We start from the raw sequence: 144,179 nt of genomic DNA, 5'->3' as shown, positions 1-144,179 counted from the left end.
GGTTGCTCGTTAATCTACGTTTACACTTGATCTTAGCCAAAAGGCCAAGAAGTGATAATCTACATTTACAGATGCCCAGTGGTTGATGGGGTTGAAACGCTGCCCTGGGCAGGACACACAATGGCCCCAAATCAGACTGTGGAGCAGAAACAACAAGCCGCCCTCCAGGTTGTGGGTGGAAGGCAGCGGCTTTATTTTATGAATTCACCTATCTGTAGGCTGCTGATAAGGTCTACACACTCATATTTTTCTGACAAATGCTTCTCATAAAAAAAAACTTAAGAAAACCACATAGATACAATTTTTCTTTCATTATGCCATAGCACATGATGTGATCTACAAATCAGTCCACCGAACGCATACTACCTGTGGAGTCTTCGTTACTCCACAAGGAGCGAGGTTACTTAAATGCTCAATCTCAGTTTTCTGTAAAATGGGGATTCATCTGTTCACCCATTTATTCATCCCCATCTCCCTAGACTGGGGACCCAAGTCTCTTGCGTCTCCTGCATTGGCAGGCAGATTCTTTACCACTTTGTCACCTGGGGAGCCCCGCTAGACTGGAGGGTTCTAGAAAAGTAAGAACTCTATCATCTAAGTGTTCTTCTTTATTTGAATGCTTATTTATTTATTTTTATTTTTAGCTGGGCTGGGTCTTCAGTGCTGCACGGGCTTTTCTCTAGTTGTGGCGAGTGGAGGCTGTTGCAGTTCTTGAGCTTCTCATTGTCTTGGCTTCTCTCGTTGCAGAGCTCGGGCTCTAGGGTGCACACCCTTTAGTCCTGTGGCTCCCAGGCCTTAGAGTACTGGCTCAGTAGTTGTGGTGCATAGACTCAGTTGCTCCAAGGGATGTGGGATCTTCCTGGACCAGGGATCAAACCTATGTCTCTAGTATTGGTAGGCAGACTCTTCAGCACTGAGCCAGCAGGGAAGCCCCTGCTCTTTCTTCTTTACCCAGTCTTTCTCCCTGGTATCTGATCACATTCCTACAGCTGTGCATGGTCCCACATTCTCCTGTACTGCACTTACCATTAAGGTAAACATCTCTGATTTTCTCATGGATGTCACACTAGTACCAGCCTGTTTGAATCCCTGCCACAAAAGGTCACAGTCGGCAGCATTCACCTTCCTATTATTTTAAGAGTCCATCCTCCTCAGCCTTGTGATTTGTCCAGGGTCACTAGCTGGGGTCCCCTTGTTCATACATAGTGCCTCCTGCCTTCCTCATGGCAGCTGGCATTCAAACTAACACTGAAAATCTCACAAGCCCTTCATAAGAGACCACAAGCGTCAGCCACGGGGGAGACAGCTGTGGCCATGAAGTCCAGGAGCATCCAAGCAGGGGCTGGAAACGCTACTTAAGGAGCAAGATGGAGCCTCAGTCACAGGCAACGGCTGTTGTGAGACGTGTCAGGACAGGGGGATAAGCAGAAAGGGAGGCCAGGGCAGGGATTGCCAAGGGAGGGCGTGAAAGAGATGCTGATGACTGGAAGTGAGTCAAAGCACTTAGGGCTATTGAAAATGATAATGACGCTGAACTTGCTGAGCTCCCACCATGTAGCAGGCGCTGTGCTAAGTACTTGTCACGCATCATCTTATGTAACCCTCAAAACAGCTCCAAAGGGTGTTATTATCCCCATTTTAGAGATGAGAAGACTATGGTTCATAGCTAAGTAATCTGCCCACACACAAGGCAGTAAGTGGCAGAAGCACAAGCCAGACTCAGCTGTTCAATGCCAGACCTCAGGCCCTTAAAACACAGTAGTATAGTCTTCTCCCCACTGATGGCTCAGCAGGTAAAGAATCCGCCTGCAATGCAGTAGACAGGGGTTCAATCCCTGTGTTGGGAAGATCCCCTGGAGGAGGAAATGGCAACCCACTCCAGTATTCTTGCCTGGGGAATGCCATGGACAGAGGAGCCTGGCAGGCTATCGTCCATGGGGTTGCAAAGAGTCAGACAAGCCTGATCAACTGAGCGCACACAGCCTCTCCCAACTCAAGATCAAGAGGATAGTCTGGACCAAATATGTTTTTCTTATTACAGATTTTAGTTATCACAGTACTGCGCTGGGCAATCTTGAAGACAAAACTTAGTGAATATACTTAATATTTTCCTAAGGAAAAATTCTCAGAGATGGAATTTCTGGTTTCCAGATAAAATTTTTTAAACGTTTGCTCTGCTTTGCTAAATTATATGCTGCAAGTTCTTATTTACTCACACTTTATCTAATTCTTACCAAAACAGAAAATTATCTATTTTTTTAAACAAATAAAATTTTCTTTGCTTAAAAAAAATTTAATTCTTTACTTTTTAAAAATAAATCTTGTCCAAATTTTATAGCTATAATATCCAATTTTTCTGAAAAGATAAATTTTAGAAGTCAATAAGTTTTAAAAATTCCTTGTGCTGTTTAATTCATCTTTTTTTAAAGTTGAGGTGTTTTCTCAGGCATGTTTTGCATTAAAAAAAATAGTAAGAGGTACAAAACTAAATTCAAATCAAATCAGGACCTCTTTGAGTACCAGAACTTGCTGAAACTGGCACCCAGAACTGACCTTAACCTTAAATTGGATACAGTCCTCAAGGCAGCATTCTTGTGAATGGATCTGTTTATGCCATGAAGCTTCCACAGGAATGTGTTTATTTTAGGGGAAAAAATTAGGAAAAAAAGGAAATTAAAAAAAAAAAAAGCCTCCTCCAAAATCCAGTTGTCCTAGTTTTTACTTAATCTTGTTTCTTTTCCTATCAAACATGTGTTTCTGTTTTCCTTAGAGACAAAGAAAGCCAGGCCAGTGCAACACCAGCTGACCACGTACAATGCCGCAGGTCCACTGCTGTGCCCACCAAATTCAAAGATAATTCAGAAACATCTATGCCCTCAAGAATTTCTGAATCTCATACAGGAGACAAGCAAGAGAAGTTGCAACTGTTGCGATAGAGAAAGGTTTGAAAGATGCACATGGTTCAGAAGAGTCACCAAAAGGGGATGGAAAGCAGCCGTCCCCAACAAAGAGCACGATGGGGAGGCCAGTGTCACAGAGTGAACGCAGCTCTGAGCGGATGTCAGGGGGAAGGGCATGAAACAGCCTGGAGTGAGGACAGCTGGAGAGAATGACCAGCGATCAGGCCACAGTGATGGAGAAGCAGGGATGCTAAGAGTCAGGGTCGCACCCGATGGCCCAGGGGCCCCATCCAACCTCTGCCCAGTCTGGTCCAGCCTGCCAGCTGGGAATGATTTCCACAGCTCTAAGTGTAAATTGCAAGCATGGCTATTAGACTTTCTGCAAGAACTGCCACTTGATTTTGCTTCTTGGTCCACAAAGCCTAAAATATTAATTGTCTGGCCCTTTTACAGACACATTTTGTCAACTCCTGGTGAATTTTGTGTCCTAAGCTCAGAATATTAAATTCTGCCCTGTGGGTGACAAATGAATGAACATGTTTTGCATTAAAAATATATATATATAATAAATTGTATATTAATTATACATCATAAATATAATTATGTATTATAAATGAATTATGCATGGGATGGTGCATGGTAAGTCACTTCAGTCGTGTCTGACTGTTTGCGACTCTATGGACTATAGCCCACCAGGTTCCTCTGTCCATGAGATTCTCCTGGCAAGAAGACTGGAGTGGGTTGCCATTTTCCTCTCCAGGGAATCTTCCTGGCCCAGGGATCGAACCCATGTCTACTACACTGGCAGGCAGATTCCTTACCCTGAAGCCACCTGGGAAGCCCTCTTTGAATTCCTGTTTAGCAATAATTGGACCTGACCACCTCCTCACTGGATGCTCAATGAGGCGAAAGAGCAGCACAGATAGACAAACCTATACCTCTAGTGTCCGGACTTCATTCTGTCCTTGCTTTCCCAGTCAGTTCACGCTGAGAGGGAGAGTATGGTGGTTCTCACAAGCCAAATCACAGGGCTGTGGAAATGAGGTTCAACCACAACAATGGCTGGTTTCTCTCCAGCTTCCCTGGAAAGCACGGGAAGGCTGTGGTCTGAATCCTTCTGTAATGGCCCAGGCTCTCCCAAGCCCGTGTCCTTCCCTTGCCTTAACTGCTGTGCTCCAGGATGGAAAGACTCCAACCAGAGGCATGCAGGCTTCTAGAAGCTTCTTTTGTATCCATTTGAGTCTTTCTGAGATGCATGTGTGCTCAGTCATGTCTGACTCTTTGTCACCCCATGGGCTGTAGCCCACCAAGCTCCTCTGTCTATGGGATTATCCCAGGCAAGAACACTGAAGTGGGTTGCCATTTCCTTCTCCAGGGGCTGTTCCTGAACTAGGGATTGAACCTTAGGTTCCTGCATCTCCTGCATTGGCAGGTGAGTTCTTTACCACTGAGCCACCTTGGAAGCCCCTGAGTCTTTCTGATCTAATTGGCAAAAAGAATACTGAATCTCCAGAGCAGTAAAAGAATAGTATTAGTGAACTGTCATCTTTGCATATAGGCCAAGTTCACTGTCATTTACACCAACTGGTTCAAGCCCTGCCTCATAGCCCTACTGGAATTTGAACAGAACCAGGCCAATGGCAAGAGGTGGTCCCTGTAGTTTATCTGGTCAGGTGTAACAGCAGGGGCTGAACACCACGCCTTAGGAAGGTTCACAAGAAGAGGAAGTCTGAGGCCACATTAATACAACCTCCTGTCCTCAGGGGCTCCTCTGCCCTGGTCCTCACCCAGGCTATGAACAGCTGCCGGCTGGTGTTAGGCGGCTTTCTGGTCACCGTTCTTTGGGATAGCTCTCCTCCTGTGTCCCACTGCAGCCCAATCACTGTCATTATCTCTAGACACCATCCTGACTTCTCTCCGAACCTTGCGGGAAAGTTTCTCACTGAGCCCTCTTTCACTGCATCATCTGTTTGCTCCTCTCTTCACAGGTGTTAAAGTGGCCTGATAAAGACAATATGGAGGAAAACATAGGGGCAACTATCGGCTCTGATTTTCTTGTTGAGGTCTTGTCCCTTCTGTGGTGTGGACTGTGCTCTCACAATCTTTGAGTTATTTTTCTATGGAAGACTAGCTGGGCATCTCCAGGCTGCCATATAACCTCCAATCCTTCCTCTTGCGTTGTCCTAATATACAGGACAAAATTACAAATTGTCTTTTTGAATAACCTTAAATATCTCATGGTTCACCAGGGAAATTAGAAGAAAAGTATTTCTGCTAACATTACAGACTTAATTACAACTGTGCGGTTGGGGAAGATGACTCAGAAACCATAAGAATTGTCTTATATTATCCATTGATCTAATCATGTTGATACCACTTAAATAGCCCATAATGAGGACAACTGTGCTATTTGTAAACCTAAAAATGAAAATGTAGAGAATATTGATCTGAGAACAAGCAAAACCATTCAAAGTTTGAACGCACTATATCTGGAATTACACAATTGATATTCACCGTTTTTGTTAAAAAATGTTAGCCGATATGGCATCATAATGGAAAAGTGAATAATAGTCCAGTGAGCACTCAAATTCTCAAGCAAAGTGAGGAAAGTTCAGGAGAGAGGGGAGGAGAAGGTACACGAGTCTGTCTGTACTCAGAGGTGAAATAAACCAAACTTAAGGACTTAATGCAAGCACCACTTATTTGCTCATGATTCTGCAGAGGTGCAGAGGGGTCCCATCTCTACTTCACAGGGCATTCACTGAGGTCTTGACAAGTTTCATTCACCTGGGAACGTGGCTGAGACTGGGCATCCAAAGCGGCTTTGCTTCCATGTCTGGCGCCTGAGCTGGGGTGGCTGGAATCGTCTCTCTGGTCAGACTACTTACATCCTGCCTCTGGGTTCCAGGAGAATGAAAGGGTTCATGGGGCGGCGGGGGGGGGGGGGGAGGGTGGTGGGGAGGAGGGCAGAAATTTCTGGTAGATTCTATTGATCAAAATGAATTACAAGACAAGATTCCAGAAGAGGAAAGTAGACCCTACCTCCTGTAGGGAGGAGTGTCTTGTGGGTCCAGGGGTGGGGAATGGGAGGCATTGTTGGGAGCCATATTTGAACACAAATGTTTCTGTGTTGGAGTGCAGGCAAAAGACTCGCTCCTTGAGCAAACACTAGTCAGGATCCGAGAAGGGAGCCCTCATTTCAGTTGATCCTCAGCTTTGACCAATAAGCACTGCAACTTTCAGCACACATGACTCCCTCCACCTCCTGCACTAAGAAACTTAAACAAATACTAACATCATTCTTATCGGTTCAAGGCTCTGTCCCTAGGATACTGGCTTCGACTTCCTTAAATGCCTACCCGAGAAAACTTCGTGCTGCCGAAATAATTTACTGCTTGCTTTAGCCAAAACCTAACCATAGGTCCCTGACATCTTTTCTTAGAGCATTTACTTTAGAAAACTTGCAATTGCAAATTGTTTCTCTGATTCTTCGGGATGTATCTTCTACTACCTAAGAATGTATTTCTCAAGGACTTGGGAGCCATTCATTGAAATGTAATCATGTCAAAGTGAGCAAGTAGGAGCCTAACTTTGATAAGTACCGGTGAGCCAACCAGAGGTGGCTTAAGCACACAGACCAACTCTCTGCCTGTTGTTTTTTTTTTTTTTTTTTTACAATTTTCCTCTCTCCTCCTTCCCTTCCCTCGTCTTCCCTCCCTATGCCCAGTACTGACTGGAGTTGAGCTCTGTCTCTCTCCTCTACTAAATAAAATCTGCCTTATAGTTTTTAACAAGTGTCTGCTGAATCATTTTTTAGCCCGTACTGCAGGCAGATTCTTTACTATCTGAGCCACCAGGGAAGCCCAAAGAGGTTGGTGGTGGTGGTTCAGTCACTCAGTCGTGTCCGACTCTTTGCAACACCATGGACTGTAGTCCACTAGGCTCCTCTGTCCATGGAATTTCCCAGATAAGAATACTGGAGTGGGTTGCCATTTCCTTCTCCAGGAGATCTTCCTGACCCAGGGATCAAACCTGGGTCTCCTGCATTGCAGACAGATTCTTTACCGACTGAGCCACTAGGGAAGCCCTCAGACCTTTGGGGATGAGCAAATAAAATATTGACCATAAAGAAAACAGAAGGGTTGGACAGAGAGAAGGGAGGATGGAATCAATGCAGGGTCTTTGGGTAGAGAGGGGGTCACTTGTTGGGTACCACTGATGTAACAGCAGTGATGGAGGCTGGGCTTAAATGCAGCCTATGCCAGGAGAAAAAGGTCATTCTTTCTGCTAGCTCCAGTGTCTCTGGGAAACAGGAGGACATTTTAGATGGCTAAGAATAAGAGCAGAGGTGACAGGGCAGGAGGAGAGTAAAGGTTTGAAATATCTGTTACAGGAAATGAGATAAAAAGTCAAACCAGGTCTGGAGATAAAGAAGTGAGACTTTTGATCATGAAGATGGTAGGTACAAATAGAATAGTGATCTCACTCAGGAAAATGTGCAGAATTTAGTAGAAACTGGGACTGACAATAAGATTATCAAATAAAGAAAGTTACATACATGTACCTCAAGGTAGGATAAGTGCCCTTAGTATTCTGTCTATACAATAGATATGTTAGATAAATGTCTTTCATTTCCTGAACTGACATTATGAGTTCATCAAATAAGTTTTTCTAAATGAAGTGTGCCTGGCAGAGGAACACTCAGACTTTTGTGAATGGTGGACATTGAAGGAGGTGTTGGAAAGAGGGAGCCAGATGCCTTAGTCACCAAGAGAATAAAAGAGCTATCTACAGATGAATGAAAAGTTCCAACACTCAGCTGATTTCTAAGGTCAGTGGGTCATATCCACAAATATTACTTGAGCACCTACCTGGTACGAAGGGTGCACTTGAGATTCCTTGACCTCCTCCATTCAAAGTCAAGCAGCCTAAACCCTCCTTAAATAAGGATCTCGCTCTCTTTCCATCTGATACCAGCAGAGCTGAGGTCATTTTGGCTTCTTGCAGGCCTTCAAAATACACAGGAGCCCTTGAAGTAGGACAGTTGGTTATAAACCTCATCACTTGCCAAGAACGTGGGTGGTGAGCCAGGCTCCCTTATTCAGATCACACTCAGAAAACACAGAAACCCAAGCTGTCACATGACATTTGACTAAAGAGTGTTTACATTCAACCCTGGACTTGTGTTCTTGCAATGAGGTCTCTTTCCATTTCTGAGCGGCCCTCTATTCAAGAAGCCAACGAGACATCACATCGTGCAGAAACCAGAAATGAATACATGCGCAACACTGCCCGCCCCCCCGCCCCGCCCCTCGCCACCGCCATTCCTTTTGGAGGAGGCAAGTACTGCTTTTGCATTTGACAACTAAAATGCCTACAAAACTAAGAAGTGGATTGAATGCCAAGTTCTTCTAAATTAATCTCCGAATGGAGAAGGCTCCACTGTTGCTTCATAACATTTGAGTTTTTAAGAAAACTAAATCAAAACAGAAACACTGTTTTAAAGAAACAGTGAGGTAAAGACCAGTTAGACTTGGCTCAGGCTTGCCTGACACACAACAGGTGGTTAATGGCATTAAAAAATTAATCACTGTATGATTAACAAATACAACAGATAGATGGAGGGATGGATGGATAATAGGTGTATAGATGATAGATAATAAATACATAGGTGGATGGATGCTTGGATAGATAGATGAATGAATTGAAGGATAGTTGATAGATGATAGAAACATGGATCGATAGATGACTAGATGACAAATACATAGATAATGGGTACATGATATAGATAAATGATAGGTGCATAGAAAGATAGAAAGACATAGATGGATGGATAGATACATGTGTGAATGAATGGATGGATAATTGATAAATAGATGATATATACATGGATTGATGGATGAGTAGATAGACATACAAATCAGTCATGGCCAGCATTACCTGGCACTGAATACTGAGAGGTGAGTCAATCAAAACACAGTGAAAAGAGCTCCGAGTTTGGCTTTTTGAGATCAGTGCTTCATTGTGTGACCTGGAACCAGCACCTCAGCTTCCTGAGGCTACTTTCCTTTATCTGTAAACTTGTGATGAGCATGGAGCGCTCATAGAGTTTTTACTAATAGCACCATGATTATGAATTACTAACATTTTACTGATTATCAGTCATCAAGTTAAAAATTTTATATAGAGTGTCTCACTTGGTTCCTAAGACAACCCTATGGGGGAGATTATTTCGCTAAGGCTCTTTTCAGACAAGGAATAGGAGGCACAAAGTTTTCCTCAGGGATCTGAAGTCACAAAGCTAGCAAGTTGAGAAGCTGGATCCCAACTCAAGTCTATCTCTGCTAACGTCTATATATTTGGTGGTGGTGGTGGGGCTGGCGGGGGTTTCCCTGGTAGCTCAGCAGTAAAGAATCCACCTGCCAATGCAGAAGATTCAAGAGGCTTGGGTTTGATCCCTGGGTCAGGCAAACCGCCTGGAGGAGGAAATAACAACCCACTCCAGTATTCTTGCCTGACAAGTACCATGGACAGAGGAGCCTGGTGGGCTACAGTCCATGGGGTCACAGAGTCAGTTGTGACTGAGCACACACACATCTGTTGTCTAAGGGTCTTGACCTCTTAGCATTTAGCATGTGACATTATTCTCAGATTTTAGTCCTGCAGCCTTAGGAGGTTGCCCTCCTAGGGAGCAGAGAGGTAAATTGTCCCAGGTCACATAGTAAGGAACAAAGCTGGACCATGCTTCTTGGGCTGAGAGCCCAGACTACCATGATGCTGCCCTCTACTGCTTCGCACATGTGCTGACTCTCCCAGGCTTCTCCAGTTTCTGAAACCTTTGGTACAGACAGGGCTTCCTGACTTCTCCCCACTTCCAAGGCTACTTGAGTGGCTTTAGCTTCTGTGGACCATCTACCCACTGGCTGGTGTCTCCTCAGTTCTCACAACGCAGCTTCAGCTCTTTGTGGTCACGCCTACCCATGGCTTCCCTGATAGCTCAGCTGGTAAAGAATCCATCTGCAATGTGGGAGTCCTGGGTTTGATGCCTGGGTTGGAAAGATCCCCTGGAGAAGGGAAAGCCTACCCACTCCAATATTCAGGCCTGAAGAATTCCACGGACTGTGTAGTCCATGGGGTCGCAAAGAGTTGAACACAACTGAGTGACTGTCACTACCAATGGCGACCACCTCTTTTTACTGGTCCCCCACCTCAGCTGTCACAGAGATTCCTCGGGTCATAGTATCCAGACCACCAATCCCTTGATGCGTCAAATGATTTTGCCTTCATCTGTTCCCTCCTATGCTTTCTTTCTCCCACCTTATTTCTTTCCCATCCTGCATGGCCAAGCTTCTGGTGAGAGTTGGCTAATGTGGTTTCTCTCTTTCATTATCACTCAGTCTATAAAAACATGACTCAGCTTCCTTTGTCTCTTTACTCCCAGTAGGCACTACTGTGGGATAACGTGTGCGGTAATTGCATTCTTTTTTCTTTTCTCTCGGCTAATAGATCACCTGCTTTGGGGAAGCCTTGCCTAAATCAATATAACCAAGTGGGGCACCTCTAATAAATGCATCTGTAACACCTGTAGAGTAAGTCCCTTACAAACGAGCCTTCAAGTTGTGAATGTTTAAAGATGCTAACGTGTGTTCCATCAATGTCAGACATTGATGATGGGAATTGCAGCTTGCCTTCTGTCTCCTGTTGCAGACAGCCTTTGAGCTCTGCCATCTCCCACCTCCTCTCCCTTCTCCAGTAACTCTTCCTGCCTGTTCACTCGATGCCAGCCCCTGTGTGCCAGCTGGTGTACTGGACTACTGTACTTTTCAAAGTACTGTGCTATAAGATTAAAAATGCCTTCTTTATTTTTTTGTGATTCCTTGTTTTTATGTACATAGTACTTGTGTGAGAGATAGTATAAGCCTATTACAGCACAGTGCTATATAGCCTACAGTGGTAGTCGGGTACCTAGGCTAACTTTGTTGGACTTATGTACAAATTGGACTTTCGAACATGCTCCCAGAATGGAACTCATTTGTAAGTAAGGGACTTACTGCATCCACCTACCACAAACGTTAATCCTTACCAGAATGTAAATTCCTTGAGAGCAGAAATGATCTTTTGTATACAAAGAAGTCCCTTTTACTTAGAAAATTTGACAAACAATAGGGGCTCCTCAAATCCTTCATTAGTTTTTCTTTTAGTTACATTTGACAGAAAACATTGTGTGACTTTAAGTTGTACAACAGATTGATTTGAGATATATATATATATATATCTCTCTCAAATATTGTTGTTGTTCAATCACTAAGTCATGTCTGACTCTGCAACCTCATGGACTACAGCCTGACAGGCTTCTCTGTCCTCCACCATCTCCCAGAGCTTGCTCAAATTCATGTGCCTTGAGTCTGTGATGCCATCCAACCATCTCATCCTCTGTCATCCCCTCTCTTCCCGCCTTCTATCTTTCCCAACATCAGGGTCTTCTTCAGTCAGTTGGCTCTTTGCATTAGGTAGCCAAAGTATTGGAGCTTCAGCTTCAGCATCAGTCCTTCCAATACCTCAAATATATATATATATATATATATATATATATATATATATTTGTTTATTCATCTGTTGATGGACACTTAAGTTGTTTCCATATCATATTGTGAATATTGCTGCTATTGTTTTTTTTAAGATTTTTTAAAGTTCATTCATTTCATTTTGGCTGCTCTTGGTCTTCCTTGCTGCTGTGGGCATTCTCTAGTTGCAGTGAGCAGGGGCTACTCTCTCGTCATGGTGTACTGGCTTCTCTTCATGTGGAGCATAAGCTCTAGCCACACAAGCTATAGTAGTCATGGCGTGCGGGCTCAGTTGCCCTGCAGCATGTGGGATCCTCCCAGACAAGGGATCAAACCCATGTCTCTCACATGGGCAGCAGACCCCCAACCACTGGACTACCAGGGAAGCCGTAAGTCTTTTTTTTTTTTTTTTTTAATGTGGACCATTTTTAGAGTCTTTATTGAATTTTTTTATAACATTGCTTCTGCTTTATGCTTTGGTATTTTGGCCTCGAGGCATGTGGGATCTTAGCTCCCCAACCAGGGATCAAACCTGCACCCTGCACATTGGAAGGTAGAGTCCTAACCACCCAACAGCCCGGGAAGTCCCTGTTGCTGCTATTGTGAATTAACGCTGTAGTGCTGTAGTAGAGAACAGCATGGAGCTTCCTCAAAAAATTAAAAATAGAACTAGCATATGATCTGGAGCAATCCCATTCCTGGGTCAACATGTGAAGGAAATGAAAACAGGTCACCAAAAAGATGTATGCCTGCCCATGTTTATTGCAGCGTTATGTACAAACACTTGAGGGGATGAAGAAACGGACAAGAAGAGGATTCAAGTAGACTGGTAGGAAAAAAAAAAAAAAAACATCAAACGATAGGAAGAGAGAAAGGTTTTGAGAAGGCAGCTTTGCAGAATCAGCCAGATGGGGAGCAATAGGTGGAACTTGGCCCCAAGACATGACTGGGAGCCTTGCAGGAAGGAACTGAGGCTGGAACATCAGTGCGCAGTTGTCAGGGCGATTTTTACTTTCCAGAGGGAGACGGGAGAACCAAAGAAATGCCTCATGTTGTTATTCATGAAAAGCGCTTAATGGCCAAGTGGAAACATTTGTTAGGGGGAAAATTGAAAGGAAGAGTTTAAAAGCTAAGACAGCCTGGTGACTATTTTCAAATAGCTTGCTAGAAGTCCAGGATAAAGGCATGCCAAGGAAGCAAAAGACCTGGCACTTTAAAGAAAACAACAAAAGCACACACACAACTCTTCATGGTCAACTGGCAAAATAAAATAGGGTTTTCTCCTGCCATTTTTCAAAAATGGAAAGGCAGGCTAAGTGAGGAAAACAGGAAGGCATACACTAGAAATTAGACATGCTTAAAAAAAAAAGAATTTAAGAGACTATTGGTAAGAGACTCCAAGGCTAAAAATAATGGACTCTTTATATCCACAGAAAGGGCGAGGTCAGCTAGAGGCTCAGGGAGCTGGGTAAATGGGTCTTGTGCAAAGTTGGAATTCATAGGAAGAATATAAACAATAATAGAGCAAAACAATTTCAGTGACTGCTAGTCATACGCCAGGCACCATGACAAGTACTTTGTATACATGGCTTCATTTAATCCTCACGATTTCCTCCTATTCATTTCATTTTACAAATGAGAAAGTTGAGGCACAGAGAGGTTGAGTATTTGCCCAAAATCACACAGCTGGTAAGCAACAGATCTGAGATATGAATGCAGCCTGGAGTCTGCTGCTGCTGCTGCTAAGTCACTTCAGTCATGTCCGATTCTGTGCAATCCCATGGACTGCAGCCCACCAGGCTCCCCCTTCCCCGGGATTCTCCAGGCAAGAACACTGGAGTGGGTTGCCATTTCCTTCTCCGATGCATGAAAGTGGAAAGTGAAAGTGAAGTCGCTCAGTTGTGTCCGACTCTTAGCGACCCCATGGACTGCAGCCTACCAGGCTCCTCCGTCCATGGGATTTTCCAGGCAAGAGTACTGGAGTGGGGTTCCATTGCCTTCTCCCAGGCTGGAGTCTAGAGTCTGCATATTCTGTGCCTTAGACTTTGCTAGGAAATTACCAAAGAGATCAGAGTTATTGGATCAGTTCCTAGAAAATACACAGGGTAAACTGTCAAGGCAGATATAAGTACAGCAGGTAAAGACATAGCTGACAACTGTGTAGGGGTTATTGAAAAATTGCGGTGGTTTCGACACACAGCCTCAGAGGCAAAGCGATGGTAATATGATCTATGCCTCAGCCCCATCACATCCCTTACCTCCAAACTACCTACACCCAGAGGAAACTACAGAGCAGTGAGTTCAGATTTCATACCAGATAAGCTGTTGTTGTTTTGTCACAAATTCATGTCTGACTCTTTTGCGACCCCATGGACTATGGCCTGCCAGGCTCCTCTGTCCATGGAATTCTCCAGGCAAGAATACTGGAGTGGGTTGCCATTCCCTTCTCCAGGGGATCTTCCCCACCTAGGGATTGAACCCAGGTCTCCTGCAATGGCAGGGATTCTTTACCACTGAGCCACTGGGAAAGCCCACTAGATAAGTTAGTGCCACATATAACCAAAGTTAGTTACCGGCTATTTAAAATGTCATCCAGCCTAGAAAAAGCCACAACATGGTTAGTAACAAAGCAACACTTGCCTGTCTCATCAGCCAGGGCGTGCTTTGTGTTTTAATTCATCTTTCTAAAGGGTTCATGAAAACTGGTAGATTTTGACATTATTTATTTATCTTGATGTTATTTGAGACCCTACCTTGTTCCAAAGGTGTTTAGGAGAGATGAATAAAGCACAAGTTAAATTAAAAGAGAAAGCAAGAAAGAGGCAAAGAGAGGAATAAAAACTATCACCAGAAATTGGTCTAAACCTTCCTTACTTTGGTCCAGCACACACACAAACAAAAAGAAACATTGTCAGTTAAATAATTTATAGTTGCAAAGAGATGGAGGTAAATCAATTGCTCAGGAGAATCTATTTGTTGTTGGTACTAGTAGGAAGTAATTTATTCTGGGAGTTCTTGTAAAGAGGACTCTATATAATGTAACTAATCATTTCTCATCATCTATTATGAGGAACACAGGGCCAAGTTTCAAAAAGCTATTTCTTACATCTAATGTTGGTGGACAGCATCAGAACAAAGCATAGTATTTAAAACAACAATCCCATAGAGGGGAGACTCTGACACTTTGAAATAGTTTTGTGCCAAAGATTTATTTATTTGAGTCATTAAAGGATGCTAAATAATTTAATTGTTACTTGGCAGGCAAGACTAGGGATACATTGTCAAGTTTTCCAATGAAAAACTGTGTTTCCCAGGAATGAAAACCATTCTACATGATCTAGAGGGAAACATGTAGAGTGAGCCCTTTGGGATGGGCAGTGGTGCTAAATTATCTGAGGTTGTTATTCAGCCACCAAATTTTTATGAGATACTAGTATTTGCCAAGCAAATGTGGTATTAGGTTCTGGGGCTACATTAATCTTTGTCCTCATGGAAATTCCATTCTTGCTGATAAACCACAGGACTCTTTCATATAACTGGACAAGATGGCAAACTACTGTCAGTTGCTTTGAATGAAAAATGTGGGGTGGTTGCACTCTGTGTAAGAGAGTGCACTCTGCGCATTCCTGAAAACCTTGCAGAATTCAAGACTCATTTTCCCTTGGGAACACATATAGAAGTGGACTGGAGGAGCAAATTAAATTTGGGGACCATATAGTCTTTCAACCATTATTACAGATTTTTAAGACTGATTCTTATTTCCCCAGCAATCTCTAATGCGTCTCTTCATAGTCTCTCAAAACTAACAGCAGAGCACATGTTGGTAGGTGGACCTGCTTCGTAGTGTTTTATCACACCTAACATGTTTCTAGAAGTTAGTGATGTCCAAGTGCAATGTTCACCTGCAGCTCTAGTACCACAACATAGTAGATGTTTGGATAGGGTAGTTAAAGGAGGGTTTTTTTTGAGATTCTATTAATAATAACAATACATATTAAATGATAAATTATACCATTAATACTACATTAAATTATAAGACTAATACTACATATTAAGTGAAATAGAATGGTTATGAAAATTGTTGAAGAATACTGATACATGTTTGTTGGAACATGCTTCATAAAATACTGACAAAAAATGATGGTTTTTTCCTTAGCCAGACAAAGCTTCTTTTTCCTGTGGCAATGACAGAGAAAGTTATAATCGGGTCTGTCCGTCAGTTTTAAAATTTTTCAATCCTTAATCGTTGTTTAAAACTTGAGATCTGTACATTTTGGGGGTGTAAAACATGCATGTTAAATAATATTTTGTACTGAACTGTTTTAAATTTGTCTAATTCAAATTCACATAAAATGTGACTGATTTTTTGGAGCCAGACAGCATTGACTCCTAGCTTTACCACATAAACCTTTGGCCAAGGTTCATACATCTTTAAACTTTAGAATCAGGAGTCATGAGTTAGGACACTAGAAGATAAATTAAGCAAAGGAGACAGATCCCAGGAAAAAACTACTGAACAGTTTCCCTTCATTCCAGTAATAGTCTGTCTTTTGTGTACTTGGCCTTAGTTTTACAGGGACTGTAATCAATTAACATGTAATCAATCAATGTGATACCCCATATTAACAGGACAAAGGATAAAAATCACATGATCATCTCTATAGTTGCAGAAAAAACACTTGACAAAATTCAAGATCATTTCATGGTAAAACATTCAACAAACTAGGACTGAAAGGAAATTAATACACTATAATAAAAGACATATTTGAATTGTCCACAGATATCATCACACTCAATGGTGAAAAACTGAAGGTTTTTCCTCTAAGATCAGGAACAAGACAAAAATGCCCACTCTCACCATTTCTATTCAACATAGAACTTGTAGATCTTGCTTGAGTACTTAGACAAGAAAAAGAAAGAAATGGCATCCAAATTGAAGACAAAAATGTGGAATTATCTTCATTTGCAGATGACATAATCTTATAAGTAGAAAACTCTGAAACACTTCATGCAAAGACTTTTAGAACTAATAAATTCAGTGAAGCTTCAGGCTATAAAATCAATGTACAAAGATCAGCTGTATTTCTATATATTAGCAACAAGTAGTCAAAAAAAAATTAAAAGACAATCTCATAGAAAAGAATCAAATACTTGGGAATAAACATTACCAAAGCAACTAAGGACTTTATACTGTAAAACTACAAAATATTGCTGAAAGAAATTTTAAAAGACACAAGTAAATGGAAAGGTAACCTATGTTTATAGATTGGAAGAGTTAATACTGTTTAAATATCCATAGTACACAGAGCAACATATAGATCTAATGTTCAGTTCAGTTCAGTCGCTCAGTCGTGTCCAACTCTTTGAGACCTCATGAACCGCAGCACGCCAGGCCTCCCTGTCCATCACCAACTCCTGGAGTTCACCCAAACTCATGTCCATCAAGTTGGTGATGCCATCCAGCCATCTCATCCTCTGTCATCCCCTTATCCTCCTGCCCCCAATCCTTCCCAGCATCAGAGTCTTTTCCAATGAGTCAACTCTTCACATGAGGTGGCCAAAGTATTGGTGTTTCAGCTTTAGCATCAGTCCTTCCAATGAACACCCAGGACTGATCTCCTTATAGTCCAAGGGACTCTCAAGAGTCTTCTCCAACACCACAGTTCAAAAGCATCAATTTTTCGACACTCAGCATTTTTCACAGTCCAACTCTCACATCTATACATGACCACTGGAAAAACCATAGCCTTGACTAGACGGACCTTTGTTGGCAAAGTAATATCTCTGCTTTTAAGTATGCTATCTAGGTTGGTCATAACTTTCCTTCCAAGAAGTACGCGTCTTTTAATTTCATGGCTGCAATCACCATCTGCAGTGATTTTGGAGCCCAAAAAGACAAAGTCTGACACTGTTTCCACTGTTTCCCCATCTATTTCCCATGAAGTGATGGGACCAGATGCCATAATCTTAGTTTTCTGAATGTTGAGCTTTAGGCCAACTTTTTCACTCTCCTCTTTCACTTTCATCAAGCTATCAAAATTCCAATGACAATTTTTACAGAAATAGAAAAAAATCCTAAAATTCCTCAAAATCACAAAATACAGAATATCTGACAGTATCTTGAAAAAGAACAACAAAACTAGAGGCCTCAGAGGTCCTGATTTCAAAACATATTACAAAGCTACAGGAATCAGAACAGTATGGTGCTAGCAAAAGCATGTAGATCCATAAAACAGGATAGAGAACCCAGAAGTAAACCCATGCTTATACAGTCAACTGGTCTACAAATATGCCAAGAATACACAATGGGGAAAAGGATAGTTGCTTAATAAGCGGTGTTGGGAAAACCGGATATCCACATGGAAAAAAATGAAGTTGGACCCTTATCTTACACCACACACAAAAATCAACTCACAATGGATTAAATGCTTAAATTTAAGACATAAAACTGTGAAACCCCTAGAAGAAAACATAGACAAAAACCTTTATGGAATTCGTCTTAGCAGTGATTTCCTGAATATGACACCAAAAGCCCAAGCAATGAAAGAAAGAAAAAAAAGAAAGGTGAGGGGGCGGAGGGAGTGCATTAAACTAAGAGGATACGGTGCAGGAATGAAACGCTTAGCAGAGTGAAAAAATCCTACACAATGGAAGAAAATATATGAAATCATATATATGACAAGAAATTAAAATTCAAAATAAATTCCTATAACTCAGTAACAGCAATAACAAACCAAAATGGCTTTGATTAAAAAACAAATAGGCAAAGGACTTGTACAGACATATCTCCAAAGAAGATGTACAGATGGTCAACAGGTATATGTAAAGACATTCAACATCAGTAATCATCAGGAAAATGCAAGTCAAAACTACATTGATGTGAGATATTACCTCACATATGTAAGAAAGGTCATTATCAAGAAAATCAGAAAATAGCAAGTCTTGGCAAGGATGTGGAGAAACAGAAGTCCTTATGTACTTTAGCTGGAAAATGTCAAGTGGTAAAACTAATACAATTATGTAAAGTTTAAAAATAAAATAAAATTAAAAAAAAAAAACAAGCTACCATATGACCCGGCAGCTCCACATCTGTGTATTTATCCTAAAGAATTAAAATCAGGACCTTTGTGTGTGTGCTTGCTCAGTTATGCCTGACTCTTTAGTGGCCCCATGGACTGTAGCCCACCGTACTCTTCTATCCATGGGATTTCCCAGTAAGAATACTGAAGAGGGTTGCACTTTCCTTCTCCAGGGAATCTTCCCAATCCAGGGATCAAACCTGTATCTCCTGCATCGCAGGTGGATTCTTTACCTCTTGAGCTACTGGGACTTCTGTCAGGATGTTTGAGAAATATCTACATTCCCATGTGAGTTGCAATATTATTCACAATGGCCAAGAGCTGGAAACAGCCTAAAATGTATGTCATCAAATGAAAGAATAAAGAAAATGTGGTATATTTACATATATATAATGGAATATTATGTAGCCATAAAAAGAAGGAAATTCTGTTGTTACAACCTAGAGGACATGTTGCTAAGTGAAATAAACCAGTCACATAAGGACAAATTCTGCCTGATTTCTCTCATAAGAGGCATCTATATCAGTCAAACTCATTGCAGAAAGTAGAATGCTGGTTGCCAGAGGCTAGGGAAAGGGTGAAACGCGGAGTTACTCTTCAGTAGATATAAAATTTCAATTATGCAAGATGAAAAATTTCTATAAGTCTTTTTTCAACATTCTACTATAGCTAACATATTGTGTTGTACACTTAAGCATTTATTAAGAGGATAGATCTCACATTATGTATTTTTTTTTATCATACACACACATGCATACACAAAGAAGACATGAACAAAGGAAAAAATAAAAGAAGAACTGGGAACCTAATTCCTTTTTTTTTACTTTAAGGATTTCAACCCTGAATATTCACTGGAAGGACTGATGCTGCAGCTGAAGCTCCAGTACTTTGGCCATCTGATGCAAAGAGCCAACTCATTGGAAAAGACCCTGATGCTGGAAAAGATTGAGGGCAAAAGGGAAAGGGGGCAGCAGAAGATGAGATAATCAGATAGCATCACCGACTCAGTGGACATGAATCTGAGCAATCTCCAGAAGACAGTGAAGGACAGAGAAGCCTGGCGTGCTGCAGCCCGTGGGATCACAGAGAGTTGGGCACAACTTAGTGACTGAGCAACAGCAGCAGGAGCCTAAGCTCTCAAACACATTTTCCTCCAGAAGGGATTTGATAACTCTGGCCACAAATTTCAGAGATCTCCCCCAGTTTAAGGACAGCTTGGTCCATGTCCTGCATTCCTCTTGTAACCACTGCCTCCCAGGCAGCAGCTGGACACCTCACACCCCCAGGGAGAGGTCTCACGCCTGAGTGGAGCGTGGCTCTGTCTGCTTGTCCTGTGGGCGCTCAGCCTGACCTGTCACTGTGGTCCTGGCTGGCACACGGCTGTGCGGTGGCTGCCCAGGCAAACAGGCAGATTGCAGCTTCAGAACTCTTCTCTGGTCAGCTCTTTGTAAAACGGCCACTCAGTTTTTCATTTTTAAATTGGGAAAACTTGGACCCATTTATCTTTTCCTTGTGAAGGAAATGAAATCCATAAGGAAACTTCTTGAACCCTGATGACTTTGGGATTAAATACAAGCATACGTGTGTAAATGCTACAATGACCTATTTCCTGATATTAGTTGTTGAACTCGGACTATACAGCTGCTCTTACAGAGAGCTTCACAAATCCTTGTGATCCCAACTAATTTTTACCTAGGAACAAGACCACATAACCATTAAGATCTGGTCAATCTTGTCAGTGCAAGAGGCCGGAGCACGCTTTCCCTGTCTTTTCACAGGATACGATGGTGACCTACAGTGCATTATTTTAATGGCTTTGTCTCAGGGCAATGACCTGTTGATCTTCCCATTGAAGTTAGTTTGACTTTGCTCAACTTAAGAGATTAATATGAGACTAATTTTAAATATGCTTTCACAGTACTAAATTGAGGTGTGACTAGAAATACTTTTAAGGTAATAACTTCTGACTTTTAATGTAGCCTAAATCTCTGTAATCTTATTTTCTAATAAAAATAGAAATTGTCAATAGAATTCCATTATTAACATTTAATTGGCACCAATATACATGACTTATGCAGAATCTATATTATGGCTAAATGTCCATAAAATTCATGTTTGCCATTTTTTTTCCCCCAGAAATTGATAATTTTTTCCCCTGGAAAATATGCAGGATCTCTTGCCAGGTATGGAGAAGGTAAACACAGTTTCCCTGTTTCTTCCTTACTGATATTTCAGACTTGTGGACAGAGCAAGGGAAGGAGAGGCTGGGACGAATTGATAGAGTAGCATTGACATATGTCCACTGCTGCTGCTAAGTCGCTTCAGTCATGTCCGACTCTGCGACCCCATAGACGGCAGCCCACCAGGCTCGCCGTCCCTGGGAGTCTCCAGGCAAGAACACTGGAGTGGGTTGCCATTTCCTTCTCCAATGCATGAAAGTGAAAGGTGAAAGTGAAGTCGCTCAGTCGTGTCTGACTCTTAGCGACCCCATGGACTGCAGCCTACCTACCAGGCTCCTCCGTCTATGGGATTTTCCAGGCAAGAGTACTGGAGTGGGGTGCCATTGCCTTCTCCGGACATATATACACTACCATGTGTAAAATAGATAGGTAGTGGGAATTCGCTGTATGACAAAGGGAGCTCTAATCCGGTGCTCTGTGATAACCTAGAGGGGAGGGGTGGAGTGGGAGGCGGGAAGGAGGTTCAAGAGGGAGGGAACAAATGTATACTTATGACTGATTCATATTGATGTATAGCAGAAACCAACACAATACTGTAAAGCAATTATCTTCCAAATTAAAAAAAAAAAACAAAACTAAGAAATGCAGAGCCCTATAAGTAGAGATGTCAGATTTAGCAATAATAGCAAAACCAAACAAACAAACAGGATATCTAGTTAAATTTAAATTTCAGATAACAATGGATAACTCGTTTTGCTATAAGCATGTCCCATGCAGTATCTGAGACATCTTTTACACTAAAATTATTTGTTGTTTTTCTGAAATTCAAATTTAACTGGGCATCCTGCAGTTTACCTGGCAAATCTATCTGACTGACAAAGATTTAAAGTAGAAAAAAAAATTACCTAATTGTGCCCAACTTTGTGAATTCAAATTAAGAGCAGAATCTGGCTCATAAACCATCTTCCACGTGAAGTCCCATGAAGAAAGTCATGACTGTAGGCTTGTCAGGGCTTCCTAAGGCGGTATCCTTCAGCTCACCCTGTGTGAGAAGTGGACGGGAAGTCAGGGGCCTGGTCAGCAATGCATGAAAGAGTTCAGTGTTGGGATTATTGTAACAGACTTATGCTGCATGATACAGCAGATGGCAAAGGCTATCTCCTCATTGTTCTCTTGAAGCTAGAATATTCTGAGCCTATAGAAGTATTTCATATTTTTCATTATCTCTACCATCCTCATGCTACAAATACACACACAAACACCCCAAGCTCATTTAGTACGCACAAGAACTTTTTTTTCATACCTTCAATTAAAGTAAGAAAATACATATTGTCTTGCTAGGAACTGTCAATTTTTGTCTTTTCCTTACTTTTGCTTCATGAGTCACTTGACACCTTCAAAAGGTAAATTACACTATGTTTTTGCCTAGATACTTCCAGCTCTAAAGGACCTATTACAAACCCAGACTTCCAAATAAAATCAGTGTGCTATTGTTAAAAGAGCATTCTGAATTTTCAGTACAAAATGGCAAATGGATACCACACCCATAACTTCTGATTTAAACATCCACGAAGACAAAGAATAAAACATTCAGCACCACCAGCAGCCCAAGACCAAGAAACAAATGAACTTATATCTGGGGAATGAGACAAAAGAGCTAATTTTAAAAATTTTGCTCAACTTTTTCAGTCCGCTAGACATCTTCCGAGAAAAGCTATCTGTGTTTCTCTCTCTGTCTGCCACATTGATTGTCTGCTTTAACCAGGGACCAAGAAACCAGGCAGCTGTTCTTCTCCATCTCATCTGTGTAAAGCTGTGGAAAAGGAAGGACACTGCTCTTTTAAAATCTCAAGATCCCATGGACAGCTTTCTACACCCAGAGATCTAATCTCAGAAGGCAATGGGGTAGTGGGTACCACCAGTGCATTCTGAGACTTGACCTTGATCAGGCTGAGCTTGGCGTAGCATATTAGGGATGATTTTAAATAGAACTTAGAAAACAACCTAGTCAAAAGATGAGCGGAAGATCTAAACAGACATTTTTCCAAAGAAGACATACAGATGGTCAAGAGGCACATGAAAAGATGCTCAGCATTACCAATTGTTAGAGAAATGAAAAGCAAAACTACAGTAAGATATCATCTCACTCCAGTCTGAATGCTCATCAGCAAAAAAAATTCTACAAACAGTAGGGAGCACCCTGGTGGCCCAGTGGTTAGGATTCTGGACTTTCACTGTCATGACCTGAGTTCAATCCCCGATCAAGGAACTGAGATCCCACAAGCCATGTGGTGCAGCCAAAAAAAAAAAAAAAAAAAAGTCTACAAACAATAAATGCTGGAGAGGGTATGGAGAGAGGGGAACCTTCCTACACCGTTGGTGGGAATGAAAATCAGTACAGTCACTATGGAGAACAGTATGGAGTTTCCTCAAAACACTAAGAACAGAGCTACCATATGATCCAGCAATCCCACTCCTGGGCATATATCTCAAGAAAACCATAATCTGAAAAGATGTATGTACCTCAATATTCATTGCAACACTATTCGTAATAGCCAAGACATGGAAGCAACCTAAAGTCCATCAGCAGATGGATGAAGATGTGGCACATATATATAATGGATTGTTACTCCACCACAAAACAAAAAACAACCCAAATAATACCATTTGCAGTAACATGGATGAACCTAGAGACTGTCATACCGAGTGAAGTAAGTCAGACAGAGAAAGAGGAATATTAAATGATACCACTTTTCTGTGGAATCTAAAACATTATACAGATGAACTTATTTACAAAACAGAAGTAGAGTCATGGATGTAGAAAATAAATTTATGGTCACCAAGGGGGAAATCAGGGGGAGGGATAAACTGGGAGATATTGGGACTGACATACACACTACTATGTATAAAATAGATGACTAATAAAAAGCTACTGTACAGCCTGGGGAACTCTACTCAATACTCTGTAATGACCTCTATGGGAAAAGAATCTAAAAAAGAGTGGATCTATGTATATATGTAACTAATTCACTTTGCTGTACAGCAGAAACTAATGCAACATTGTAAATCAACTATATTCTGATAAAAATTAATTTTAAAAAACAACTTAGAAAGATTTCCAAACAAACATGCAAAAATACACAATGCAGACAAATCTGTGGTGCTGTCAAAATCCGAATTGTTAATCAGATTAATTCCAAATACTCTTTCGCATCTTCTGAGTCTGTTTCTTAGGAAACTCTGGCCTTATCTTGACTGTTTCCGACAAATGTTTTCATCTATAATCTTATCTTGTACTATTGGTGGATACAAAGGTGATTCTTGCAAATTTAGAGTTGATTTTTTCATTTCATTCATTTGGCCTCTAAGAGAAAGAGCTTCAGTGAAATGTGAGATTTCTCTCCTTTTGACAGAACTCTGCATGTCAAAGTGGAATCAAACTTTTGACCCCAGAATCAGAAAGCGAGGGCAGATGGTAACCAGCTCCGTCCCCGGTAGCTTATGAAAAACAGCTTCTTCTTTGCATTGCTTTTGGGAGGTAGGGCATCAAAGAGGAAGTTAAGTGGACTCCCGGACAAACGAGTGTGGTGGGATGGAGGCCTCGAGGGGCATTTGGTGTTCATTAGTGGGCATTCGGTAGCTGCTTTGTCATTTTTCTTGTTTGTCATAAAAAATAAATAGAGTTTAATAGATGATCTAACCTAACAGGTTTTGGCAACAAAGTGGACTGTGTCCCGTTATGAGCTTGATGTGTGTAATTTAAAGTAAGATGGAACATAAAACCATTTCCAGCATGCACGGGGTGGGTGAGTGACATAGATTTAAGTCCTGATTGTGCAGAAATGAAAACCAGCGCTGTCTTGGATGGGGTATTAAATCATGAATCCTCTTTTATGGAGTTTGTGCTGTAAACAGCATTTTTCAGAATAATTAACCCTGTCATTTTTGACTTAAAAGTTTGTTTTTAAAAATTGGAGTGTTTTATGTAGAAGGCAGAAGCTTAAGTGCCTTAATAGATTGCACGGAGGCCAGAAGAAATTCAAAGGGCAGTTCCTGTTAACTCATGGGTCAGAAGTACCATCTCTTAGCAGAAATGAAGACAGCTCAGCCCACCCAGGGGGAATCATGCGTTTGGTGAGAAAGAGCTGGGCCTGGGGACCTGGGCCTCTTGCCTGGCCAGGCGGTGAGGTGAGCGGCCAGGCCTGCAAGAGCCATGCCTTTAGCAGGACACATTGGATAATCGTCTCCTTTTCCACCGAACAGCATCAGGAACGGATTAACCTCTGTGGTGACTTGGGGGGGTCTTATCAGTGAGCTGCTCAGATTTTCCGCCTGGTGGGTGAAGCGACCCGATCATAGTCACCCCCGGGGGATTTTCCTTGAGATCTATTTCTTGATTTGTTCTCAGATTTGTGGCATACACTCGGTTTTCTTTGTTCTCAAAATACGGAAATTCTCTCCTGGCAAGCTAAAGAAGCCGGTGCTTAGCTGTGTCTCCGAAGCCCCTGAAATTCTCCCCAAGACCAGGACTCAGAAGAGCCTTCCGCTTCTGTCTCCCCAACTTCGTCCTCCGGTCACACATGGAGAGGCCCTTCCTCCTCCTCTGTCTTAAGAAAACCTCCAGGTGATAAATGCCTAGTCAATAATACATCTGGACAATGTTTATAAATGCGCCGTTTTTTAAAAAATTTTTTTACCAAAGTGTAGTTGTTTTACAATGTTGTGTTCGTTTCTACTGTACAATAAACTAAATCAGCTATAAGTATACATATATTCCCTCTTTTTTTGGATTCCCTTCCCATTTAGGTCACCACAGGTTTTCATTTGTTGTTGTTCAGTCACTAAATTGTGTCTGATTCTTTGCAACCCTATGGACTGCCCCATGCCAGCCTCCCCTGTCCTCCACTATCTCTCAGAGTTTGCTCAAAATCATGTCCATTGAGGCCACGATGCTATCTAACCATCTCATTCTCTATCATCCTCTTCTTTTCCTGCCCTCAATCTTTCCCAGCATCAGGGTCTTTTCCAAAGAGTTGGCTCTTTGCATCAGGTGGCCAAAGTATTAGAGCTTCAGCTTCAGCATCAGTCCTTCCAATGAATATTCAGGGTTGATCTCCTTTAGGATTGACTGGTTTGATCTCCTTGCAGTCCAAGGAACTTTCAAGAGTCTTCTCCAGCTCCATAATTTAAAAGAATCAATTCTTCAGTGCTCAACCTTGTTCATGGTCCAACTCTCACATCCATACATGAGTACTGGAAAAACCACAGCTTTGACTAGGTTCTCATTAGTTATCTATTTTATACATAGTATCAATAGTGTATATATGTCAATCCCAATCTTCCAGTTCATTCCATCTCCTTCTTTCCCCCCTTGGTGTTCATATGTTTGTTCTTAAAAACAAGAAACAAACAAACAAAGTCAACTAGACCTTCAGAATTCATTCAAAATTCTTTTAAAACACACCTTACATAAAACTTTGTCTTAAAAAGAAATGCCTTGTGTTAGTGTTGATGCAAATATCCTCAAGGTCTTGCAAGAAGAGGTATAGCTAGCCAGGCTCATTTGTGCATCAGATCAAAAGGTTGGATGACAGGCTGAAGGGTCCCAAAGGGAGGGGCAATCTTGAAAAATGGGGCACCAACATCCCTCTCTTGAGGACTGTGTTTGGGAAACTTCTAATGGCATTTTTTCCCTTTCAGTTCCGTGATTCTGTCCTGCTTACCTTTCCACATCATATTACCCAGTCAAGCCCAAGCATTCACAAAATTTATTTCATTGGGTGTTTATGAATATGACCAGTATTTACTCTCTTACAAATGGTCTCTTATGGAATGGAGAGTTTTTCTTGGGAGTTCAGTGAGCCAGCAAGAAAAATCAATATTTGCGCAGAAAAAAAAAAAGGCATACATACAAACACTGACCAAACAGCAATATTCACTCTTCCAAAGAAAACTCAGAGGACAAAAATTAGGAAAGTTCGTCCAGGGCCATCCTCCCAAGCCACTCAGACAACCAGGGGTATCTCTTATCTGACCTGTTGATTGAGTATAAATAGATTTCACTCAAACCGGGGCTCTGTAACCCCTAGAAGGTTGGGAAAGGGCCGGAGGTGGGAGGGATGTTCAAGAGGGAGGGGACATATGTATACTTATGGCTGATTCATGCTGATGTTTGGCAGAAATCAAACCATTATTGTAAAGCAATTGTCCTTCAATTAAAAATAAATACTAAACATAAAAATAGGTTTTGTCCTTTCTATACAATCTTAACACATTCCTGTGACAGAGACAGTTGTTCTTATTTTATAGGTGAGGCAACCATGGTTTGAGAGGTAGTCATTCGTCCAAGGTCTCATGGCCAGTGAGGGGCAGGGCTGGGACTTCTGCTCAGACCCAGGGCAGCCCCTCACTTTCTACTGCAGTAGGGAAGAAGCTAAATGGTTATTGTTGGTTAGTTGCTAAGTCACATCAGACTCATTTGAGACCCACTGGACTGTAACTCTCCAGGCTCTTCTGTCCATAGGATTTTTTTCCGGGCAAGAATACTGAAGTGGATTGCCATTTCCTTCTTCAAAGAATCTTTCCGACCCAGAGATTGAGCCCGGTCTCCTGCACTGGCAGATGGGTTCTTTACCACTGAGCCACCTACCTGGGAAGCCCTTAATGCATATTAAATTACTCAACTCTGCCACTGTATCATGAGAGCAGCCATATGCAACGGCACACACATGATTGTGACTGTGTTCCAATAAAACTTTATTTACAAAATAAAAGGGCTGCTTATGTGTAGTTTAAAAGACAACTGTAAATATGTTTTAGGATCTAAAGGAGGAAGACCATCTGTCCTCTTTCCTTTTTCTATCAGAGTTGTAAGCTTTTTATTTCTGTTGGAAGAACAGAAAATCTGATGGGGAATAGAGAAAAAGCCAACAGCCCAGCCCTGGGTGGCCAGGACTCCACCATACAGGCAGAGGTACCAAGCACAGAGACGGGTTCCCTTCTGCCCCTCTGTTCTCCCGTCACTGTGAAAGTCACTCAGTCATGTCTGACTCTTTGTGACCCCTTGGAAGAGTCCGTGGAATTCTCCAGGCCAGAATACTGGAGTGGGTAGCCTTTCCCTTCTCCAGGGGATCTTCCCAGCCCAGGTCTCCCACATTGCAAGCGGATTCTTTACCAGCTGAGCCACCACTAGAGGGACTGAATTACAGGCCTTTGGACAATGTTTTTGATGCTGAGCTGGTGCAGTGACTCCAGCACGATCCTAGCCTCACACCATCTCCCTGTCCCACCCTCTAGGTCATCACAGAGCACTGAGCTGTGATCCCTGTGCTATACAACAGGTTCCTGCTAGCGATCCACTTTACCCGTGGTAGTGTATATATGTCAGACCTACTCTCCCAATTCATTCCACCCTCCCCCTCCCCGAGGCTTCCAGGGTGGTTCAGACAATAAAGAATCTGCCTGCAATGTAGGAGACCTGGGGTTGATTCCTGGATTGAGGAGATCCCCTAGAGAAGTGAAAGGCAACCCACTCCAGTTTTCTTGCTTGGAGAATTCCATGAACAGAGGAGCCTGGTGGGCTACAGTCCATGGGGTTTGCAAAGAAACAGACACAACTTAGGGACTGTACAACAACAATAAGACATGGAGTGCATCGTTATGGCAGGGGATTGGCACTGGCCTGCTGAAGTGAAGCCTCGATTTGTTCCTCGTTTCCAGCTATGAGGGTCTCCAACACTCTTCCCAGAAAATCATTGACAAAAATTTCTCTTCATTTCTGTTTCATCTGTGATCCGCAGCATGCGAGCTGGAGTGATCAGTTACATGGGTGAGGCTCAAAAAGGCAATTGAGCCGACCGGGGTGTCTGAATTCCTCCGGGATTCCTTCAGGAGCTCAAAGGTTGCAGGCAGAAATAATAACTAAATGCTCTCTAGGCCCCTCAGCCCCGTGGCGTTTTTCCATCCTAGCTGGGTAATTTGCCAAAGTAAACTCTGGTGGATGAATGGGGCCTCTCCCCGTCACCCGTCACTTTCCCTGCAGCTTTAGCTCATAATGTAATTGTCAGACAGATCACAGAGATCCAGCTCCTCAAAAGAAGAAGTACTCCATAACTGAGTCCAGGATTGGCCTGTATTGTTCCAGTTGCACAGTATGTATTGTGTGTGTGCTCTGTCGCTCAGTAATGTCCGACTCTCTGCAAGAGAGTAATAGCCCAGTGGGCTCCTCTGTCTATGGAACTTTCCAGGCAAGGATACTGGAGTGGGTTGTCATTTCCTTCTCCAGGGGATCTTCCTGACTCAGGGATCGAACTGGTATCTCTTGTGTCCTGCATTGGCAGGTGGGTTCTTTATTACTACCACCACCTGGCTAATACAACCCAACACAGAGCAGTCTTCTCATTCCTATCATGGCATGGGCCTGATATTCCACATGGCTTCCAGTTTCCATGAAGCACTGACTGTGTTTTTTCAATCTTACTAAGGGTTGGAGGGTTGCACAGAAAGGAGTTTCTACCTTTGCTGACTTTTGCTTAATAAACTGATGTGATGCTGTGTAGAACTCTAAAGAGAAGAGAGCTGTCTCTTCTAAATCTTTCTGGAGGAAATTGTTCCCCAGATTCCAATGATACCCAAAAAAATTGCCTAATTAGACCCAAATGGAAATAGCCTCCTGAGCGTTTGCCATTTGATTTTGCTTCCAAAAATCAATGATGTTACACATGGCATCTCCTGCCTCTGTGGTTATTATGGCTTCCAAGAAGTTCTTCAGTGTTTGGTTATGAGTTCCTTGATGTTTATAATAACCTGCTTCTTGAATGTTTTGTCAACAAAACATTGTCTGGGTTTTGAATCTAGAAAATGGGGGTTTTATCAGGCTGAAATCTCCCCAGACAGTCTAATGAAAAACCTTTCCCACCAAATCAAATTTGCCAGATGATTGACTCTATTATTTAAATTCCGTGTGGCTTTTGATACATGAGGAAGGGTGCTCCAAGAAACGTAAACTTATGATTATTGTATCAGATTTGAATATCCTTGTGCTGAGCAGACGCTGGCTGTTTTCCATCTATTTCCATAACTGCATTTAAAAGGCATTAAGTGTTGTGATCGTGGGTGATTTTTGTTTGGCTCTCGTCATCAACTCAATATATAGTGTTATAAATTTCAAAAATACGTTTTATAGTGTTGCATTTGGGGACGAGAAAGTTATTGTTTGACGTGAGACTCACGGAAAGGATGATGTCGTGTTAATGATAATGACCTTTCGAAATGTTCGCCTTCAAGAACATTCCCATCCAAAGCTGTATGTTTGTCATTTCTCTCTCTCGGCTTGCATCCTTGTTTTAGGAAAGCCATGCATTCGTCTCTGTGACTGTTACGGTCACTGGTCTCATTTTCTCTGAGACTGTCTCATACTCATTTAGAATTGACGAAGCCCAGGAGGGGGAATGACACAGTGTTCAGTCTCCCTTTCTTAGCCAGTTTGCTGGGGCTTCCATGACCTGCTAGGTGAAAACTCATTTAATCTTGGGCTCTGAGTAGAAATTCCTGGGTTGGGCTATGAGACTCTGTATCTTCATTATACAGAAACACCAAATAGAGCTTGAAGTCTTCAAGCCTTTCCACTGTGGTGCCAATCAGTTCTGTGGAAAGGATAGGGGACCTAGGACAGTTGTGTTTTACTAAGGAAGCAACAGACACAGTGCAAAAAGCCCTAATTCCCCTCCACCCAAACCTCAAAAGACCCACAGAAATGGAAACATGCTTTTTTCCCTCTCAGCTCTATATCTAGAATCCACACTTAAAAAACTCACCAAGAATGATTCTTTTAATTTTTGGTGGGAATGTGAAATGGTGTAGCCACTTTGGTAAACATATGGAGGTTCCTAAAAAGCTTAAACATAGAACTACCATATGATCCAGCCATCCCACCTATGGGTGTTCATCCAGAGGAAACAAAAAGCAGTAACTAAAAAAGACATATGCTCCCCTATGTTCACTGCAAGGTTATTTTTGTTTTGTTTTAAAATTTGTTTATTTTAATTGGAGAATGATTACTTTACAATATTGTGGTGGTTTTTGTCATACATCAACATGAATCGGCCATGGCTGCACACACGTGTCCCCCCCATCCCTGCAATGGTATTTACACTAGCCAAGAGAGAGAAGCAACCTAAGTGCAAACCATCTTTTAAGAATTTCTTTTTTTTTCTGGAGTTTGGAAACAGAATTCAAAAAAATGTGTTTCCGTAAGTAAGCGATAAGCTCTTCAGAGAGTCCTGAGTTAAATTTGAGTCCACCCCACATCCAGAACCTCAATCTTTAGGATCAATAGAATCTGATTTCAGAGTGTGCTCAGTCACCCAGTCGTATGTGACTCTTTTGCGACCCCACAGACTGTAACCCACCAGGCTCCTCTTTCCATGGGATTCTCCAGGCAAGAATACTGGAGTGGGTTGCCATTTCCTCCCCCAAAGGATCTTCCTGACCCAGGGAACACATTCACATCTCCTGCATTGGCAGGTGGATTCTTTACTACTGAGCCACCTGGGACACCCCTTTGAATTCAGAAGGTAATATTTAATTGATGCTGAATCTCGGATTCTTATTCTGTGTATCTGTCATGTTTCTCCCTTGAATGTGGTAAAAACCTCTTAGGAGCTGGGATCAGGTCTTTTCTTTGGGTTCATACATCCCTGATACTCAGGGTGGTGGTGCCTGGTATGGGATTGACACTCGGTGAGTAACTGTTGGAGTGAATAAGCATGTAGCCTGGGGGACTGACTATTAACGGCTTAGCAGAGTCACAAATACTCAAGTTTAGGGGCTTGTGAGGAAGACAGAAATGTCAAGCCTAAGTGCATCAGGTCACCCCTGCTCTTTCTAGGTGTGTCAATACCAGGGCTTGGCAGCAGAGCATTGTCAGTCATTGAGGTCAGGGAGTCAGCAAGTGCACACTTGAAGGGCTGCTTGGTATTAATACAAAGGCAGCTACTTGTGATGAAGGAGCTGCAAGCAGCCAAACAGAACAAACTGAAAAATTTCACAAAACCAACAAACAAAACCATGTTCATCCAGCCATTCCCTCCAGGCAGATTCCAGTTTCAGCTCTGATAAGACTCCTTATATTCTAGCTTGAATTCACTGCTCCCTGACCTCTCAAATGGATGATTAAAATTAGACAAATGTCTAATATTTCTTAATATGTGCACATTCTCCTGCCTGTTTAGTTGGATGCACGCATGCGAAGTTGTTTCAGTCGTGTCTGACTCTTTGCAACCCTATGGACTGTAGCCCTCCAGGCTCCTCTGTTCCTGGGATTCTCCAGGCAAGAATCCCGGAGTGGGTTGCCATGCCCTCCTCCAGGGATCTTCCTGACCCAGGTGGCAAAGAGTTGGACATAGCTTAGCAACTGAACAACAACAACACATATTATGTACTAGATTAATTACTTAAGAAAGAATCCCTCCCTATTCAGGAGTATATCAGAAGGATTATCCACCATCACCAAGTGGGACTTATTCCAGGAATGCAGTGCTTCTTGGTCCACATTGGTTCCCTCCCTCAGATCCAGTGGGCCCACCCCATGCTCTTCTCCCCTCAAGAATACCCAGCAGAAAGGACAACTTAGAACAGACATCCTTTGATTCAGCTATTTATATCACCTCATATGAGAGACTCCAGCCATTCCAAGGGCTTTTCGTCCTATTTCCAACATGCCCTTTCTCTTAGACCACAATAACCCCAGCTTGTTATTTGTCTTTCAAAGGCCTTGGGAGAACCTATTTGATAGCCTCAAGTTTCACAGAGAGTCTTATTTTATTTTTAATTGGAGGATAATTACTTTACAATGATGTAATGCTTTCTGCCATACATCAACATGAATCAGCCACAGGTATACATACGTTCCCTCCCTCTTAAACTTCCCTCCCACCTCCCTCTCCATCCCACCCCTCTAGGTTGTCACCAGGGGGTGTTTTAATTTCAGTCTCTGCATCTTAGGATGCATTGGCGAGGAAAAAATTTCATCACTTCCATTTTCTTCACTTTATCCAACTAGTAAGCTTCCCAGGTGCCGTTAGTGGTAAAGAACCTGCCTGCCAATGCAGGAGACATAAGAGACATGGCCCACAAAGCTAAAGCAAAGCAAAACTGTGCACTCAGCAATGAGCAGAACGCCTGGGAGGAAATGATGACCTTCTTGAGTCCTGCATTTGCAACCCACGTAATACAAAGTGAGAATTTCACAAAACAAGATGACTCCCAATACAGGTATATAAAACTCATCTCCCAGAAAACAATGTTCCACTTTTTTTGTCTGAAGTTTAAGAAAATGCCATAAAACATCATCTGATCGAGGCCCCCGCAGTACCTGTGGCTGACACATACTTGCTATTATCATTTGGTTGAACCATTTCTCCTATCCCACAGAGCAGAGAGCAAACAGCTGGTTAGCCCTTAAATGAACATGATGGTATAAGAATGATGTTTCGTGTGCACCCAAGGAGGTCTCACCGGATAAATAAAAGGTTGCTTATTTATTTATGATGCAAAAAATCCATTGTGCATTCAGCGAAAAGAAGCATCAATTATTTATTCAGAACTCCTGTCTCCAAGAACAACTTTTTGTGTTCATGAGGCATGACTGCTTTTATTCCTCTAAAACATGCAATTTTCTTTCTGACGGTGGTGGATGTTACTCTCAGAAAGCACGTGGCAATTTGGCAACTTGTGTATTTGATAAAGGATTTCTAGCTGGTCATACCCTTTCTATCCGATTCCCCCCATTGCCCTCAGACACCCCGAAGTCATGAACAGATGCATAGAGTTCATTCATTCATTCACTAGCAACCTTGTTTCTTCTCCCTCCCCCTGAGACAGACCTACCACATCACTAAATCATTAATTAAACTCTGGGGTCAAATATCTTCTCATGCATCTCTACTTACCCTAACCCTAGTGAGGGCATGATTAAAGTGACATCATTTCTCAAAAGCATTAAAAAAAAATTCCTTGGAATTGTATTATTTGTTTTTGCGTGTGTGGCCAGTTGTGTCTGACTCTTTGCAACCCCAGAGACTGTAGCCCACCAGGCTCCTCTGCCCATGGAATTTTCCAGGCAAGAATACTGGAGTGAGCTGCCTTTTCCTACTCCAAGCTACACATATACATACACATATATCCTTGTTTTTGGATTTCCTTCCCATTCAGGTCACCGCAGAGCACTGAGTAGAGTTCCCCGTGCTATATAGTAGGTTCTCATTAGTTATGTCTTTTATACATAGTATCAACACTGTATATGTGTCAATTCCAGTCCCCCAGTTCACTCCACCACCACCCCTTCTCCATTGGCATCTGCGTATTTGTTTTCTATGTCTTTATCTCTATTTCTTCTTTGCAAATAAGATCATGTTTACCATTTTCTAGATTCCACATAGATGTGTTATGAAACCTAATAAAGCAAACAGCAAAAATCAAGTTGAACTCTGTAAAAAATAGGTGAAACACTCATATTCCACTACACCTGAATTTTACTTGATGGTGTTTTGTTCATCTTTATATTCCTGTCACCTATGCCTAGAGCAGTGGTAACATAGTTGTAATAACTGTTGAATAAAAAACCCACAGAATTTATCTCTGCTATTTCCCCACTCATGCTCTAGCACCTCCTAGTAGCCAGGGACTTCAAGCTTCCTTCTGGTATTTTCTACAACCTTAACATTTACACCCAAATTAGGATTCTCACCACTCAAATTCATTCCTGGTTCTCATGTAAAAGCCACATTAAAATGCTTATTCTATTGGCACCCATTATTCCAGCTACCAGAAATCTGATTAAACTCATCAAAGGGGAAACTGAATCTCCACAGAAGTCATTCTGCTGTTTTTCCCTAGCAGAACATTTTAGATGAGTAATTCTCTTTTCCTCGGCTTCAGTTTTCTCACCCAGATTACCTGGTTTATAATGTCTACTTTACATTCAAGGTATTTTCAGAGAAATGAGTTCAGACAACCATCTCACGCTCATGTTTGGCTGTGTCTGACTCTGCGACCCCATGGACTGTAGCCCGCCAGGCTCCTCTGTCCATGGGGATTCTCCAGGCAAGAATCCTGGAGGGGTTGCCATTTCATTCTCCCATTAGAGGAGAGAAAGGAGGTTCGAGCCAGGTTAGGAGTGGCGCGGCTCCGCTCTCCCCACCTGGTCCTTAGGCAGGTCGGCAGGATGACAGCTGCAGGGGGGCTGGAGAAGTACAGCCGTGACATCTGTGTCTGTCTTCCCTGTGGAGCTTGGGGGGATTAAAACCCCTTTCTCTGATGCTCTAGGGGAGAAATGGCCGTGATGGGTGTCTCGAGGACTCAGAGTCCTTAGGCTCAAGAAGGGCAACAGAGGGTGGGTGAATATTTGCCTTGCACACCACCCCCTGACCAGAGAAACACAGAAAAGGCTAACTGGGAGCTAAACAGGTGTGTATCAAGAGACCTTTGTCTGTGGCAGGAAGGATGAAGCAACAGACTGGATGGTCAAGTAACTGTAGAAAATGACGGGACAAGGAAGGAAAACCCAGTGAATGCTGGCTCTACTGAGGACCAGACACTCCATCCCCCAACACACACACACACACACACACACACACACACACCCTGCCTGGGCACTTGGCAAGACACTGAAACACAGCACTATGGGAATTGAAAGATCCTAAAATTTACACACTCAAGAACTTATTTCTTGAGTTTCTATACATAGTTTTAAGTTCCTGGGGATAGAAAAAATAAAACAGTGGCATAGGATCTTAAAAGAGAAAAGAAGATTAGCTGGAGAAAACAAGATATCTGAAAAGGTGAGTTTGTGGCCTGAGATGAGTATCATTCCTCAGGGATCTCAAGGGTAGGGCAGGAGTCGGGAACCACAAAGAGAGAAACGTTGATGTTTTGCTGTGGTTTCTTAGCCCAATGGCCTGCCTTTGCCAGTGTGATGTACAGTACTGCTTCACCTCTCCTGGATGGGCATCCACAACCAAATTTCTGGTAGTTTAAACAGAGCAGAGGATGGATAGCATCACCGACTTGATGGTCATGAGTTTGAGCAATCTCCAGGAGTTGGTGATGGACAGGGAGGCCTGGAATGCTGCAGTCCATGGAGTCGCAAAGTTGGACACGACTGAGCTACTGAACTGAACTGAACCTCACAGCAAGGAAGAAGAAGCGTCTTGATAGGTGACTCAGGATGGAAGCAGAAGCCAGGGGACTAAATCAGCTTTCTCTCAGCCCTAGACTCTTCTTTTGGGGGATTAAAATAAATTATTGGAGTATAGTTGATTTGCAACATTGTGTTACTTTCAGGTTTATAGCAAAGTGAATCAGTTATCTATATACATATATCCTCTTTTTTCAGCTTCTTTTTCCATAGAGGCCATTACAGATCATTGAGTGCAGTGTCTTCTGCTATACAGTAGGTCCTTACTAGTTACCTATTTTATATACGGGGCTTCCCTGGAGGCTCAGTAAAGAATCTACCTGCAATGCAGGAGATGCAGGACACGCAGGTTCAATCCCTGGGTCAGGAAGATCCCCTTGAGAAGGAAATGACAACCCACTCCAGTATTCTTGCTTGGAGCATTCCATGGACAGGGGAGACTGGTGGGCTACAGACCATGGGGTCGCAAAGAGTCAGACACAACTGAGCAACTAACACACATACATCTTATATATAGTAGTATGTATATGTCAATCCAAATCTCCCAATTTATCCTTCCTCCTACCTTACCCCCAGTAACAATAAATTTGTTTTCTACATCTGTGACTCTCTGTTTTGTAAATCTGTTCATTTGTACCATTTTATTTTTAGATTCCACATATAAGTGACATCGTATTTTGTCTTTCTGTGTCTGACTTACTTTAGCCAGTATGACAGTCTCTAGGTCTGTCAGTGTTGCTACAAATGGCAGGATTTCATTCTTTTATATTCTCTTGATCTTGCCACTTTGGTACATGCTTACTCTCTTGGAGCTTGTGCATTGGTTCTTCCAAATAGACTCAACTCCTGGCCCTGATGTCCAGACACCTTCCAAGTGCCCAACCTCTCACTATGAGAAACCACACCGCCCCTAGTTTCTAAGTCCCTGGATCCCAGAGGCTGATGGAATAGAGCCAACTCTGTTTTGATGGAAACCATATGTTTGTAACTTCACGTCAGTGTCAGATGGCAAGACTCAGAGTAGAAGCTCTGGCTTCTTGTTCCAAGGGGTGGCTGCTTGCCTTAGGCTAGTAAAGATCCGTCTACAGTTTGCTGGAATAAGCCAGTGTCCCCAAACTCCACACAAAAAGCCCTTTGGCTGGACATGCATTTGCTCTTGGTTCTTCCAGACAAGGAGTCAAAATAGCCATCTCAGATTTGAAGCATCGTGTCGCCCACCCGACATGACTCCCTGCAGAGACGTGGTTCACCTAGGAGGCAGTGAGGACAAATCCCAGCTTTGTTCCACAGGGTGGTGGAAAGTACGAGTCACCGAACTCGAAAGTCACCCTAGTGCCTGCTGCTGATTATAAACAAAGAGGAGAGCCTGAGATGGGCAGAGTCCAGGGCCAGGACCACCCTCTCGGGACTAAGCTCAGGGCCGGGGGGGTGGGGCACAAAGACTCCTATTGTTTACACTGGGGTCGTGTGATGCCCTCTCAGGAAGCCCCCTTCACAAACTGAGTTGCCTCTGCCAGCCCTTAGAGACCTGGGGAATACACTTGCCCGGCCTTTGGTCTGCATGTTTAGACTCATGCCACACCAAATTTCATCTGGGAGGAAAAGCTGTTTCAGATGACCATGAATAGCAGCTTTCATCAGCTGTCACTCCCCATTAGGGCCGGCATGATGTGGAAATGTACAAGAGGCTGGGGTGGAAGCAGCTCCTTCTATCCTAAGCATTCATTGACTTCATTTGAACTGTGGTGCTGGAGAAGACTCTTGAGAGTCCCTTGGACAGCGAGGAGATCAAACCAGTCAATCCTAAAGGAAATCAACCCTGAATATTCATTGGAAGCTGAATACTGAGGCTGAAGCTGAAGCTCTAAAACACTGGCCACCTGATGTGAAGAGTCTACTCACTGGAAAAGACCCCAGTGCTGGGAAAAGATTGAAGGCAAAAGAAGGGGGCAGCTGAGTATAAGATGGTTAGAGAGCATCACGAACTCAATGGACATGAATCTGAACAAACTCCAGGAGACAGTAGAGGACGGAGGAGCCTGACGTGCTGCAATCCATGGGGTCAAAAAAAGTCAGACAGGACTTAGAAACAAAAAAACAACAAAATCATTTAAAAAGTTTAACAGTCCATTTGACTTTTCCCCCTCATCTTGCTTAGCTTCATCTGACTCTGGGGCAGAAAAAATGTGGTACCATAAGACCAGACCCGGGTGGAACTAAGATGCTGATCAAGATGATTTTGGGGCTCCATTCAGTGTTCTTTCCCTTGGAGAAGTCAGCTTCAAGCCTCAGCTTCCTCATATGGACTTGGCCTCGCAGAGATAGGATACAGTTTCTGTTTTAGGAGAAATGAGATAATACCCCTATGGGCAGGTATCCTGTCTTATATTTGTCTTTAGGAGTACAGATGGACTTGCTTCAGTGGAAATTGGTAAACTAGCTCTCTCAGGAAAAAAAGAAAAGAAATGCCATATATGTAGTGTTTGCTAATTTCCACAGTGTAAATACTCACATCATGGTTGAGTTCAAGATACCAACATTGTAACCGAAGGTGGGGTCTGACTGCTTGCCCCTCAAAAGCCAATAAAAAAGACCAGGTGGATGGAAAGGAGAGTTTGCTTTATTTTGGATGCTGGCAACAGGAGGGGGTGAGGAGGGGAGGGTGGACTCCTGTGCAAAGATCATCTCCCCCATCCCTAACAATCAGAGGGCAAGATCAACATCAAAAGAATATATTAAAAAAGAGAGAGAGATTGTCAGGTGTCAGTCAGAAGAGGCTCACTGAAGGACTCAGAGAAGGGTAGTAGCTAAAGTCATGGAGTGATTGAAGAAAAGATTATGAAAAAAAGCATTTCAACAGGGTCATGAAAGGGTCAGAGTGTGATGACCTGCAGAGAAATTAGGAGGAAGGAGAACAAGAGTAGAATATTCCAAAAGGATGAGCCAGACACATGGATTGTCAGATGGGTAGCACGAAAGGAAGAAAGGAATCACAAAAAATAGCATCTGAAAAAAAATCCAGACCAATTATGGGAAGACAAATTGTGGATTAATAAAATTTTTTGAACAAGAAGTTTCTAGAACATTACTGTAGTGGTAGGGTGAAGTCAGGGACATAAAAGAAACAGGATCCTTTTCGTTGATCTGTCCCTGGACATCAAACCAGTCAATCCTAAAAGAAATAAACCCTGAATATTCACTGGAAGGACTGATGCTGAAGCTGAAGCTCCAATACTTGGGCCACCTGATGCCAACAGCCAACACATTATAAAAGACCTTGATGCTGGGAAAGACTGAGGGCAGGAGGAGAAGAGGGTGAAAGAGGATAAGATGGTTGGATGGCACCATTGACTCAATGGACATGAGCTTGAGCAAACTCCAGGAGATAGTAAAGGACAGGGAAGCCTGGAGTGCTACAGTCCATGGGGTCACAAAGAGTTGAACATGACTGAGCAACTGAACAACTCTCCAGAAACAATCTGACATTGAAACTTCTGACCAGGATGCTGTGTGCATTAAAAGATGACAGTGGATGTAACATCTGGCATGGATGAAAAGGATACAGGAGTTGTACAATGCTAGCCCTGGAGATCGGTTGACTTGGCCCAGACAGCCTGCCAGCACCCCGATACTTGCCACGGAGAAAGGTGGTCCCCACAGCTATGTGAATGAGGGATGAACAACCAGAGAAAGAGGAGACAATAGGATTCACTCATGAAACTTTCTTGGTGGTTTTCTTTACAAAAGTGTGGTCTCTAGGGGACTTCCCAGGTGGTCCAATGGTTAAGACTTCTAATGCAGGAAGTGTAGGTTCAATCCCTGGTCAGGGAGCTAAGATCCTACATGCCTCTTGGCCAAAAAACCAAAACATAAAACAGAAGCAGTGTTGTAAAAAATTCAATGAAGGCTTTTAAAATGGTCTACATTAAAAATATTTTTTTTTAAAGTTCTTTAAAAATGGTCCATATCAAAGCATGCGTGCTCAGTCATGTCCTACTCTTTATGACCCCATGGATGGTGGCCTGCCAGGCTCCTCTGTCCGTGGGATTCTCCAGGCAAGAAAACTGGAGTGAGTTGCCATTTCCTCCTCCAGGGGATCTTCCCAGACCAGGGATAGAACCCTCATCTCCTGCATTGGCAGCTGGGTTCTTTACCACTGAACCGCCAGGGAAGCTTGACTGTAGCCTACTAGGCTCCTCTGAGAGACACAGACCAAAAGGCTCTGACAATGGCCTTCATTATCTTCATCCAGAAAATGTGATAGAAACCCCTGTCCTTTTTTTCTGCCTCAAGGCTACACCTTCGCCCACTAAAAGGGCATTTATGGCCAAGCCTGTGAGGAAAACATGGCTTTTCTTAGTCGCTCTTGAACATAATGAAGCAGAGGAGAAAAGGCAGGCCTTTGGATTACTAGCTTCACCGGTGGCTAATGAATCAAGCGCTGCATCCCAGGATACACGGGTATTAATGAGCAGTACGTGCAGGATTTATGGGGGCATATGGCGGTGAGAAGGGACTCGGCTACGAACTGTTCCACTGAAGTGGGGGTGCTGCGTGCCCAGTGGGGCAGTCGGGTGCCAAGGAACAGATGTCTTCCTGCCCTGGTTACTCACCTGGGTACTGTAATGAAGGAGGTCCTGGCTGACAAGTTCCTCCAACACTTTTAAAACCACATTTCCTGTGAAAGTCTCTTGGAGGAGAAGTAAAAGTTAACGGAAAGCACAGTAAGGGGCCAGGATCAGGTTGCCTGGGGGAAATATATTTGAATTCACTCAAGACTATAGACCCCACTGATGTAGCTATTCTGACATGTTGTGGTAAACTTAGAGGGAGTTTTTCACTTCTTTCACATGCCTTGTCCCTATAGCAGGGGTGAGGTTCCCCCGAGCCCACACAAGAGAGGCCCCCCAGACCTCACTAGGAGGGGAACTGTTTGGTCCTGAGAGATGTGAATATCAGTGACAGCTGACATTTATCAAGTACCCATCACTCTTCAAGCCCTGCTCTCAGAACCTGATGCACACAACTTTACAGAATCTTTACAACGATTCTCAGGATCTGATGTCATTGATATCTCCATTAACATAGGAAAGAGAAGCAAATTAAAAGCACCATCATCTGACTCTGCACTCTTTGGAAACCCAGATATCTCTGGGCTCATGTATTCCAGATGCAGGTCTGGGGAGCTGAAATGTGATGAAGCTGAACATACTATCAAAGACGTCTCATACTATTTGAGACCCCAGGGATCTTGTCCATCTTTCTTTCTAAGCCTCAGTTTCCCATTTGATCCCTTGAGTTCATGCCCTGAGGTCTACAACAGGGATGCAGATAGAGTCATCATGTGCAGCAGCTTTGGCCACTTGGTAGTAGGTTCTCTAAGCATGTGCCTGGGGAGGATTTTCCAGGGATTCAGGGTTTGATACATCATTGCACTATGAATGGCGAATGGCATCTTCTGTGAGTGTGGGAGGCAGTGGACAACACAGGGGAGCCAGGTAACGTCCATCCCCTGCAGTGGTGCCATTGGACCTCCACTGACCCCTCAGTAGGGACCTGAAACGATAAACCGGCTCATTAACTTTGGTGCTCTGAGATGCTGCTCTGTGGCGGCACTGGGCTGTCTCACACCCTCACATCACCAGCAATAATCCCATCCATCCTGGGAGGCGTGGGTCAGACACTGCTGCCCTGAGAGATGGTCCACAGTGATGAGGCTGGAGACTCAGAGAAGAGTTTCGCCAAATACTGGCCCTCGGTCAGAATTAATTTACTTGAATCTCCATGTAAAATAAGACAGACTGTCCCATAAGTAAGCGCCAGTGAATGCCAGCAACAGACGCTGTATTGTATGAAATGGGTGCCATTTGTTACATACAATATAAAAAACAAACAAAATCTATTTTATTTTAAACAGAAATAACATGGAACAGAAAGTGGCCAACAAAGTACATAAAAACAGATGTTTTAAACTCTTTAAATCTTTATCACAGAAGACATACACATTTCATGTTACTAGAAAGAGAAAACCTGGTATAGTGATGCAACTTAATAAATATACTTAAAATGGAATTTTCCAGTTTTAAGCTTAATTTTTTTTTTTTTTTTTTTTTTGCCATTTCCAGCAGCATTCAGGATCTTAGTTCCCTGGCCAGGGATCAAACTCGTGCCCCCTGTAGTGGAAAGGTAGACGCCTAACCACTGGACCATCAAGGAAGTCCCTTAAGCTTAAATTTTCAATTTATTATTATTGCCTATAATATTCTTTTTTGTAACTTTATCACATCAAATTTACACTTAATACATTAAATGTAATTAAGACATTCAACATTAGTGTCTAGTTTAAATTACTAGAGTAGATAAGTTAAAGAATTAAGAAAATTCTCAGAGAAACATTTTGAATAAAAGACCTCAGCAGCTTTGTAAGAACTAATCAAAAATTATGGACTGAAAACAGAAGAAAAACTATATTTGCTCAGAGGAAAAGAAAAGGTCAGTTGTCTCAGATGAGGCAAAATTTGCAATACTGAAAAGAAAATTCAAAGCACATAAAAGCTACCTTTTTGATGATTTAGTCATAGAAAAATATTTTTAAGGATCTTTGAAACGCTTTTTTTTCTTTGTTAATGGTCATCAAATACAACCAAACAACTTGGAACTTCAAATAGAGTGCCCTCTTAATATAGCATATATGTAAATATAATTTCTACTTCAACAAATATGAGAAAATAAATTACACCGAACCAACATCCACTACCACCAATGGTCTCCTTTCAGTTGCCCTTGCAATCCAGGGGGAAGAAAGTAAATAAACACGTGCCATCGGCTTTAATGAAACCCAACCATCAAGGCAAACGATGAATTTGCTTGTTTTTTATGAACCTTGATACATTTGCAAAAAGCCCTAGGAAGCCTAGACATACCCTCGAAAAATTACAACTTTTTATTTCAGAAAAGGCAGAGAAGCTAAAACTCTTTAACCAATTTGATAGATATATAAAATGCTAATAGTTCTAGTCTGTAAAGCTGGGAGCCTTGTAAAGTTTTATTTCATAGCACAGAAGTCCTATTTCATGGTAAATATCTTCATTTTATAGAAGTGCTACTAAAGAACATTTGTGTCATGTTGAGGTTTTGCAATTGTAATCATGAATTAATTCCATGACCTCAAAACAGTCTGATAAATACAACGTCTCAGTTTGATTAACCTAGTTTATATTTGGAGAGGTTGAACAATACCCTTGTCAGTATATGAGTTATCTTCTCTCATCAGGCTTTTTTTCCCTAAAGTTAAAAAATCAATATATTTTAAACTTGCAAACCATTGTCTTTCTTCCTCTCCTTTTTTTTTCCCCTTTTGACCACACTGTGCAGTAAGTAGGATCTTAGCTCCCTGACCAGGGATCAAACCAGAGATCCCTGCATTAAAAGTGCAAAGTCTTAACCACTGGACCCCCAGGTAAGTCCCTTCCTCTTCTAATAAAAACAGGAAATGTGAACTTATATTGTCTCCATACTTGATGATTACAGAAGTGGGGTGTGGTGTACACTGGTATTAACATTAAGTCTGCTCGATCCCTGTACCACTGACAAGAATTCTTAAAATAAAGACAATACTCTGCCACGTGGTTGCAAAGGTCTTAGAGAGGATGTGCCTTTGAACTCAGGGACTCCGAGGAATAGTCTGTGATGAACATGGAAAGATCCACCTTCGGGAGTCCTGATAAAAAAAAAGTTAATATTTGGCATCAAAAGGCTTGAACAAACTTTAATGTGGACACAATTAAAATAAAATGGTTCACCGAGCCATCCTATTTTCAAGTTTGACAAAAACAAGTGTTTATCCTTATTGAGAGCTTATGGGAACATTTAAGACCATCTCACCTACTCTCTGCGGAGAAGGCAATGGCACCCCACTCCAGTACTCTTGCCTGGAAAATCCCATGGATGGAGGAGCCTGGTAGGCTGCAGTCCATGGGGTCGCTAAGAGTTGGTCATGACTGAGTGACTTCACTTTCACTTTTCACTTTCATGCATGGAGAAGGAAATGGCAACCCACTCCAGTATTCTTGCCTGGAGAATCCCAGGGACAGAGGAGCTTGGTGGGCTGCCGTCTATGGGGTCGCACAGAGTCGGACACAACTGAAGCGACTTAGCAGCAGCAGCACCTACTCTTTGAGGAGCCAGGTGAGCCTCTAAGAACTTTAAGGATTTATGGAAAGTCACAAGAGAGAATGGGGCCATGAGGGCATGGGGGCTGCTCCTTGTGGCTTCTGACAGCCCTTCTCTGGCGAGACCCACGGGTCCCTCCACCATGTAACTCTGAGGGTTTGCTTCCTGTTGGATAATTTAGAGTCAGCAAGCCTAGGTGGACTCCCCACTGCCCATGATTTGTTTCTGCAAAATAGGGGGTTGTGACTGTGGACTCTCAAACACGAACTCCATCAGTGGGTTTATGCTACTCCTCTCTCCTTCCATCTCTGCTTCAAGAACTTTAGGATTCAGAAGTTTCCAGTGTGTGTTTGAGCAGTCTTCTAATTTCAGGGTGAAATAATCTTAAAATGGAGAGCGGTTATCCCAAGTTGCATAATCTGTGCGGAGAGGCCAGGAAATGCATAGGAAGATAGGGATATACCTGTGTAAAATTATTCATACAAACGGTCATGTCCTAAAAGATAGAGAGGGAGTCTGTAAGGCTTCTAAACAATAGCTACTAGAAACGCTGAAACTTACATCGTATTTGCTATGTGCCAGGCACTGGGCTTCCCTGGTGGCTCAGATAGTAAAGAATCCACATGCAATGCGGGAGACCTGAGTTCAATCCCTGGTTTAGGAAGACCCCCTGGAGAAGGGAATGGCAACCCACTCCAGCATTCTTGCCTGAAGAATTCCATGGGCGAAAGAGCCTGGTGGGCTACAGTCCATGGGGTCGCAAAGAGTTGGACACGACTGAGTGACTGGTCACACGCGCACTATGAGGGGCCAGGAGGAGCCAAACTTACAGAGACAGAGAGTAGGACAGAGGCTACCTGGATGAGGGAGGGGAGGCGGGGAGTTATTGTTTAGAGTTTTAGGTTTAGAGTTTCTGTCTGGGAGGATGAATTTCTGGAGATGGATGGTGGTGATGGCTGCCCAACAGCATTATGAATATGTTTAATGACACTGGATTATACACTTCATGGTTTAAGACGGTAGATTTTAAGTGTATTGTTTCAAAGAATTTTTTTAAAGATCCTTTTTTAAAAAGAGAGTTCCAAAGATCCCTTGGAAACTAGGTAAATTCCCACAAATTCAAGCCAATTGGATTTAACTATTAAAACCTTAGATGTCAGGACATGAAATAATAGAAATTGTCTTTTCGGGTCACTCGATTGTGATCTTCGGGCAAGCACTGGACTCAGAAGGCATTTGTATGGCTACGCAAGAGGCAAAAAGCAGTGTCCTCATTTCTAAAAGGTTATCAATGGTGATTCTCTCAGTTGTAAAGGATTCACAGAGTGAGGTTCTGTTTCTTTCTTTCTCGAGCAGGCAATGGATGGTGCAGTTGGTAGAAAAAGTCAGAGTAAAAAAATCCACAGAAAATAGCATATGTCAGTGGAAAAACATGGTCTGTCTGGACCAGATCAAAGTGATGATGGAGGCAATGATTAACACAAGAATGAATAAGTTTCTTCATAGCTATATTTTACTGTTCAAGGTGGGAGGTAGTCTGTAAATTAAAGGCCAAAAATGGATGGATTAAGAGAGTCTCAGTTTAGAAACTGTTATTAAGGACTTTTTTTTAACAGAATTTTTTTTTTCCAGAATCCAGAAAAGATATGGCTGTAGAGTCAAGGATTGAGAACACCAGGGCAGCAGAAAAAATAGGAAGCAACTCACAGTTCAAGGGTAGTCGTGGCTCCTCTGACATTGACACATGTGGCCAAGCAAGAGAGGAAGGGAATGTCTGGTGGCCCAGCTAGCACTGATTCTTATTAATAAAAGCAAATTTCAGTCACAATTTTTAAAAAATGTTTGGTGAGTTGGACAAATGATTGAACAGATATAGAAACTGTATTTTATTTTTATTATTTTTTGACAGTGCTGCGCAGCATGTGGGATCTAAGTTCCCTAGCCAGGGATTGAACCCATGCCCCTTGCAGTGGTAGCCCAGAGTTTTAACCCCTGGACTTCCAAGAAGTCCAATTGGTGACAGTTTTCAGTGGACTATGGCAAATAGTTAAAGTGATGGAAATGATAATCATTTTAAGAGACAGAAGAAAAATCGTTGTGACAGCCCCAGCCAGAAAACGCTTCCAGACATTTCCGTTGGAATGAACTTGACAGTACAGTTTATCCTGTGCATTTAAAAAGAAAATAAGAAAAATTGAGGTTTAGTGGTACTGAATGATTCATGCAAGGTTTCATCCTTTCTGGTCAAATCAAGACTATTCACAAAATTATCCACAAGACCTGGGGTTTCATCATGAAGGCACAGAAAGAGCTGATGAATTGGAACATCATTTTAAAAAGAAGAGAGAGAGAAAGAAGATAGGGTTAAGAAAATGGATAGATTGGACAAGCCATGGATTCCTTTCATGGTCTATTTAAGAAGGACGTGTTCCCTAGAGAAGGAAACGGCAACCCACTCCAGTATTCTTGCCTGGGAAACCCCGTGGACAGAGGAGCCTGGTGGGGTAAGTAAATCTAATGAATGTAATGAAGTGTTTGGTAAATCTAATGAATGTATAATCCTATTATTTATCAGCATGGCTATATCCCTGACCTGAAGCAATGAATGGGGAAAAATTTAAATAATGTAGGAAATGAGAAGGACTGGTTAGAAAGGTGACAAAGAGTCAGACAAAGGTGGGCAGCACAGTTTTAGACACATAGCAGACATCATGGTGACAATATTGGAAAAAAAGTGGTGGTAGTGGTTTAGTCATGCGATCATGTCTGACTCTTTGCGACCCCATGGACTGTAGCCCACCAGGCTCCTCTTGCCATGGAATTTTCCAGGCAGGAATACTGAAGCGGGTTGCTATCTCCTTCTCCAGGGGATCTTCCTGACCTAGGAATTGAACCCTGAGTCTCCTGCATTGCAGACAGATTTGTTATTGATCCACCAGGGAAGCCCAGGGGACAATAAAAATGATGATGATAAAGCTGGAGAAACTAGAGCTAGAGTCAATTAAATAATGAAGCTGTCATTGGAACAAACTGGCCTGAAAAAGCAGGGAAGAGACTGATGAGAGAGCTAAGGACACATGCTGAAGGACTGATGAGGGAGACGGACTCTGGACATTTTGATCACGTGGGAGATTTCCAACTTGAGTTAGGAGACAGGATAAGGCTGGTCAAAAGAGATCTGCTTCCAATTTTTCTGTGTATTCATTATATATGGCTCAGGCTAGTCGAGTTTACCATTCTGTTGATACAGAACTTTTTATTAATGGCTTCATCAAATAGCAGGGGCCAAACAGTCTGAAGAGGAGCTCATTATTTATGGCTGGGTGGAAGAAGAGCTGGATGTGTTGAGTACAGAATCATTTTACAGTTGAAAGCCGAGGCTGCTTGCTGCTTTTGCATCTTTGTGGATAAGAAGGGATAAGAAAACTGCATCCTCAAGAAAGGTTTCAATGCCAGATGCTTGGATACTGGAGGGAAGGGTGTTTTTCTCTGAAGAGAAATTTTCCTAAAATGAAAAGTGTTACTCAGTCGTGTCTGACTCTTTGCACCCTGCCAGGCTCCTCAGTCCATGTGATTCTCCAGGCAAGAATACTGGAATGGGTTGCCATGCCTACCTCCAGGAGATCTTCCCGACCCAGGTATCGAACCCATGTCTCCTGCATTGCAAGCAGATTCTTTACTGTCTGAGCCACCATGGAAGCCCAAAATGAAAAGACACATCCTAATAAAAGGTGAAGAAGATCAAAGAAGGCAGAATCAAGGCCAAGTTTGGAAATAAAAAATAACATATGACTTTGGGGCCAGGTGGTTACCAAAAGCGAAAAGTAACAGTTAAGAGTCTCAGTGAAAAGAAAGGAATGAATCTAAAAAAAAATAAGGATGCAAGATGACTTTTGGTATAGGATTAAATACAATAAAATGTTGAGGGGTAAGAGGTCACCTAGAAGAGAAATGATATGGAAGCAAGAAGGGGGGCGTGCAGAAAAGGGTGCAAAGATATTTGTAAGTTATTCAGTTGATGGGACATGTAGAGTTTGTTGGAAATGCTGAAGAACTACAACAGACCAAACTTTTTTTTTTTAATTTAGAAATGAAAGAAACTATTCAGGCCTAACTACAGTATAAACATGCTTTGAATCATTCTATATAAAGGTAAGTTATTATTATTCTAGAATATTTACTGGGACTCTTTGTGACAAAGAACAACTGATCTGAGCTTTAAAGGGTAAGATCAAGTGGTCTGAAATAAGAACTAGGTTTGGCTCTAGAGGTATCAGTTGATGGTAACTCATCAAGAACTCTTGTTCCCTCTGAAAAGCTGCAGTGAAATAACTGTCAAGTTTTCTCACTTCCTACTGTTCCCTGGTTGACCAGCTGTTGCAGGCTTGAAATAAAGAAATCCGAGCTTAGATAAGGATTTGTGGGAAAACAGGTGGGAGAAACATGCCTCTGCCCAGACCAGAGGCAGACGACCTTTCAGGAGTGGAATGCCAAGTCGCTGACCTTGGCCCTTCAGGTCAAGGATGAAGGGCGGGGCCCTGGAGGCCTGGGAAGTGTCCTTCCGAGAACACTTCCAGCTCCAGTCAAAGGCGTGCCCCCAACTTCCACCTCCGTTTCATCCATCTTCCTGTGGGCCCTGTTTTTCCTAATGTAAATACCATTGGGGAAATTGAAACCCATCTGACCTTCGTCTCTCCTGGTGTCTGTATCAGATAAACAGACTATTTTCCCTAGAGCTGAAGTTGAGAGCAGCTGCCTTACTTAGGTGGACTGCAAGTATCTGAAGTGTGGAGTGGACAGCATGTAGCGCAATGCCTGTGAAGAGCGGGGAGAACTTAGACCAGTAGGTGAAGCCCATGTGGACACCAGGGATCCGTGGACACAGGTAGGTGAAGGCGGAGAGATGGCACTTGGAAAGTGGAAGAGAGCAGGGGGCTTGGAGGTAGGTGGGGAAAATCTACATCACTTCTCTATGCAATGAAAAGAAGCCCCCAAGGATGATAAATACTCGGTTTATTATAAGAAACATGTGGACCATGGTTTAACAATGTGTGGACTAGACAGTAACCTTGACGCCTCTGAGGAATTAGAAAGCCAGAAATCTAGCTTCATTACATACCAGCCAGCCAGAGCTAGCAAAGGATGCCGTTTCATCCTGTCTGACCCTTCGTACCTAAGAGATCAGATCCAGGATGATGGGAATGAAAAGGGCTCAGAGCAGAACGCATGCTCCTTCTTTCTTATTACCTTTTGACAGTGAAATTAGGAGAGTTAAGATATTGAGCATATAGCTATTAAAAGAACACAGCCAACAGTTGGCAATTTAACTGGAAAATTAGGGTTATAGCCTGAAACATACTCACTAAATATCTTAAATGTCCCACAATGGATTCCTATATTAGAAGTGATTTCTATTTTTAGCTGTATTTCCTCCTGACATAATAAAAATCCATTATTTTATTACTCTGTATTTGAGGTTGCACTGCTTTATAATTTTCCCAAATTCACTTTTTTTTAAGTTTTAAAGGTTCCAAAATTTCATGATGTGACAAACAGGTTTGTGCTTTTCCTATCCATGGTTCTCACCTGTGTAGCTGAGACTCTGAATGCAAATCTGTTTTCACATTGATGAAGATATTTCAAGGACCATAAACTCCACGTAACACTGATGCTTCTTGATGTTTGGGTTTTGAAAGTCCTATTATTCCTCAGCGATTATCGGCTGCAACATGAGCATAGATGGGGGTTTTATTTCTATGCTAAGACATATATATATTTTTTAAGATTTTTTTCTGATGTGGACCATTCTTTAAAGTCTTTATTGAATTTGCTACAATATTGCTTGTTTCATGTTTTGGCTTTTTGGCCACGAGGCATGTGGGATCTTAGCTCCCCGATTAGGGATTGAACCTGAATCCCCTACATTGGAAGATGAATTCTTTTTTAAAAAATTATTTTATTTTTTATTTATTTGGCTGCACTGTTTGCTAGCTGTGGTGCTCAGGCTTAGTTGCCCTGTGGCATGTGCAATCTTACTTCTCCCCACCAAGTATTGAATCATGTCCCCTGCATTGGAAGGTGGATTCTTAACTACTGGATCACCACGGAAGTCCCAGAAGGTGAATTCTTGACCAATGGACTGCCAGGGAAGTTCCTACACTAACACTTTCAGTGGACTGAAAAACTCCACATTTTCCTAATTTGGGGAGCCATACCTTCTCTTTGATTCTATGGTGATCACATCAAAGACCTGGTAGAAAATGTAACAGTATGAACTCATCTTCCTTTGCTATTACTCATCCACTAGGGGTCAATTATAAACCACCGCAGGTCCATCTGAATTTAGCTGATTAACAGAACCTAGGCACTTACCTCTATCTCCTGACACTTGGTTGCATCAGATGACAAGAAATACTGTCAAGGCCCTCTCAAGGAGGAGGACTGAAGCTGTAAGACTTGAACTTGAGAAATACTCTAGAAATGTTTAATGATATTTTTTCATGTGAAGCTGTTTCCACTTCTCAGAAACGCAGCCATCCATTTGTTACAAGCTGTTTGTGTCTCAGTTGTAAAAACTCAGCTCAGCAGTGTTTCTCTTTAGTACTTCTCTTAACAAAGCACACCCTTAAACTCTGATCTGCTTACTTTATGGAGTCATTTATAGAGTGAGAGAAAGAAATGTTTTCAAGAGAAAACCTAGAGTGCTGAGTGAAAGAATTACCAGTCAAGCATTAATTAGAATCTGTCTTTTTAGACCTGGTTTGGACACACACCAGCCGTAACTGGTTTACTTCTTCAGCTGGGAACCACAGCATCATTGGACATTTTGGGTGTGATGATTCATTTTGGGTGTGATGATTCTTTGTGATGAAGGCTCTCATGTACATTATTAGATATTCGGCAGCATCCCTGGCACTGATTCACTAGGAGTACCCTATACCCTACCATGCTTATATAGAACCCCGAAATATCTCCAGACATCACTTGGGATGAAAAATTGCTGTTTTTTGAGAACCACTGTCTTCAAACTTAGTTTTCTCATCTGTACAGTGACTGAATGTGAGTGGAAATAGGTGTTGATTTAAGGAGAAAAGATGCCTTTAAGGGTAATCTGCTACATTCATATAAACTATTATATTATTGCTTTACAGGCAGATTTTATTTATTCACATATTAAATGCTGCTTATCTTCATAGGTATCAGATTTGACAGGTCTCAGCTGACAGGATGGAAGTGTTTGGAAGAAACGTATCCTCTTTACCAGCCAGCTTTCCTAGTGGTTCAGATGGTAAAGTATCTGCCTGCAATGCTGGAGACCTGGGTTCAATCCCTGGGTCGGGAAGATTCCCTGGAGAAGGAAATGGCAACCCACTCCAATACGCTCGCCTGGAAAATTCCATGGACGGAGGAGCCTGGTAGGCTGTAGTCCATGAGGTCGGTAAGAGTCGGACACGACTGAGCAACTTCACTTTCACTTATCCTCTTTACAACTGCAAAAATCAAGTTAATTGATAGACACATCAGTGTTTTAAACCCCTGCACAACCAGCAGAAGAAAGGATTCAAGTGCCAAATGGGGATTTAATCCTGATCACTGTCACGGTTTACTCTAACTTTGAGGATCTTTGAAAATAAGATAATTGGAGTGGGATTAATACTCCAGGAATAATAAATATCCATTCTCTAGAAGCTTATTGATCTCTAGTCAATAGACTAAAATTTATTTCTCTTAGAATTTCTTACTAATCAGAAGAATTTATACACTGTAGGCATGGCCTCAAAAGCAAATGATTCAGAATGACGCTACAGACCTCTGGTTGTTCTCTACATCTGAGAGGAGAGCAGGAGGTCAGTGGACATGATTGTGGAGCAGACAGCTTGGAGGAAGGGTGACTAAGAGGCTCAAATCAAGAGCACAGCCTATTTCTTATGTGATGTAGCCAAATGGACAAAAGAAATCTGAGTCCAAGTCCACACACAGCAAGGGGAAATATCACATAAAGGCAGAAATGGAAAATTCCTATTCTGGGGTACACTGACCTGAGATATTCATACACTTGGTTAGGATAAAGAACTTCTACCATTCTTATGAAATCTTAGAAGGTTTTCCTGGAATGCTCTGTAGTCATCCATTTAAAAAGTCACACGAGAAAACAAACAAAAAAAATCTACATGCAAAAAGAAGTTCTTTGCACTCAATTCTGTTTTTTTATTATTTCTTAACACAAAAAGATGAAGGCTGCTGAATACAATTGTTAGATGTGCTTGTTTCCTTGTGCGAGCCACCTTTGGGTGAGGCCAAGCAAATGCTTATGAGAGAATCAGAAGCACAGACATAAGAGAAAAGATGAAAAGAGTGTAAAATGCATTTCTTGTTGCTGGTAGTGATGATTCAAGTAGGAAAAAAAACCAGGCTGTAGCGTCAGGAAGTTGAGGGTGCAGAAGGGAAGGAGATCAGCTGGGAAAGGGGACCTGGATTTGGGGTCTACTTAACCCCCATAAAAGAGAATTAATAAATAAGTCCAGAGAGTTAAAGCAAGAATAGGATACCTAGAAACTTGTTTTTTTTTTCCTTCATTTTAATCCCGTGTTAGACTTCTCAAGAAATACATAATTCACTCAATAATAGCATCTCTGTCAAATGCACAATAAAACTTCATATTTTAAAACAACGTTACGTTCTTTTGATTGACAAAACTGAGAAGAAAAAAGAATACTGTTTTAGAATACTGGAGTGTCTGGTCCTTTATGTTTTAGCAGACATGGAAAACTTCCATGAGATTGGAGACATTTTCCTCTTGGGTTTAAACCTGTAATAAAATGTTGCTGACAGACTAATTATAAATGTTTTATATAGTTTGTGCATATGTGCTCTTCTCTAAACCAATTTAATTCCCATTAATGCTAATCTGGTTAATGCCCACTCAGAGAGGAAAGGAACACTCTTAATAAACTATTGATTTATTTGAGCTATTTAAATGGGGAACAGGCAGAAACAGATGGGAGAATAGAAAAAAAAAATCACTGTTTTACCCATATCTGCAGTTCTTAAGAGTATTTTCCAAATATTAATGAATATTATATTATAATTGGTATAAAGAGGAAATGGGAAAAAATAAAGTGGACAAAGTGACAGCCCTCCCTCCACCCATAAAAAACTGAGGGCCTTGTAAATAAGATGATTTTTTTTTTTTTAGTACTAGCTCCAAGGTTAGAAATAAGATGTTATAAACAGAGGCAGACTTTGTTAAAAAAGAGATTAAAAACTGAGGTTGATATTTGCAAACTCTTACTGAAGTGGGTTTTTAAGAAAAAAAAAAATAAGGTAATCAAAACAAGAATAGGTAAATTCTGCCCCTACCACAGCTTGTCCTGCTCCTAGTGTGAGTAGCCACCTTGTTCTCCATGCAACAATCCAGTAATTCCCCTCACTTCAATTCAGTCGGGATTTCCACCTCTTGGGGTGCTTTAGCAAGCCAAGACTGCCTCTTAAAAGACATTGTGTCCAGGACAGAGTAGTTTCCTTGAGCACAACTGTGTAAGATGTTTGGGTGCCATAAGGCTTGCCTAGAACTCAAAAGCAACAGGAAACCCTCCCCAAACTAGCCAAGCATTTCTAAAGGATGTCTGTGCCTTTCCCATTCTCCCTGGGAAGAGTGGCACAAAGCAGGGAATAAGTGGAAGATGGAGTTTTGTCAAAGGTCCACCATCTGGCGGTAAGATACATCACTTAACCTCCCTGATACTCAATTTCTTTATCTGTAAAATGGGGATAATAGCCTTCCTGTTCTGTTGTTAAATCACAGCTGAGTATAAGGATCAAGAAAGATGTAGTTGAAAACACTGTGATATCCGAGAAGTGATGGATAACCGTACAGAATTATTAATCGGGAAAAGGTTTAAGAAAAAGTGGCACAAGAACAAAAGTAAAGGGAGAAAAACATCAGGAGAGATATCAATTTTATCTGGGCTGTGTTAAAAAAGAGAGTGAGCTATACTCTCAGGGATTTCTTCAAAGTTTTAATGGTAACTGACACTCATACTTCATAACGGTGAACACAAAACATAAAATAAAGATGGAAAATGGAGATTCGTGCAGATTTCTTTTTTTTTTTTTTCCGAAATCTTTGCGGTTGGTTGTTCATGCCAGTGAGGGTGGAGAGAAGAACAATCTCTTTAACATTCATGAAAAAAAAAATACTGAAACAAATATCGGCAGCGCAAATATTAAACTGCTTCTTCTCTACCGATTGGTAAAAAAATATATTATCTTCTGATATTTTCTTTTTTCTTTTTAAATTATAAGTTCATCCGTCCCAGCCGAAGTCGTGGCCTGTCATCTGGTAGAACTTGCGGTTGAAGGGCCGGTAGAAATCCCGCAGCTGCCGCAGCACCTGCGCGTCGATCTCGGGGTGGGGTCTGCCCTTGGTCTTGCCCAGGCAGTGGGGGCGGCCGCTGCCCTCCGCCTTCTTGAGGCAGGGGAAGCCCTTGGTCTGGTTGAAGTAGAAGTGCTTGTCCGAGATGATGCGCTTGAGGCCCAGGAAGTCCTGCACGCGGCCCAGCTCACCGGCCGGGTCGCGCACCAGGCGCTCACCGCTCACGAAGAGCATCTGGCGGGCGGGGAAGTGGCGCAGCCAGCGCTCCAGGTGCTCAGCGTACAGGCCGATCTGGATGGCGCTCCACGAGCGGTCCACCAGGCCCGCCGAGCGGTTCCGGAAGGCCAGGCTCTCGAAGCTGGGGATGTCGGGCCGCTTAGAGAGCGTCTGCGTGTAGTCCGACACGGCCCGGGTCACCGGGTCCCGCACCACCACCAGGAGCTTGGTGTCCTTGGACATGGCCGAGATGCGCGCGGGCGCCTCGCGTGTCACGAAGTAGCTGGGCGTCTTCTCCATGGTGATCTGGCCGTCCAGGGTCCTCGGCATCAGGTCCCTGCGCAGAGCAAACAGACCAGGGCGGGTCAGAGGTCACAGCTCTTTGGCCACACGTCTCCAAGTCAACACTTTTAAAATATTGATTGTTAATGGGAGGTTAATTGCTATACAATGTTGTGTAAATTCCTAGTGTACAACAACGTGGATCAGCTATAGGTATACACATACCCCCTCCCTCCCACCCGCCCCTTCATCGCACCCGTCCCCCCATCCCACCCCTCTAGGTCATCACAGAGCATCAGGCTGCAATGTCAACACTTTTAATCCTGGCACCATCTAATTACAGTTGTAGAAACATGAAAAAATGCAAGCCGAATTTCAGAGCTGAGAGGTACAGGAACGTCCCTCTGAAGCTTGGAGATCAGATATTCTCTATCCACCTAAGATGTGAAGGCACCTTAGTTTAGAGGAGAAGGAGTAGGATTCGGCATTCTCTGAGATCCTCTCCTGGTGTCACCTCTCCCTTATTTTCTGCCGTATCCAGCTTTTAGAGGGCCCTGAACATCTGACATGAGAACCTCAGGTCCCTGAGTGGAGCAGAAAGGCACATTAGAGCCAGGAGCCTGAGTGCCTTCCCCTAATGGACTCTGTGAGCTTCTTTCTAGGAGAGCAAAAGTCTTATGCACCCAGCCAGGTGGCCTGAGTTGAGGTACCAATCGCTCCCCTTACTAGGTATGTGACTGTGACCTTGGAGAAGCTGCACAGACACTCTGCACCCCTAGTTGCTCACGGATGTACTTTATGGGAAATAATAATACTATTTTGACCTCCTATGGTTGTTGTGATGTTGTATAATATTAAAGGTATTAATATACCTTGATAGCTTACAAAAGTGCCTGGCACAAAATAAGTGCAATGTAATTTTTTTATAATCATCAACCCACAAGGCGGTAAGAAAATAACCTTGATCAAATTCTTTTAGGTGAATTAGAATATTGTAATAAACACAATTATACAGCAGTGAGATGGTGTTAAAATACCCTGAGCCCTTTTTGTGGTTTTCTTGTAAACAAATAAATTATAATCAACATAATATCATTGTGTAGCACACAAAATATTTCTCTTTATAATTCCTGAACTTTCCTATAACAAACAAGGCATCAAATAATTCATCTTTTATCATCTAATAATTTGAAATGCCACCGTTACAATAGTTTAAATATTGTGGTCCCTCTCTCTGTTGGCCCAACTGTCATGTTAAGTTACTATCATATTATGGTAATATATTTTCATGTACATCAAAGTAAATTCTGACTCTGTTGTTCAAAATATTCTTGATGATTCTTGTCTGTTTATTCTTCCTGACAAATGTTACAATCACTTGTCATGTGGGGGGGGGGGGTGGAATTCCTGTTGGAGAGATTGCTACCTAGTTCAAGCATGAGAAAGGATGGCTTTCAGAGCCAGTCCAAAAGTACAAGCAGGTAAAATAAAACCTATGTATTTTTCCAAAAGTGTACTGCCATTAAATCCACTATTTATCATAGATTTGAAATATGTATCTGTATGTTGTTGTTTAGTGGCTAAGTCATGTCCAGTCTTTTGTGACCCCATGGACTGTAGCCCACCAGGCTCCTCTGTCCAGGGGATTTTCCAGGCAAGAATCCTGGATCCCTGGGATCTTCCTAACCCAGGGATTGAACCCAAGTCTTGTGTCTCATGCACTGGCAGGCAGGTTCTTTACCACTAGTGCCACCTGGGAAGCCCCAAGTCATCTAATACTGGTGCTTTTAGGGGTTGAGGATAAGAAAGGGACTAGAATCTTCAAATACATTTACAGTTTCTCCTGTGGTTATTGTTTTTTTTATAATGATCTGCTTCATCTTCAGTGAATTTTGTCAATTAATATTTTTCTAAAAATCACCCAGTTGAGTAGTTGAAGTTTTATGCCCTATCTCAACTATAATTTTGTAGAGTTTTTTTCCTGCCTTTTTTTCTAGTTTGGTAGATGACTTTTCAAATTTACTTATTTGCATTTTACTTTTTTAATGACATTTATTCTTTTTCTATTCATGCTTTGCTCTTCCAATTTAATTAACTGAATGTTTAGTTCATTTATTATAATTTCTCTCATCTCAAGTAATAAAAACATTTTGAAGTTATTGTTTTCCCTTTAAGTACAGACTTGGTCAAATTCCCCAAACTTCAACAGGTACTGTTGGTCATTTGCATAATTTCACAAATATTTAGTAATTGCACTTGATACTTTTTCTTTTTGGTCCAGGCATTAGGATTGATTTTACTTTTATTAAATTCTGATGGTTAAAAAAAAAAAAATTCTGATGGTTGACTTGCTGGTTTCATTCATAATTATTAATTTCTATTTCACCTTTGTAGTAAAAAATGCACTGTGTGTTACATGTGTCTGCTTTTGTTTGATTTCCTATAATTTTATTCCTCCTGTGTATTTGCTAATTGTATATTATGAAAAATTTCAAATATACCCCAAAGTAGAGAGTACTATAACATACATCTCACGTAACTTACATCCAACTTCAAAAAGCAACTGACTGCCAATTTCATTTCCTTCCTAACCCTCTATGTCAACTCCCCCATCACCCTAAATGAATTACTTTGATGTTTGTCTCAGACATCATGTCAATTGCTTCACAAACAATCTGTTGCCATGTGCATTTATACCTGGCACAAATTCTTCAACATTCGTGGCAATAAGCCACTGATGCTGGCTTAGTTTAATGATACAGATCTCCTCACAATTTGCTTTCTTTGATATTTTAGTCAGCTTATCTTTAATTTTCTTTTGGAGGAGAAATGATAGATATCTGATTCCTCTTGCTTTTTTCCTTGTTGATTTAAGAAATCTGCAATTCCTTTTTCAGAACTTTTAACTGTGCCCCCATCCCCCATTTCTTAGACATAGCTGAAGGTCTGGGTAAGAAAAAGCAAAGACCAGGGAGGTCTGTGTTGACACAAGGGAGACACAGACGGTTGACTGCCTGTGTAATGCTGGGGCCACACAAAATCCAGATTTTGTCACTGTATACGTGTGTATGCATACATATTCACAGTGACAAAATCTGTGGATTCGTTACATATATACACACATGTATGGGCTTCCCTCAAGAGTCAGCAGTAAAGAATCTGCCTGTAATGCAGGAGACTTGGGTTCAACCCCTGGGTCAGGAAGATCCCCTGGAGAGGGGAAGGGCAACCCACTCCAGTATTCTCGCCTGGGAAAGCCCATGGACAGAAGAGAATGGAGGGGTACAGTCCATAGGGTCACAAAAGAGTTGGACAGGACTTAACAACTAAACAACAACAACAACAGCACACACACACACACACACACACACACATATATATATCCCCTTCATGGAACTGAGAAGTCGGCTAGACCAAACTACTTTGGAAGCTAAGTTACACTTTTATAAGATGAGCCAGGATATCTATACAGAAACTGTTGGACTATCTCAGGGAAGAAAATTGGATCAAATGTGTGAAAAAGTTCTGGACTGTAAAAAAGCACACATCAGACACCACTGAAATGATGAGGAGTATTCCAAGATTTTTTTTAAAGAGTCAGCATTCTTGCCTCCTTTCCTATCATCTCTGACTTTTAACCACTCTACCTCGTATTTTGCCAGTAGGATAGAGATAACACCCTTCAGATGGGAGCTGCTGGTGGGCAATCTCAGTCTTCCTGCCCTCCGGCCCTGGGGAGAAGTAGACTCCCCAGCGGCCTGTCAGCAGAGATTAAAGTCATAGATTGTGCCAGCCCAGAGGTAATATTACCCATATCCCTGAAAAAAAGAAATGCTATTTTAAATTATCTTGATAGGGTAGGAAAAAGAGCTATCCAAAGTAGGAGGAGTTTGAAGAGGAAACAGCTAAAATAGGATTTCAGAGGAAAAACACATTAATTACTGTCATCTTCAGGATGAGGAAAGTGGATGGGATGGGGAGTCCAAGTGAACTAGGGGCTGACTGCTACCTACTTTCTTCATAAAGGAAGAAATGCAAGTGCAAGTAAATCCTTGATGAGGCTTATATTGCAGAGAATTGTTGCTTTGTAAAAGGACTCATCTCAGTTCAGTTCAGTCGCTCAGTTGTGTCCGACTCTTTGCGATCCCATGAATCACAGCACGCCAGGCCTCCCTGTCCATCACCAACTCCCGGAGTTCACTCAGACTCACATCCATCGAGTCAGTGATGCCATCCAGCCATTTCATCCTCTGTCGTCCCCTTCTCCTCCTGCCTCCAAATCCCTCCCAGCATCAGAGTCTTTTCCAGTGAGTCAACTCTTCGCATGAGGTGGCCAAAGTACTGGAGTTTTAGCCTTAGCATCATTCCTTCTGAAGAAATCCCAGGGCTGATCTCCTTCAGAATGGACTGGTTGGATCTCCTTGCGGTCCAAGGGACTCTCAAGAGTCTTCTCCAACACCACAGTTTAAAAGCATCAATTCTTCCGAGCTCAGCTTTCCTCACAGTCCAACTCTCACATCCATACATGACCACTGGAAAAACCATAGTCTTGACTAGATGGACCTTTGTTGGCAAAGTAATGTCTCTGCTTTTCAATATGCTATCTAGGTTGGTCATAACTTTTCTTCCAAGGAGTAAGCGTCTTTTAATTTCATGGCTGCAGTCACGACTCATCTCAGACTTCTTTAAATAGCCATCTCCCTTTTAAATTCTTAGATTCGTTTTCTTATTCCAACTTGAATTTTAATGCTCAGAAAAGAGCTCCTTTATCACACAAAACAAAGTGCACATATATGTTGGAATATAGTATTTCAAAGTGTTTAGGCGAATTTAGACATCTCCCTTCCTTACCCGAGTGAAGCATGTACTATGACTGTTCTGTATAAGGGCTCAGCCTGGGACACACATTGGAAGGGCCACCCGAGCATGATGAGAGCTTCTCGGAAACACTGGGCAAGTGAGGGGAGCAGAGAGGTGAGTGCAATGAGAAGACTTGTGGGGTTGTCTAAGGACCAGACAAGCTGGGGTGCAGGGTGAGAAATTCCAGTGAACAATGAACAAGGTGGGTCCTAGGACGCCTTAGTTTCCAGGCAAACAGGATTGGCTGTTCCACTCACTTTGCAGGAGTGAAAATAATTTGGAGACATTTTATAGTAGACATGGGTAGGATAAAAGGGTAGAAACTAGAATTATAAAGAAAAATTAGAGATGCTTATTTGTTTTCTCCTGAAGATGTCAAGGAGAAGAAGGAGTTTCACAAGAAGAAGGAGTTTCACAAGAAGAAGGAGTTTCACAAGCAAATGAAGGATTATTACCAGGTGCGTGGCACACTTTTGGTCTTTGTCCCCAGAGAAAAAAAGAATTCACCATAGCCAAAGAGCAGACGCAACGCAAGTGTCCACAGAAGGCTGAGTGGGCAGACAAAACATGATCTAGCCATACTGTGGAGTATTACACAGCCTTTAAAAGGGAACAGAATACTGTACTGGTGTTTTTCTTTCTGGCTTACTTCACTCTGTATAATAGGCTCCAGTTTCATCCACCTCATTAGAACTGATTCAAATGTATTCTTTTTAATGGCTGAGTAATACTCCATTGTGTATGTTTACCACAGCTTTCTTATCCATTCATCTGCTGATGGACATCTAGGTTGCTTCCATGTCCTGGCTATTATAAACAGTGCTGCGATGAACATTGGGGTACACGTGTCTCTTTCCCTTCTGGTTTCCTCAGGAAACATGTAAAATATCATGTATGAAACGAGTTGCCAGTCCAGGTTCGATGCACAATACTGGATCCTCGGGGCTGGTGCACTGGGACGACCCAGAGGGATGGTGTGGGGAGGGAGGAGGGAGGAGGGTTCAGGATAGGGAACACATGTATACCTGTGGCGGATTCATTTTGATATTTGGCAAAACTAATACAATTATGTAAAGTTTAAAAAATAAAATAAAATTTAAAAAAATAAATAAATAAAAATAAATAAAATAAAAAAAAATAAATAAAAGGGAACAGAATTCTGACACCCGCTGCAGCATGGATGGGCCCTGAGGCCTGTATGTTGAGTGAAATAAGCCAGGCTCAGAAGGATACAGACTGTGATCCCACTTGTATGAGGTCCCTGGAGGAGCTGAATTCACAGAGACAAAGTAGAATAGTGATTGCCAGGGCTGGGGGCTGCGGGGGGGGGGGGGGGCTGGGGGTGGGGAAGTTTGTATTTGATGGCGATTTTAGTTTTGCAAGATGAAAATAGTTTAGGAGAGTGATCACTTAGCAATGTAAATGTACTTACTGCTACTGACCTGGGAAATGGTCAGTTAAAATGGTCAGTTAAAAATGGCTAAGATGGCAAATGTTAAGTCTATTTTATCGTGATTTCTTTAGAAAAAGAACTCACCCAGAAGACAAAGACATCAAATTGTATCAACAGAAATGAATTAGACAGCCAGTTACAAAAACGTATACACGAGATGATTTCTCCTATAAAAAGCTCAAAAACTGGCAAAACCCACCTCTAGTGTTAGATGTCAGCTCAGCTGTTGCCTTTGGTGGGGGGAGGATTAGTGACTGAAAGAGGCCACAGGGGCTTCTGGAACGTCAGGAATATCCCAGTGCAGGATCTGGGTGCTGGTGACATGAGTGTATCCACCCTGTGAAACCTCACTGAGTCAGATCCTAGGATCTGAGTCCTTTCCTGAACGGTGTTATACTTCAATAAAAACTTATAGCACATATAAAAATAAATGGACCAATTTTCTACAATTCTCCAAGGAACACATGGATATCAAGAAGGGCATTTGCGAGACTTCCTTGGTGGCTCAGTGGTAAAGAATCTGCCTGCAAATGCAGATGACAAGGGTTCAGTCCCTGGCCCGGGAAGATCCCTCATGCCACAGAGAAGCGAAGCTCGTTGCACCACAACTACTGCGGCCTGTTCCCTGGAGCCGGTGCTCCACAATAAGAGAAGCCACTGCAATGAGAAGTCCACGCATTGCAACTAGAGAGTAGCCCCTGCTCGCTGCAACTAGAGAAAAGCCCGTGCAGCAGTGAAGGCCCAGCACAGCCAAAAATAGGTAAATAACTTATAAAAAAGGGCATTTGCTAAAGCAACTACATCTCCAATTTGTGGAAGTTTAGTAAATAAAGGGACAAGGTTTGAGCTCCCATCTCTAGGAACCAGTGGTCCTCCCAGGGACCCCTTGCCCCTCACCCCGGGTAAGTTATCACAACAGGAGCTGCCTGGCCTCTGTCCCAAATGAGATTCTCCCAGCACTTATAAGCGCCTCTCGGAGTTCACAGTGTCATGGAGGATGTGTCTCTACTGTGTGGACACAAGCACAGAGATAGCTGAAGAATGTGGTATGCTTGCAGAACATTTATCAATGGTTTTCTCCTGTAAGATAAGCTAGACATTATGCTCCCAGCTTTTCAGAGGAAGAAGCTGAGATTTAGGCAGGAAAAGCAGCAGGTCCAAGCTACCATGGTTGTCTATGGGAGGTGATGGATGGTCCTTCCAGTGCCTGTGGCCAGGTTATCCCTGTCGCACAGGATGAGAGAAAAGTCAGCAGACAAGAGCGATGGGAAAAGGACATGCAGAAGATGGCTTGGATGGAGCCAGTTTGATGGATGCAGACCCCGATAACGTGAGAAAGTTACCCCATAGGGTGGCTGTGAAGAGGCTGAAAGGCCCAAATTGAAGACAGATGAAGGAATTTGTCTGTTTGAAACAGGGGAGCTGCGTGAAATTAGACTGAAAAGGGGAGGGTGTGATTAACGTCAGTAAGAGATTAAATCTGAGTCAGCATACAAGTCAGGATGGATCAGAAAAGCCCTGCAGATAGTTAGATATATCTGGGGAGGCTCTTCCAGTGTGATCCCAGCTTGAGGAGCTGAAGACCTGGGTTAGGGGCTGATAGTGAGGAAGAAAAAGGTGGTGAGAAAGGGAGGAATACTGATGGGAGGCGGACACAGGGGGCCACACAACTGATTTATGGAGTGAACAGAGGAAACGTTTTCAAAGAAGATCCCAAAGTTTTACAGGTGGAAAATGATAAAAACTTTACTTTAAAAAAGCCCCCCAAACAGATTGCAAAACAAAAATGCAGTTGTACTGCATAGCAAAAGAAACTCTGCTCAATGTTATGTGGCCTCCTGGATGGGAGGGATTGGGGGAGAATGCATGTGTATGGATGGCTGAGTCCCTTTGAGGGTCACTTGAAACTGTCACAATATTGTTTGTTAATTGGCTATACCAAAAAAAAGTTAAAAAAAATAAGACCATTGCTACACTCCTTATTTTTCTTTAAAAAATAACTAATGGAAGAAATACATCACTTAATTTATATGATGAATAAATAGAAGATACTAAAGAATCTTTCACATGAGGAGAAAAAAAAGATTTCTGCCTAAGAATGCTAATGGAGACAAAAGACAACACATGATTGCTTTTATCCTAAAACATGGCTCAGATGGATCATACCTCTCCATGAAGAAAATGGAGTTTCATAGGAAACTCAAAACTGGGAATAGAAGTGTGGATTCAGCTTGGATTCTGATGTTAAAAGCTATGTGACCTTAAGTGGGTCACTTAAGTTCTCTCAGCCTTGGTTTCTTCATCAGCAAAATACGACCACTGTCTCCCATGTCTCAGAGGCCATCCCAGCTCTAAGGTTCCATATATGTTCAGGGCTTTAACTCATTAGTAACCTGTTAGGTTGAAAGTTCCGCCTAGCCTCACACTTGCTGATCTCTTCTGATGTGTGACTACCAATCAAATAAAAAGATTTTTGCAGATTATTAAGCAGGGCAACTTGGCACCAACAGAATTGATTTAAGAATCAATGAGGTTGAAAAGAATGCAGCTCCAGTAACAGACACCAAGGCAAAGTGTTGAGGCTGGTTCAGATGAAGGCTGTCTTGGCATCTCCCTGGTGCCTGGAGGCAGCAGAAAGACCAACTAGTCCATCCACCAGCTGAGTAATCTTGCTGCCTTCAGGAAGGCAGGGACAAAGGAGACCCAACTCTGTATCTGCTTTTTCCTTTTTTTTTTTTTTTTAAAGCCGTACCATGCAGCATGTGGAATCTTAGTTCCCTGACCAGGGACCAAACCCTGGGAACCAGGGAAGTCCCGAAGGAGACCCATCTCTGCACCACTCATCCTCTGTGGCCAAAACATCAAAACAAGATGTCACTGCTAGAAAGTGAAATCTACAGAAAAGGACAGTCAGGAATTACCAATAACAGACCAATAACAGGCACAGGACAGTCACGAATTCAATTCCAAGTGTCTTAGGAAGAACATGATGAAGACAGAAGCAAAGGAACCCATACTTAGCATTTACCATAGACCGAGATCTGATACATTCTTTCCTACATCTCACAACAGTGAAAAGCTAGAATTACTGGCGTAATTTCTCAGAGGAGGAAATGGGCTCAGAGAGGTAACACGAGTTGTCCAAAGACAGACAGTAATGAGTGAAAGGGACAGAATGAAAATCTAGGTCCATTCTGCCCCAAAGCACACGCTCCTTCCACCTTCCTGGACCTGGGCAGGGGTCTGTTGGCAGATGGCAGATCCATCGCTGACCTTCTGTCACAATGAGGGAATATTATAGGCGCTGCTTCCCTGTCCACCTCAAGAGCGTGAATCATTCTGTCTGGAATCTTGCAAACAGGTCGCAGACACTGCCTGTTTTTCAAAGGCTTTCTTCTGTAGGGGAAGGACCTGAGTTGTAAGGCAAAGGTAATTTACCTTGAGAAATAAATAAATCTGGCCCATGTACACATACATTTTTTTTTTCTCTTTTAGTCTCTGCAGCCAAACAGAACTGTGTGTCTGTTTCTGGAAACCTCCGGCAGCAGGAAATTCTAGGGAAAACATGCTCTTTTCATGGCCATGGAATGAAGGTGGTTCCCAGGGGGGGCCCCGATGGCGTGAGCCGGGAGCAGAGGAAGCAGGGTAACCCCCGTGCCGCCGGGCCTGCGTCCCCTGGGCCAAGGGCAGCTATGGCAATATTTCTTTTCCCGCTGGCGTTATGTGGGACCTCCACTCCAAACGTGCCTTCTGAAGCTGGAAAGAAAACTCCCTTTTGCTGATTTTTTTGAGTTGGCTTCTGTAGGAAAGGAAGATGTATGGTTTTGGAACCGGCTCCCACACTGACCGAATCTCGATGTGCAAATCTGATAAGCAAACTGTCGTCAAGATAGCCAAGCATCAGACTTAAAGGCAGATACATTTCCCAGTGCCCTGAAAGCCAGTATTCCTTCTAAACATCTGAACAGTCAAGTAAAGAGACAGAAAGAGATAGTTCTCATTCTCCACGGGCTTATGGACAAAGGAAACTAGCTTATTTCAAGAAAGCAACACAATGTTCCTTGGCACTGCAGGGGAGGAGAACGAAGTCAAGGATTCTTGGTTGATAATGTGGGGGAGCCTCATGAAAGGGCAGAAAATACATCTGGATCCAGGTCATGGAGAAGGGCAGTCCTGAAGGGGAAGAGGCAAGGGTTATCTGAGATCATAAATTCAGTCCATAATCCTTGATGTCTGTGTGGGATCCTAGAGTTTCCCAAGCAATTCTATAATTTTTCTCATCTATGGACTCTTAGGAAATACAAAAATAGACCAGTATCTTACAAGGCTCATTGCTCCACCCCCTTATTTTCTCCTTCTAAGTTTACTTCATTGGGAAACTCACGTGTTCATAAGATTGAAAATATCCTTTCTAACCTCGTTTACAGCATCCCAAACTCTGTTTTATTTTTATTTCTTTTTAAAGGTTTTTTTTTTAATGTGATCCATTTTTAATGTCTTTATTGAATGTTACAACATTGCTCCTGTTTTACATTTTGGTTTTTTGGCCGCGAGGCATGTGGGACCTCAGCTAGCAGACCAGGGATCGAACTCACACTCCTGCATTGGAAGATGAAGTCTTAACCACTGGACAACAGGGAAGTCCCCCAAACTGTTTTAAAACGGTGTCTGGCTCTTGGGAACTGAGGTACCTCTCCCAAAGTCCTCTCAAAATATCAAAGAATACCCAGAAAGAAAGCCCTAACCCCATTAAAAGCTAGACTTAACAGACCACCTAATAATAGTGGTAGAATCTATAAAGACACCCAGAGTCTAAGAGAGGACCTGGGAAAAGATAGGGACTTTCCATCTGTCCACAGTGGATCTATCTCTGGACATCTGGTGTTTCTTTATGCATCAAGCTAGGGAGAGATGATCATTATTCTGTCCAGGTCACAGGTTTCAACACTAAGGGAGACAGTGAAGGAAGGGAAGCCTGGCATGCTGTAGTCCATGGGGTCACAAGGAGTTGGACACGATTTAGTGACTGAAAAACAGAAATGTCTTCATGTTTCTAAATCTAGTTATAAAAAATAACACTAGAAAACAGTATTGGAGTTGGAGTTATTGAAAAGAACTGACTCACTGGAAAAGACCCTGATGCTGGGAAAGATTGAAGGTGGGAGGAGAAAGAGTGACAGAGGATGAGATGGTTGGATGGCATCACTGACTCGATGGACATGAGTTTGAGCAAGCTCTGGGAGTTGGTGATGGACAGGGAAGCCTGGTGTGCTGCAGTCCATGGGGTCACAAAGAGTTGGACACGACTGAGCAACTGAACTGAACTGAGCTGATAGAAAACAGAGATAAACTGAAATTAAATTAGGATCTAGAGCCTAAATAATATTTATAGACTCTTAGAAGTTTGTGTGTGTGAGAGAAAGACAGATTACAGAAAGACAGAGAGATCAAGAATAAGCTGAAGAAAGTCAGATAAAGACAAATACAATTTGATATCACTTATACGTGGACTCTAAAAAAATGATGAACTTATTTATAAACAGAAGCATACTCACAGACATAGAAAACAAACTTATGGCTGCTAAAGGGGAAAGGTTGGGGGAAGAGGGATAAATTAGGTGTTTGGGAGTAACATACAACGCCTACTATATATAAAATAGATAATCAGCAAGGACCTACTGTCGCGCACAGGGAACTATACTCAATATTCTGTAATAACCTACATGGGAAAAGAATTTGAAAATGAATAGATATATGTATATGAGTCATTTTGTTGTACACCTGAAATGAACACAATATTGTAAATCAGCTACACTCAGAGTGCGTGCTCAGTTGCATCAGTCGTGTCCAACTCTTTGCAACCCTTTGGACTATAACCCAGGGGAAACATGCCTGCAAGAAGAGAGTCAAAATACAATTTCTCCAAATGGATGGACAGCAAGGTCCTGCTGTACAGCACAGGGACTGTATTCAGTGCCCCATGATAAACCATAATGGAAAAGAATACATGTATGTATAACTGAGTCACTCTGCTGGATAGCAGAAATTAGTACAACATTGTGAATCAACTATACATCAATACAGACTTTTAGATATATACACATGCATTTGTCTATCTTAGCCCTGAAGCATACTAACTTGCTTCAGTTGTGTCCGACTCTTTGGGACCCTCTGGACTGTAGCCCACCAGGCTCCTCTGTCCATGGGATTCTCCAGGCAAGAATACTAGAGTGGGCTGCCATGCCCTCCTCCAGGGGATCTTCCTCATCCAGGGATTGAACCCGGGTCTCCTGCGTCTCCTGCATTGTAGGCGGATTCTTTACCTCTTGAATCACCAGGGAAGCCCCCAACCATATTCCAATATACAGTAAAAACAAACAAACAAAAAAAGAGCTGGAGAAAAGGAAGTAGGTAGACTGCACTCTTGTGGGGGCAGCATCACTGAGGGATAACTGGAGGGAGTCTCAAAGCAACCCCCGACCCAGCCTCGAGATTTCACAGAGGCAGGAACCTTTGAAAAAACTCAAAGCTAGATGGACCCAAGGCTTGGCTTAGACCCTGCTCACCTGAGCCCTGGTTCACTGTTGTCTCCATGATTCAAAATTCTTCTCAAATTCTAGAAAGACAGCGAGCTCTGGGTTTGACCATGCTGAGGTTTCAACTCCCTAAACAATAAAGTTCATCCCTGCAGAGGAAATTCCCTTGTGGTCCTTTTGAGGCAGGAATGATGCATTAAACACGAGCCTCGATGAAAGGAAGGGCTGTTCTTCATCCTATCTGGTACTTTTAACCATGAACCATGTTCCAAGATCAACCATCCAGAGGAGACATGGAATTCCTCATGGGGCGGGCAGGGCTGGGGCTGAGGGTGGGGGCAGCTCTCCTAGCTCTGCAGCCACAGCCAGGGCTCAGCCATGGCCAGAGCCATGCACACCCCCAGTTCAGCTCATTTTGGCTCCAGACAGGCTTTTATAAATGACTGGTCTGAGGGCTGTCAGCTTCTGTGCGGCTGCAGACAGATCCTCTCATCAGCCTGGAATTATCAGCCCTTCGCATACGTGCCACTACAGATAACGCAAGAAATGTGCTTTCGTGGCTTGAAATTGATGATCTAAGGACAGTAGAGCAGCCGAGACACGTGGGGGCAGGATAAGAAAAACCTTGACATTTTAGAAAGCCTCTTTGTTACATTTGGATAAGGATGCATTTTTTTGTTGTTGTTGGTTTTGGTTTCCTTGATTTCTGTTTGTTAGGTTCTGGGCACAGAGTGGGTGCTCAGCAATATGCCTACAAAGTTTATTTATTTATTTGTATGTATTTTTGGCTGCTCTGGGTCTTCATTGCTGTGCGTGGGCTTTTTCTCTAGTTGTGGTGAGCAGGCTTCTCACTGCAACGACGTCTCTTGTTGCGGAGCACTAGGGCGCTCGGACTTCAGTAGTCACAGCACATGGGCTCAGTAGTTGTGGCGTGTGGGCTCTCGAGCACAGGTTCAGTAGTCACGGCACATGGGCTTAGTTACTCCTTGGCATGTGGGCTCTTTCCAGACCAGGGATTGAACCTGTGTTTCCTCCATTGGCAGGCAGATTCTTTACCACTGAGCCACACCATAGAAAGCTCTGCCTTTAAAGTTCAAAGCAGGAAAAATCAACGTGAAGCTGTGATTTTTCAGGGTCTGGGGCCCTGGCCTCCCTGGATGTTCTTTCTAAAATGTGCCATCAGGACCTGCCATCAGCTTCCCTGGGTTTGAGCTACAAAAAATGACCTATGTTCTGTCTCACCAAGAGAACTTCCAAAATAATCTCACTCTGGTGAGATGAGATCAATCTCCAAAATCATGGTATCATTGTGAAGTGAGGCAAATGGACAAAACTAAGTTCGGGAGAGCGATCAGTGAGGGTCCACAGATCCACTCCATTGACAAGGTTGCCACCTGTGCGGCCCCGGAGGAGAAAATCACGGCTGCAACAGGGACCAGGCAGCCTGAGGGTCAAATCCAGCTATTTGTCTCAGTAGTGTATAGTGAACACAGAGCCAGGTCCTTTGCTTACGGAGAGTCTGTGGCTGATTCTGAACTTGGACGGCAGGTCGAATACTTGTGACAGAGACCAGATGGCCTGCAGAGTCTAAACTATTTATGATCTTGACCTTTTCAGAAAATGTCTGCCGACCCCTGCTTTAGGTCATTATTGCCACCAGAACAAAATTATCATAAAAATCTTGACGGTAATGTAATTAGTATTTTGCTGAAATGAAGCATGAGAAATGAATTGTACTGCGGAAGATGTAATTGCTCGTGATGTGTGTGTGTTTCCATTCATTACTCACCCACACATTGCTGGTCCATCCATAGATCTAACTGAGGAATAACAATTAAATCGAGTTACCTCTGGTATTTTGCCTAAACTTTCAGACACATAAAAACAATAGATTTAAGCATCATTGTTTTTTGTTTTGTTGTTATTAAGCAGTATTTCAAATTCAAATATTTCTTCTATCAAAATAGAAGAACAGAATATATTTTGTTTAACCGTTTATTAGCTTGGTTTATCACTTTGGAAATGTTTAGACACATGGGATGTTTAGATGCGTGAATAGTTCTGTCCAGGGACCTGTTAAGCACACCAAGAGGATGTACCAGGCCTCAGAGAGGTCAGCACAGAGAAAAGAGGCAGACAGACAAAGCTTTGACTCCGAACAAGCCTGAGGGTCCCCAAGAACTGGACTTTCGAAATGAAGCGACTCACAGGGAGGCTCTCCATGGCAGAGATGCTGCAGGTGTGCTGGCACCACCTTTGTGTGATGGAGCAGGAAGGAATCTCTCTCCTATCAGTTCAGGGAAACAAACCACCGCAGGTTGCAGGGTGTGATCCCAGAGAAAAACAGCAGCTTTTCAAAAGACTTTTTTTTTTTTTTTTTTTGAACTGCACTGGGTCTTAGTTGCAGCATTCAGGTTCTTTAGTTTGGGGATGTGGGAGCTACTTCCCTGACCAGGGATCAAATCTGGGCCTCCTGCCGTGGGAGCACGGAGTCTCAGCCACTGGACTGTCAGGGAAGTCCCCAAGGCCTTTTTTAAAAACTAAATTAAAAAAAAAAATTTAATGTACACATTGAAAAGGTTCATTGTAGAAAACTTGGTTTAGAGAAGCCCCAAATTCTTCTACATTCAGATGTAGTATCTTGAAGTCTATCCATCCAAGGCTATTTTATGCAATTCTTTGTAACACTTGTGAAATGAGATCATTATGTATGTAAACCATTCTGAACTGCTTTTGTGCACTTAGAAATAGCAAATTCCTGACCTTAAATACACACTGACTTAATTTAAATGACCGTGTAGTATGCTATGATATGAACCGCCACGAAGCGTTCAGCCAAGTCCTTACTGTTGGCTACTTAGGTTGTTTCCAAAGTTAAACATTTCATTCATGTTTGATTATTTCCTTTAAGTAGAAGGGAAGGTGTGTATATTTTAAAGGTTTTTGAATCATATGGCAAACTGGTCTTCTATGAAAATATTTAAACTTTATCTCTGAATTTTAATATATTATTTCAGATATCTCAGTTCTACTTCAATATATGAAAGTATGTCTTCTAATGCATTCATTTATACTGTGTATTATGAATATTGCATAATTAATGCCAATAAATTTATGGAAATAATTTTTAAATGTTTAATACTTATGTTTTAAGCCAGTAAACATTTTCCCAGACATTTATTAGGAATGCTATTTCTAAAGACATTTCCTGGTTATGTATTTTGGTCTATTATTTTCTACTGAGATGCCTTTTTCTTAGATTTTATTTCCTTTATATTGACATAAGGAGTCTTTCAGAACACCATCTGATGTCAGGGAATCACACTGACATTCTTGCCATCTTCCCATTTCAAACACATGCAATTCACTGCACATGTTCAATAACTATTTGTTAAGTGAATGAACAAGTAAGGATCTGTTGAATTATTATTGTACGGTTACCTTTAGTTTTGACCCCAAGTTAAGATTTTTATTTTGCAAACCTTTGTCAAGTGTCCACTTGGGTCAAGCACCCCACCAGAAAATGGAACAATGAGAATCAGAAAGACAGCAGCCCTGTTCTCAAAGAGCTTACCCTCTTGACAGAAAGACAGAAGAGCAAAGGGGTTTGGGACAATGACTGTAATAGGAGTGCTTAGATGTTCAGCGAAGGACCGGATCTGCCTAAGGGACTTAGAGAAGGCTTCACAAACACAGTGGTGCCTCCGTGAAGACTGGAATAACAGTACAGTTGCACATACTATGAACCTGAGACCCTGCAGGGTGGGGGTGAAGGCGATCATCAGTGATGTTACATGCAGATTCACTTTTTCATGGGTTTCACTAGAGCTTATCGGTCAAGGGGACCGAGAAGCAGGATTTTAGAAGAAACAGGGTTTGAAGCATGGAGGCGCAGAAGGTGGTGACACGTTCAGGGAATTACAAGTGGCTCAGTCTTGCTGGAGGATAAAACAGGAGGGATTCCATAGGTTCAGTGTACTGAAACATCAGTGTCAGTACAGAAAACTTTATGCAAATGTGTGTCTATGGCAGCATCATCCCCAAATTCCCAAAACAGGAAACAGTTTATATGCCCATCATTAGGGGACTGGGTAAAAACTGCATATGCTATCCAAAAAACACTGTGCAAGGGTAAAAAGATGTAACTGTATCTGTTTCAAATGAAGAAAGATCTTCAGTGTCCTATAAGCCATAAAATGATAGGATATTTTCTCATATGTGTAAAAACAGATGATAAAAAAACACTCGTGTGTTAAAGGATGTTTCAGTCATTATTGGTCTGAGTGTGTTGATGGCCCCAATTCTTGGTCCCTGTCATTCTCCTCGCCAATTGCCATGACTTTTACAGCTTTTTCATCATGAACATGGAATCTATTTTCCCATGACTGGATACTGAGTTCAGCCATGTGGCTTGCTTTGGTCAATGAGCATTAACATTGTATAGTTACAACATTATACAATGTATAATGTTGTATAGTTATTTCAAGAAGAGGTTTGAAAAACCTCCTGCATATTCCACTCATTTGTCTGGCCACCACTGTGAGGTCATATCTGGATGAGCCTTCTGGAAGGCGGACAATAAACGGAACAAAGTTCAGTCACCCAATTATCCCAGCTAAGCCTACCCGAGACCAGCCTTCAGCCAGCTGATTCCCCAGTCATGTGGGTAGACCCTGGCAAGATCAAGACAGCCATCTGGTCTACTCACAGCTGACCACAGACACGTGGACATGTGAGCAAGGCCAGCTGCAATCTCAGGCCAGCCCAGATCAGAAGAACCCTGCAGCCTTGTCAAATAAGCATCCATATGTCTCTGAGGTCTTGTGGTAATGTTATGAAACATGATTTTAGCCATAATAACTGACATGATGTACTGGTATATAATATGGGCTTACCAAAAATCTGGACAGATGCTCACCAAACTATTAACAGGTTAGTGAGTGGAATTACTGATCAACTTCCATGTCCCAACACTGAAAGTATTGCTGCACCCTCTAAGAAATAGAATTGCTCCTTGTGTTTTGACTAATCTTCCTTAACTTATTCATTCTTAAAATAATTTTATTTATTTATGGCTGTGCTGTGTCTTCATTGCTACAAGGGCTCTTCTCCAGACTAGGGGCCACACTCTAGTTCCAGGGCAAGGGCTTCTCATTGTGGTGACTTCTCTTATTGTGAAGCACAAGCTCTAAGGCGTGCAGGCTTCAGTAGCTGTGGCTCCCGGGTTCTAGAGCGCAGACTCAGTAGTTGTGACGCATGGGCATGGTTGCTCCGCAGCATGTGGGATCTTTCCAGCCCAAGGATAGAACCCATGTCTCCTGCATTAGCAGATGGATTCTTTATCACCGAGCCACCAGAGAAGCCCTAACTCAGTCCTAAAATGCCAAAAGCAGAGTAAATAAGAAAAGAGATCCTAATCCCAGATGTCTTAAAATGAAGTCTACACGGTTACAACACTGGTTTGGTTTGCAAAATGTTCTGAATGGCCAGCTTCGGTGCCTGTCTGCAACACTGATGGTCTGGACACGAGTGAAGGAGCCACTTAACCTTTATTTTAGCCTATTTTTTGGTAAAGATGTGTGTGGCTCCTGTTGGGGTTGGGTAAGGCCATCAAGAGAATGCTTGTGTCTCCTAGGAATGGGAAAAGCCATGATGAGAAACTGTTAGAGCTACCCAAGATGCTGCACACATGAGCAAACAAGCTGAAGGCGCTCGGTATGATGAAGCTGATGATGTGATGGTGATGCGATGAGTTTATTTTTAGCCACAGAAATGGCCAACAGCTATATGATCTCGCAGTCAATCCTAAAGGAAATCAATCCTGAATATTCATTGGAAGGACTGATGCTAAAGCTGAAGCTCCAATACTCTGGCCACCAGATGTGAAGACCAGACTCATTGGAAAAAGACCCTGATGCTGGGAAAGACTGAAGCAAAAGGAGAAGGGGACGACAGAGGATGAGATGGTTAGATAGCATCATCAACTCAACGGACAGGAATCTGAGCAAACTCCAGGATGTAGTGAAGGACAGAGGAGCGTGGCATGCTGCAGTCCATGGGGTCACAAAGAGTCAGATATGACTTAGCGATTGAACAACAATAATATGATATCTCAAACTCCTTGAGCTTTCAGATGATGAAAATAAGAGATCTTTTGTAAACACCTAGATACTGATGTATATAGTTATTTCATTCCCTTCATGCTGACTGTCTGGGAGAAGATATTGTTATTGTTTAATCTTCATCAAGTCTAGAAAAAGAGCAAGTCACTAGAAATTCATTGATTGGGCTGGACTGTTCTTCCTATTAAGCTTCAACAAATACTGTTAACTGCCTTCAAGGCATTTACAATAACCATAAAATCCAAAGTGTCAGAAGACCATCCCCTGGTATGAGGCACAGAACTTAGAGGTGGTTGGATGGAAAAATACTGTGGAAATGGGTCAAGTTTGGGACTAGAAACATCTGGTTCCATTTCCTAATAATTATGTGACCCATAAGTGTCTTAATTTCTTGGTGTCTCAGCTTCCTCTTTCATTTAATGGGAATAATGAAATAATCCCATTATAAAAATCAAATTCAGTCACTTACTGTCATCTCCCTACTTCTGCCTTCAAAATGCTAAGAAGCCTGCAAAGGATCTATGAAGAACTGCCTAGCATACCATTGTTGTTGGCACTCTCCATAGTTCTTCTTTTTTTTTTTCTTTTTTTTTAAATTTATTTATTTTAATTAGAGGCTAATTACTTTACAATATTGTATTGGTTTTGCCATACATCAACAAAAATCCGCCACGGGTGTACACATGTTCCCAATCCTGAACCCCCCTCCCACCTCCCTCCCCATACCATCCCTCTGGGTCATCCCAGTGCACTAGCCCCAAGCATCCTGTATCCTGCATCAAACCTGGACTGGCGATTCATTTCTTATATGATATTATCAAAAGTTCTGACTTGTTATTAAGTCCCCTTTCCCTGGTATGCTTTTAATTTCTAATTCAGCTTGGGTGAAGATGTAAAGAAATTATTCTAACAGGACAGTTCTGTTATCAACCAATTCTCTTCAATCCATAGTAAATTCAAGGTGAAACAAAGCTTTACATAAGACACCAGTCCAACCATGCATTTAAATATTACAAAAGCCTGGCTGGGAGACACAAAATAATTTGCCCAACACTGGTGGCATTAGTGGTAAAGAACATACTTGCCAACGCAGGAGACATAAGAGATGTAGGTTCGACCCCTGGGTTGGGAAGATCCTCCAGAGGAGGGCATGGCAATCCACTCCTGTATTCTTGCCTAGAGAATCCCCATGGATGGAGGAGCCTGGAGGGCTATGTCCATATGGCCGCAAAAAGTCTGACACAACTGAAGTGACTGAGCACTACTAATTAAACAGGATAAAACAATCCAGGACCCTACGCTCTGAGCCAGAGCAACCTCTAAAATACTTCCTAACCAGTGCACATCTATAGAACCAACCCATAGTGATTACAGCTAACAATGCTGGGGACTTCCCTGGTAGTTCAGTGGCTAAGACTCCAAGCTCCCAAGGCAGGGGGCCTGGGTTTGATCCCTGGGTCAGGGAACTAGATCCCACATGCCACAATGAAGATCTAAAATCCCAAGTGCCACCACTGAGGCCTGGAGCAGCCAAAATAAACAAACATGAATGCTCAAGAATAGGCAACATATTTCCATTTAGATAAATAAAATGCATCACTTATTCATAGGAAAACTAGAACCACATTCCTCTAGGCTGAGTTTGCTGACAGCTTGGTGAGGCCATCTCACACTTGCCACCCAAAAGCAACATCATATGCTCCCTTCCAAATTCTCCATCACTTTCATGCACTCTGCTCAACTCTTCCAGTCCCACTGGCATCTTTTCTTCCTACTCAGGAGCAGAGGGCACACCTCCCAGGCCTGGGCTTTGGCATTTCCAGTCACAACCACCTCCTTTTTGGCCGAGTGGGTCTGCAGACTCTATTCCAAGTCTCTCCACTTCGTATTCTGCTTTCAGAGTCTTTGCTAATCGCTCTTCTCTTTTGAGGGGCACACAACAGCCCTTGCTTCCTTGCCCCAGTAGGCAGGATATTCTCTGCTTTCAGATGTCTCAGCCCTTCAAATACAGTCTTGATCTTGGGAAAAGAAGTAATTAGCCTGATGGGGAGGAAACTACCATTTCAGCAGTTTTCTCCCTCCTGGGTTTTCAAGTAATAGAAGTCCAAGCCGGTCAGAATGAAGTCGAGGGCTTTTGGGTCTCAAAGCCCCACTAAGCTCCAATGGCCACAACTGGCACTCAGAGCTCATTAGTTCCAACCCGACCCTGCTAATCGCCCCGCATGCTGAATCAGCCTCTGTGGACACTGGGAGGAGTGTTCATTAGAGCTGTAACCTCCAACTGGCCTTGGAGACCTAAGTCTTACTAGTTGACACACACTTGAAGAAAGAGGATGCCACGCACTAAAGGAAGGAAAAATGAGACTAGCCAGAAAGACAAAACTTGTCCTTATTATTCCTCTTGGAAGAAACTTGGTGTGTTATTAGCAGCAGTGTTCCCCCTTCTTGGTAACCCTGGCAGAGAAGTGCTTTTAGATCTGTGGACACACCCCTTCAGAGAGGGGTTCCTCAACCTTGGCACTATGGGTATTTCAGGACGGATTATCCTTTGTAGTGGGCGACCCTGTGTTTTGTAGGATGTGAGCAGGTGACTTGAAGTCCCCAAACAATTGCAGCCAATAAGCCTCTACCCACTAGATGCCAGAACCATCTCACCAGGCCCCTGGGGCATGACAACAACCAAACATGTCTCCAGACAAGTGTCCTCTGGGAAGCAAACTCATCCCTGGTTGGGAAGCACTGCTTTAGAAAACTGCCACCTGCACCTAAAAGAATAGACTACGATAAAACACAAGATAAGAATTTATTAGACAGCTTCACATAAGAGAAAGCATTCTTTTTTTTTTTTGAAAAGCACTTATTTTACTTTTTATTTATTTATTTTTTGGCCATGCTGCACGGCACGGGCGGTCTTAGCTCCCGTGCTCAGATGCTAAGTCATGTGCAGCTCTTAGCGACCCCATGGACTGTAGCCCTCCAGGCTCCTCTGTCCATGGAATTCTCCAGGCAAGACTACTGGAGTGGGTTGCCATTTCCTTCTCCAGGGGATCTTCCTGACCCAGGGATCAAACCCATGTCTCCTGCATTGGCAGACAGATTCTTTACCACTGAGCCACCAGGAAAGCCCAAACTGAAATAGACATCTGAAATGAGCTAGAAATGCTGAATGTTTGAAAATGGATGAGAGGTAGGTCAAGACAGGAACTGGAGTCAAGAGGTAAAGTCAAAAGTGAGCTGTTACACAAGTGAGGAGGTTCATAGGGAGAAAGGAGGAACTAGGTCTCAAGGGTTCAGCACTGAAGACTCTAGAATAAGGCAAAAGATCAAGAGAAGTTTTATCCATTTTCCTCCAATACTTGTTCCTTTCTAGGAAAAAAGTGATGTTAAGATCTGGCCGTGTAGTTGTGCAGAAAATGGGTGGAATAAAGAAAAGACAAAGAACCTGGTTAGTTTCTTGAGAAGGAAACAGGATCAGGTGGTTGAGTCTAGGATGCTAACAATTGATGGAACAAAGCAGGGAAGGAGAAGGCTGGTGTTGATGAACAACAAAACAGGGGATGGAAAAAACTACCTTTTAAAAAGTGGTCCTGACCAACAATGTCAAAAATCAAATGCTGCAAAGATGTGAGTGAGGATGGTGAAGGTTGGTGATTCTGACAACACGGTGGGCCCTTGCTGCCCAAGTAGAGAATGCCCGCCCCCCCTGCCAATTTCCCAAGGTGAGGCGGGCTTTTTCAGTGCCTTGGATAATGATTACAAAGGACTGTGCTTTTCAGGAAAGGTCTGGACACCTTTCCCCACCTCTTGTGATGCTGGGCAAGATGAAAACAGTTGCCTGACAGCCCCACAATCACAAGGGTGAACAATCCATACACTTACAGCCATCCTGGAGCCAGACAACCTTCCTGATTTCCACTTTCTTTGTATGTTTTCTTATTTCGCTGATATATTTTACCGTATTTATTCTCATTGTTTTATTTGCATTTTGCTCATTTTCTGATTTTTGAATCTGAATATTGATTTCATTCTTTGCTAATTGATATGAAAACACGTGAGGACTTGGATTCACCCTTTGTGTATCACTGACTGAACAAGTACGACGGGTATTAAGTTTACACTGTTTGTCCCTTTTCTAAATGGCCTTTTCCTGCTGATTTGACTTCCTCTTTCATTCAGGGATTCAGGAAAATGGTTTTTGAATCTTGTAGTGGTTTCATTCATTTTATTTGCCCTTTTACTATTACTTTCTCCTTGTGATCAAACTGTGAGTTTAACCTTAAACGTTTCAGGAAAATTATTATCCTTCTGTGGCCAAGCAGATAAACATTTATCAATGTTTCGCAGCCTTTTGAAAAGATGGCCTATTTTCTGTTTGTGCGATATGTAGCCTTCTAACGCCTAACACACTCTGCTTCTGGCTGAAAGCTTCACTGTTCTGGGGACTGGGGCCCCCTCCCCATGGACTTCCTTCCCCACGTCCCCAAAACAACCTGCCCCAGTTCCACTCCTCAAGCCCCAAGAGCTGTAAGGAGAGAGTGCAGACTGGACAGCCTGGGTCTGCACTCACCTACCACTGCTCACGTCCATCCTTTCCAACTGCTTCCCCCCCCCCCTTTTCTGCCTGGGCTTTATAAAAACACAAAACAGAGACTTTGTGTGTCCACAAAACAATACTTCAGGGGAAGGGGAGGGAGGGAACGGGGCATGAAAAATAGAATGCTCGAGGGGCACAGAGTTGATTTTGCCTGATTATACTTGGTAAATTCCCCCTAATTGATCTGTTTAATTATTGATGTGGAAAGTGTTTGCTTTGAGAGAATTGAGTCATCAAGGGCCCTCAGGACCAAGGAGACAGACATCACCTGCTATGGGGTTGGCAGTCAGGGCAAGACCGTCACCCCAGAGCACAGCGGATCTCGCAGGAGGGGAGGAAGGGCTGGTGCCCACGGCCAGCGTGTAGAGCTCTCCGCAAGTGCGTCTAAGACCCCAGAGCCCAGCAGCTCCCAGGAAGAGTAAGTGATACCCAGGACAGCTAGCAGACATTCCTGTGATGAACTCCCATTCTGCCACCGATCTTCCTTCTTTAAGAAACAAAACTTTGTGCTCAGACTCCCAACTCTTGCCGCAACTCATCTGCCTTTGTGGATTCACCTCCCCTTATTGTCTGCAATTGTTTGGGGACTTCAAGTCACAAAAGCCTAATATTTAAAGTGTCAATGCATTTTTCTGTAAAGGTGTCATTGAACCACTGGGCCAAGTGCTGATATCACAAATAATTCCCTCATTTTCTTCCCTGACATCCATCAGCATTCATTCTCTTGGCTCCTGGGGAAAGGTAGTGCCTCCTGGCGGGGTGGGAGGGGTGGTGAGATGGCTGGAAAAATGGATACTTGAATGTTATTGAAATGGAACAAGAATGGGAATGGTTGGATTGATCCAGCAGATTCTGATTTGAGAGTCAATTCAGAATGGATCCTAGAATGAAGGAAATCATAAAATAGTTTCTCTGCCTCCTTGTCTGTAAAATGTAGAGGCTCAAATTCCTTCTAGTTTTAACATGCTGGGTAGTCAGGTCAAAGAATAAAAAAACTGACTAGGGCTGCCCTGGGGATCAGTGGTGAAGAATCCGCCTGCCAGATTTGATCACTGATCCAGGAAGATCCCACATGCTGTGAAGCAAGTACATCTGTGTGCTACGATTACTGCGCCTGTGCCCTAGAGCCAGGGAGCCGCAACTACTGAAGCCCAGGCACCCTAGAGCCTGGTACTGCCCAACAAGAGAAGCCACTGCAGTGAGGAGCCTGTGTACCGCACCTAGAGCGTAGCCCTCACTCACTGCAACTAGAGAAAAGACCACGCAGCAGTGAAGACCCAGCACAGCCACAAACAAAGGAATAAAATTATATTAAAAAAAAACTCTGATCAGCAGCAAAAAGCATGGAAGGCTCAGAGATGAGTTAATACTGATCCCCCTTCATGAAAGGACCTGCAGCCTGGCTGTGTGACCAGCAGAAAGGTCCCAGCTGTTGGAGCCCACAGGGTTCATCCCAGTGGGAAGCACAGACTTTGCTCCGGGCAGCTCTTGGTCAGTGACTGGACAAAGTAGTGACACAGAAGCTTAGCCCAAATTGGTAAGCCTCTGATGAGCGATCTTGGCTATGGGTTGACCACTGAGGCTGGCAGAGACTGTCTGGTCTACACTGGGTCTGCCCAATCCAGGTTCTTTCCCTCTTCTTCCACAGGCAGCCTCTTTCCAAGTCATCTTTTATACATCTAACTCCTCTTCAGGATCCACCTACGGGAAAACCCCAAGAATAATGGGGGATGAGAAGTAACAATATGGCATAAAACTCAGGAAAGGATGTGGTGAATCCAACCATGTGGGGAAACATGGTCATGAAGGAAGTGGCATCTGAGGTTTCCTCTGAAGAATGGGCTTTCCAGGTGGCGCTGGAAGCGTCTTCCCAGGCGCTTCCCATCTGCCAATGCAAGAGACTTAAGAGACGAGGGTTCAATCCCTGAGTTGGGAAGATCCCCTGGAGGAGGGTATGACAACCCACTTCTGTATTCTTGCCAGGAAAATCCCATAGACAGAGGACCCTGGCGGGCTACGGTCCATAGGGTCGTAAAGAGTCGGACATGACTGAAGTGACTTAGCACATCTGAAGAATGAGTGGGGGGTTTAGTGGGTAGAAAAAGAAGAAACTCAGCATTTCCAGCAGAGAAATGGGTGAAAAGGCACGTGATATAAAAATGCAGATGTGGGACCAAGGGCGGTGTGTGTGAACGGAGTATTCCACAACTGCAGCGGTGGAGGCAGGACGGGGCACTGGAAACATAAAGCTGGAAAATACAGGATCCCAGATATACCACCGTCACAGAAACCCTGTAGGTACAGTCCTGTTAAAATGAAGCAGGACTCTATGATCCTTGCCCCCAGTGTCCTCAGCCTGCCTTTAGTCTGTGAAAATACTTTAGCCAAAGAATAAGTTTAATCAGCGGTGAGAACATACAGAAACAAAGGAAAACAGTCAAAGGAGACCAAATAATAATAGTTTGTCATTAAACAAAGCCAGGGACATTTAGTTCCCCCTCAAGGGTTGTAGACAGTGTTCTGAGCCATATCCTGTGAGCTGTCTTATAGACACTGAAGACTCCACCAGGTAGGAGAAGTCACCTACATGATGACCAGACTGTAGCCACGACATAGGCTAGGCTAAGTCACTTCAGTCGTGTCCGACTCTGTGTGACCCCATAGACAGCAGCCCACCAAGCTCCCCCATCCCTGGGATTCTCCAGGCAAGAACACTGGAGTGGGTTGCCATTTCCTTCTCCAATGCATGAAAGTGAAAAGTGAAAGTGAAGTCGCTCAGTCATGTCCGACCCCCAGCGACCCCATGGACTGCAGCCCTCCAGGCTCCTCCATCCATGGGATTCTCCAGGCAAGAGTACTGGAGCGGGGTGCCATTGCCTTAAGCTGCCACAATTCCAAGAACTGACCTCAAAGAAATGGAAACAAACCGATCCTGCAACTGAAGACTAACTGTATTTAAAACAATCAAGATGACACTGGTCAGACCACTGACCAATTTCAAGATGACTGTCAGAGCTGACTGTGCTGTTTCTGCATGTAGCCCCTCCCTCAGCCTATAAAAGCTCTTGCCCACCAGTTGGGGGTGGGGTGGGGAATTGGCCTTTGGACCGGTGTATGCCCTTCCCCACAGGTTGCCAGCATCCAAAATAAAGCAAACTTTCCTTTCCACCAGGGGCTTCCCAGGTGGCACTAGTGATAAAGAATTCACCTGCCAATTCAGGAGACACAAGAAATGTGGGTTTGATCCCTGGATCGGGAAGATCCCCCAGAGAAGGTAATGGCAACCCACTCCAGTATTCCTGCCTGGAGAATCCCATGGGCAGAGGAGCTTGAGGGGCTACAATCCATGGGGTCACAAAGAATCGGGCACAACTGAGCATGCACACACACACTCCTTCCCACCAGCCTGGCCTCTTTATTTGTTTTCAGTGGTGAGCAGCTGGCCCCCACTTTCAGTAACACTATTGGTTTGTAGGCTATGGAAATGGTAACTCTGGGAGAATAAGCTACCCAAAGCAATAAAATATAGAAAGTTCCATAGCACAGTACTCCTGACAGCCCTAAAAAAAAAGGCATTTTACTTCTATGTAGGTGGTTTCCTTGGACGAATACCACCTGCTATTTGTCAGGGAGAAAATGAATTACTTGTCCCACGTTACTGCAAAATCAATCATATCATAACACCAATCTATCATGTAAAATTCAGCCTCCAGGCTCATGTTTTCAGGAAAGAAACTGGCAGTTAATACTCCCATCCCCATTTACTTATTCAGAAGAAAAAAAAAAAAAGATCTGCCCATTGAGATCCAAAATAACTTCCTTAAGACTGCTATCAAATTCTAACAATGAAGTTCATCCATCCTGACAAAGTTTTCATTTTATAAATTACAATTTGTTTCAATAAAAAACAAAGCAGCAGACGTCCCTGGTGGCACAGTGGATAAGAACCCACCTGCCAATGCAGGGGACACAGGAAGATCCCACATGCCATGGGCAACTAAAGCCCATGAGCTACAACTACTGAGCCCCTGTGAGCTGCAGCTACTGAAGCCCACATGCCCTGAGCCTGTGCTCTGCAACAAGAGAAGCCACAACGACGAGAAGGCCAAGCTCTGCAACAAAGAGTAGCCCCCACTCGCTGCAACTAGACAAAGCCCATGCAGCAACGAAGACCCGGTGCAACCAAAAATAAATAATTTAAAAAAAAACCACGAAACAGCACTTCCCAAACTTCATTTGCGAAAACCCAAGAAACACACAGTCCTTTGGGTTTTCGTTGTCGCAAGGGAAACACTGTGCATGACAAATTTCACTTACTTTTCACAGCAAATCCTAGAAACGTAACCCTTAAAAGTCCACCACGAAAGTCCATTTAAGTTGGTTGAATCCATTTCCCACTCATATTTGACCACAAGATCCTCCTGCCCTCATAACACCCACAAACACTAGAGAAGTACCATTACAGGGAATATATTTGGCTGGCAGACTTCAAGGGTTTCAAAAGCCTTTCCTATCGGAATGTGATGGTAGCAAACCAAACCATTGCTTTCACAAAATTCCATCTTTCATTTTTGAATTTGGTGCCTTTGGACTCAAGGATAAAGTTAAATAGGCTTCATTCTCAGCTAGGTATGTGGAGGGTCCTTCCAACTGGTCATGGTGTGGAAAGTCCAGGGAATGGTGGAGCCAGGAAATATTATATTTAGTATTTGTAGGGTCGAAAGAAAAGCTCCAAGCTGGAAGCACACATTGAAGGTATAATAAATTTCAGGCCTATGGTTTGTTGAGTTGCCAAGCAATCATCTATTGAATGAACTTTCTATTTTGCAAAACTAAGGAATGTTTGTATAGAGCTGTCTTGGTGTCTGTGACCCCATGGCAGTATTCCTGTGTCCATCTGAAGTTTTAGGGATGTGATCAAAATGGCACATTACTAAAAAAAAATGATGCAAATCCATCCCACACAGCTAGAGAAAATGTAAGCCAGTTCATTCTCAGCTAGGTATGTGGAGGGTCCTTCCAACTGGTCATGGTGTGGAAAGTCCAGGGAATGGTGGAGCCAGGAAATATTATATTTAGTATTTGTAGGGTCAAAAGAAAAGCTCCAAGCTGGAAGCACACATTGAAGGTATAATAAATTTCAGGCCTATGGTTTGTTGAGTTGCCAAGCAATCATCTATTGAATGAACTTTCTATTTTGCAAAACTAAGGAATGTTTGTATAGAGCTGTCTTGGTGTCTGTGACCCCATGGCAGTATTCCTGTGTCCATCTGAAGTTTTAGGGATGTGATCAAAATGGCACATTACTAAAAAAAAATGATGCAAATCCATCCCACACAGCTAGAGAAAATGTAAGCCAGTGAGTCATGCATTCAAATTTGGCTGAATACAGCGCTAAAAGCTCTTTGGAAATGTGTTAGGGATGCCCTACTAAGTGATATGCTTACTAATTTGATGCTTTCAAATTGTGGTGTTGGAGAAGCCTCTTGAGAGTCCCCTGGACTGCAAGGAGGTCAAACCAGTTAATCCTAAAGGCAATAAACACTGGATATTCACTGGAAAGACTGACATTGAAGCTGAAGCTCCAACACTTTGGTCACCTGATTCGAAGAGCTGACTCCTTGGAAGAGACTGATGCTGGGAAAGATTGAAAGCAGGAGGAGAGGGGGATAAAAGAGGATGAGATGGTTAGATAGCATCACTGACATGAATCTGAGCAAACTCCAGGAGATGGTGAAGGACAGGGGAGCCTGGCATGCTGAAGTCCATGGGGTCACAAAGACTGAGCAACCGAACAACAGCAGCTAAGTGAGAGAGAAGGTTAAGCAGGTGGGTTCTGGACATCCACCCTCCCTCATTCAGTCAGCACAGGTTTGATCACAGAGTAAGAGCTGCCATAGTTTTGTACAAACATCTGAAAACAGAGCTGTAATCTATCTGTCATTAGGAAAAGGGACATGACCAGGGGAAGAAATATCCTCCTTCTCATTGCTCTAAATAGATGCAACATGAAGTTCCCAGGGGATTCTCCTGGTTAGGTCCGATGTCTCTGGTCATTTTAAATGTAAAGGATGTTTACCAATGAGTGGGCCAAAAACGATGGCTTTATGAGGTCACGGGTCAAATGACAAAAATCACAATAATAATAAAATAATTCACATACACTATCTCTAAGGCTTCCACCTTTCTGGAGGGTAAAACTGAAGTGCAGAGAGACTCAACAACTTGTCCCAAGTTACCCAAAGGGTAAGAGGGAGTGTTGGGACTTAAAGCCAAGAAGGGAATTGCTATTACAAAGTCATACTAAGTAATTCTAAAAACCCTAAGTACAGCAACTTCCATTAGCAATCTATGTTACATATGGTAATATATACGTTTCAATGCTACTCTCTCAATTCGTCCCACCCTCTTCTTCACTCTCGGGGTCCACAAGCCTGTTCTCTACATCTGCGTCTCTATTTTGCCCCACAAATAGGTTCATCAATACAATTTTTCTAGATTCCATGTATGTGTGTTAATATTCGATATTTGTTTTTCTCTTTCTGACTTACTTCACTTTGTATAAAAGGCCCCATGTTCATCCACCTCACTAGAACTGACTCAAATTCACTCCTTTTTGTGGCTGAGTAATATTCCATTGTGTATATGTACCACAACTTCTTTATCCATTCATCTGTTGACAGACTTCTAGCAATTATCCTCCAACTGAAAATAAATTGAAAAAACAGAAAAAAAAAACAACCCAAAAACCTAGGTAACACGTGTTCAGATACAGGACAAAGCAGATCAATTCCAATAAAACTCAAGGTGAGTTTGCTTTGCAAAACTTGGAGGAAACTGCTACCAACCAAAATTTAAACAGTGCTTCAAAAAGCTTATATCCTCGAATGGCTTTCTCTACATAATCTTCCCAATGGCTACAGTCAGCATCATGCATAGTTACTGCATGTGGAAACATGTTTAAAATTTTGTAAATGTGACTTTTCATTTTGTTGGCGTCACACGCAAGAATGAGGTGGGCATGACCTCTCTTCTATCTGGTGATTTTACAGCATTGAGTCAAGTCCTTCTCTCCCACCCCAAACCTCTTTGAAGAAGGGTGGCGAGTGCATGCTCACTCTAGTCTGCCCAGAAATGACCTCACTGACTTCATAGTTTGATAAACATAATCAAGACCCATTTCCATTTGATCTGCTCAAGCATCTATTCCCAAGGTCACCTTAGTGATATCCAGAATTCAAGAGACTCCATCTACTTCCCTGGATGTCTTGGTCCATTCAAACACTTAAAGAGAAAAGCATAAAAAGGTATCTGTGTACTTTTTACCATGGCTTCTCTCCAGAGTACATTCAAGGTGAAGACCCATGGATTGAGTTTGTTCAAAGAACAGTCAATTCCTTAGACATGCTTATTAGTAAATGCTCACCTTCAACATCTAGAACCCTTTTCAATGTTCAACCAATTTTTGTCATTGGTGCAATTCCTGGGTGACCAGCTGCTCCTAAACATGATATAACCTCTCATCAGAACAAGGAATTTGCAAATGGCAGCTGCGTACATGGGAGGTGGCTCAGAGGTGCTGATCTTACCACATCCCAATATCTGAGACAGAAAAAATTAAAAAGGTTTGATTCCCTTAAAATGTTTCAGGCAGGAAAGACTGCCTTGAATGTTATAAACTTGAATAGAAAAAAAAATGTTCATTTCTTCTGTCCCACCCACCCCCCTACTCTGTTCCCAGCATCTTTGTCTGAATGAGTCTCAAAAAAAGTGTAAATCTTGGCCCAGACTAAGCAAATCACCTTAAAAAGGAAGGTTGGAGAACTGTTTATTATTTGAAATGTCTCTCCCTAGACCTTATTTTTGATAAATTGGCTTCAGCTCCATTACTTCATGATATATCTCCCTTGACATTTAATTATACTTACTCCAAACACATTAAGCGAATCAGTCTGAACAGCTTCTTATTAATATGCAAATTTCTCCTTTGAAAACCCATGAATCTGTGAAAAATCTCTTTAGGCTTCCATTAAACCCACTCAGGAAGTTGTATACCTCACACAGACACTCGCTTCATTCACTGACTCAATGATTCAGCATTTACTAATTGTCTGAGTTAACCATTCTGGCCACATCAAGGGGAGGGGGTGGGGAAAGGACAGGGAACCAAATGGGATTCAGAAGCTGAACACTTAAAAGATGAATGATCAGAAGGCCAGGCCTGAATTAGTGGCTGTAATTAGAGTTGAAACTCAAGCTTCTTTGCAAACACAATCGGCCAGATGAGTTGAGATGGCCACTCTGTGCCAGAGTATCCCAGTCCACCAGTTAGCGACTTCTCTGGCCATTGCTCTCAAGACTGGAGTGGGGCAGCTGAAGGTGGGCTCCTGCACGCAGAGGGAATCTTCTTGCCCACACAAGTATTCTCTGTACACGTGTTCACTTACAATCGCATTTGCAAAAGACCTGGCTGTCCTGTAACAGGGGGCAGGGACCCAGATGGACTCTCCTAGCTCCCAGAGGAGCAAGATGAAGACTGAGAGGGACCACATGGAAGTTCGGACTTCAAATTGGCAAATATGTGGTCCTGAGGCTGTTGGGGGTCAGAGGTAAGTTCCAGAAGAAGCTACTATTCTCAAAATCAGGACAAGAAGGCTACACTTCAGGAGCAAGCAGAAATCCTGGTGGGAGGGAGCTTCCAGGAGGATCCAGAACCCGAGGGCTCAGAATGGAAGACTAACAGAGTGGAGATCAAGGCAGAAAAGGAACCTGGAGACGCAGAGTTTGGGAGAGAATTCAGGAATTTTCTCTGCTTACAGGACACTTAAGATGGGGAAAGGCCACCACCCTCCATTGTCCTCAGATGAAAGCGTGGGATTTGGGACGTCTAGGCAGAAGATGATAAGAACATCAAAAAGCGGCATGCTGGAATCAGTTTCTGGTGGTTTTACAATCTTGGTGGCTTCGACTATTTCTAAGAAATATTTGCAATGAGTAAACAATACAGTGAAATCCTGGTTTTGACTCAGGATGAAAAGGGAGAAAACATAACCCGCTATTTTCATGACATCTGCAAGGGCCACTTTGTAACTATGTCAACACGCGTCTTCGTTCCTGTAAACGCCTGATTTTCAGAATTCAAAGATGATGTATTTAAGATACTTGGAATGAGCAGGAGTCATGAATGATCAGTTCTGTCATAAGACACTCCTTAAAGATGGGATGCATTCCATTGCCCTTCTGACCCTTCACCTGAACAGGTGGACTCTCAACCATGCAGTCTATTTTTGTTATTCCAGGCACTTTACAGCCTCCTTTGACACCTGAATTAGTGAATACTGAACCATGCTGTTATACTGGGTTCCCATGAGTCTCTGATCACAAAATTCCCTTCAGTTGATCAGTATATCATCTTGTCTTATGTGTGTTTCTGTTTAAATACATCTCATTTAATATATCCTGTTGATTCATTAACACTGAACTTGCAGCTAATCACACCCTAACTCAGTCCTGAACAAAGCTTATCTAACACACTGATTTTCTCCATAGAGCATATCACAGGCTTCCCATGCTCAGGAACACCAAATAGCACTTCAGTCCCTTCCCCACCGCCCCCTCCCCAGCTATGGCTAAAGCTGCCAAACATATCAGTTGGTTAAACCATATCATTAAACCAATCAGTTGGTTTAAGGCATGAAAACAGAACCCTCCATATGAGAAGCAGCTTCTTGCCTAAAAGTCACAGAGTCAGGATGGGCTTTGTGGACATCAGTTCCGCAGTCTCTCAGGGTCCATGTTCAGAAGGGCTCCACCCTCCTTTCAGTGCTCTGCTGTTACAACCAAAATTTCATAATAATTTGTTAACAAGGATTCCTCCATTTTCACTCTGTGCCATGCCCCATAAAGGACACACCTGGTCCTGCATGGAGATAATTAATGACTGAGGGAGGACCCACCCCAGATCCCTGGTCCAGTGCTTCTCACATCTGCATGTAGTGACCCCACCTGTGAGGGACAGCTCACCTATGCAGACCTGTGGCACATCAACTTTGTGCCCCAAGAACCCATCCACCCATCCACCCACACATCCATCCATCCATCCACCCACCCACCCATCCATTCACCTATCCATACAACCATCCACCCACACATCCATCCATCCACCCACCCACCTACCCATCCATCCATCCACCCACCCACCCATCCATCCATCCATCCACCCACCCATCCATCCATCCACTCATCCACCCATCCATCCATCCACCCCTCCATCCATTTATCCACCCTTCCATCCATCCACTCATCCACCCATCCATCCATTCACCCCTCCATCCATTTATCCACCCTTCCATCCATGCATTCACCCTTCCATCCATCCACCCTTCCATCCATGCATCCACCCTTCCATCCATGCATCCACCCATCCATCCACCCATCCATCATCCACTCATCCACCCATCTACCATCCATCCATCCATCCACCCACCCATCCATCCATGCATCTAATCATTCATCTGCCTATCCACCCAACTATCCATCCACCCATTCATGCATCTGCCTCTCTTCTCACCCATCCATCCATTTATCTACCCATCCACACATCCATCCACAGAGGGTGGGTGGGCTGTGAGTCGATCTCTCTGCACTGCTCGATTTGAACACACTGGAATCACAGGCTCTGCTCTGCACAGATCTGGTTTAACTTTATGACAGGAATGAGCTAACAGACAGGCAGGTTAGGGACACAATCATTTCCTGGATAAACAGCATGGCCTTGGCCCATACGGCTGCATCAGTGGCATATTTTATGCATATGTATTTTTATAAAGTAGCTAGAGAAATAAAGCGACCCTATATCATCTAAGAACAACAATCTGACTTTCTGTTTGGCCGGCTGCCCTGTAGTCCTTCCCTCCACAGCTCCTGAAGCAGTCCCCCGCCTGTCCCTGCTACTTTGCACAAAGGTGAATAAATCAACGTAAAACTCTTACTATCTTATTTTCTCTCTACTCCCCCCAGTTGTGTCCTCCCCGTCTTGAATGCTTTGAGAAAATTAATGCCCATGTCTCTGGCAAATGTATTGCACCTATAATTCAGCTTTAAAACCAGCACACCAGCAGTGGCCAAACCTTGGGGAGAAGGTTCATTTTTCACACGAGTAATTGAATCCTTCCCTTCAATTTCCTTTCAAGTATTAAAGACAACCGATGCCTCGCTGAAAAAACCTTATAAAATTTCCACCAGATACTTGTCAACTGAGGGTAGAGATGCCTCTTTTACAGGACAGGGATGAGGGGAGTGGGGAGAAGAGACTGGGAAAGCACGCCCTGGGGTTCACAGGTAGAAGGTTATTCCAAGGTAGTGAAAATAATAAGGATCTTTTATTTCATCAGCCTCCACTTTATGCCGTCAATATTTCAATAACATGAAAATCCGGACATCAGTGTTTTCTTAGGCAACAATCTCACTGAATTTAACTGAGTTTTCAATGAATGCAATAAACATTCTTTAGCAGATTGCTTTGCCCTAACACTTTTTAAAAAAGTGTTTTCTATCAAGAAATATCTATTTTTTTGTTAAGTGCCATATTTGTGTATTTTAAGTGACACATCAATTTTACAGTATTTTTCTACCCAACAGAAATGACATGTCTTATCCCTTAATTGTCAGACATCCAGCAGCTCACTGTGGTACTGCACAGCTCAGTTACCCTTGTGTTTACAAGGGCAATCCCACCATTTTTTCCAAAAATGTTTTACCATTCCCTGAAATGGCTCAGTGGTTCACTCCCAGTCATTCAGATTACCCAGAGTAGCCCAGGTCCTCCAGCCCCCAATCCGGCCCCATTCTGGGGGAAGGGAAGTCCTGCAGGGTCCACCACTGAGAGGTCCCTGATGTTTTGTTTTGTTTTTTTCACTTTTCTTCACCAAGAAGTCTGGGCAGCATCCAAAGATACAAAAGCAGAAGAGCCTCTCAGGAGGAAGGAAAAGTGCCAGGGAAAATTCTACCAAACCAAATCCATCAGAAACCTCTAGGCCTATTGTCTCAGTTATCTACTGCTATTTAATGAAGTGCTCATGATGTAATGCTGAAAGCAATACAAAGCATTTTGTATTTTAGGAAGAGCTTGTCTAAGCGGTTCTTCTGCTCCATGTGATGTCAGTTGGACTCATGTAGCTTTATTCCAGAGAAAACAATGGCACCCCACTCCAGTACTCTTGCCTGGAAAATCCCATGGACGGAGGAGCCTGGTAGGCTGCAGTCCAAGGGGTCGCTGGGAGTCAGACACAACTGAGCGACTTCACTTTCACTTTTCACTTTCATGCATTGGAGAAGGAAATGGCAACCCACTCCACTGTTCTTGCCTGGAGAATCCCAGGGACGGGGGAGCCTGGTGGGCTGCCGTCTATGTGATGGCACAGAGTCAGACACGACTGAAGTGACTTAGCACTTAGCTTTATTCATCTTGGATCTCAGCTGGGGCTAGAGTAACAACATAGCTTCCCGTACAACATCATAAGTACGGGTCCTCAGCTGAGGGGGCTAAAGAGCTGGACCGGCTGACCTCCTTCTCCAGAGGGTGGGCCTTCTTGCACTGTGGGTCAGAGTGCCAAGGGAGCAAAAGCAGAAGCTGTCAGGTCTCCACATGGATAACTAAGTCTGGAACTGGCACCTCTGCCTTGTGTGACCTGCAAGTCACACAACCAGCTCAGATCCAAGGGAGAAGAACTTATTGGATTATCAGATTCCACCTTTCAGTGGGAGAAAGGGATGCTCATATATGGATGGGAGGAACTGTTGGTGGCCATTGTTGGACACAATCCCAGATTATCACCCAGTGTTCCTCTAAACTGAGGTCCTAGCTCAGAGGAAGGTACTAAAGATCAGTGGGGAGATTTGTGGTCAGTCATTCTCAATCATTTCACTTCACAGGTTAGACCTGTTGCTGAAGAGCATCTTTTTCCTTAAACAACACTGCAGATTTGCTATTACTGAGTCATTTCAAATTTGTTTGGGTTACAGATCAGTCCTATCACCAGAAGTCAAGTTGTGGATAAAGCAGGAAATTTGTACAGTGGAATCAGATCATGGGCAATTCTCAACTACTCAATAATCACGCTCAAAGAGAATGAAACATATAATGTTTTTATGCTGCCCTGTTTGGTTCAAAAGAAACCTTGGCTTCCAACAACGCAGAAAAAGGAATCTCTTTTTAGTTTTTTTACCATACCCCAATACAAAATATTTTTGGTGTTAAAAAAGTTAAAATTAAAACAAACAAACAAACAAAGAATCTCTTGGCAAAATTTCCAGGAACAAAAATAATATATGGGCTTCCATGGGTCTAAAAGATTCTTAGAGATCATTTGGGCTGTAGTTTAGTGATATTAAAAGCTCACCATGAACCATGGAAGATGAGATACCATCTTATATGTTTCAAAACAAAGTCACCACAGAACTACAAAGAAAGGGTACCTGCCCTGCCACCCAGGCTTAGATGAGTAAGCCCTAATTCCCTCCATGGAAACATTTTAGACTTGCAAGTCCAGGTTGATAGACTTTTGAGTTCCAGCAAAAATCAGTTCCTTGAGATACATCTCTAGTATAGATGACATGCAGTTTTATACAAAGAAAGTAAATGTTCTCTTTTTCATTTCTGATGGACTCTGATTACAAAGCTTTTCTAATTGATCAAAATATTCTCAAGCAACAATCTATACTGTGCTAGTGTTATTGGTGTCTCTAGCTTCTTGACACTGGGCAAGATGCTTTTCCATTCTCTGAGCTCCAATGAATGGATTCAGCAGTGCTCATCAAAGGAATGTTTTATGTCCAGTTAAAAGAAGTAAACATCATTGTCATCAACGCTTATTCTTATAAAAGGCCTTACAGGTTACAAAGCACTTTTATGCAACAATCTCATTTGATTTCAATTTCTAGGGTCCTTTCCATCTTCGACACTGTAGATGTGATGGATTAAAAAACGCACGGTCAATTGATAAAATATACCTTGTTTCAGCAGTTTGCTTTAAACAGCCAAAGAGTTTTAAAAGCTCCTGCAGTGGGGAAAATCTGATTCCTTTCATCTCTACATTTGTGTTGGACGACCACATATCATTTTCAAAATATTTTTCAAAACTTAAGGAGAGGTGTGATTTACTATTTAATGATCAGCTTCCTCTCACACATGCTCTGTGGTTCATCAGGAGAAAATCACTGTAGAATAAGAACCTCCTAGAGAAAATGCATTCAATTTATCTTCTTAGAAGATCTTGGCATTTATTTCCATTGGGGGCTACCCAAAAGAGGGAAATGGAAAGGGGGGTGGGTCTCTGAGACTCACATGCTTCTTTAAGCACAGCAACTTTCCTTTCACCAGCTTTGTTCCATTTTGCCTCAGTGTAAAATTTCAGTTGAACCGAGAGTTCTAAGGTCACCAAATATTTGAAATCTACTGCTTAAAGAAACACATGTGGATTTGTAAATCTTGCTAAATCTACTTGTATATTGTGATACAATTCTCCTTACTGATGGTGTAAAAGTTCGCTTTGTTTTTTTTTTTTTTTACTGAAATCTATGATATGAACTATTCAGACTGACCCTGAATATCCCCGAAGGCCTCCTTTATACTTCTACCCTGTGGTTTGAATGAGTGTTGAATGGATGCCAGACATTTCCTATCTCTGTGCTAAAGAGCCCAAGACTACAAAAGAAGTCAAGCCAGGGAAAAAAAGGAAAAAAGACCCAGCCATAAAGTTTGAAAGAATCCTCAGATGTTAATTCTGGCCCAAGTGCCAGAGTGATTCACTGGTGAGAGCTGCTGAGTAATCGTACTTTAGACTTCTTAATCCGTGTTCTATTAATGGATTTTAGCCACAGCTCAAAAGGTTAGGAATTAAAGACCAGATTTCCACCTCTTCTTACTAAATTATTCTAACCTCATCCTTGGTAATTCATCACTGTCTCAACTCACTCTTGGTATACATGTTGGGAATGGAAGAGCTAGTTTGTATAATTACCCTCTCCACCTTCCCAAACATATTATAAGAAATTCAGGCCTGAGTCCAGTTTCTTCGAGACTGGAGGGGCCAACTCTTCCAATTTTACATCCTGTGCTACAGAACAGCACCAGTTCCAAGAGACTCATGCTCCTTGAGAACTCTCCTCCTTTAGTGGAATCATAAGCTTGATTAGTTTCACCATTGATTTAGGTTGAGTCTTCAAGCATCATGGTGGGGTGGCCCTCTGTTGGCTGTTGACATAGTTCTCATTGGGTGGACACAAGTTCTGAAGGTTATTCCAATAAGGAAGATGCATGTCAGGTCTTTTTGCATCTGTGCAAAGTGCTGGTTTTCTCTAGTTTTTTGTATGTATAATAAAGCATGGCTGAAGAAATGAAAGCCTTGATCTAACGGTATCTGTTACGGGATCAATGTCTCTTTAAAATCCATGTGTTGAAGCTTTAAACCCCAAAGTGTCTGTATTCAGAGAAGGTTAAATGAAGTCACAAGAGTGAGCCTTAATCTAATAGGACTCATGTCCTTATAAGACAAAACCGAGACACCTGGGATGCTCCTGCACAGAGGAGAGGTCATGTGAGGACACAGTCAGATGGTGGCCGTCTGTAAGCCAGGCAGCGAGGTCCTGCTGCTATCTTGATGTTGGACTTGCAGCCTTCAGGACTGTGAGAAAATAAACTCCTTCCTGCTGTTTAAGCCACCCAGTCTGTGATCTTCTACTACAGCAGCCCTAGCAAACAAACTGTTTGTTGTTGTCATTTAGTTGATAAATCGTGCCCGACTCTTTGTAACCCCATGGACTCTAGCACACCAGGGATTTCCCAGGCAGGAATACTGGAGTGGGTTGCCATTTCCTCCTCCAGGGGATCTTCCTGACCCAGGGATCGAACCCATGTCTGATGCATAGGCATGTGGATTCTTTACCGCTGAGCCATCTGGCTGGGGGGCAGCAAGGCGGGAGGGTTCCCAGAGGCGTGGGTTCAATCTCTGGGTTGGGAAGATCCCCTGGAGGAGGGCACAGCAACCCACTCCAGTATTCTTGCCTAGAGAATCTCCATGGGCAGAGGAGCCTGGCGGGCTACAGTCCACGGCGTCGTAGAGTCGGACATGACTGAAGCAAGTTAGCACACACAGAGCCACCTGAGAAGCCCTAGCAAACTGATACAGAACCATCAAACCTTAAGATCTGGAATCATCAGAAAGAAGATTATTTCCAGGAGACATTAGGTCTTGATCTGAGGGGCTAGGACACGGAAAATCTAATTTTTTTTTTCATTTTTTTTTCTCTGCGTTCCTAGGAGGAAATCTAGAATCTGCTAGAACTATAAAGATAAAGATTTGGGTTCAATTACTAAAAAGATGTTTTAATGGTTAAAGTTACTCAAAAGAAGAATGAGCTCTACACAAAGGGAAATGAGATCCCTTCACAAAAATAACCATTTGTCAGGATTTTGAAGCATCATGTAGAATGTTGGACTGCTATGAGTCTAAGATGACTTTAAGTGATAAGAATAGGATTCAGAAGACCTCTCATCAAAGATGACTGTTAACCAGATCATGATCTTGGCAAGTTGCATGGCATCTCTTAATCTCAGCTTCCAAAAAAATTTTACATGTAGTCTTTCTTTTTAAAAAATGTTTATTTATTTGGCTGCAACAGGTCTTAGTTGTGGCATGTGGATCTAGTTCCCTGACCAGGGATTGAACACAGGCCCCCTGCATCGGCACCACGGTGCCTTAGTCACTGGAAAACCAGGGAAGTCCCCCAAAATCTTTTTTTAAAGCAGGTATAATTCTTGTGAAAATCAAGACTATTATTGAAGCATTATATGAATGAAAACTAATCATCACCATCAACATGTTGTTTATGTCATCAAATGAAATGCCATCCTAACCCTAAACCCTAAACCCTAACCCTAACTCTAACCCATATATAAACATAGGCATACCTCATCATAGGGGATACAAGAAACATGGGTTCGATCCCTGAGTCAGGAAAATCCCCTGGAGTAGGAAATAGCAACTTACTCTAGTATCGTTGCCTGGAAAATTCCATGGAGAGAGGAGCCTGGTGGGCTATACAGGCCATGGGATCATAGAGTTGGACATGACTGAATATGCATGCATTTTATTACACCTGGGAGGCTTCATCGCCCTTGCATTTTTTACAAATTGAAGGTTTGCGGCCACTCTTCCTTGAGCAAACCTAGTGGCATCCTTTTTCCAACAGCATTTGCTCGCTTCATGTTTCTGTGTTACATTTTGGTAATCTCCATGCTATTTCCAACATTTTGATTATTATTATATTTTTAGGGTGATCTGTGACCAGTGATCTTTGATGTTAGAATTACAAAAAGATGATCATTTGCTGAAGGCTCGGAGAATGATGAGCACTTTTAGCAACAAAGTATTTTTTAATTAAAGCATGCACACTAATTTTTAGACATAATGTTATTGGGCACTTAATAGACCACAGTGTAAACATCATTTTTATATACCAAAAAACCCACATGACTTGCTTTATTGCAATATTCTTTATCTTGGTGATCTGGAACCAAACCTGCAGTATCTCTGAAGTATGCTTATGTCAGCATCACCCAGAACATCCAGCACAAAAAGTATCAGATGAATCTTAAAGAGTGTCTTTAAGATGATACTCATCTCTTAAAGATGAGTATCTCTTTAAGAAGATATTCATCTCTTAAAGATAAATCCTAAAGAGTATCAGATGAATCTTCATGTCCTGCCTGCGTGTTTATACAGCTGACCCTGAACGACATGGGCTTCAATTGTGTGGATTCGCAGGGAGTTTTTTTCAATTAATATTATGCAATACTCAGCTGGTTGAATCCATGGATGTGGAGACAAGGATACGGAAGGCTGAGATGGGACTTGAGCGTCTTCAGATTTGGTACCCACAGAGGGTCCTGGAATTAATCCCCCCTGGATACCAATGGATGAATGTTTTTATTCCTTGTTCTAGGTTTGCTTTAAAAACATAAACAAGTGTTTATTGAAAAGGCAGTCATCTAAACTCCTTGACAAACCAACCCTGAAACCTTGCATGACACGAGAAGAAAAAGCAGAGGGGAAGTAGGACAGAGGGTTCTATTTCCCCTAGGTGTAACGGGATCTGTCTAAGCTGTAGGCACACAGAAACAAACATCAGTCCTTCGTGATTAGGTCTGGGACGACCTTTGTAACTGGGGCAAAACTGCCTTTGCCATGAGTCACCCTTTGGAGGAAAGGGCTGTCTGCCCGGAAGCAGAGCTGCTGTCTCCCCTGTTTCCATCCATCATTTCTCTGGCACAGCCCCAGCCTCTTCACTGGCTCCGCTTGGCTCATGTTGCCGTGGAGAAGAGATGTCAGGAGACTCTGACTCAGGTGAGCGATAAGGAGCAGATGGTGCCTCCATCACTCCAGCCCTTCAGCACACCCTGCTCCTCAGAACACGAGTAATTATTATAAATGGGTGGGTGATCGGAGAGCAAAGATGTGGGTTTTCCAAGGGGACCTGCAAAGCCTCATCTTCTGAAAGGAAATGCAGCCGCAGAGGCGGGCAACACAAAGGAACCCTGATTGGATATTGTTGTTTAACAAGACGCTCCCTCTGCGGGTTGTTGTCTTAATCTGATTAATGAAATGAGGATGCTAGCAAGGGGGTCAGCTTGCTACATCTTGTGGCAGACCAGGTTGGGCAATTCCACCCTGAGCACCAATTCTCGGCACTCTTGTCAGATAATTGTTTATGATGAGATGAATGCATGTGGCCATGTCAGGCGAAGGAGACTGATGGATGGGTTGTTAATGATGGAAATAATCAGTTTGGTAATAGCCAGCTCCCGTGTTTGTCAAGTGCCAGTGGGAGGATTAACATCCCTGAGACCCAGCGTCTTTATCTCCAGGCTGGAGTCTGACAACTGCCCAAGATCACCCATGAATAAACACCGTGCCTTCCCCAGACATCATTAAACTGCCCATGCAGATATGCCTACATCACGCTGATATCTTAATGACACCAGAGAGTGTCCAGGTAATGAGACCAGGGGACAATGAATGAATGGAGACATGGACCCTGTGCTGACTCCAGGGAGCACTTTCCCCAGTAACCCACCCCATGGTTTGCTTATCATCACGGCGGAGCTTTCATTTCTGGATTTTTCTCTCCCCTTGGTTTGCCGTCATGACCTGAGAAAGCTTTTCTTCCTTCTCTAGACTTGAGGGCTAAGCATCTCTCTTAACAGAAAAGGTTTTCATGTTTCCTGTCCCACTCCACTGGCCCCATTTCCGTGGCTGAGTGGTCTCTGAAATATGCCAACCTGTGCTCAGGAGACGAAAGAATGTGGATCCTGGATCTGGGGTGGCATCACCTTGTCCGTGAGGTCATGGAAGAGACCTCCGTACTGGAAGGGACTGCCTCCTGCTCGGTCTGCATCACCCAGGGCATCCAGCCCAGTAACTTAAAAAGTATCAGATGGATTGTTATTTCCAGCCTCTTATCGATTTTAGGGGGTGCTTTTGTATGGGATCCCCTGTGTGTACTTCTCTGCTTCATTTCCACCAGTCCTTCCACTCACTCTTGTGTCATAAAATTAGATGATTAGATGGCATCACTAACTCAATGGGCACGAATCTGAGCAAACTCTGGGAGGTGGTGGAGGACAGAGAAGCCTGGTGTGCTGCAGTCCATGGGTTTGCAAAGAGTTAGACACAACTTTGCAATTGAACAACAGCTATACAGACTCTCTCCTTGAAGCTGGGATATAGGTTTTTCCATCTTGTCTCATTCCTTTATCATCACCGGGGGGCAAAAAATGGATCTGCCTCCCTACTTTCTTCTTGCCAGCTCCATGTCACTCTTCTCAGCTTTCATCATTCTGCAGACAATGTCCCCACTGACTTCCCTATGGAAACTGGACCTCCTCTTCAGTCCCTCTCTTTAAGTCCTCCCTTTACTGACCATTCATGGGCTTACGTTCCTCATCCGAAAAATAAAGAGTTTGCATGAGATCATCATTTTCAAACTGCATTCTCTGAACAATTAACCTTTCTAGCACAGGGCCATGTAAGGATGTGCAATAAGTAAGTGCTGAATAAATGAAAATATATGCATATGAAAACATGGATTTCATAGACAGATAAGTTCAGAGAGAGTTGAGATACATGTGTTTAATATTAAGGACTTTTAGACCCTGTGATGTTCTAAAAAGTACTATGAAGCTCCAAGACCCCATGGTATGCAACTTTTAGTGAACACCCCGCTGTGGAACTCGTGTTTTCCAGGTTGCCTAGGAACCTCACGGAACATACACCAGACTCTGAGATGACCAAACACTGTTATTCTCTGACCTAGTAAATCATACGACCTTGTCTTTTACACAGAAACCTGCCCTCCACTCCCATCCATGTCAGGGGAAGAGAAGAAGCCTTCATCTCAAGCCCTTTCCTCAGCATCTGACCCTATGCCTCACCTTTTAACATCTCGCTACTTAATAATACTAACAAGTCCAAGTCTCACTGTCTTCAATGACCCTGTCCCTGTATTGCTCTTATATACTGTCACAATCGGTTCAGGCTCCTGTAACTCAATAACATATAGATTGAGTGGCTTGAACAACAAACCTTCTTTTCTCACAGTCTGGAGGCCGTGAGGTCTAAAATCAAGGCGGTAGGGGAGAAGAAAAGCTCGCCCATGAAGCCCCCCTCCCTGCATTACACCAGGGGATACAAGATCTCAGGGGCTTCCCTAGTGGCCCAGACCGTAAAGAATCTGCCTGCAGTGTGGTAGACTCGGGTTCGATCCCTGGGTTGGGAAGATCCCCTGGAGAAGGGCACGCAACCCACTCCAGTATTCTTGCCTGGAGAATCTCATGGACAGAGGAGCCTGGCAGGCTACAGTACATAGGGTTGCAAAAGAGTCAGACGTGACTTAGCAACTAAAACAACAAACAACAAATATTATACATGAAAGCTGTTAAGAGAGTCAATCCTAAGTGAAAGGTTGGTTTCGGTTTAGGGAGAAATTCAAACTGAGGGATTTATTCACGACCCGGGAAAGACGACTGAGATACTTTCCTCCGGTGTAAAATTTCAAGGGCACCAAAAATTCAGTCATCAGAATAAATAAGATGTTTATGCAGTATTTTCAGAAATAAGAATTGATGCAAAAATATCGATCACAAACAAAGGAGCAATCTTTTAAATAAAGCAAGGTCACCATTTATTTGCTCCGGCAGCATGCTCAGGTTCCCCTGACAGGCTTCCAGCTTCTACCGAGCACACAGCACTGCTGCTGCTGCTGCTCAATCGCTCAGTCGTGTCCGACTCTGTGCGACCCCACAGACGGCAGCCCACCAGGCTCCCCCGTGCCTGGGATTCTCCAGGCAAGAACACTGCAGTGGGGTGCCGTTTCCTTCTCCACTGAACGGTCCTAAAGCCCAGCTTGGATCTCACCTCTGCACTGTTCTAAGGACCACATGCCTGTGCGTTCAGTCTCTTCAGCTGTGTCCGACTCTTTGTGACCCTGTGGACTGTAGCTCCCCCAGGCTCCTCTGTCCATGGAATTCTCTAGCAAGAATACTGGAGTGGGAAGCCATTCCCTTCTCCAGGGGATCGTCCATCTCATCCTCTTTTTGTCCAGCTGACAGACACTTACTGTCTTGATTTAGACCTGAGTTGATGGCTACCTGGCTGGCAATTGCTGATTTTAGTTTCAAACACTGTAATTTTCCCTTGGCTGACCGTGGTACTTATCATCTAAGTGCCAAGGTACATCAGGGCAAAATATGGTTGTGACGCTGATCAATACAACCTCCCTGTGAAGGTGTGAATCCTCAAGGCATGGGAAAAGTAGACGTGGGGAGGGCGGAAGGGGTGTTCTTTCTACCTCTTCTTAGGTGGCTAGCTTTAGCTCTGTCAGCTCATTTGTAAATGTATTTATAAAAAAGAGTCCCCATCTGTACTGAAATGTGTTTGTCTCCAAAACTCTGCCTACTGGCTGGGGAGAGAGTGATCCACCCAACTCCAGGATCAGGACCATTCGGTACTGCATTCATTACTAACTTTTCATGGTGGTCTGGGGGCGGGTGGGGTGGGGGCTGGGTGGGGGGAACTTCTCAAATGCAAATTAAAGCAAAGAAAAAAGTGAAAGTGTTAGTTGCTCAGTCCTACCCAACTCTTTGCAACCGCATTAACTGTAACCCGTAAGGCTTGTCTGTCCGTGGGATTCCCTAGGCAACAGTGGGTAGCCATTGCCTTCTCCAGGGGATCTTCCTGATCCAGTGATTGAACTCGCCTTTCCTGCAGTGAAGGCTGCTTCTTTACCATTTGAGCCATCAGATAAAAAAAAGTATGGCTAAAACCTTCTCTCTTCCAGCCATATCTGAGCCCTTGAACTTGAGAAGGGGAAATGCTGCTGATTGGGCTAAACAGCTTCCTGCACCTAATCTTTCTGAAACAAGCTAAAAATCAGAAACTTGAGTAACATGTGAAGGCCTGAGCCTCGGTCCTGCCCGGAGCAGATTTGCCACTCAACAGAAAGTCTTAGAAACAAAGCAAAGCAAAATAAACAACAAGAAAACACCAAAGAATAAGCCTATGATCTGTCAAATGGATGAGATGTCTCATCTATGAGACAGATAGACCCCCAACTCTCGTTACTTTATGGAGAAGGTTCTTTTTCCTTTGAATCTCTGATTTTCCTTGGGGTCTCCAGCTCCCATATTTCTGTACCCTTGTCTTGTGTCTAATTTTCCTGTGGAATTCTGTCGGGAATTTTTATAGGGAAATTATTAAATCATCCCTTGCTCTGAAGTTCCTATCTGTAAGGGTTTCCAAAGGAATAAGATTCCTCCTGGGTATCATTTTAAGGAAAATCTGATAACAATGTGGGTGGTTAGGCCAAGACGGTGACAACTTTAAAAGGAAGTACCTGAAAGCGTGCATATTAAAAAGCAGAGACACCACTTTGGTGACAAAGGTCCATCTAGCCAAAGCTATGGTTTTTCCAGTAGTCATGTATGGACGTGAGAGTTGGACCATAAAGAAGGCTGAGCATTGAAGAATTGATGCTTTTGAACTGTGGTGCTGGAAAAGACTCTTGAGAGTCCCTTGAATGGCAAAGAGATCAAACCAGTCAATCCTAAAGGAAATCAATCCTGAATATTCATTGGAAGGACTGACGCTGAAGCTGAAGCTCCAATACTTTGGCCACCTGATGCAAAAAGCTGACTCATTAGAAAAGACCCTGATCTGGGAAATACTGAAGGCAAAGGGAAAAGAGGGAAGACGGAGGATGAGATAGTTGGATGTCATCACTAACTCAATGGACAGGAGTTTGAGCAAACTCCCGGAGATGGTGAAGGACAGGGAAGCCTGGCGTGCTGCAGTCCTTGGGGCGGCAAAAAATCACACACGACTTAGCAACTGAGCAACAATAACAACTTGAAAGGGTAAGGGAACGAGGTTAGGAATGATGAACGTAAAAAGAGATATTTTTTTGAGAAATCAACACTATTTCATATTGTGCCTGGGAAAAAAACGCTAAAGCATTCAGAAAAGACAAAAGATACTCTGACCAGAGTATCAGTATCAGCTGACCAGAGGCACCTCAGATAAGAAAAATCTTCTTTTCTGAAGCAAGGAGTACTTCTTGATTGCCTTAAGAAGTGGCCTTTTGGTTCCCCTGGGACTTCTGCTTCCTGGTTTTTCACGATCAAGTAAATTTAAAATCCTTTTTTTTCCCCTTCCCATGGGGCAGAGTCAACTCATGAGCAAGCATCACTGTGGCCCAAAGGCCAGCCCTGTGAACAAGAGGTCCGTGTGTTGTCTATTGAGTGGCCAGTCTGTGCACCAGGCAGGACAGAGGCTTGGAGTTTCACGGGTCCAGCTGCAAAGGCCACAGCCTGAGTCCAGCAGTCTGAGCAGCCTGGAGCCTTCGCTGACTACAGGCAAGTAGCAGGGAAATTCACAGTACTCAAAGAGGTAATTGCCAGTTATTGCTCTACTGATTCCAATTTTAGTAGTAAATGAGCAATGTATAATGTATCAGGCTTATTAAAAAATAAAAATGAGAAATAAAAGTGCTCCAAGGGGAACGGCAAACCCGCCAAGTTTTCCCAGACTCAGCCATGACCAGAGCGGCCGTCTGAGCACTCAAGGTTCATGTGTGTGTCCAGGGCTGCGGTCACCCGCCGGGCACTCGGGTCACTGCACGGCCCTGACCAGTGCATGGCCTTCTTTACCCAGTGCTGGTGACTCAGAAATTGTCATGTCCAAGCCCTCATTAGAAGCAAATTCGTGAGAAGCATGCTTAGCCTTCCTCCAAAAGAGAGAGAAGGCAAAGGTTTCATTTCTTAAGCAGGAAGATAAGAAGTTCATCGAGGTTTCCCTCATCTGCTGGGGTAGGTGGCGGGAAAGACACTATCCCTGGAACAGATGTCACCTCCTGCCAGCATCTGTCCACCCTCAGCTCCTCTCTGCCTTCTTATTTGGATTAAACTACGTGATCTGTTCGTAAGTGAACTCCTTGTAGGCAAACCGCCATCATTCTAACCTATCCTGCACCCTCACCTTGCTGAATCGTTCTTCCTGAATTCCCCTTAAGACCATTCCAGGTACCTGGCTTCTTAGCAAATAATAAACCAACCCTTCAGCCCAGAAGTGACAGCTGTCCCCCTACCTCTCCTGGGCCGTCACCCACTCCTCCCCAGCTTGCCACCCACATTCCTGCTGATCCGAAACACCTGGCACCCTGAGGGCTCCACTTCTCTGTGTGGAGCCCGCTGTCTGCATGCAGTTCTCCCCTCCCCAGCCACTCTGCTCCAGGGGCCTTCCCCAAACCCCTGCTCTTGTAAACCGACCCCAGGGTTCCTACAGTGTTAGACTAAGAATTGCCAATGGAGATGGACGATCCACCCTTGTTCAGAGGGCTGTCATATTAAACATTAAATATCCATTTCACATACACAGATTCAGGTTGGCAACAGAGAGAGAGGATGCCCTGAAATACTACAGGGAATTTGTCCTGATATTCTGGAGGGGGGCTTCCTGAGAAAGTAAGGAGGGATGCTGTGCCTCTGCAGTCTCCTCAGGGGTCCCCCTCCCCTGGGGGACCCTTGGGGTGGAAGCTCGTCACCCTGCAGCAATCCAGACCCAATCAAAGGGTTTCCCAGGGGAGTATTTGAGTCTCTAAGAACTTGCCTTACATGTGGAGTTTAAGACCTCATATTCAGGGGGCTTCTTGGTAGTCCAGGGGTTGAGAATCTGCCTTGCAATGCAGGGGACACAGTTTTGCTCCCTGGTCCCAGAAGATCCCATATGCTTTGGGGCAACTAAGCCCAAGCACCACGACTACCGAGCCAGTGTGTCACATCAACTAATACTCGATGCAGCCAAATAAATAAATGAATACATTTGTAAAAAATGGATCTCACATTCAAACAAGACACAATCCATCTATGATATAAAGGTGGCCCTTTTGAGTGAAATAATGAAAATTAGAAAGATTATACTCAGCAGAAAGTGCCAGGACAATCTTAACTATTTGAAAAAAAGCGCCTTCTGTACCTTAAACCACACACGAAAGGAAATTCCAGATGGGAAAAGACCTAAGTGTGCACAGGAAGATACTCTATTTTCTATAAGAACCTGGAAACAGAGCTGCACCTGCAGTAACTCCTGGAGCAGGATTTTCTAAGTATAAAAGCAAAGGAGCCCATCATGAAGGTAAAAGATAGCTCTGACGTCGTTAAAATCTCTCCCTCTCACATCCTTCATCCAGGCTTAGACAAAATGACAGAAGGAGGATAAAGATCTGGAAACCTTGCTCAGCACTGAAAAACAGTGAAGGGTGGCCTCGGCCTTCAGCTCCAAGGTACTTCTGCAGCCAGGGCGCCAAGTGGAATCACGTGAAGGGTGGGTACCGAAGGCCGTGACACTTGGGCACTTTCCTAAGTGAAGTGCAGGTATGAGCAGTGAGTAGTGGCTTCCTTGGAGGAAATCCTCAACTCTCCCTAGAAGGAGAGAGGGTGAGACAGCAAGGAGAAATCACAGAATAAGCACAGACTTGCTCAGAAACTCAATGGCAACAGGGCTTACACTCCGCAGAACCCTCAGGACAGCGGAAATTTCCCTGAAAGAGCATGTAGAGGCAGAGGAAGTAGGTCAGACAGAGTCACGTCACCTACTTTAGAGACGACTAGGCCAAACTGAATGAAAACAGACAAAATCAGCAAACTCCCAAGAAGCTAAAGCCCGTGCAGAAAGCAGCCATGGAGACCAGCAGGTTCACAGAAACAAACGGGTCAGAGGACAGGCTGGAAATGTTTTTCTGGTGGGTCCTGTGAGATGCCACCTCTTCCCTCCACCTCCCAGCTGCGGAATAACTTAATTAGACTGGATTTTTCATTAACTGGACCTCCTGTTTATCTGGGGTGAATCACACACCCTATTTTTCGAGCAAATTAAAGGCCTGAATAAAACCTTGAATGTTCAAGTATGAGTCAACAGATAACAACAGACATCAGTTCTAGAAAGAGAAGCCACAAAATTAAAGGAACAAAGCCTTAAATAGAAAGGAACAGCAGAGGTACATTTTGAAGAGGAAAAAAAAAGATTTAAAGTAAACAAACAAAACTTGAAGAAAGTTTTAAGTGCTATCTGCCCCCTATGCTCACCAAACTTAAATGTAGACTTTACAGAAATGGATAAATTGTGAAATACTAAGGATAAAGACAGGCTAAGAAAGAGCAAGTTGATAAAAGAGTTGCCGTATGATTCAACAATCCCATTCCTGGGCATATATATCCAGACTAAACCCTAATTCAATAAGATACACACACCCCAGTGTTCACAGCATCACTATTCACAATAGCCAAGACATGGAAGCAACCTAAGTGTCCAATGACGGGTGGATAAAGAAGATGTGATACATATATACAATGGAATATTCAGTTCAGTTCAGTTGCTCAGTTGTGTCCGACTCTTTGTGACCCCATGGACTGCAGCACGCCAGGCTTCCCTGTCCATCACCAACTCCTGGAGTTTGCTCAAAATCATGTCCATTGAGTCAGTGATGCCATCCAACCATCTCATCCTCTGTCATCCCCTTCTCATCCTGCCTTCAATCTTTCCCAGCATCTGGGTCTTTTCCAATGAGTCAGTTCTACACATCAGGTGGCCAAAGTATTGCAGTGTCAGCTTCAGCAACAGTCCGTCCAATGAATATTCAGGACTTATTTCCTTTAGGACTGACTAGTTTGATCTTCTTGCAGTCCAAGGGACTCTCAAGAGTCTGCTCCAACATCACAGTTCAAAAGCATCAATTCTTCGGCACTCAGCTTTCTTCCTAGTCCAAATCTCACATCCATACATGACTACTGGAAAAACCATAGCTTTGACTAGAAGGACCTTTGTCAGCCAAGTAATGTCTCTGCTTTTTAATATGCTGTCTAGGTTTGTCATAGCTTTTCTTCCAAGGAGTAAATGAATAATGGAATATTACTAAGCCATAAAAAGAATAAAATAATGCCATTTGCAGCAACATGGATCTACCTAGAGATTATCATACTAAATGAAGTAGATCAAAGACAAATCTTCTCATTTAAGAGAAGGTTTTTAAAAAATTGGAAAGACTCAAAATGCTGAAAATATTAAAGGACTACAATGACTATACGGATAAATGGGAATAACATGTTCAAATATCCTATAGAAATTTAAAAAAAACTGGGCAGTTATTTATAGTATAAAGAGGTAATAAAAATAAAAATATGCAAGTGAATGATTTAAAAAAACAATTCAGGATGGTGGTTGCCTCAAGGGAGAGCGGGAGAGGCTGGAATCCAACAGGGACTCAGGGAGACTTGCATTAACTTATATGACCAGCTTATGTCTTTGAAAACATCTATATCCTTCTGTACCTATGTCTGCCGCAAATATGGCAAAATGTCAGGTCTGGTACATGAGAAATTATCTGTATTATTTTTATGCTTGATGTATTGTATCTTTTAAAAATAGCTGGATAAAGGAGACACCAGAGAATAAAAGTCTTCAACATCAGACAAGCTAAATACTGAAGTCTAGTAACTGTCACAAAAATATTTACACAATGCCAAGATCAAAAATAGCACTTGAAAAAAATGACAAGGTTACTGCAAAGTAATTAGGGCTTTCCCAATGCCTCAGCAGGTAAAGAATCCAGCTGCAATGCAGGAGACACAGGAGATGGGGGTTCAATCCCTGGTCCGTGAAGATCCCCTGGAGGAGGAAATGGTAACCCATTCCAGTATTCTTGCTTAGAGAATTCCATGAACAGATGGGCCTGGCGGGCTACAGTCCGTAGGATCACAAAGGGGTAGGACACGACTGAGTGACTAAACAACAATAAAACAACTGCAGGAAAACTCTTTCCAATGTTTTCTCCTTTTAACTGAAAGAGACACCAAAGTTAGGGGAATTAAAGTGGCATTCCTCATGTTTGTGGGCTGAGAACAGGTTGGTAAAATTCGAACAAATTCCAGCAGATCATGCAAGAAATCACAAAACCTTAAATGCTTATAGCCCAAGAGGATGTGGGTGTAGAAGAGGCACAAAAGACCAGAAACAAATGTCTCCATCACCCTCATTTCTGGTCCTAACACATCTAAGCAGGGCTGGGCCCCACCCTGCATGCACATGGTCCCAGAAGCTTTGGCCTCCACCTGGGACCACTCAGACAGGAGTCTCTGCAGGAGACCCAGAGCATCAGTATTACCAGCTTCCCAGGTGGCTCCAGAAAGCAGCCAGCATGGGGACCCAGTGCCCTGGGTGGAAGGCAGCCCAGACTCAGGCTGCAGCTGAGTATTCTGGTCTACTGCCGAGAGTCAGGGAGTTTCTTGTCTCAGGAGGTGATGCTGGTCTGCACTTCTCTCTCCCTGCTGCTGATGTTCTCCCAAGCCTTCTTCACAAGGAGTTGCCAGACCAGGAGCATCCCTAAAGGCACTGGCCACAGACCCCCCCAGGGCTGGAGGCACCGGGGAATTCTAGTGGGAGATGGGCCCAACCGCAAACAGCAGCCCTTTTGTGCGCTGAAGCACCCACAATGTTGTGTATTTTGCCAGCACAGAGATCCCGATCAGGAGTGACCAGGAGAGGCTCTGGTGCTGCTCTCAGCCGCCAGCAGCTTCTTTGGAGGGTAAGCTCTTTGCGTTGACAGGGTTCACACTGCACCAGGAGCCGGCAGGAGAAACACACCCACAGCTTCCAAAGCCTGCTGCAAATTCAACCCTACGGACAGCTAACTCCTCCAGCAAAGCCCAGCCTGTCAAAAAAAAAAACAACGGGGACCAGTGATGGGACTGGCCCCTGCCCCGTCTCCTCCACCAGGGCCTTCCTGCACGGTCCTGTGTGGACCGGACCAGCAGTGTCTTTGGCTCTGTGTCCAGGGGAGGGGGAGCTGCAGCCTGCAGCCTCACATGTGCCAGAAGATGAGTCAGACACAGATTTGGCCCAGAGGAGTCCAGGGTGACTCGCTCCGACAGATTCATCTGCCTCCGACAGACAGATGGACAGGCCCCAGCCCCTTCTGTGAGCACTGTTACATCCTGTCACCAGCGCAGCGGCCGGGCACTCACGGACAAACAGCGGGCGAGGCCAGTAACCCTATCCTATTCCTGACATTGCCGCCCCCTCCCACCCACTCTGATCTCCTTACATCCTGGGATTGAATGGCCCTATAAAAATGTCCAGCGTGAAAGACAGATTCAAAAACTGGAGAAACACTATCCGGATGGAGGTCCTTTAACACCCTCCCCCCAGGCCCCTCCGTACCTAACCCCAGCCCCCACCCCCAGCCGGGCAGAGAATTTATGGGCTGTAAGTCCTGTTTTTCTACGTTGATGGAAATCGCTGGCAAACATTTCCACCAGGGTCCAGCTCCATCCGTAGAGTCAAATATCAAGGCACCCAGCTGAGCTCCAGGAGGCAGGGTTTATGAAGCCAGCCGACGTGCCCTGTGACCGTAAACCATCTTATATTTACTATGACAGGACCGTATTCGAGTTCATAAAAAAGATGAGTTTTCTCTAACTTCGGGTGCCTGGAAGGCCCGAGCTTCTTTTACAAGGGGATTGTGTATCAGGAGTGGATACAGAGCCTGAGGAGCTGAATCAGCCAGCTGTTGTTTGCTCACTTTGCTGGGATAAGGGAATCAAGTCAACCCAAGAGGGGCTCTCAACCAGGTTCCTCAGGTTCTCAGGGCTGCACTGAAGGTGGGAAAAATACCTATGCCTGGGATGCACACTGCAGACGGAAGGCAGCGGGGAGGGAACCCATTGTCCCCAAACTAGTTCCAACACGCCTCCCTCTGGGGATATTGCTGTCATTGTTGTTCAGTCACTAAGCCGAGTCCGCCTCTTTGCAACCCCATGGACTGCAGCATGCCAGGCTTCCCTGTCCTTTACCATCTCCTGGAGTTTGCTTAAACTCATGTCCATTGAGTTGGTGATGCCATCCAACCATCACATCCTCTGTCACTCCCTTCTCCTCCTGCCCTCAATCTTTCCCAGCATCAGAGTCTTTTCTGGGGATGGATGGACCCCACTTGGAAAGCAAATGATGAGCCCTTCAGACACGCCACCCAAAACTTGAGGACGGTTAGATCACAGGTCATCTGTTCAGGGGGACAACCGTTTTGAAAGACACAAAAGTTGGAGCCCAGGGAAGTGGAGGGCTTAGAAGGGCTGTATGCTACAGAAGAGGACGGCGAATTCTCCGCTCTTGGAGGCACCTGAAGGGTCCGCGTGCTGGCCGGTACCCACATCCTGTTCAGACTGAGATGCACAAGGACGTTACGTCAGCTGGAATCAGGGCAACTGGAGGAGGATCTGTGTGGGTAATCTAGGAGTCGGAATCTGGACAAACTAAGTAAAGGTCACAGATGTCCAGCCATTCTGCTGCTCCAGTACAGGCTGGCTGGGGGAGGGATGCTGGGGGCATTTGGCTTCAGCAGTTAGACAATCTAGGGGATGGTATAATTGGACAGCAAGAAGATCAAACCAGTCCATCCTAAAGGAAATCATCCCTGAATATTCATTGGAAGGACTGATGCTGAAGCTGAAGCTCCAATACCTTGGCCACCTGATGCGAAGAGCCGACTCATTGGAAAAGACACGGGTCCCCCACGTTCAAGTGAGGGCTCAGTTCTCTTTCTGGCTGTGGAAATGTGACCTCAAAGAGCATGGCTGGAGCGCCTTTGTGTCTTGACTATATGTTTCTGAGCTCTTTAGATGCTTTTCATCAACTATGAGAGGGCAATTTAAAAATCACAAAACTCCCTGTTTGGGAAAATGAATTCTGAGGGACTTCTCGGGAAATAAGCAATTTTTAGAAGATGTCTGCTCTCTTGGACCTCGGCTGCAACATTTCAGCCTCCAGCTAACCCTGCTGGCTTTGGACCGGGCCCCACAATCTGAACTGGCTCTGGCCAATATATCCTGTTACTGTTTGTTCTGAATTCAGAGTTTCTGTGTACCGACAGACTCCCTCAGTTTGTCTCAAGTCTGAAGTCAAGGGGAGATTGTGTCCGCAGCCAAGGACCTCTGTGTAGTCCTAAATGGTGGGTTTTTTCCCTCCAATTTCAGAGCTTTTTGCTGTACTTGTGGTGTATAGTTACTTGTTGTTGTTTAGTCACTAGGTCGTGTCTGACTCTTTGCGACCCCATAGACTGCAGCACGCCAGGCTTCCCTGTCCTTCACCACCTCCCAGAGCTTGCTCAAACTCACGTCCATTGAGTCAGTGATGCCATCCAACCATCTCAACCTGTCGTCCCCTTCTCCTCCTGCCTTCAATCTTTCCCAGCATCAGGGTCTTTTCCAATGAGTCGGCTCTTCACATCAGGTGGCCAAAGTATTGGAGCTTCAGCTTCAGCATCAGTCCTTCCAATGAATATTCAGGGATGATTTCCTTTAGGATGGACTGGTTTGATCTTCTTGCTGTCCAATTATACCATCCCCTAGATTGTCTAACTGCTGAATATATTGTGCAATGACAAATACATTGCACCCTTAAAGCTGTCCATTTTATCTTCCTTTTAAAAATGTGAACGTGTAGCAGGCAGATACTTCAGCTCCTTCTTAGTGAAGATGAAATGTTAATAAAACAGTAAACCCATTTTAAAAAGTCACAAAATCGTAATTATTAGCACTGATGCTGGGCACAGAGTTTTTGTTAATTAATTATTAATGAATGGCCCAAGATACTCTTATACAATGAAACATTTGGTCCCCCTGACCAAAATCAGCATCACCACTGCTCTGTAGGAAACTAAAAAGTTCAGCATTGATTTTAGGAAACTTTTCATGTTAATCCAAGAAAAGCCATTCTTCCATCAGCAGCACCTCAGGACATGTGTTAATGATAATTTTTCTACACTCTGATCTTTATTCAGTCTGTGCACAGCAACATGTATTTTTAATGCCTTGGTGTAGAAAACAGAAGTATGGAGGACGTTTGAAAGGAGTAGAAATTTTCTCCAAAGATCCAGGTTCTTTGTGATGGAGGCTTCCCTTTCTGAGAAACTTATCCAATCTGAGAATCTTTTAATGTCTGAGTTTAATCCATTTCCATTTAGCTTGATAAATTATACATTAGGACTTGTTTTATCCCATCTTATCTGCTGCTTTCTAGATTCTATGTCTATTTGTATGTTTTACTGTTCCTATTCTTTGGGGTGGGGCGGGGTTGGCTCATTTTTTTTTTTTTTTATTTCCTTTAGGTTGATTGAGTTTATTACGTATTTTATTTTACTTTCCTCCAGTTTGAAGTTATTCTTTCAGTGGTTACATGTAAATGGTTTGCCTGATGAGTAATTTAAGAAAATCAAAAGTGAACATTACTGTCAACACTGCCCCCACTTCACCTCTTAGTCTCATTAATAATCCAACCCATTTATTACTTTTATTGTTTCATTTAAATGCATTAGCATGTTTACCCAATTCTTGGCTCCACAGGGCTTTTATTTTTACTACATCATGCTTTCCTTAAGGATTCAGTCTTTCTTGATAAAATATGTCATTTATTAGTTGTTTCAGCAAAAATCTGTGTGTAGTTAACTCTATCTGAAAGTTCTTCATGTTCTGTTCTTTAGACATCTTATTAAATGTACCTTGGACCTAGCAAGTCTATTCTCTGTGGCTATAAACCATCCTCTTCCAGTCCCCCATCCTGTTATCTCTTCGGTAATTTCATCAAATCTCTAAGTTATCTATATGTTCTGGCTGTTTGGCTCTTGTGTTTGGTAAACCTATCAGATTGATCCTTTGGTTATTACTGTTTGTTTCCTCTGTTTTAATCTGCAGCTTAGCCTAGCCACTGAGTCTTTTTCAACTCCAGTGTTCCTCCCACATTCCCTTTGGTCCTTTCCCAAATCTTTTTCTGCTGTCACACTTTTTCATTGTAATGTTTACATATTTTAAAACTTCTTTAATAATTTAAAACAAGCTGTAAGCACCTTTCAGAGTGTTATATCTATGAGGTCTGCCTGGGGTTTGCCAGATTTCCTGTCTTTCATTCATGGTTGACTTCTTTTCTCAAGTGGCTGAAATTGCTAATGGTGTCCACACCCTCTCCTGTGGTCGGCCTCTTGGGAACCAAGTTGTAGAAAATCCAGAGCAGTTTTTTTTCCCCCTGCTCAAGACACCAGGGGTCTCAACAGTCCTAGGACCAGGTCTCGTGTCGGCTTCTCAGTGTATACTTCTCAAATTCACAGGAAGTATAAGCTCAGACCACATGCCAACATACAGACCTGCGGTTTGCATTTTTTTGTGGGTGATTTTTTTTTCTTTTCCCCAAACCCCTTTTGAGAAGGCAAGGTTCTCTGCCACATTTTTCTGAGCCTGGGAGGTGAGCCATGAGGTCAAAGAGTAGGAGGTTTGTCAAGGCATTGGGCAGAAGTAGGGGTCACTACATTGTCTCTCCTGGCAAATGCAGGCCGCATCCCAGAACCCCCACCTTCTGGCTGCAGGTCCCCGTCCCGGGCAACCGCCCTGGGCACCACAGCCTCAGTCTGCACTGCCCGGCAGGCGGGAATTCCCAGTCTCTGGACTCAGGCTGGGTGCACGTGTTTTTGTTGTGTGCTTAGTCGCTCAGTCGTGTCTGATGCTTTTCGACCCCATGGACTGCAGCCTGCCAGGCTCCTCGATCCACGGGGACTCTCCAGGCAAGAATTCTGGAGTGGGTTGCCATGCTCTCCTCCAGGGGATCTTCCCAACCCAGGGATCAAACCCAGGTCTCCCACACTGTAGGCAGATTCTTTACTGTCTGAGCCATTGTGGTGGTTGTTATATTTTCGGCAACATTCCTGTGTGTTTATTGTTAAAGGGCAGAGGGTAGGCCGAAAGGAAAGCATGTCTTTTCCCATCTTGGCTCGTCCCCTGCAAGTGTTTCTGAAATAATTACAGGCTGTTTTTATGAGACTATATTGGTCCCACATCTCATGAGTGAAGTCAAGCGTATGTCAGCACACAGCACAGAAGTCCCCCAAAGCAGACTCCTTGAAATGCCATCATGTACACAAAGCCTGATGCTCGCTTTGACTCTAGACTGAATCTGATGAGTCACCACTCCTGTTCCTGCCAGCTCATCCCATTCTCCTCTTTCTGTACAACCAGCCATGATCTATACTTTATATTCCAGCTCAAATTTTTTAAACTTTTGATTTTATATGGGAGTATAACTGATTAACAATGTTGCGATAGTTGCAAGTAGACAGCAAAGGAACTCAGCCATTAGATATACATGTACCCATTCTCTCCCAAACTACCCTCCCATCCAGGCTGCCACCTAACACTCAGCAGAGTTCCCTGTGCAATACAGCAGGTCCTTGCTGCTTATCCATTTTAAATACAGCAGTGTGTACATGTGCATCACAAACTCCCTAACTATCCCTTCCCCCCAGCAACCATAAGTTCATTCTCTAAGTCTGTGAGCTTATTTCTGCTTTATAAGTAAGTTTATTTGTATCATTCCTTTTCAGATTGCACATATAAGGGATGTCGTGCGATATTTCTCCTTCTCCATCTGACTTACTTGACCAGTCAAGATTTTTAAGATGTTCATTTCATACAACTAGCAACTTCTGAAATTTTAATGCAGGAAACTAGACTGGAAGTAAAATTCTGATGTACATCCAATCCCCTGGGGTAAAAAAGGCAAAACAGAACTTCCAAAGAGCATACTCAAGACTCTCAAGGATGCCTGCCCTTGCCACCTGGCTGGTATCCACATTCTCTGCTCTAAAATCCTAAATCGGGTCTTGGCCATCTCCCACTCCTCCCACCTTCCTGCTCACAGAAGCTGGGACCTGGGAATTCTATTCCGGGCACTGCTAATCCCTCCTTGAAAGTGGCACAGCACAGAAGACAGGAGCTAGTGGGTTAACCTAACGGTTAATCTAACCTCTCTAAGTCTCTCAACAGCTCCAACGTGATAAAACCTTCCAGAATTATTGACAGTCAAATATTCTCAACACATTTGCGAGACTCCAGCTGTTAGCCAGGGATGCAAAGTAAACAAGTGCTCGTAGGCTGCAGAAGGTATAAATCAGCAGTCAGGGCTACTAGCAGGCAAAGGAGGTTCATTTCTGGGATGTTCCAGTCTCTCCCCAAGAAGACTGATGGCTTCCCTCTTCCACTGGCTACTACAAAAGTCACTTCTTGCATTTTGTCCTAAGATGATGAGAACAACAGATGCATAGTCCTAATACACTTTTTCACGATAAAGGTAGGAAGTCCCCTACATGTATGAATGAGTTCCATTCTGAGGGTATGTTTTGAAGTCCAATTTGTTTGTAAGTCCAAACAAGTCAGCCTAGGTACCAAACTAACACAATTGGCTATATAATACTGTACTCTATTAGGTTTACGACATGTGTGTGTGTTAATCACCCAGCTGTGTCCAACTCTTTGTGGCTCCATGGACTATAGCCTACCAGGCTCCTCTGTCCATGGAATTCTCCAGGCAAGAACACTGGTGTGGGTTGCCATTTCCTCCTTCAGGGGATTTTCCTGACCCAGGTATTGAACCCAAGTCTCCTGCATTGCAGGCACATTCTTTACTGTCTGGTCACCAGGGAAGCTCTGGTTTATAATACTTCTCACACAAATAATACATTAAAAATGAACAAAATCTAAAACATTTTTACCGTACTTTGAAAAGGACAGCAGCAGCAGCTACATCACTGCTGCTTTTATGCTTGCTTCTGTTTGGGGAGATTTCTTGGGAAGTTCGCTTCTGTTGGGAAGTCTGGGACAGCCTGGGCTTGAAGTGAAGATCCTGCACTGCTGTACTCCACACAGCGCAGCACAGCAGAGGACGCACAAGCACACCACTTGTAGAGGGCGCATGCACGTGACGACGTGCTCCAGACACATCAGCAAACTGATACGACTGGACATGGAGACGCACCTCCCCATCTTTAAAAGCCCACAACTTGAAGGTTCCCCTGCAGGGGACTTACTGTCTAAACAATTTTGGAAACAGGAAGAGAAATCATCACTGCTACCTAATTTCAGCATGCTAGCATTTGGAGAAGGCAGTGGCACCCCACTCCAGTACTGTTGCCCGGAAAATCTCATGGATGGAGGAGCCTGGTAGGCTGCAGTCCATGGGGTCGCTAAGAGTCAGACACAACTGAGTGACTTCACTTTCTCTTTCCACTTTCATGCATTGGAGAAGGAAATGGCAACCCACTCCAGTGTTCTTGCCTGGAGAATCCCATGGACGGAGAAGCCTGGTAGGCTGCAGTCCATGGGGTCGCACAGAGTCGGACACGACTGAAGCGACTTAGCAGCAGCAGCATTTAATGCATCTTCTTTCAATCTTTTTTTTTTTTTTTTTGCCCTACTTTTATTTCAGTATCATGTGTGCTGTGCTAAGTTGCTTCAGGCACGTCTGACTCTTTGTGATCCGGTGGGCCGTAGCCCTCCAGGCTTCTTTGTCCATGGGATTCTCCAGGCCAAGAATACTGGAGTGGGTTGCCAAGCCCTCCTCCGTCAGTATTGCAAACTGTTATTTAAAATCATTTTACCCCATGTACTTTTCATGTATTTACAGGAGTTTGGGATTCCCAAGTATCTCATTTTTAAAAAAAAAAATCACAACAACCCTCTAACTCGAGCCAGGTAAAAATTCTTGGCCATGTTTTACAGAGAAGGAAAGGATGACACAGGCATTTGATGGTGAGTTGCTCAGCAGCACAAAGAGGCAAGAGAAGCTCATTGTCATCCAAAGTCTCTCCTCAGATGTCTGCAAACCCAGGGAGCTCAGGGTTCGTGACTTCAGCCCACACAAGCTCATGGGTCTTGAGAACAAGAGCCACAGCTGGAGTTAACGGGAGAAGGCGGGGGCTGGGGGTGGCCTGGAGGACCAGCGTCAGTAGTCTAACTAGCGTGTGCCTCCCAGAGCAATAAAGCCAGTGTTCTGGTGAGTTGTATGGTCCTCAGGGGAATTCCAAAAGAAAAAAATCCCACCCGCATACTCTGTGTGGTGGCAACCTTGGAATGTCTATAGTGAGATGGCTTTGATGACCTTGGCTCACGTGGATCTACAGATCCTGTGCCGTTTCTAATCCAGTCTCCTTAGTTTTATCTTTTACACTCTGCAACTGATGCATTATTTTAGTATAAGCACTTCTCTATGAAACTGCAGGGAGAAAATCTCCCTCAGAGGGCATCCAAGATGGTGCTGGGTACCATCCAAGATGGTGCTGGGTACCAATATGCCAACTCCAATGGTTTCAGTGACTAACTGCCAAAACTACCCCAACTTTCCCAGAGCCCCGTGGAGTCTGAGGAGAGTCGCTGTGCCCTGAGGGATTGTGAAACAAAAGAGAATCCACAGTTGTCAGAAAAAAATGTTATAAAACAAGCAGTGGGAACTTCCTGGCAGCCCAGTGGTTAAGACTTTGCCTTCTAATGCAGGGGGCACACGTTTGATCCTTGGTTGGGAAACTAAGACCCAGCATGCCACATGGTGTGGTCAAAAAATTTTTTTAATTACTAGAAATATCAAAAAATGTTAAAAATAGACTCTAGGTAGTGAGTGGAGAAGGCAATGGCACCCCACTCCAGTAGTCTTGCCTGGAAAATCCCGTGGACGGAGGCGCCTGGTAGGCTGCAGTCCATGGGGATGCTAAGAGTCAGACACGACTGAGCGACTTCACTTTCACTTTTCACTTTCATGCATTGGAGAAGGAAATGGCAACCCACTCCAGTGTTCTTGCCTGGAGAATCCCAGGGACGGGGAGCCTGGTGGGCTGCCGTCTACTGGTCACACAGGGTCGGACACGACTGAAATGACTTAGCAGGTAGTGAGTAGATGTACACTTACTATAAAATCCTTTTAACTTTATACTGAAATGTTTCATAACAAAATGCTATTCTGAAAATCAGTCTTCTCCTAAGTCATAGAGGGATAGATGTTTTTCATCTGCCTTCATCTCCCTTCTCCTCAACCTTTACCATTTCTTTCTTACCTCTATGAATTCCTTGAGAACATGTCTCTAAAGATGTCTCCAAATATGTTCAGAAAACACTGAGTCGAACCCAGTTTTTAAGAAAACAAAACTGAGGTCCTAACAAGGGGAATGGACTTGTCCCAGGTCATCACCTGAAGGGTTCAGGAGCAGGTCTCCCAGGGGATGGACAGCTGGACCTCTGTCTCGAGGGTGTAACTTGAAAGGACCAGACAACACTCCTGGACACTTTAGAAGGAGATTTAAAAGAAGCCAGGATGCTAAGAACAAGGTAGGAGCCAGCAGAGGCAACGAGAGAGCAGTTTTGAGCATCTGATCCTGCAGATGCAGGGCTCATGTCTTCTTGCTCAGATGGAATTTTCTCTCTGTGTTTGAGAATCCTGAAAACAGAGAAACTTGATCATATTTCTACCTGTACAACACTGCCAGGAGTATAAATTCACACCATCATTTTGGAAATCAATTTAGCAATATGTATCAAATATTCACAGCCTTTGACCTTATGATTCTGCTTCTCAGAGTTCATGCCAAACAAGTTGGATTCAATATAACAAAAAGCTCTACAAAGATATCCATCAAAGTACTGTGTAAAATAGCCCTCAAATTAAAAAGTGATTAACTGGGCTTTCCCAATGACTCAGTGGGTAAAGAACCCACTTGCAACACAGGAGACATGAGTTTGACCCCTGGGTTGGGAAGATTCCCTGGAAGAGGAAATGGCAACTCACTCCAGTATTCTTGCCTGGGAAATCCCATGGACAGAAGAGCCTGATAGGCTACAGTCCAGGGGGTCGCAAAAAAGTTGGTTACGACGGAGCAGCAGAACAGAAGCAAAAAGTGATTAAAGGCTAAGTGATTAAATGATAAGTAAATTATGACATATTCTTAAAAGAGGACTTAGAAGTCATTACAACATTTATCAAAGGTCTAACAATGTAGCTAGAAAATGTTTATATTAAATTTCTAAATGATAAAACTCCTAACAAACTGTGCATATGCCCTGAATCTAATTAGACCAACAAAATTTTAAAAATATGTGATACACAGTAAGATGCCTGAGAAAAAAATACATCAGATTGGTACAAAGCTTGTCTGTGCCGCATTTGCTACATTTTCTGTGATGCTATATAATCAGCTGTGCTGTAACTCACGGTACACATTGCCAAATCCCTCACTATAGACAATCATAACATAAAAACCACAGAGCTTATGTGGAAAATGGAATAAGGGTACAACACTCTCGAACTTTATCAGGGGCACACTTTTTTGAAAGGTAGGAACCTAACAATAAGGGTAGCACAGTTTTCACACCTGAACTGGTTAAGAAATTCATAGATACAACAATAAATATGACACTTGACCTTGAAAAAGCCCTGATGTTTTCCATGGAAGTAGGCATTGGGAAGATTGCAGCTTGGGAGTTATTGTAAAGTGTTGAAGGAAGGTTGTCAAAAATGCGACAGAAAGTTGTTGACCAGACATGGATGAATGTGAGTCAAAACTGGAGCTGAGATGAGGTGGCTGGCGGACAGGTAAGGCATGTATCTGCATGTGTGTGTAGACTCATGTAGACTTACACGACTCAGTTCAGCTGAGTGCAGTTTTCTGCGTTCCTCTAGTGTTTCTTTCAGGCTTCCACAGTGGCTCAGTGGAAAAGAACCCACCCACAATGCAGGAGATGGGGGTTTGATCCCTGGTCTGGGAAGATCCCCTGGAGAAGGAAAGGGCAACCTATGTGGCTCGGTGGTAAAGAACTTGCCTGCCAATGCAAGAGACACAGGTTCGATCCCTGAGTCAGGACGATCCACTGGAGTTGGAACTGGCAACCCACTCCAGTATTCTTGCCTAGAAAACACGGACAGAGGAGCCCACGGGCTACAGTTCATGGGGTCGCAGAGTCGGACACGACTGAGAGACTGAGCACACACAAACGTTATCAGTTTTTTAAGATATATCAGGAGATGATTTGTTGACCAGAGTAGCTATGGAGCCGTTTTAATATTAATAAACTTTGGTCTATCAGATAAGTATTGGGCCAAATGACTCGGGAGGTCATTTCCAATGCTAATATGAGATTTTACAATCATGTACATATTTCTTAATAATTGATTTTGGGATAAGTACAAACAAGTTCAGTTTCTAGGGAGAGCTTTAGTACAAACTCTGTGAAATTCAAACAGGAATTAAATACAATAAAAGTAAATTCAGTCACACTATTCTGAGCCTAAATTTTTCAAGTTTTCAAAAAAAATATTTACAACATATTTTTTATTTAGTTGCTGCTGTGTCTAATAAAGCTGCAACTGTGCCTTATTTTCATCCTTTTTACATGATCAGGTGCTGTTAAACAGTCTGCATTATTTTTCTGTGATTATAGATTCCTCTTTAATTAATGTCTCAGCATTTCGGTGCCGACAAAATACACCCACAGACTCAGATCTGCGAACGATATGGAAACCAACTTGAAATTTTCCCCTGATTTTCAACTTACCTTGACTTAAGAAAACAGACACATACACACGAAAAGGCCTTTCCTGGGAAACAGTCTGTCCTGAGGGACACTTCCCCTTCTGATGGATGTGGTAAACGGGGAAATGACTTGTTTGGCAAAGTATAGGACATCATTACTCAAGTCTGAGTTCAACAGTTCAGATCTGTAAGGCCTTAGGGAGGAACGAAAAGTACTTTCTTTACGGAAAATGATTTTGCCCACGCTTTCAAAAACTGAGCTAGCATATTCTACTAAGTTCTGATAAGAGGCAATCAGAAGTCAGACGCCCACATCACTGTGTTGAAATTGTTTACATATCTAGTGAGAATGCAATTTTTAAGAACTTCCTGTTTTGAACCTTTTCACTCAAACCTTTAAAACTGTGCTAAGCCTGTAAGACTAGTTGCATGGAAGTCCCATGTTCAAGTCTATGTACTAACAGAGCTGTTTAAATGAACTACTATTTATTTGCCTTTTTTTTTTTTTTGGTATAAACGAAGGGGAAACATGCCTCCAAGAAGAGAGTCAAAATACAATTTCTCCAAATGGATGGACAGCAAGGTCCTGCTGTACAGCACAGGGACTGTATTCAGTGCCCCATGATAAACCATAATGGAAAAGAATACATGTATGTATAACTGAGTCACTCTGCTGGATAGCAGAAATTAGTACAACACTGTGAATCAACTATACATCAATACAGACTTTTAGATATATACATATACATCTACATATCTTAGCCCTGAAGCATACTAACTTGCTTCAGTTGTGTCCAACTCTTTGGGACCCTCTGGACTGTCGAATCCCAGGCTCCTCTGTCCATGGGATTCTCCAGGCAAGAATACTAGAGTGGGTTGCCATGGCCTCCTCCAGGGGATCTTTCCAACACAGAGATCAAACCCACATCTCTTATGTCTCCTGCATTAGCAGGCAGGTTCTTCACCACTAGTGCCAACTGGAAAGCCCTATATATATATTATAGGGGCTGGTACAAACATCTCTACGTCTGGGAATTTCAGGATGCACAAATATATATATATATATATATATATATATATATCTCCATTGATGTAGTTTGATAACAATCAGGGGATTGGTCATGGCATGATTCATGTCCAACAGATTTGTAAGTGAAGTCAAAGTCACTCAGTTGTGTCCAACTCTTTGTGACCCCATGGACTATACAGTCCATGGGATTCTCTAGGCCAGAATACTGGAGTGGGTAGCCTTTCCCTTCTCCAGGGGATCTTCCCAACCCAGGGATGGAACCCAGGTCTCCCACATTGCAGGTGGATTCTTTACCAGCTGAGCCACAAGGGAAGCCCAAGAATACTGGAGTGGGTAGCTTATCCCTTCTCCAGTGGATCTTCCTGACCCAGCAATCAAACCGGGGTCTCCTGCATTGATGGTGGATTCTTTACCAACTGAGCTACCAGGATTTGTAAGGACTTCATAATAATCACCTATTACATCTGTATATCTCTGTTCACACATCATATCATGCCACTCATGATTTTCCTGTTCTCTCTCCCCAAGAAATCAATAATCTGTTATAAGAAATCACATTTGACATTTTGTCATATTTTCCCCAAACCCTCTTTTTTAGCTATGTTGTCTTGGACAGTCATCCCAGCAGGCACGCTGACAGAGTGCCTTCTTCACTTCACTTACAAATCTGTTGGACATGAATCATGCCATGACACACAAAAATCCCCAGAGGAATCTACCGAGAACAAGGGCGCCCACCAGCCAGACCTGAACCACCTTTCCCACCTCACACCCCTCCACGTGGGTCTCTAGGCCCCTTTATCGGTGGCCTCCGAGGCATTTGTTCCAAAGTGTTTTTCTTTCTCTTCCCCTTCAAGTGTTCTACTTTCTCCACTGCTGCAATTACGTAGTAATCTGGCCATACAATGAAACGCTCTCCAGTTCTGTCGCACAAGTGCAGATGGCTATGGGGTGACTGGTTTCATTTTCATCAGGATATTAGCTGAGCGAAGATTCCATGCAGTTATTTGTATACCCCAGATAATCACGATGGTGTGATCACTGACCTAGAGCCAGACATCCTGGAATCTGAAGTCAAGTGGGCCTTAGAAAGCATCACTACAAACAAAGCTAGTGGAGGTGATGGAATTCCAGTTGAGCTATTTCAAATCCTGAAAGATGATGCTGTGAAAGTGCTGCACTCAATATGCCAGCAAATTTGGAAAACTCAGCAGTGGCCACAGGACTGGAAAAGGTCAGTTTTCATTCCAATCCCAAAGAAAGGCAATGCCAAAGAATGCTCAAACTACCACACAGTTGCACTCATCTCACATGCTAGTAAAGTAATGCTCAAAATTCTCTAAGCCAGGCTTCAGCAATATGTGAACCGTGAACTTCCTGATGTTCAAGCTGGTTTTAGAAAAGGCAGAGGAACCAGAGATCAAATTGCCAACATTCACTGGATCATGGGAAAAGCAAGAGAGTTCCAGAAAAACATCTATTTCTGCTTTATTGACTATGCCAAAGCCTTTGACTGTGTAGATAACAATAGACTGTGGAAAATTCTGAAAGAGATGGGAATACCAGACCACCTGACTTGCCTCTTGAGAAATCTGTATGCAGGTCAGGAAGCAACAGTTAGAACTGGACATGGAACAACAGACTGGTTCCAAATAGGGAAAGGAGTACGTCAAGGCTGTATATTGTCACCCTGCTTATTTAACTTATATGCAGAGTACATCATAAGAAACGCTGGGCTGGAAGAAGCACAAGCTGGAATCAAGATTGCCAGGAGAAATATCAATAACCTCAGATATGCAGATGACACCACCCTTATGGCAGAAAGTGAAGAGGAACTCAAAAGCCTCTTGATGAAAGTGAAAGTGGTGAGTGGAGAGTGAAAAAGGTGACTTAAAGCTCAACATTCAGAAAACGAAGATCATGGCCTCTGGTCCCATCACTTCATGGGAAATAGATGGGAAAACAGTGGAAACAGTGTCAGACTTTATTTTTTGGGGCTCCAAAATCACTGCAGATGGATGAAATTAAAAAACACTTACTCCTTGGAAGGAAAGTTATGACCAACCTAGATAGCATATTCAAAAGCAGAGACATTACTTTGCCAACAAAGGTCGGTCTAGTCAAGGCTATGGTTTTTCCAGTGGTCATGTATGGATGTGAGAGTTGGACTGTGAAGAAGGCTGAGCGCCAAAGAATTGGTGCTTTTGAACTGTGGTGTTGGAGAAGACTCTTGAGAGTCCCTTGGACTGCAAGGAGATTCAACCAGTCCATTCTGAAGGAGATCAGCCCTGGGATTTCTTTGGAAGGAATGATGGTAAAGCTAAAACTGCAGTACTTTGGCCACCTCATGTGAAGAGTTGATTCATTGGAAAAGACTCTGATGCTGGGAGGGATGTGGGGCAGGAGGAGAAGGGGATGACAGAGGATGAGATGGCTGGATAGCATCACCTACTCGATGGACGTGAGTCTGAGTGAACTCCGGGAGTTGGTGATGGACAGGGAGGCCTAGCGTGCTGCGATTCATGGGGTCGCAAAGAGTCGGATACGACTGAGCGACTGAACTGAACTGAACTAAAGCCCTCAAGGGCACTGTAGGCTCAGAATGGTGTGACTGGATTTAGTTTTGTGATATTCAGTTCCTGTTTGAGTTTCACAGACTTTGTACTAAATCTCAACTCTCTAGGAACTGAACTTGTTTGTTCTTGTTGTTGTTTTTTAGTTGCTAAGTTGTGTCTGACTCTTTTGGACCCCAGGGACTGTAGCCCACCAGACTTCTCTGTCCATAGGATTTCCCAGGTGAGAACACTGCAGGGGGTTGCCACGCTTCTGTGCAAATCTCACACACTCCCCTTCCCTCCTCTTCTCCAAATTGATCCCCTTGATCCATCACCATGCTGTTTAAAGGCCACCACCTCAGTTTCTGAGTGACCTAGAAAGGACCACCACAGTGAAATAGATTAATTAGTTACAACATTCCAAGACTAAACCTAGAGAGATGCCATGAAAATAGCTTCTGAACTTTAGATACTCGAGTATCCTTATTTTAAGCCATTTTCAACTTGCAATGTCCTCCAAGTCCTTTCTCCATGAGCCTCTGTGAATCAGACAGAAATGACTGCCATCAACTTACACTGAACACTATAGAAGCAATTTTTTCCCACAAGCAATAAATTTGTGAGTCAAACAGTAGGAATACATTGGTTTGCTTTTCTCAGTTTTTTCTCCCCCTCCCTTTTTTCAATGCTTTCTTGTCATCACCAAAATTCCCAGCGAAAAGGAAAATATCAGAAGCATTACAATGTCTGCTATTAGGCATTCATCGAGAAGAAATAAGATGTCACCAATGAAAGAATATCCATGGTTGAAACTTTGAATTTCAGTGTTGGTAAGAGAAAACACAAAGTATTCAAATATCTTCATTCTTTCAGGGAATTTTTGAGTGAGTTTTCAAAAAGATAGGGATCTTAAAGCAAGTTTATTTTGCTTTCTACCCTTGTGATGGAGTTTAGAATAGGCTCATGCAGCACTGCCTTGGAAATTAGCCACTGCACTTTTCCCAGAATGTTCAAGAAAATTAAATAGGAATATCAATCAGATGCTACTTGTGTGTAAAAACTAATGCAGGAAGCCATAAGTATCCACCCAAAGAGCACAATCTGCAATTAAAAGAAAAAAAGGGATTTCCCTGGCAGTGCAGTGGTTAGAAATTTGCCTTCCAATGCAGGGGGCACGGGTTCAATCCATGGTCAGAGAACTAAAATCCATGTGCCATGTGGCACAACTAAAAAATTTTAAACTTAAAATTACAAAATAAAAGTGTTAAAAAATAAAAGGCACCTGAGAGTTGGAAGATTTTGTATGAAAAACACAAAATATCTCATTGATAATGGTTTACTGTTGATTATGCATTGAAATTGTAATATTTCAGGCATATTGGCTTCTATCAAAATATTATTAGTCTCCCTACACATGCCATGAAATAGCCTCAAAAATCCTTCCCAACACTTTGATCCCAGTTTGCCGTCTCACTCCTCACCTGCAAACTCAGACTGTTGGCTGGAACCACAGGGTGGGACTGCATTTCAGGACAGAGGTCAAGTGACCCCATCGCAGGATGCCGGGGCATCCAAAAGACTGAAGGAAAAATGGAGACGCAGAGGAAGATGTATGTAAATTAAGCACATACTCAACTACGAAGTCAAGGAAACAGCAAACTGCATTATTAAACTGTTTTTATATATTAAAAAAAGACCAAAGACCTCTTGGATCTGCTTATATGATGGCTTTTCTAAAGTAAAATGTTTGTCATTGAGCACACGAATCACTTTTACATGAAATGCCATCGTCCTGCACAAGTCTGCATATTTCAAAAAGTTCCCACAGGTCACTCCCAGGATGGACTCTTCTAGCCTCATCTGGCCAAGAGGAGCTGTAATTTCTGAGTGATACCTTGTGGGGAGTCCATCAGCTACATCATGCATCCTCAACACCTCCCATGATGGATACTCACCTGAGAGTTACATGATCAGTAAAGTAAGGGAAGGTCCAGGGACATACATGAAGCTTTTAGCCTGTCCTAGAAGTCTGAAAAGCATGTCCAGTGAGCCAAAGGCTTGTGTTGGTCAATAAAGTTTTACTGGGACATAGCCAAGCCCATTCATTTACATATTAGGAGGTAGCCACATCCATCATTTATATAAGGAAGCTCCAATACTTTGGGCACCTGATGCAAAGAGCCCACTCATTGGAAAAGACCATGATGCTGAGAAAGACTGAAGGCAAAAGGAGGGCGGCAGAGGATAAGATGGCTAGCATCACCAACTCAATGGACATGAATTTGAGCAAAGTCCAGGAGACAGTGGAGGACAGGGAAGCCTGGCGTGCTGCAGTCCATGGGGTTGCAGAGAGTCAGACAGACTGACTGACTGAAAAACAACAAGGCTGCTCTCCTGCTAAGAAACAGAGTTGAATACTTGTGATGGAGACTGTCTGACTAACAAAATCTAAAACATTTACTATTGGCCCTTTCCAGAAAAAAACTGCTGACCCATGACCTAAGGAATCATTTTTGTTTCACTAAACAAACAGCGAATCTCTCCTGTGGTAGGTAAAGTTCCAGGGCCCGGAGACAGAAGGTGGACAAAGACTGAGGTAAGTTCCTGGAGGGCCATGTTCATTGCAGTCTTTTCACACAGGACCTCTGCTCACAGTGGCCGGTGTTTTTCAAAGTTTTTTCTAATGAGATCCACTACTGACAAGTACATTTTATCTCCACCCTTCCTGCACACACCTGATCTACTTATCTGTGTTCGTACCTGAAGCAAGTTTGTCAAGGTAGTATTTGCCTGGGTTACTACCTGGGATTCACTCTCCTATTTTATGCTATTATAACCCCTTCCATTAAAAAATAGTAATTGGCTTTATTATACACCAATGTCTTGCAATTCAGAGTTTGAAAAACTCTTAGTACGCGCCAGATTTTTGTTGCTGACGCGGATCTTCACTGCAAGCCAAAGGCTAAAAACTAGCAGCCGCTCTGGGTCAGATGAGGTTGATTTACTCCATTCTTTGCAGAATTTTGGGTTTTCTGAGTTTTTGTTTTGAATATGTTAATTATTTCTCACTATGGTTTCTAAAAAATCAATATCTCAAGATTCTTTAGAGAAATCAGAGGGTATGGCAATTAGAAGTCTGCTGCTTCTGCTGCTAAGTCGCTTCAGTCATGTCCGACTCTGTGCGACCCCATAGACGGCAGCCCACCAGGCTCGCCAGTCCCTGGGATTCTCCAGGCAAGAACACTGGAGTGGGTTGCCATTTCCTTCTCCAATGTGTGAAAGTGAAAAGTGAAAGTGAAGTCGCTCAGTCGTGCCCAACTCTTAGCGACCCCATGGACTGCAGCCTACCAGGCTCCTCCGTCCATGGGATTTTCCAGGCAAGAGTACTGGAGTGGGGTGCCATTGCCTTCTCCGAATTAGAAGTCTACCTTCCTGTTAACTGTCAACTGGAGCCGAGAAGTGGTTTCTCCAATATTTGCTTCCAACTTGCCACCCTTTGCTACAGAGCAAGTGCACCTGAAAACCCCAAGAATTTTCATCACAAGCATTAGCTCCCCATGACCTCCCCCCATATAAATATGAAACAGATTAAATGTATTTTCTTTCCATCATTAAACCTTAGCAGGCCATTTTAGCAGACCCTCTGGCTTTGGGGAAAGCCTTTTTAACAGATACTGTTGTAATCTCAAGTCCTCCTACAGCAAGAAGAAAGAGAAAGACCTCATTGGAAAGAAAAACAAGCAGCCTTTATTTCTTAAAAAAGAAAAAAAATCCCACAACATTTGATGAAAGAAAACTACAAGAATAATTAAAGTCCAGCAGAAAATTAAGAAAAAGAACCAGATGCCAGATTTGTTTACTCGACAGCTTTGTTTGTAAAACGAAATCGCTTCATCACTGCAGCCTGTTTGTAGGGCCAGAAATTTTCAAAGCATCCACTGGGAACAAACATGGCTTCAGTTAAGAAAGGTGACGAGGGGAGGGGAGCAGTCAGCCCTGGGAATGTAACTTTCACTGGAGCTTAATCCAGTTCGCTTTTTAAAACACCTCAGCGTAATGAGTATCTGCAAAGATTTATGACCATAACAAACCTACCATTTTTGACTTTGTCACTCAAACCAGCCTGGCAACTTTGATAGTTCCTATTGAAAGGAGAGCTCTAATCCAAATGAGAACTCTGAAAAAGGGAAAGGAATTTTATTCCTATAATTTGATTGATTACTTCCTACTCCAAATGCTCAAGAGAAAAAAAGAAAACGTTCTCCTGTCTGTACTTGGATTTCTCCCACTAATCTTTTACAAACAGGTAATGACCATGAAACAAATTACTTACAAGGATCCATAGGCCAATGGTGCTAGCGGGGTTCCAAAATCTATAAGCATCAAAATATTGGTGAAAACATCTGAGATGAAAGCCAGAAATGCAAAGATGAACTGATCACTGACTCAACTTGATTCACTGTTTTAATCACCAGTCTTGGAAGGAGAGAAAATAATGCTATCAATTGGTCCATTCTCCAGAACATTTTTGCCATTGATATAAATCCTCCAAAATAAAATTTACATAATTCAGAGCAAGCAATGGTTTCCCAGTTGTAGTCTCCAGAATTTTACCATGAAAAATAGAAGTTCTGAGCACTTGTCTTTGGTTTAATCTTAGGCAAGGCACCCTGTTTTTTCATAGGCAGAAGACAATCTCTAAGATACCTTCTAATTCCAATTTTCTTTACAGTTTCTGATTGTAAGAACCAAAGAAATGCAAATCGACAGTCATGTCTTGCTTGGCAATGACCTGACCACTAATAGTATAGAGCCTGGCACTACTAATGACCAATTGGCAGAATAATTAGATAAAGGTTATTAATAACAATAATAATGAAGATCAACAGAAGAGTGCTGGTGGGTAAAAACTGGGCTATAGCCTGACTGGGAATATTAACATTTCTAAAGAATAAAAGTGTCGATCTGAAATACTTCAGAAAAGAGTAAGAAAGATGGACTTTGGTGATGACTCAGCCATGTTCAGGGCGGTCTGGTTGGGGGTTTCCCACAGTCAAAAGAGAGCACAGGGTTGGAGATCCTAAGGAATGAGTACAACCACCAACTCACCCTGCCCCCCACCTCCAGAAGCAGCCAGCCGCCTTCTCATTATATTCCTGACAATATTTTGGCATCCCCATGCAGCCATTTAGAAGGAGGAAACTTGCTCATCAGGACCACTAAATAAAGAGGACTTTTTCCCCCATGCTGATTGTTATTTTTTAATGGATGGGTGATAAATCAATTGGATGGCTCAGGATTTCTGATATGCCTACAGATGAACTCTGTGAACATCACAGAACATTCTCCCAGGTGGGTCATAGGCTGGACCACGGATCTAGTCTTAACACATTTAAGAAGCTTGAGATCATGGTATGTGTCTTTTCGGACCACAATGGTATGAAGCTAGAAATCAGTGACAAGAAGAAAAATAGAAAATTCACAAATATGTAGAGTCTGAACAACACGATGAGTCAGAGAGCAACCAATGAGTCAGAGAACACATCAAAAAGTAAATTTTAAAAATAACTTGAGACAAATAAAAATGGAAAGGAAACACACCAAAACCTTAGGGGATGCAGTAAAAGCAGTTCTAAGAGGGAGGTTCATAGTGATAAATGCCTGCATTCAAGAAAGTCAAATGAACAACCCAATTTTACCCCCCAAGGAATCAGAAAAAGAAGAACCACCCACAGTTATTAGAAGGAAGAAAATAACACAAATCAGAGTGAAAATAAATGATGAAATAGAAACTAAAATGACATTTCATCAAACGTACATTGCAGGTTCAAATATTTTGGTATATTTAAAAAGTTCCAAACTGCATGAAGAAAAGTGTATGCCAGCTAAGGTGGAAAAATGCCAAACAAGCCCAGAATAGCATTAAATCATAGAAATTATTTTTATCTACACAAGCATTTAATAGCTTGTCCTTGGCACAACACAGGTTCATAAAACAGATTCAATCAAGGTAAGTGAGTCAAGGATTAAGAGGAAATACTGTTATCTTCTTTGAGTCTCGAGATGTAGCCAGAGTTGTTTTCTTGTTTTACTTTAGTAAAAATGTAATTTTTATTTTGACAGTTGTTAAAAATATCAAAGGAGATGTTCTGAGGCAGATTTTCATAATTCTATTAAGTCAGAGCCTCCGATGCACCACTGTGTGCTTAAAAACAGAAGCAGAAAACGCCAGTATGCTGCCCAGACGGGAACTTGGAGTCTGATAACACTGGCATCCCAGGCTTAGCCGTTCCAGCAGGAAGAGCCACCCAGATCGCCCAAGTCCAGCCCTCCAGCACTATGGAAGCTGGACTTTCTCCTCTCCTGCCTCTCCTGCACACCTGCAGCTGTTCCAGATCTGCATCACTGCTGCAGCGGGTCTCACAAGCCAGGGTCTAAACCAAAGGTTAAAGCACAGATCAAGTAAAGAGATAGACTATTTAAACTGAGGGGACTTCCCTGGTGGTCCAGTGGCTAAGATGACATGCTCCCAATGCAGGGGGCCGGGGTTGATCCCTGGTCAGGGAACTAGATCCCACATGCTGCAATTAAAGAGCCCGTTTGCCCCAAGACCTGGTGCAGCCAAATAAATAAATATTTTTTTAAAAAAAGAATATTTAAGCTCACCCCTAAAATCTAGACTGTGTTGTCATCCCAGCTTAAGGCGCATCCACAGGCATGGGTCCACCCATCCCTCTAACCTACATCGCCAGCTTCCCCACCCCTGACAACTCCTCCTCCTTGATTGGAAGCAACAACATACAAAGCCAGATGCCCACGTCAGATTTTCCTCTGACTCCAACTTCAGCGCTTTGTGTCCTCAAAAACCCATCACCGACATCAAAGCTTTTGCTCTCCAGCCTGAGAGGGCTTCAGTCAGGGCTGGTGACTTTATACCCTCGTGATGTGACACTTGCCAGCCACAAAGAACAGAAAAGGAACACAAAACTGTCTCTGCCCATGTTTCAGAGACAAGAGAGCAGGAAGGGGAGCCCTGAGCCAACTTTATTATGAAATAAGCTGAGGGAAAGATCAGCATGTCTAGAGCAACAGGTGCTGGCGTGGAGGGGAGCTCGCTAGCCCATGCTGGGGGGCGTGATGGGGGGTGGGGGCAGCTGGGAGGAGAGGAGCAAAGGGGCTCGCTTGGTAGAGGGTTTCAGAATGAGCCTTCATGCCCTCTGCCTTCTTTGTTTTTGTTTTTCTGTTCTTTTTTTTTAAATTGGAGTATAACTGCTTTACAATGTTGGGTTAGTTTCTGCTGTAGAACACCGTGAATCAGCTGTAAGTACATATATAAGCCCTCCCTCTCGAGCCCTTCTTGAACCCTCATCCCACCCCTCTGCCTTCTTTGTTAATGATGTTCTTTTCCTCTTGGTTTTGAGATCATTCTAGACAAGAAAATTGTAAACAAAACAGTACAGAAAATTCTCAGAAACCCCTTCACCCAGACAGCTTCCCCCGAGGTTATCATCTTCCCTGGTAAAGGATCAAACCAGGAAACTAACCTTGCTATGACACCATGAACTCAACTACACACGCCAGTCACATACCCTCAGGTTTTCATCAACGCCCTTTTTCTATTCCTGGGACCCAGTGGACGGTACCCGATTCTATGTACTCGTTAGTAATTAGTCTCTTTCGTCCACTCCCAGTGGTGACAAGTGTCTTAGCCTCACTTTGCTAGTCTCAATCTCGACATTTGTGAAGAATGCTGCTCAGGTATTTTGTGGCTGCCCCCTCCCGTCATGTTTTCTCATGACCAGACGGGGGTTGAGCATTTGGTGGGGCCAGAAACTCCCACACATGAAGCCTTCCTTCCTGTACTACACCAGGGGATACAAGATCTCAGGGGCTTCCTTGGTGGTTCAGATGGTAAAGAATCTGCCTGCAATGTGGGAGGATCAGGTTCGATCCCTGGGTTGGGAAGATTCCCTGGAGAAGAAAATGGCAACCCACTCCAGTATTTTTGCCTGGAGAATCCCATGGACAGAGGAGCCTGGTGGGCTACAGTCTATGGGGTCGCAAAGAGTTGGACATGACTGACTGACTCAAACACACACACACATACACAGAATCTCCATAGGAAAACAAGGGGATGTCACCCACATCACCTGGATTGGGCAGGGTCTGCCAGGTTCCTCCACTGTAACATTCCTATAAGCCCCTTACTACCCATGCTTACTTAAAGAAAAAAAAAAACAAAAAACTGGAGTTGAGTTGACTTACAATGTTGCATTAATTTCACGTCTAGAACAAAGTGATTCAGATACACTTACTTATCTATTTTTTCAGATATTTTTCCCATATAGGTTATTACAAAATACTGAGTAGAGTTCTCTGTGCTATACAGTAGGTCCACCGCTGGTTATCTATTTTATATATAGTATTGTGTACCTGCCCACCCTGCTCCCTAGGCCCTGGACGGCTTCACAGGAAGCCGTCTCCTGCTGGAAACTCTGAAAAGACCTTCCTATAAGACTGTCCCACACAGACAGATCTTCCAAAGTGTATCTCAGGCATGTCAAGGGTTAAACAGGCTTCCGGGTGCCACCCCCTAAGAATCCTGGGACCCTCCTCAAGAGCCTGTCCCACAGGGTGGAAGAAATAAGACTGCATGACTGATGTTGAAATAAAAATCATCTGGAAGTATTTTCATGTGAAGCTGGTTTTCAGAAACAGAGGCAAAACACACTAACAAAACTAATCTGGGGCATATGGTATTTCTTTCAGGCATGCACATTTCTAATACAAATCTCCTAATCACTTCTACCTTGCTTTTCAGGTTTATTGTCAAGGCAGGTCTTTTTTATTTTTCTCTAAAGGATAACCTCCCTGCCTGAAAGAGCGGGCTCAGGCAGAGAGGCCGTAAGTGCTACCCAACATGATTTTCCCTCCTTGTTTTTTGTTTTTAAAAAATGGGGAGACCAAATATACTCTGATCATGATGAAGTTTTCCAAGTTCAGCTCTTTGGGTTCCTTGCTGACTCTCCCTCCCACTAGGTGGCGCTAAATGTCACATTCAAAGTGGGCTGCTCTCAAGAGTCCCTGAACAGGATTTTTTTTCTTTTTTAAAAGTTTGCAAGAATATCACAAGCCTAACGTCAAGTACTAAGTTTCCTTCTTACTAAATATTTCCTCTTTTCTTTTTTTAAACATTTACCGCTTGTGTGCGTGTTCGGTCACTAAGCCACGTCCCACTCTTTAGGACTTCATTGACTGTAAACAGCCAGGCTCCTCTGTCCATGGGATTTTTCAGGCAACAATACTGGAGTGGGTTCCCATTCCCTCTCCAGGGGATCTTCCCAACCCAGGGATGGAACCTGAGTCTCCTGCATTGGCATGTGGATTCTTTACCACTGAGCCACCTGGGAAGTCCACATTTATAGCCATCTGACAGCAAATCTGAACTTCTGGAATACAGCTTTCAATTTAATACAGATTAAATGTAACAGTCATGACCACATGAGTGATATAAAAAAATCAGAAGTTGTATCACTGGAGGCAAGCAGCTGGGAATATGCTTCAGATCTCTGAACTCGGCATTTCCTCAATTTCTAGGTTCTGGTTTCACATAAGTTTATTTCATATAGGCTAATTTATTAACTGTATCAATATCCCTATGCCTGTAGAGACTTTTTAACTGTATCAAATTAGCAAAGATTTTAAAGTGCTGGCAAACATTTTAAAGACATTCTTACAAATGCAAAGACTAGGCAGCCAAAATATTACTGAAGTGCAATTTCCTCTGGTTATAATATTAAAGGCATATGCCTTAATAAGAAACCTCATTTCCACAATAAGAATTCATCACTTAAGGAGAAACAAACTTTCTCAAAGCTTGAAGTCCAGTATCACTAGGAAGCACACGGAAAAATGATGCTCTTTATCAGCTAAGTTCCTGTTCCTTGGTGGAGAAAGGGAAAGCTTTTCCCTAAGGAAAAGCGCTACATCTATGAAGCTTCCGACCCAGCAACCTGAGTGATGGTAAGTGTGATGTGCAGTTGTTCAAATGCATCCTGTAGAGACAGGCAAGCCTTAGTTGTTTATATCAAGTGGGTTTGTTTGCTCTGTGACACTCTCCTCCTAAGACGGGAGCTTCTGGCATATGTAAGGTCACTCCCTCTTGTCATTAACTGCAAAAGCTTACTTTGTTCTCATGGCCCCTCCAGAACGCAGATTTGGCATGTCCTCTTTCTGGGCCCATCCACAGACATTTCCATGAGACAAATATTTGGGCCAGACCGTTTTTAGGTTTTTTTTTTTTTTTTATTTTAAGGGAAGGTAGGAGATGACAAAAGGATTTTTGCTCCTAGATGGCCGTGCGCTTCACATACGCTCTATCAGCAAGTGATGAAGCTCATCGCTCTAAGCGAATAATCACTCACACCAGGCATTCCCACTCTGGACTGTACCAAGCATGGCTTTGCTGTTGTTGTTGTTTTAATGGCTGGACTCAATATCCTAGACCCTGTTTCACTTGAGTCTGATACTGCTTAGAAGTTCCCGAACCACTAAGTAACATTCCTGTTATCAGTTCTATCATTTGTCCACCTACTGGCTGCCTGCTCTTGAATGTGGGTTCAGGCACAAACCTGAGTGCATGAGCACACACACACACACACACAGAGACGAGACTGTTGTCTTGCCGGGGAGGTCTACCAGGGGATGAACCCAGGGCCAACAAAATGGCAGCATGAGGCGTCTCGAAGGCACCGTCTGCAACCTCCCACTCGATGGAACGCGTCCAGTCACTAAGGACTCCTGGGAGCAAATGAATGAAAGACATGATGCCCTTTCCCCCTCCAAAGACACAGGACTCGGGGCCCAAAGCTGCTTCTCCCCACTTCCCTCCTCGACCTTTCAGCCCTTCCAAGGTCCTTCACTCCCCTCTGAGGACACAGGGCCTCTTTGGACGGCAGTCCCCAGGACCTTGCATGGGTGGCCAGACTCCTGTGGCTCAAATTTCATCCCCCACCCTTCCTGCAGAAGGGCTGGTGGCTCACAAGGGTGGGAAAGCGAACACGGGGTGCTCTGCAGCTGCTCCCAGCTGCTCTGAGACGCCCATCACCCCCGATACGAACTGAAAGGGCCTCTGCTCAGCCTGCCTGTCCCCGGGATGATAAACAAGGCCGTGATCGGGAAGGGCCAGAGAGCTTCACATTCTGAAGCCATGGAAAGAACCATCTCCTGAACTCCAAGCTGAGTCACCTCTGATCTTCCTGGATACTACACGGGGATCCCCAAACTCCGGGACCTAAAGCCTGATGATCAGAGGTGGAGCTCATGTAACCATAACAGAAATAAAGTGCATGATAAATGTAATATGTTTGGATAATTCTGAAACCATCCCCCACCCCAAGTCCGTGGAAAAATTGTCTTCTACCAAGCCGTGCCTGGTGCTAAAAGGCTGGGGACCACTGCCACAGAGTATAATAATATTGGCAACATTTTTCTCTGTGGAAATCATCCGGTCTCACTAAAAAAACTGAATCAAAATATAGGAATGAGACATGCTAGCATAAGAGATTAGACAAGGAACACTTAACTATCTTGTCCCAAAATAAAAGACTGAAGTGCTACAGAATGCAAACATATACATACATATATAAATACATAGTATGTATAAGCGCACACACGTATCTTTAAATACTTTATAAATAGGTATTTTTTATCTTAGGAGGTAAGATAAAAGCTAAGGTATCTTTTTAGGAGAAAAATAACCATACATTATAATTGGTGCAAATATACAAGCAGAGTGGAGGAGGGGGGTTCTTATTGAATTCCAAGTTCACCTGGTCTTGAACTACAGCAGAGGTATCTAGTCTTAACTTTCAGAAGAAATCTTAAAGTTTTGAAATTAATGCAACAATTCCCCACTTTTCTCGAGGAACCCGCCACACATCCGATGGACGCGGAGACAGAGCATGGCGAAGGACTGCTTTCCAGTGATGCGTGAGCCAGACATTTGTCGTCGTCCTTGATAGCATGTCGGCTAAATTAAGTCATGAGGAATGTTTTCTAAACCCCATCAGGGCAGAGTTTCATATCCAGAAAACTCCATTGAAGCTCCCTAAATTATCATTAACAAATTCCCTGGCATAGTAAAATGTCCCTATGTTTCACTGATTTGACAGTACTATTCGGACAGTTTAAATCAATATGAATAATTTCCTTTTTAGAGATTTTGAATAAACTTGTTTTCTTAAGCTTTGCTACACACTTGTCCAAACGAAGAAACGATTGATTACACTATTTCTGGGATGTAGTTTAAAAAGTACCATTAATTTTCTTCCCCAGAGAGAGAAATGTATTGACACGTCCTAGCAACAAGCGTTTTAAACGATCAAACTCAATTTCCAAGACATTTTCCTCCAAACTTCCCATCAGCAACAGATTTGTGCCATCATCAGGACGGTAGGGGGCGCTGCCACAACAAACTATTCTGGCAAATGGAGAGAAACTTCACAGGGTGAAAAAACAAGGCTAGATTTGCATGATTCTCCCATGTCAAAGAGCATCTAAAACATATTGTACAGATTTTTTTTTTTTTTTTTGCTTGGAATAACTCACATAAGGGCTCAAATACTAGGGTTTTCTTTCTGTTCCTGTTAGGGGGGGGGCGGGTGGGAGAGGGTGGAGGTGACATTTCATAAGTGTGTGTTAGAAATCCTATATTACAATTCTGGGACTGAATGAGGAAGGTCTAAAAGGAATCCCTTTACCTAAAATACTGCCTATACACAAGAGCTAAAACGTGCCTAATAGATGGTGCTGTGTGTGATTTTCTTTTTCATGTTTAAGTCTTCAGTCTTTTCCACAAATATCTAACTCCAAGTTCAGAACCAAGATGAAAGAGAACTGTGGCAAAATTTCATTAAATAATCGCATAATCCAGCCTCCATAGGTTGGACTTTTTTAATAAGAGTTTTCCATGTAATTGAGTTAAACTTAAATTTATGCATCCAATAAAAGCCCATTGCAAATGGTAAAACAAAGACATTGCTCCAACACTCAGAAAATTAAATCCACCAAACCATGAAGTCTACTGTGCAGTTATTTTTGTAACCACCATAAATTGCTTTATAAAACTCCTCTACCCAAGTAAACAATCCAAGGAGATATTTACTTTACAGCATGCATCCAGTTTCCAAGCAAGAGAGCAGCCTAAAAGTTTATGACTTTTTCTTCTTTTTCTAAATTGCCTCTCCCTTTTAAAAAAAAAAAAAAAAAAAAAAAAAAACAACAACTTGTGTTTCTAGTTACCTTGAAACCTTCCTTCTCTTACACAAGCTCAGAAAGGTCCACGGAAAATAAGATCCAGCTCTCTGAATATACTGTACCCTCAGCTACTCATCTCTGAAACGGGAAGAAACAATCCTACTTTGTGGAAATGAAGTCTATGTGGCGAAATGAAAATACAGGGGGTTAGTACTAAATATTTCACCACATAACAGCACCTCAGAGTCCAACATTGTCTTAGATGTTTTGGGGCAGTCGGCTTGAAATGTGTTCACTTACAGCCATGTACCGGGCCGCATTCAATGCAAACTGCTTTAGATAAGAGTTTTAGGGGGTCTTTAATCACGTCTTTCTTGTGTCCTTGATGGAAAAAACAGAGCTGCCTTTGTGCTAAGAAGAAGGACCTGTTGTTTCCAGATTCAACAGGTCATTTTTATAAGAACTTCCCAGAGGATACAACAGAAATGACAGAAACACAGGGGGATTTTTTTAAGTGGCTGATGATTTTAAATGATATATATCCCATAGCACGGGAAGGCTGTTTGTTTTTCTTTCCAACAAATGGAAAGTTACTGTTTGAAACATGTTTAATGTTCAAGTTTGACTTTTAGGACGAAACCGTTTTCTCCTGAGTTGGGTTACTGTAAATTTGCTCCCTGTGCTTGACTCTCAAGTAAATAAACTTGTCAAATCACGTCCATTTCTCTTTGGGGGATGAATGGCTAATTGAGTGGGCTTTTGAAATATACTTAAATGGTGCTGTAACTTTTGTAATATCATTTCAGTTAAAATAATAAGGAGAAGGCACATTTAATGTACAAGATAAAACTTTAGAAAATGGAAAATTCCAGCGTATTTTTCCTTATGCTCCAAGGAGAGAAAAAAGCACCAATATTTTATGGCAAACAAAACCCAGGTGACACTAAGATTTATTAGAGTTTGGCTTATTCTGTTATTAAAGGTGGTCTGAATTTGAGAAGACTGGCAAATTTAAGATTAAGATCTAAATCAGCCTTGTTTCCTACACTGCATTAGGAGGGTTTTTTCACAGTGTTACCAAGATTCCTATTTTTCCCCCACTTTTCTTCCTTTAACAAAAATTTCGGCTACCTCATTTATAAAGGGAATTGTTTGAAGATCTTTAGAAAAGTTTCTGCCAGTCCAGAGACAAAAGGTACTCTTTCCCACAAATACAGAAGGCATTTTGTGCAATTTCCTTGCCCTAAACAAAAGTTATTGCCAACAAAGCCTTTTTTAAAACACACTCACATACATACCGCCAAACCTAGAGTCTAGTTCTAGACACTTTAAGTGTCTGTATTACTTACCACTCAGAACAATTATCTATATTACTTACCACCCAGGACAATTCTCTGGCAAACAGTTAAGATAAGTAAATAAATAGGCGATGGCAAAGACTGCATTAACCCCAGGGAACCGCCCAGAAGATAAGGAGAAATAGAAACAGGTTTCCTTGGGGAAAGGATCCACTAGGTTACTTATCTAGTAATTGGTGAGCAGGTTTCTAACTTGGCAGGGACATTTTCTCTCTCTGCTTCCACAGAGTAGGAGAAAATGAAGAGATGGGCTATCTGGGGGGAAAGGAATCCGAAAAACTAAAGAAAAATATCTCCAAGGCCAAAATATCCACCCCCCCACCCTCATCCATTTTATTGTGGAAATAATGTCTATATGGCAAATCGAAAATACAGGAGTTTAGTACTAAATATTTCGCCATATTTAGACAGAGGCAGGGTGGGGGAAAGACCCCTCATCTTAAGGACAGCTACTGGTGACCCTCTGCCCTCTGATGAAATCGGGGAGGGAGATGCACTGGGTGAGGGTCGCCAAGGGCTCCTGGGCCCCCACCGCGAGCTCCGGCCGCCCCCTCCCTGCCCCACGTCCGCTCACCGGTACCAGGCGAGGCCCTTGTCGTAGCTACGGTCGAAGAAGTGGGGCTCTGCGCCCACCGCGCGCACGTCGGGGTGCACGCGCAGGAACTCCAGCAGCGCCCGCGTGCCGCCCTTCTTCACGCCGATGATGATGGCCTGCGGCAGCTGCTTGCTCCCCTCGTCCAGCAGCAGGGCCAAGGTCCCCGGCGGAGTCTCGGCCACGCTGCTCCCGGCCCCGGAGCCGCCGAGACTCCCCGCCAGCCCGGGGGGCTCCTCTTCCCCGGCCGCCTCCTCGCGGTCGGCTCGCGGGACGGGCGGCCGGCGCCTCGGCCGCGGCCGCACTTGCAGGAGGCGCTTCCTTCGCGCGGCCACCGGCCACGCGGCCAGCTCCCCCGGGCCTCCGGCCGGGACGCCGCGGCCCGGGGTCCCCGCCTCCTCGCCGCCGCCCGACCGCCCCACGACGGGGCCCGATAGGGTCTGGCAGCGCTCGGCCAGGCAGTAGAAGACGTAGAGGGACGTGAGCAGAGAGCAGAGCATCAGCAAGAACTTGCGGAAGACGCTGCGGGACAGCGGCTCGGCCGAGGTGGGGTGGGCGCCGGCCGGGCCCGGAGGGGCCATCCTAGCCGGAGGCAACGTCGGGCAGCGCGCGGGCCATGCTAGGCCGGGACTCCGCCAAGTGCCGGGACATCCTCCGGGGGCTCCTGCGCGCTGGACCGAGGCCACATCGCCCTGCGCCCCCGCGGCCGTGCGAGCTGCCCGGGCGGCAGCAGCCGGGGCTCCTCCGGGAGATGGAGGCCCCAGAGCCGCGCGCGGGATCCCAGCCTCCGGTCGGTCGAGGGGGCGGGAAAGGGGACGTGATGCCGTGCTTAAGAAACCATCGTCTTAGACTCGTCCAAGTCCTCAGCCCGGGGCCGCGCTCGGCGCCCCAAGTCCCCGAGAATTGCCGGAACGGGGATCTCGGCGGCGGGTGGCGAAGGAGTGCGTCTCAGCCCCGGGCAGGAGCAGCCTCTCAGCGCGCGTCCCAGCTCAGCGATCGTGCATCCCTCGCTTGGTACCGGAGAGCGGACGCCCGTCTCCCGGGCCGCTGGGCTCCGCGCGCTCCAGACCGCGGCGGGGACAGCGCCTCCAAGTCGCCGCCTGCTCGGTCCCCGGCCCGCCTGGGTGCGCGCTCCCGGCCCTGGGGCGAGGTCCCCCGAGTCCCTCTGCCGAAGCAGGAACCAGAGGGGCCGCGCCCAGTCGTCCGCCCCTCTCCGTGCGCGCCCGGCCGCTCCGGCTGCTCTTGGCCCCACCTGGGAGCGGCGCGGCTGAACCGGACTGCGCGGGACCCGTCTGCAGCCGCGGCCACTGCGCTCCCCGCCTCCCCGCCGCCTCCCGGGCAGTCGCCGCCGCCACACGTGGAGCTCCGAGGGCAGCAAACTTGTCGGTGACGTCAGCGGCCGGGGCCGGACCAGCCCCCGGAGGAGCGCAGGGGGAGCGGACGGGTGCGCCGGGGAGAAGGTGGCGCGGACCCCGCGGCGGCCGCCCAATGACCGCGGAGAGGGCGGGGGCGACCGAGGCGACGCCCCTTCCCTACTCCGCCCACCCCGCCCCCTCCACCCCAGCCGGCTGCCTCGCCCCCTCGGAGCCGGGAGGGGTCTGCGGCGGTTCCTGGGACCTCTGACCGGCAGGCGCGGGGGCCGGATCCCCGGGACCTGACTTCCACCCCGCGAGGCACGCGCTCCATCAGGGGCTCCCAAACCACTCCGACGCCACTCAGCCCAGCGCAGCCCCGACCCCTCCGATGCCTGTGCTCGGGGTCCCTCCCTCCAGGGTCGCTTCGTTCTGACCCCGGAGCCGCCAGCTCCCCACCTCCGCGAACCTTCGGAAGTTTCGCTGTTGGCGGTTCCCGGGACCGCGCCGGGCGCCGCGCCCCCGGCTGTCCGGGGCGAACTGGATTCCTTCGCTGCGGCTTCGCCTCCCACCTACCCTGCTGTCCACTGCGGACTCCCGGGCCAAGCCTTCTGCCCGCAGCAGCTTTTGGTGCTTTGTTGTTTTTTTCATTTCATTGTTTCCCGAATGCTAGTTTAGGATGATCAAAGTTTCCCTGGACCTGGAAAGGACCAATCTTTTAGGAAACGAGCCAAAAACTGAATCAAATGGAGAAATTCAGAATTTTTTTTTAAAAGAAATCAACTCCGATTCCAAATCCATAGGCGCAGTTTTTGATGAAGGAATTCTTTTAGTGTTGTTGTGCGTGTGTGCGTGTGTGTGTGTGTGTGTGTGTGTGTGTGTGTGTGCTTTCGTGCGCGAGCGTGCGCGCGCCCCAGTGCGGAGTTAAATGTCTTCTGAGCAGCGGTTTCCTGGTTCGCTTGCCCCCCCTGACCCTACATCCTCTCCGCGCGCTCCTCAGAGAGCGGGTCAGAAAGGCCTACAAATCGCCTTGCTGTTTAATGGAGGGAGGTGGCCCGTGGAACCTGCATGAGGTGGTTTTTAATTCCAATCCGATTTGTTCCTGATTTCTTGGTTTCCTGGTCTCAGCAGGATGCCCCGCAATGTGGGCGGTAGCCTGGCCGCCTCACCCTCACCCTTGCAGGCCATGCCGGCGGCTTTCGGGGCGCCCGGTGGGTCTGCCCAGGGCTGGCCGCGGCCGCGGGGCCGGGGTGCGGGGGGCTCCTGCTGCCCAGTGTGGGAACTTGGCCCGCCTGCCTTCCCGCGCTCCATCTGACGTGGAAGTGAAGTCTTTATAACCTTTCCAGGGCGATCTGGGTGCCTGGGTGGAATTGCTGTATGTGTGCCAGCTGGATAAATACTGAGGGCTGGACGTGGTTTTCTGTTTATGAAGTGCCAATCCCAGCCTTTTCTGTTCACTGATGAAGAGTTTGTTAGGTTCTGCTGCCATAAAGCAATGAACTTTTACAAGGATGAGCAATAAGTCCTGCCAAGCTTTAATGCCTCATTGTGTCCTAATACTGGATGTCAACAGTCTAGTTGAGCTTTAATATATTTTAGTTTATCTCTAGGTGTTTCAGTCTGACTTGCAGAAGTAAGACCAGAAAAAAAAAAAAAAGAAGATAATTTTAAAGTTATTCTGAAAACATGTGCAATCCCATAAATGTTTACAAACATGGTTGGATTTTCCCATCTGGAAATGGTGGTGGCCAAGTTCCCTTCGAGCTTCAGCTCCAACATGGCTTTCACATTCCAAGTACAGGTATTTCCTTTACGTGGGTATTAAACACCCACACTGTGTAGGAGACTGGGGTTCTCAGAACCACTCACACCCTATCTAGCCCTAGGGCAGCCCTGTACCTTAGAAATAAAACATAAGCCGTGAATACAAGCCCCATAGGTCATTTTAAATGTCTAGTAGCCACCTAAACACGGTAAAAAGAAACAGGTGAAGTTGATTTTAGTAATATATTCTACATACCTAGAAATGCGATTTTAACATGTCAATATAAAAATGACTGAGGTCATTTATGTTCTTTCTTTTCATACAAAGTCTTTAAAATCTAGCGTGTGTTTGGCACCGCAGTGGCCAAACCATCATGGAAGCCAGAGAGCTTGGGAGCCTGTTGATGTCAGCTCTCCAGGTGAGCCTCCTGGAGCAGAAGCAGGGGGTGACATGGATCTGGATGAGCAAGCAGCCAATGTCCTGCATGTGGGGAAACACAGGTCTTAGGGGCTTGTAATCTCAATGAGACAAAACATGCACACACTCTTTAGAATGCAACAGTGCGCTGTATTCCAGTGAGTGACTGACAGTGCTGCCCACTCACCAGATTCATATCCAGCTCCTGGATATGCCCTGAAAGATGGCCAAGATTTCCCAAAGTAAGTGGAATTGAAGAAGGACCTTGTTGAAGATCGAGTAAGATTGTTGCAGGTGGAGATGAGCATAGTGGTATTTCCAGACTGAGAAACGAGCAAAATTATTATAAGACCATATTAAGAAGTGTTTTTACCACTGTTTTTGTTGTTGCTTAGTCACTAAGTCCTGCCTGACTTGTTCGAGACCCTGTGGTCTGTAGACTACCCTGCTTTTCTATCCATGGGATTTCCCAGGCAAGAATACTGGAGTGGATTGCTGTTTCCTTCTCCAGGGGATCTTCCTGACCCATGAACTGAACCTGTGTCTCCTGCATTGGCAGGTGAATTCTTCACTGCTGAGCCACCAGGGAAGCTGTCTTACTGCTGTTAGTGGCCAGTATTAGTCTCTGAAGTTTGGAAAAGAAAGGATGATGAGGGAGAGAGACTAATGATATTTACTAAAGGCCAAGTAAGGAGCTGGGGCTTGCTCCTAGCAGGTCTTCCTCTAAGTGGATGCTCAAGCCTTTTCTTGCCATTTCCAGTGTTGAAAGAGGCCAGAGTTTCCCCAGCTACATCCCAAATCCTGGCGGGTGTTCCATAGCAAAGTATTCTGCAATAGAATAAATTCGAAAGACTGTACCCTCTTGAGTATTCCCAATAGACATTAGCATGTTACAGTCTCTGAGATGACGTTTTAGTAAAGGCACCAGTTAAATTTGCTTCGTCCAATGTTTTCCAAGCCTCTTGGACCATGGACTCCTCTTACCCACGTTCTATCCCATAACATTCATTGTTCTCAGAACACGCTTCAAGAAATGTAATCCTAAACTTTATAAAGGCTCGCTGTTGTCAGGAACTTCAGAGGACAAATGTTTTCTGAACAGACAGGGGCCTCAGCTGCAGATAGTGAGGGCTGGCTTTACTTTGAGACCAGGTGGGGGACATTCCACCCATGTATCTGGAATTTTCTTTGTTCTATTTCTCCAGGGACCCACCTCCCCTGAGGGATAGGACTTTAAGGTCTTGACAAATGGTCACTTTCATGAATTATTGATTTGGCAAAAAAAATAATTGGAAAGGTTGATAATTACTCACATATCTTGCTTCTGTCCTGAGTCAATTCTTTCCGATTTTGTGACATATGAAAGAAATGGGTGCAGGTTTGGAAATACACCTTATCAAGAGGTGAATTAACATGCAAAAGGATCAAGGGACATTTTCAGTAGACTAATCACTGAAGTTCTCAAAATCGCCTGGGTACAATAAAAGCTAAGCATCAGAATAATTAAGAACAGTTAATTTAAAAATGGTACCTATTTACATAAATTACAGGGAGCTAAAAGTTGATTTAAGGTGGGTTATGTGAGTTTTTTTTTTAATTTCTTCTCTGTTTCTTTTCTGAAAGTAGAGCATGCTCAGTTCAGTTCAGTCGCTCAGTCGTGTCCGACTCTTTGCAGCCCCATGAACCGCAGCACACCAGGCCTCCCTGTCCATGTCCAACTCCCATAGTCCACCCAAATCCATGTCCATTGAGTCGGTGATGCCATCCAACCATCTTATCCTCTGTCGTCCCCTTCTCCTCCTGCCCTCAATCTTTCCCAGCATCAGGGTCTTTTCCAATGAGTCAGCATTCGCATGAGGTGGCCAAAGTATTGGAGTTTCAGCTTCAACATCAGTCCTTCCAATGAACACCCAGGACTGATCTCCTTTAGGCTTGGTCCATAATTTTTTCTGTTTCACTATAATATTGGTGTTTTTTTTATTTAAAATATATCATAGGGACTTCCCTGGTGGTCCAGTGGTTAAAACTTTTCTTTCCACTGCAGGGAGTGTGTGTTCAATCCCTGATGGGGGAGCTAGGTTCCTCAGCCAAAAAAACCAAAACATAAAACAACCAAAGCAATTCTGTAACAATCTCAATAAAGATTTTAAAATTGGTCCACCTAAAAAAACAAACAAACAAACAAAAAAACAACAAAAACATAGTTTTTATGGTAGAAGATCCAAACCGAGCTAATATTTTAGGTGAACTTTAGAAGGATGTGAGGCATAAACAATAGACGTGAATGATAAGGTGATTCTGAGTGAGTTTCCTTAGTTCTCCACTTCTG

General features: G+C 43.5%; 1 protein-coding gene across 1 annotated transcript; it reads right to left on the bottom strand.

Moving 5' to 3' along the window:
• Positions 1–54,140: 54,140 nt before the first annotated feature.
• On the bottom strand, positions 54,141–138,897 carry HS3ST3A1 (heparan sulfate-glucosamine 3-sulfotransferase 3A1). The gene is made up of 2 exons (XM_055576474.1): positions 138,299–138,897; positions 54,141–55,019 (listed from the first exon to the last, which is right to left on the bottom strand). The coding sequence occupies exons 1-2, from the start codon at positions 138,895–138,897 to the stop codon at positions 54,398–54,400; spliced, it is 1,221 nt and encodes a 406-aa protein (XP_055432449.1). The 3' UTR covers positions 54,141–54,397.
• Positions 138,898–144,179: the final 5,282 nt, after the last annotated feature.

Source organism: Bubalus kerabau, chromosome 4 (genome assembly GCF_029407905.1).
Source record: "Bubalus kerabau isolate K-KA32 ecotype Philippines breed swamp buffalo chromosome 4, PCC_UOA_SB_1v2, whole genome shotgun sequence".
NCBI lineage: Eukaryota > Metazoa > Chordata > Mammalia > Artiodactyla > Bovidae > Bubalus > Bubalus kerabau.
The sequence above is the reverse complement of the archived record's forward strand: the minus strand, read 5'-3'. Positions and strand labels throughout refer to the sequence as shown.

Coding starts and splice junctions, on each gene's coding strand:
- HS3ST3A1 (XM_055576474.1), bottom strand. CDS start 138,897: ATGGCCCCTCCGGGCCCGGCCGGCGCCCACCCCACCTCGGCCGAGCCG. Junction 55,020..138,298: donor AAGGGCCTCGCCTGGTACCG/GTGAGCGGACGT, acceptor TGCTCTGCGCAG/GGACCTGATGCCGAGGACCC.